At 43.0% G+C, this 120,261-nt stretch overlaps 3 protein-coding genes across 3 annotated transcripts; 2 read left to right on the top strand and 1 right to left on the bottom strand.

The window, feature by feature from the left end:
- Nucleotides 1-39,750: 39,750 nt before the first annotated feature.
- Nucleotides 39,751-92,759, top strand: srrm4 (serine/arginine repetitive matrix 4). The gene is made up of 13 exons (XM_034595365.1): nucleotides 39,751-40,845; nucleotides 75,747-75,881; nucleotides 82,105-82,188; nucleotides 82,337-82,417; nucleotides 82,505-82,531; nucleotides 82,673-82,723; nucleotides 83,551-83,634; nucleotides 84,277-84,421; nucleotides 87,575-87,897; nucleotides 88,138-88,344; nucleotides 88,729-88,818; nucleotides 88,913-89,068; nucleotides 89,801-92,759. Exons 1-13 carry the CDS (start codon nucleotides 40,643-40,645, stop codon nucleotides 90,075-90,077), a joined length of 1,863 nt encoding a protein of 620 aa, XP_034451256.1. The 5' UTR covers nucleotides 39,751-40,642; the 3' UTR covers nucleotides 90,078-92,759.
- A 520-nt stretch (nucleotides 92,760-93,279) lies between these two features.
- hspb8 (heat shock protein b8) lies at nucleotides 93,280-119,087 on the top strand. Its single transcript, XM_034595367.1, has 5 exons — nucleotides 93,280-94,085; nucleotides 97,888-97,951; nucleotides 101,942-102,760; nucleotides 111,412-111,416; nucleotides 119,072-119,087. The coding sequence occupies exons 1-3, from the start codon at nucleotides 93,635-93,637 to the stop codon at nucleotides 102,114-102,116; spliced, it is 690 nt and encodes a 229-aa protein (XP_034451258.1). The 5' UTR covers nucleotides 93,280-93,634; the 3' UTR covers nucleotides 102,117-102,760; nucleotides 111,412-111,416; nucleotides 119,072-119,087.
- On the bottom strand, nucleotides 104,781-107,869 carry si:dkey-1k23.3 (heat shock protein beta-1). Its single transcript, XM_034595366.1, has 4 exons — nucleotides 107,154-107,869; nucleotides 106,719-106,782; nucleotides 106,384-106,504; nucleotides 104,781-105,539 (listed from the first exon to the last, which is right to left on the bottom strand). The coding sequence occupies exons 1-4, from the start codon at nucleotides 107,494-107,496 to the stop codon at nucleotides 105,003-105,005; spliced, it is 1,065 nt and encodes a 354-aa protein (XP_034451257.1). The 5' UTR covers nucleotides 107,497-107,869; the 3' UTR covers nucleotides 104,781-105,002.
- Nucleotides 119,088-120,261: the final 1,174 nt, after the last annotated feature.

Genomic DNA, 120,261 nt, shown 5'->3' with positions numbered 1-120,261 from the left:
ATAAACAACAAATTCATTAAAAACCCTAGCTCCACTGAGATTGACCATCTCGTCGATAGCTCTGTAAGGTCATTACGATTAACATTAGACTCAATAGCGCCTCTAAAAAAGAAACATATAAAACATAGTAAATTAGCTCCGTGGTATAATTCCAAGACACATGAGTTAAAACAAGTATCAAGAAAACTAGAAAGGAAGTGGCGCTCCAGCAACCGTGTTGAAAATCTCCTAGACTGGAAGAATAGTGTTAAAGCATATAAGAAGGCCCTCCACAAAGCAAGAGCTGCCTACTATTCAAAACTAATAGAAGAGAATAAAAACAACCCCAGGTTTCTCTTCAGCACTGTAGCCAGGCTGACTGAGAGTCACACCTCCACCGAACCCAGTATTCCTCGATCCCTAAATAGCAATATCTTTATGAATTTCTTTAATGATAAAATTCTAACCATTAGAAATCAAATCAACCATCTCCTGCCCTCAATTGGCACTAATACCCCATCAAGAATAGAAAACTCAGAAACGGCCAAGAATCTTACCAATTATTTAGACAGCTTCTCTCTGATCAGCCTCGATCAGCTGACCAAAATAATCTCATCTTCTAAACCAACAACTTGTATCTCAGACCCCATTCCTACAAAATTACTTAAAGAAATTCTGCCCCTAATTGACAGTTCATTACTGAACACAATACATCTGTCATTATCATCAGGATATGTACCACAGTCTTTTAAAATAGCTGTAATCAAACCCCTCCTCAAAAAACCCACCTTAGACCCAGAGGTTTTAGCCAATTATCGTCCGATATCTAATCTCCCCTTCCTGTCTAAAATCCTAGAAAAAGTTGTAGCCAATCAGCTGTGTGAGTTTCTCCAGGAAAATAATATATATGAAGACTTTCAGTCAGGGTTTAGAGCCAATCACAGCACAGAGACAGCCTTGGCAAAAGTCACTAATGATCTTCTAATAGCTTCAGATCAGGGGTTTGTGTCTGTCCTCGTTCTGTTAGATCTTAGTGCAGCATTTGACACAATTGACCATAATATTTTATTACAGAGACTAGAACAGTTAATTAGCATTAAAGGAACCGCCCTAAAATGGTTTAAATCCTATTTTTCAGACCGCTCCCAATTCGTGCAAGTTAATGATGAGTCATCTGTGCGCACCAAAGTTAACCATGGTGTTCCACAAGGCTCTGTGCTCGGCCCAATTTTATTCTCATTATATATGCTTCCACTTGGAAACATTATCAGGACACACTCGGTAAATTTCCACTGCTATGCGGATGACACCCAGTTATACTTGTCAATAAAACCTGAACAAAGTAATCAAATAACTAAACTCCAAGCATGTCTCAAGGACATAAAAACCTGGATGACCCGCAATTTTCTCTTATTAAACTCAGATAAAACAGAGGTTCTAATACTTGGCCCTAAACACCTTAGAGATACATTATCTAACGATATAGCTGCGCTAGACGACATTGCCCTTGCTTCCAATGAAACAGTCAGGAACTTGGGAGTGATCTTCGATCCTGATTTATCCTTTAATTCTCACTTAAAACAAATTTCTAGGACAGCCTTTTTTCACTTGCGTAATATCTCCAAAATCAGACATGTCCTTTCTCAAAAGGATGCAGAAAAACTAATCCACGCCTTTGTTACATCCAGACTGGATTATTGTAATTCCTTATTATCAGGCTCCAGCAGTAAGTCGTTAAAGACTCTGCAGCTTGTCCAAAATGCCGCAGCACGTGTCCTGACAAGAACCAAGAAAAGAGAGCACATTTCTCCAGTATTAGCTTCGCTACACTGGCTTCCGGTTAAATCTAGAATAGAATTTAAAATTCTCCTCCTCACCTTCAAGGCCCTTAACAATATGGCACCATTATATCTTAAAGAGCTGTTAGTACCTTATCAACCCACTAGAGCACTGCGCTCCCAGAATTCAGGCTTACTTGTCGTCCCTAAAGTCTCTAAAAGTAGAGTAGGAGCCAGAGCTTTCAGCTATCAAGCTCCTCTCCTGTGGAATCATCTCCCGCTTTCAGTTCGGGAGGCAGACACCATCTGTACGTTTAAGAGTAGGCTTAAAACCTTCCTTTTTGATAAAGCTTATAGTTAGAGCTGGTCCAGGCTTGTCCTAGACCTGCTCTTAGTTAGGCTGCTATAGGTTTAGAAGGTCGGGGGACACATGACACACGGAGCTTCTCTTTCCAGCTTCTCCTTCCTCTTCTCAATCTTTATCACATCAAAGTAATTCATATCCCATCAATACATGTTACTGACTTGACTTCTTCCCCGGAGTCCCTTTGCCTTATCGTCCGCAGATCCAGGGCCGCGGCTGTGGCCACATCATGGATTAGGATCTGGGGATCACGTATCAGAGATCGTAATGGTGGATCCAGTATGGCGGATTCTGCATCGTGCTGGCTGATCGTGATAACAAAGGCAGATCCTTTATCGTGTTGGCATCAGATACTGGTAGTGGACCACGACCGAGGTGGCAGCTGATGATGGATCCTAATGGCGGCAGTGGACAATAACTGTGGACTATAGTGGCATCCGATCTTGATGGTGGATCATGATCTTGCTGGCTGCTGACCATGGACTATGATTGCAGCAGGACTGCTCGATACATAGTATTTCTCCTCAGACACTTGACCATTAATGACATTAATCCACCAATTCACTGACCTTCAGTTATACTTCAAAATGTTTACCCTAATCAATGCTGCTAAAACCTTTATCTTGTTGATGTTCTACTTTACACTTGACATCTATTGCACTTCTGTCCGTCCTGGGAGAGGGATCCCTCACATGTGGCTCTCTCTGAGGTTTCTACGTTCTTTTTTTTCCCTGTTAAAAGGGTTTTTAAGTAGTTTTTCCTTACTCTTGTTGAGGGTTAAGGGCAGAGGATGTCACACCATGTTAAAGCCCTATGAGACAAATTGTGATTTGTGAATATGGGCTATACAAATAAAATTTGATTGATTGATTGATTGAAACTGATCACTTAATTCTTTAATTCCTAATCATTTAATCATTATACAAGCGGATTTCTTTCTCTAATTTATTGCTTTCTGGATACATTGACGGTCGCTGATTTGTATAAATCTTTCTTTCTTTCTTTCTTTCTTTCTTTCTTTCTTTCTTTCTTTCTTTCTTTCTTGTTTTTGGGAAGTTGACCACATGTCCTCACATAACATCAAGAAAAGAAATGTCGAGATTCTCTGTACTGAATACAAACATATACTTTCTGATATATCGGCTACATCCATGCAGCTACTGCTGTGTTTATGCCTGGTGTCCACACTCCTTCCAAAGTTTTCAAGTACCAAACTGAGAACTTGGAAACGCTACAGTTTGAAAAGTCTGCGGTTGAGTTTGAGTCTGGTAGAGACTGAGACATTCAACGCAGTCACGCACATTCACTTCCTGATTTGATTCTTATCATTTACAACTCAACCATCAGCCGTGAAGGTCAAAGCCTTGCTAACACTGACTGTCAGATAAACTGTGATACGTGTTGTGTCTGTGTGAGTACGGACGCAGATTACTAAACAAACTGAAGTCAACTTTCACACCTACATTCTCTGGTTGGGACCTTCAGACTTTGCAGTTTGGACTGAACTAGGATATCAGGTGTGAAACGGACCAACATTTAACCCAACCAAAAGAAGGGTTCTCGGTCCGGATCAAACTGAAACATGGTTTGGTTCGTTTGCAGGAGGTTAAAAACGCCATTAAACAGGAGGAAGTTAATTTGTCTAATTCAAACTAGTGTCAAGCACAGCATCTGTAGCTGCTCATGCTGGTAGTAAACCCACCGTGATATTACAGTGGCAACAAAACAAAGTGAACTGACAACACGCACTCACCATAAAAACAAAAAAACAATGTAATAGAGACATGAAGCTTGGTTGTTTTAAAATCTAAAACTATTAGCGTGGATGTAGCCTCAGGTTTAGACAGAGCAGATGAACATTAGCCTCCACACAGTGTTAGATGAGTAAACAGGGAGCCGGTAAGAGTTTCCTGCACAATGTGTGATACGGCAGCTTAAACAACACTTAAACCTGTTTTCAGCAGCATCTCAGCAGAGTGATTCACCTTCAACTTCAAACTTTAACTAAGTGAGTAAGCGGGTGAATGCACAATTCTACCGACGTGTGCATCGCCGCAAATTGCCAGGTGAAGTGAAACAGGAGTGAGTGTTTGCTGGAGGCCGAGCTCCTCTGCTTTCTTCATATTCATTCCAAACACCACTACCAACTAATGCAACGTAATAATAATGCAGCGTCTCCCTTGACGACTCAAACTGTGAAGTATATGAGCTATTTACCATGATGAGATGTCTGAGAGCCTCGGAGGCAGTTCACCGAGTTAGCAGCTGATGCTTTCCACCGTCGCCATCAGCCACTCCCGACCAGCGCTGAAGATAAATCAGCTTCAGTTTCTCATCGCTGTAAAGTTATGAGCTTTATTAAAGTGTTTCTTCCTAAGCAGTGCGGTTTGTGAGTTTTGCTTTAAGCTCCGCGCGCCGACACACCGGAGTTAAAATGAAACAATAACTACAGGTTAAAGTGCTGACTCGCAGCTTTTACGATAAGTGTGTGTGAGGGTACACATCTGTATTAGAGGGAGCAAAGAGCAGGACTCGTAAGACTTTAATATCGTCGCACCGTTTCAGCACAATGCAGCAGGACAATGGTGATAAACCATCAGACACAGGAATCAAAGGGTTTAATGGTTATGACATCTCTCTGTTTACATTTTCTCTACACGGCAGCTATAGTTAAAGTTTGCTGAAAACTAGTTTAGGAACATTTCAGTTATCATTAGTCAACTAAAACCTCTGAGTTAAACCTAAAGACAGATTGTGGATAGGGTGCATTCACCGTGACTTTACCAACCTCAAAATATACTTGTTAAAATCGTATGATACACAAACTAATATGATGCACAAACTTTGTTATCCCCCCCCACACTCTGCAGCAGAGGTTCACTTTACAATGACTGTGATGCTGCTGCTTGTCCGGGGCTCAAGTCTGTGAGTGAGTGGAGGGTGAAGTCCGGAAAAAGATTCTCGTCATTTATTTGTCATTTGATTGTTTGTTGTCGATCTTTACACGAGTTGTTCGTCACCTGTTGGTTGTATCGTTAAGATGAGATGATGTGTATAACTATCCAGAAATTAGGCTAAAATATCCTTGATGCCAACGCTGCCATCTTGCGCGTTTTAGCAGTAACGACCAGCGTGCTCGACCAATCGCAAGTCAGTCTCAGCTGTCCATCATGAAGTATGTAAAACCAAACTTTCTGGAATATTGAGCACTTGAACATGAACTTGAACAACTAAGTTAAATGACAGAAGACATCTTTGAGAAAACTCTATTTGACATGTTGTTTGGTCCACCTCCCATTTGCTAACATGGAGGAGGTGGGTTTATGACCTAATCTGCAGTTTGGTTTCACGTGTGGGGCGTAGTCATGTCGTCTGTGGCTGAAGGGTCTTTGATCCTCTGACGTTACATTTACTCAATTAACGAAACTAATTGTGTAAACCTGAAAACCTTAAACACAGCAGAAGACACTGGTCTGTCTATAGATATATAAAATTCCAACCTTACAGTTTAAAGAGATGATATCTCCATCGTCCTTCCTTCTAATGCAAACACTTTATTGTGTTTCCACAGCAGAAGGATGGTTTTAACTAACGCGCAGCATCCAATATCCTGAACTCTGGAAATATTGACTGTTGTGTGGGGAACAGTTTGGATGCGATGACAAATGCGACACGTCAAAATGCACGGGGAGCGGCTGCATCGTGCCTCGGCCGACTCAGTCTGGCGATATTAAATCTGTCAGGCGTAATTGGTTTCCTACCAGATTAAAACATAAAACTGCAGGGAAGACACTGTTCCCAGCTCACCACCATCTGTGCTCTGCGATGGATGTGACGCTGCAGCACGGCTTAATGAATTATTAGCTCATTAAACTCGACGCTTTTTACAGTGGAAGCTCAGAAAACCCAACTCTTGGTGGCGTTTGGTTTCTTCTCCACTTTCGCCCTCCTCTTCTGAATTTAGCTGTTGTTCGTGCTGGCTCCCCCCCCCCCGCCTGCAGCTAGCTCCCCCTGCAGATTACAGAGATGAACGATCATCCGGTGGCTGCTGTTTTCATCTGGAGCTACAGGACAGTCGTGTTTCCCAGTTACAGACGTCGCCCCGGAGCACGCTTCAGACGCTGGTCGCTTGTAGAGACACAGCTCCCCATGCAGCCTGCACTCGCTCTCCTGATCCGAGCTTCAAGCCGGGTTTCACCTCTGCTGGTGACATTGGATGGAGCTGCTTGTTTTTCACTCATATTCGCAGCACTTTTAAAAGTTTTGTGTTTGTGTGTTTGTGTGTTTGTGTTTTTGTCGGGAAAGTCGAACAAACGATGTTGAAGACATGAAGTTTGAAGCTTTACAGTTTGGAGAAATACATTTTTTTTTGCTGCTGGTTTGTGGCAGGATTGTTTTGCTGACTGTAACTTTCAGTCACATGGTCTGTTGTGCATGACATGAGGTATTGTCTTGAAATTTACAGGAGAGGCTGTATGTGAGAACACAAATGTGCCCCGGAACTCTTCCTGCGAGGCCCCCCCTCGCAGGAAGAGTTGAGCAGAAACTTCACAGCGAGCAAGTGGCTGCGTTGATAACATTTCTAACCTGGGAAAACAAAAACAATACACATTTTTATACATCTTCTCCATACAAGGTGATTGAAAGTTGGGTATAATTGTCTTCAGATGTAATTCTCATGTATGTTGACATCTAACTTGAAACGTGCAGTTCATCCCCATGAACAAACCAGTGGGTTAGTTCCTCCTGCAGAATTTACTGAGGAGCCCTCACCAAATCTACATTTAAACATTTGCATCAAATCACCAATTACTTGACTCAAAGCGTCTGTGACTAAACTACCTTCAAAAAATATCTGAGACTCTTTAAAAAGGATTCGTCTCACTTGTCTTTATTCACCTCAGGGAGGAAAGACATCAGCAAAGAACCACATGACCTCCGCAGCACAATTAAATGTTACATCCTCCCTCTGCTGCTGCACCTCCGCTCACCTGAACTACCCAGAAATGTTCTGTGTTGTTGTGAACACACATCTCCTGCTGCGTGGTTCAAGTGTGAAAAGTCAAACTCAGCAGAAAGTCCTGACCCTCTTCATTCCTCCCTCACTTCTCATTTCCACTTGATCGCAGGCAGCCTGTTGTTCTGCGGTGGCAGAGGTGTGACTCACAAACAGCTCGGTGACAACAGCATTCTCCAAACACAAGTCCCCAGTAAGTGGACACGTGTTTTCAGTGTCACGGAGAGAAATAACATCCTGCCTGAGGCTCCTTGTTTTGTTTTTCAGAATTGATGGTTGGCACAAGAGAAGCAACGCCAGCGAGGGAAAAGCCAGAAATGACCATGTGCTGGTTCCATTTTCTGGAGCCCTGTCTGGTGGAGTCTTTATTTGTTTTTCGGCTCGTCCACCAGTTTGGCTCGTGTTGTGTTGCGATGCTGTTGGCGCCGCGAAGGAGCAGATGCCTCTGATTAGCTGCCATTACTCCTGTGTGGCGTCACACAGACATATTCCTGCTTCCTCCCATGGGCGATCGCAGGGCCAACGCCATCTTCTGCCAGCGGTGTGTGTGTGTGTGTGTGTGTGTGTGTGTGTATGTGTGTGTGTGTGTGTGTGTCAGCGAGTGATAAACAGGGAGATTAAAGACAAAATGGGACAATGAGATTGAGGATGCATGACAGAGAAAGAGAGAAAGGAGTGTGTGAGTGAGGAGAGAGCGGCGAGGAGAGGCGTCCAACCACAAATCTTACACTTCCTCTCCCTCCCTCCTTCCCTCCCCCCCGAGACAACAAATCCAGGCTGGATGACAGCGTCAGGCCGCTCGCTCAGACAGGAGCCTCTTCCAGGAGATTAAAGCCGGACATCTGGCTGTGATGCTGCCTCTGCTCTGTGGCGACCGGGGGTGGAGCGGGGACGGAGAGCTGGATTGTTGTTCTGCCCAGTACTCGAGCTCCTCTCCCCCCCCCGGCTGCAGCAGCTCTTTCATGGTTTGGACCCGGAACCACTCGCGCTCCTCGTAAGAGAGTCTGGTCGCAGAGATTAGGCCAAACAAAGCCAACTGTCAGACGAAGCCCTCTCCGGATAGAAACACCTCGCTGAGACTGGGCTATTTGAAAATATCTTTTCTACTGCTCATCCTGAATTGATGCTCATGTGATGACACTTGGGGGGAAATGCTTCAATCTACTGAAATAACAGTTAAAAAATGGTATCAAGGAAAATAAAATTGATAAGAGTAGATTAAACTTAATTAAACGCCTGTAGCTCGGGTTGGAGAGCAATGTTTATCAATTTATACACGAAGGAGTAAAATATTTTTGTATGTTCAGCTGCCAACGAGGTTATGTTCTCACCCCCATTTGTTTGTCTGTTCGTAAGCACGATTTTTCTTTAAAACAACAAATCTGATTTCCACGAAACTTGGTGGAAGGAGACGCACTCCTCCCCCTCAGCTGAGCTGTGAAATGCTCCTCTCTCCCCTTGTTTACTATTTGTTAAATGCGTAATGAGCTTGTCACGATGACTGAATGCTTCACGTGTCGTCTAAAATATCAGTCCTTGATAAATGTGTCTCTGCTGAAGTGCGAGTCACCTCCAGTTATCTGCGTTAGTGTCATTAATGAACGATGCTTTGAGGAGAAAATCACACTGAGACGTGTCGTGATCTCATCATGCCTGAATGACTTAAACACGTATCTTTTACCTCTTTCACATCAAAATTACCTGGTATACGCACGTTTTTTAAAAGCAGGTAAACCCACAAACATAAAAGTGTTTGATTCCTTTTTTCCGTCGCCAGTAGAGAAGTTTGAGTCACTTTCGATATCATAAATGTCCTGGAAACCGAGAATCTTTCGCACCAATGTCCACGAGTTCAATGCTAAAATAAAAATGAAGAAGAATGTTTCCATCATTGGAGCAGGAGCCGATTTAAAAACCTGTTTCTACTGAGAGTCGCTTGAACCAGGAGTGAATGTCGATTATATCCAGTTCAGACAAAACCCTGATGAAAGTGAGTGTTAGTGAGTTTTGGTCTTTTCGTAAAATCTACAAACTCAGCCGAGTGGAAACCGAGAAGACGCACAGCGAAGGTCATGAACTGGATCTCATGGCATCAGACTGATTCATCAGGACATTAACAAACAGAATTAATCACTCGCTCTTTGTTCGCAGGGTTTATTTGTGCGGCTCCGTCTCCACACTGCTGATGATCTTGCGGGGCATTCGAGTCTGAGAAAATTAAGGCCATCAGCGCATGTGTCACGTCGAGAGGCTGATTGCAGAGTTCCCACATCGGGGAGCAGTGTCCATCATCGTTAGTTTTTCACAGATACGTGCCGCTGAAAGGTGGAGGATGACGGAGCGAGGGGACGGCGAGGAGGAAGGAGACGGAGGAAAGTCAGGGGCGAGGGGACAGTTGGTGTGGGGGTGGGGGGGGGGGCAAGTGAGAACAAGAGAGGGCTATTGATTTTCGCCTCTGCACCTGCCACGGTGAAAGAAAAAGTGCCAGACGAAATCAAATGTCATTATTTGGGAGGAGACTGCCGGGTTCCCTGACTCATCTCGCCGAAGGGGACACTCGGGCTGTCGGCCGCCATCCCCCCCGACATCCATCAGCATCCAGCGCCGCTGCCCAGAGTGAGATTCATCTGGAGCGAACGTATGCAAAAGAGATGACGGTGGCCTGGGATGTGCGGGAATCAATCACTTGTGCACGGAGAGGAAGGAGGAACAATGGCTTCTCGTATAGAAACAAAGACGCTGACGGAGGCTACACTCGTGTTCTTGTTCATTTACGTCTGGTATCCGGAGTATTCTGGAGTTTTCAAGCACCTTGAACAGGGACGTTTGAAAATGATAAAGATAGATGATAGATATTAGTCCCTCTACAAATGTTTGCTTTTGTTCGTCAAGATCCAGGAATTATTCCCTGCGGTTAGCAAGAACAGCTAGAAGGTTCTGGGTTCGAATCCCGGGTTTGTTCGGGTCTTCTTCCTTCGGGTTTTCTCCAGGTACTTTAACTTCCTCTCACAGTCTGAAAACATGCAGATTGGGTTTAGGTTAATTGGAGATATTCTAAATTAATCCATGATGATCAATGATGGATGGATCAGTATAATATTTCTGAAATGGGACCTGAGGACACCGACATATATTTAATATCTGTGAACATAAATCAGACTTTCACTGAAAACGTTGCTTATTCTGCCCTTTGAGTCCAGAAAAGCAATAATTAATCTCAGTTGAGTCTTTGATTTTTAGTTCATTAAGACTTAGAAAACAAAACATTAAAAGCTTTAATCAGATTCAGTGAATTTAAACGGGCTTGATTGGCAAGATTATAGCAGAATTCAATACTGGACTCAGATGAGATAAAATTCAATTGAACACCAACACCGGAGGCCATGATATAAATATATAATACATATGTATGAAGTCATCTCTTTGCAGTTTATACATAATGGACTATTCATCATTTCTGTGCTCCTGATATTCTCTGCTCTCCAAATGAAAAGGCTCTTTGGTTGGATCGCAAATTTTTCCACCAATACTTTCAAGGACCTCTCGTCAGTGATGCTGAAAAGGAAACTACGACTCTTCTTTGTCGGAACCGATGCAAACGTTTCCTTTAAATCTCAGTTTCATCTCAGATTCTCGATCCCTTAGACGTCGCTCGGCCCAGCCCGACGTTCAGCAGTGGGAAGGTTGAGGATGTGTAAGACAAATCAAACATCGCTTCAATTTGGAATCCTTTGGAAACGCTGATAATGGCGTGTGCTCTGCGCTGATATCTTTAACAAGAGGAAGGTGCTGCGCTCTTCGTCAGCTCTGACTCACCCTCAGCTGCAAAGACCATGGGATCTTTTATTAACGGGAGAAAGGAGTAATTCAAGTCTTTTATCAACACGAATAATGAATAAAACATCTTTAAACTGGATCTGCTCTGTTTTTTAAAGTGTAGGCAAACACTCCCTCAATGACCCGACCGCTGTGCTGCTGCAGCGGCGCTACAGGCCGCGGCTCGCCGGCTAATTAAGCTAATGTTGGTAACATGAGCTGGAAGATGCTTTTCCCCCTGCAGACTTTTTTCCTGAAGTTTCCAGCCGACTCGTTTTGAATTGAGAGCTTTTAAAAAGGGGTCGCAAAGTGAAACCTTTGAGGGCTACGTGCAGGACTGAGGCTAAAGCTGCACGTCCCACACAGAAAGTCCCCATCTCCAGTTAATGGGTAGAAAATCCTGCACGTTTAATCAATGTGTGAAGCTGATAGGGTGAACGGTTCTGGATATACATTCCACAGACAGACTGACAGACAGAGATTTCTGGAATTAGTAGATAGACACTGGACATGAGCCTTGAAATTGAAATTTGAGTCAAACCTTACTCCTGAATGCTGTTCTCTCCTTTTGCTTTTGTATAGAGCTAATCAGATTTGTGTAGTTTTACTGTAGATACTATGGTTGCATGTCTTTTTGCAGTCCGCATATAGTACAGTGCATTAGTGTGTATCTGACAGATGTGAGCTGTCAGTCAGAGAACCGGGGGGGGGGGGGGGGGGGGGGGACGAGGGATCAAGAGGTCTGAGCCAGAGGTGACGGACGAGGCTGACACATGTCGTTTTTCCATGCTGAAATACAAATAGACATGTCCACACTGCTGCACGCTCCCTGAACTCTAATGCAGCTGTACATCTTCATGTGCATACACACACAATGACCTACACACACACACACACACACACACACACACACACACACATACACACACACACACACACACACACACACTCACACAGGGTTCTGCTGCTGCTTCTCATTTCCTTCCTTTGCTCTTACTCTCAAGCCTTCTGCCTGATTATACGGTTACGTGCTTCAAACCTTGCTCTTTTCTTTGCCACACCGAGCGATGAATGGTTCCACATAACATCTTATGAGCAGGTTTCAAAGGAAATGTGCAGTAGAACATTAATCTTGATGCCATCGGTGCATTCGCTTCATAAAATGTATATTTTGTTTCCCCTCAGTGTCACGTATAAGTCAAACTAGACGGCACAGACCTTAAACATATTCTGCTACTTTCCTGCCACAGAAACTTCTCCAGTGTCGACTGATTAGTGTCGAATACATTTTAGACTTTTTCCTCTGGTGCTAGCAGCTAATGCAGCACGGTGCAGGTTGGCAAAAAAACCCAAATTGAGGCAAAAAAATGGGGCACACTTTACTGGAATATCACTCTGTAGAGCCGAGTCCCCTTAGGAAACCACATTTAAATTCACTAAAACCAAATTTCTAAACTTCCACCAAATTTCACTCACTTTCTTTCATCAAGAGCCATGAATGATTTGGATCTGCACCAAAATCTAACAGGTTCTTCCCTGAAGCAAAAACACATCCTTCCTCCAAGTGTCATCGTGATCCGTCCGGGTGTTTTGTGTAATTTGCCAAGAAACTAACACCGATGAAAACATCACCCCCATGGCAGAGGTAAGTATTATTAAGTAATATAGATATCATTATACAGATTATAGGGTTGAGCAGAGAACTGTGACGAAAAACATTACACCACGAGATCCTCCCAGAACCTAATTTCAACCCTGAGCCGCTCGGAAGAATAAAAACATGGACGTCGACTGCGTTCTTGTGTGAATCCTGTACGAGGGCTGTGCAAATGTGTAAATCATCCACTGCACTTGCTCCCGGGGCCATGGGGGGGTTGGGGGGTGTAGGGGAGGGGGGGTTAGTGCTCTGGACAGCCATTGATAAGAAAACGCAGCGACGAGAACCGTTTGCCACTTGTAGATAACATTTTTAAAAGAGAGAGGGGGAATAAAGAGAGAGCTAAAAAAAGAACAGGGATTTTTGTAACCGGGCCGACGACTGCGTCTGAGCGGAATCAAGGTTACAGTGTGCGAGCGCAGACACGTTTCCAGACACTGTAACAGGATTAGTTTCACCAAAGAGTTTAATGCAGCTTTGTGTGTGTGTTGCAGTGTGTGTGTGTGTGTGTGTGTGTGTGTGTGTGACTGTTTGTTACTCAGGACACAACCACCCCCATCAGCCCAAACACATTGTTACACAATCTCACACACTTGGTGCGAAGGCAGGCAGCTTTATTCCCCCCCCGCTTCACAAAGGATTTTATTCTGCTATTCCTGTCTTCTTTTTTTTTTTTTTGGACTCTAAAGTGTTGTTTTTACAAATTAAATTTAAAAAAGTGTTGTTTTTTTAATATAAAAACACCAAATGTATGAAAGTCACATCTTCTTCCACGAGTCGTCTGTTCCTCCTCTGGCTCTGCTGAACAATCCTGACCAGTGGCAAAGAGCTAAATGTGTCAGTGTCGCCGCAGATTAGAGCATTTTCACAATTTATCATAAAATACCCAGAAGAAGACTAAACTCAAAAAGCAATTTTGTGTTTTTTAAGAAAGTCAACAGTTTCACACGGACACTGCTTTATCATTTCATACAGAGAATAGTTTAGCAGAAAACACAGTTTTACACGCTCTGGGTTAAAAGCTTACGTGAATATTATTTATGGAGCTTTATTAAACCAGGTGAATCCAGTTGAAATTACAAGATGCATTTTTCACGGAGCCCTGGCCAAGAAGCAGCAATACAGCGATCAAAGCAACCTACTCATGTTTAATATTCAAAAATACATCAAATAAAACTATGTAAAATAAAACATACAATAACGAAAATGATCGGTCTGGATCAAACAGAAACATGCTTCATTACCTGAATTGATATTTTGGACTTTCAGGCCATTGGCAGGAAGTTGAAACGGCATCAAACAGTAGGAGAAGAAAACGAAGAGGAGGCAGCTGCAGTCTTCACCTCCGCAGATAAACTGTTTGTACGACGAGGACGTTAACTAGTGATGAGTATTATGGTAGTAAAACCATAATGATATTACTGTGGCAACGAAATTAGCTGCTTTTGTTCCTATGCACTTTATTCCAAAAAGTAAGGAAATACATGTACGTTGCATGTCGATTATTTCAGATGTTTGTTGAACAAGATCGACACAATCTTCACACCCAAGTTCACAGCTTCTCAAAATAAAAGCTCTGTTATTCAGCTCCATATAAAGCATTGCTGCAACAAAACGAACACTCTGCTTTTAATTTGAAAACAAATTGCTTATAAGCTGATAATATGGTTCTGGATATACATTCCACTGACAGACAGACAGACAGAGATTTCTGTAATAAGAAGATAGACACTGGACATGAGCCTTGAAATTCAAATTTGAGTCAAACCTTACTCCTGAATGCTGTTCTCTCCTTTTGCTTTTGTATAGAGCTAATCAGGTTTGTGTAGTTTTACTGTAGATACTATGGTTGCATGTCTTTTTGCAGTCTGCATATAGTACAGTGCATTAGTGTGTATCTGACAGATGTGAGCTGTCAGTCAGAGAACCGGGGGGGGGAACGAGGGATCAAGAGGTCTGAGCCAGAGGTGACGGACGAGGCTGACACATGTCGTTTTTCCATGCTGAAATACAAATAGACATGTCCACACTGCTGCACGCTCCCTGAACTCTGATGCAGCTGTACATCTCCATGTGCATACACACACAATGACCTACACACACACACACACACACACACACACACACACACACACACACACACACACACACACACACACACACACACAATGACCTACACACACACAAGTACAAGAGCCGAATTCACAGCAAACACACACATCATCTTATTTACCTCAATTCTTTTGTCAAGGTCATTCAAATGTTCATGTCACACCTGGATGGTGTTTTGTAACATCTGTGTTCTCGTTCAGCAGCATCACTTCTTTCTCACAGAGGAAATCTCCCCCACTTCTGCAGCTCTGGTGCTTGTGAAACAAACCTGACTGACGGAGATGTGACGCTCAACTTTTGAGGTCATTGATCAATATTTATGTCCGTTTAAAGACCACGAAACACAGCGGAGACAAACGTTGCAACATTGAGGAAACTTTCTTTGTGTTTCAGCATAAATCCAAGCGACAACACCAGAGGGCGGCTCCCTCGCCACGTTAAGACTCTGAAACATATTTTGAAGTTAATGAGAAGTGATAGAGATCAAATGAGAAACCTTGAAGGTGCACAGGGACCGGGGCCAGGTAATTATTTTTCTTTCTCTTCCCCGGTTTTTCCAGTCAGCCGGCTGCTCCGATTGAGATTTGACTCCAGCGATAGGGACGTCCTCTAGGAGACGATGCGGTGGGACGTCTTATCTCCTCCCGATGAACTCCCGCCGAAGATGCGACTAACTCCAGAGTCCACTTCAAGAATAATCTCTGGCTTATTCCGCTCCCAGGGTGCTTCTTGTGCTAGGAAATAAATATCAGTGGCATTTGTGATGTTTGCAGTATCTTTTTAGGAGCCGCAGACATCACACAGCCCTGTCGAGCTCACAGCGGTCGGGGGAAGAACACGGAGAAACTAATCTGTGTCTGGGGGTAGAAACTGGAGTAAATCATTAGAAGCAGTGGGAACAGACACTCACATGTCAGTTAGTTCTCTGCAGTGTCCCCGAATCTAAGCTTGAGTTTTATTTCATGTGCAGTTTGGATATTGACTGTGGCAGCTGGTGTTCTGTGTGCAAATCAAATTAATTAGACAAGCTGAGGACAAACACCTCTGATAAACAGGAAGTGACGCAGGCACCCACCTCCCGCTTTGGAAGAAGTGGACTGAACACAATCAGAAGTCAGTTAACTGTTTTATTGTCAGTTAAAGGCCATAAAAACATAATAAATACAAAAGACAAATTTGACCTTAAAATTGCTTGTTTTTGGCAAATCAACATCGGTAAACCTAAAAATATAAATTAAAGAAGACTAAGTAAACAAATGTAGCGTATATACTGTCCTTATGTTATAATACATGTGTTAAATAATAGAATATCTAATCAAAACACTTTTATTTATTATGTCAGCTCTACTGTATTCTCTTTTATTCATGACTTTAATTTCCCCTGAATGTTGATTCTGTCATTTTTGTATCTAAACCTCAGCGAAGCTTAATCCCACGAGAAGCAGAAGCAGAGACTCCGAAACAAATCTCCACTCACGTCTTCATACTGTTAAATGAAGTCAGTCAAGTCGATACACTTTTAAATGAATGTAGATATATACTGTGATGTATATCTTTTGTTTACATCCACACTGTGCATGTGTGTTTATATCACTTCATGAGCTTCATCAGTGAAACTGCAAAACAGGAAAAATGAGCAGAGGAGCGGAATCAAGTCGATACTTATTAGGGTGGAAATGGAAGAAAGCCGGTCGCCATCTGGCTGCGCTCGTGACTCTGTCCTCGTGCTTTCACTGATTACAGTGGGTAAGGAAGACAGAAAGAGGAGACCACAAATCCCACTGACGACAGCTGATCCATACTCCTGTATGAGTTAGTGTGTCTGTGGAGGAGGGAGGGGCCCGGGATCGATCAGCCGCTGTCCAGTGATTGATCTTGATGTTGACCCCGCCTCGTCAACTTTGCCCTTCGCTTGAGCAAAGTGAGTGTGAAGGAAGCCGGCTCTTGTTTGCTGCTGGTGATCCGGCCGAGTGATTCATTATCAGAATGTGTGTGTGTGTGTCGTCTGAGTCTGAAACTCACCAGCACCCTGACACCGTCCAGTGGAGCTGCAGCAATACAAGAAAACCTACAGGTCTGGAAATCTTTAATGTACGAGACGTCCCTGAACTACACATGCTACATATATCGTTGATTGTTTCACAACAGTGTAGTTTAGTAAGTTAAGTTTATTAAGTACAACACCTTTCGCAGAACAAAGTCACAAACTGTTCACAAAAGGACACTAAAAATGTAACAATAAAAGAATCCGACAATAACACGTGAAAACATTTTGAAAACCATTTGAAGGCCAGTTTAAATAAATTAGTTTTTAGCTGCTTATTAAAGGCATCTACCAACAGAGACCCTTTGTCCATTCCCAAATAAAAAACATGTTTTGGCCCAGATTTGGCCAATATCCCACATGGACTGATGGAACTTTGCTCCTGTTTGCCAGATCTGCGCCACAGGTAAGCCATAGCAATGCCACATGTCAACCAAAGGTGACCCGAGTTTGTTTTGTGCTATTTGGGCCATAGTCAGCATTTACCACATGGGCCCCTTTAGGTTCACATCCAGATGACATCCAGCACAGAGCAGTGAGTGTTTGAAGTGTGTTCCATTGAGCTGGAGCCAGAACTTCAAATGCAACATCCTCTTTCATTATTAATGGAGTGCGAGGGGACGACCAGTTGTCCCTCAGACAAACTTCTACAAGCTAGAAGCAGGTCAGAGATGCAGTCAATGCTCCGTATGTTAGAATCAGAATATAAAGCATTGTCAGTCAATGCTCTTCAGTTGTTACTCGTCACGAAGCTTTTCAACTTGAGCCCCATGGTTTTTACAGCATAGCTGCTTCCAGACATGCGCTGAACTCTGGATAATCTCCTGAAATCATCCAGTGAGGTGAGACCACACACGTCTGGCCTTTCACACACACAGAGACATATAGAGACAAACAACTATTCACACTCACACATATGGACAATTTGGTTTCCAATTAACTAAACCTGCACATCCCCAACAGTGTAGTAACAACAACAGGATTCAAGAAAACAACAAATCATTTTATCCTTGAGTAAAAACATTGCTGCAAAATGAAATGTACAGTCCACCTACGCATATAGAGAACATTTTGTATTCTCTGCAGGTTCTCATCATCACCGCTGCTCAGTATAATTAAGACTCAATAATAATGACTGATACCTCAACAATGATTTCCTCCTCAGTGACAATCACATGACCTTTCAGGGAGGAAGATGAATCTTCCCCCACTGATTGCAGCAGGAATGTCTCCCTCCTCCTCTTCCCACAGATGCAAGCAGTAAATACTGCACCTAATATACACAGGATATCGTACGGCCCCTCGTATCAGCCCATCTTCTAATTTTCGGAGGAATACTTCACGATTGCCAAGAAATAATAGGGCTGGCCCCTGTGTTAATTGCATTTCTAGACTCAGAATTATACACCGGTTGGAGTCCATATTGAGTTATTTCCAAGCAGCAACTGTGAGGATTCCTTGTGAATATTAAAAGGTAGGATTGTATAATGTGGGACACAAATGTGATGCATACCGCTGGCGAAGGTAGCAGTGGGGGAGGTGGATTGTGGGTATTGTGGATGCAAGTATTTGCCTAATCTGTGTCTGACTTTTAAAAAGTGGATGTTTTTTCTGTTGTAATTCCAGCTCAGAGTCACTGAAATGCTTCAGGGTTTAGGGTTAGCCGCCTGAACGTGCTCACACGTCATCGGCTTCTCACTGAATAAAGCTGTGGAGGATTCTTTTACCTGCGTGGGGACTAAAAATGGCCAATTCTAACTTTCTATTCTACCAAAAAACCAAGATATTTGTTTATGTGAAAATGTAAGAAAAGAATTAAGGAAACTAAATATAGACAAAGATGAGTGAATTGTTGAATTAAAAACAGTTTACAATGACAGGTCACCAGGATTATGAACTACAAAGCCTTTGGTGCTGGTCAGTGTGCAGGATTTTAAATTAAAGTCGAAACCAGCATCAACATAGTTCATAAACTGTTGTCAGGCTCCAGAGTCTCTTTCCACCTGCTGCCGCTGCTTCGTCAGACACGTGAGCGAGCGGGAGAATCTCTAAGCAAACTAGAGACAAACTAATACATGTTTATTTTCCATTATCTGGGATTTAGAGTGGAACAACAATGAACTGCCAATTCAACAGGCTCCAAGCCAAGGAAGCATCTCTGTGGTAGTTCAAGGGACAAATAAACAAGAGGATTCCCAAACATAAAAAACCCTCAGAGGGGCTGAGATGAACAGGAGAGGTTTGGCAGGAATTAAATACACTAAACTCTGTCTATCTATCTATCTATCTATCTATCTATCTATCTATCTATCTATCTATCTATAAGCAAACAACAGATGAAGTTTGTTTAAAGCTGAAGTTTGAGTGTTGGGGTAAAACACGATTTTCATTTAAGTTAAATTAAACTGGCATTGACATTCACAAGTTGTAATTTACCTGTTGTTAGTTGGAACCCGTATTGCATTGTTTTTGCTTCGTATGAAATGTAAAATAAATCATATAATAATGGAAAGATACAAAAATATAAATGTCCTTTCTAGCATAAACAACATTAACAGGCGACAGACTGCACCTGCCCACACAGTCTGCTGGAGGACGTCTAATTAAGAAAATAAAACCCCAGTGTGGGTGGACGGTACAATTTTTGTTGATAATTTGTGTGTATTTGCCTTATTTGTAAACAGTGGATTCCTGATCCAACAATGAATACATCATAAACTTTGTCTTAGTCAAGCTGAAGTTTGTTAAAGGGGACATAGCATGCCCATTTTACCACAAGTTGATATGGTTCCTTGGGGTCTTAATGAAATGTCTGTAACATACTTTGGTCAAAATACCACAAGGATCATTTAAAACAGCTCCTTTTTACCCTGTATAAAACAGCCCTCCACAGAGTGACCTGTTTTGAGTGCCTGTTCCTTTAAATGCTAATGAGCCAGCTCCCCCCTCCCCCCTCTCCCCCCATGATTTTAAACGATATAAATTACATATTTTATATGATATAAATTATCAAATATGCATCCCATACTTTGTATTCCCCTTCTGTTGTCCTGGAGTTTTAATTTTCCCAATCACATAATGAAATGTCCCCCTCTGCCCATCCACTACAAGCACACAAGCAGACAGACAGAGAGAGAGGGGTGGGGTGGGGGGGTGGGAGGGGGGGGGGGGGCTATGAAGACCATCATTTACCCCCGAACCCCGACATTCAACGGGTACAACAACAAGCGGAGAAAGCAGAATCGCGGGCTGACCTTATATATATACAGTCTATGGGGCTGACCAGCGGAGAAATGCACGTCCCGTGTGAACAGCCAGGCGGCTGCGCGCTTGAGAACGGCGCTGCGCTGCCTCGCAGCGGCGCTTCCGCGTCCGGTGTTAACCCGGCGTAACGAGTGGGGGGGCTCGGTGTATTGTCGCCGGTGTTACAGTAGCGCTGAACACTGCGGAAGTCTTCCACACTGCTGTGCGCTGTGTGGCGTTGACACAAATTCCAGCTCACGCACGGGAGAGCGAGCGGTCGCTCCCGAGCAGCTGCTGCAGCCTCCCGGTCCCAACGATCCAGACAAATGCCACATGTGAGTGAATCGCGGGCTGACCAGCGGAGAAATGCTCGTCCCGTGTGAACAGCCCGGCTGCGTGCTTGGGAACGGCGCTGTGCTGCCTCGCAGCCTCGCTGCCTCCGGTGTAAACCCGGCGTAACGAGTGTGGGGGGACGGGGGGGGGGCCAAGACCATGTAGGGAGACTTCCAGTTCCTTGTTACGACACAAAACCCAGGAAGCTCAATCGAGTCACTCAAGCATGACGTTTCTGACTTAGAGGAACCATAACAAAACGCGCAAGTGTTTTTTCCCCAGAGTTTTTGGGTTGGTAGACATGCCAGATACCCACATTAACCTGTAGAAGCACTAACAAAGTGGAATTTGCATGCTATGTCCCCTTTAAAACAGGATTAATTTACATGTTGGGTTGATGGAGTGAATCATTTTTGCTTCAAAATGAAAACACGCACCAATTAAGCTCAGTGGGCGCAATGTAAAAAGACTGACTAGACGTTTTCTATCTGCGTATAATTCAAACTCTCGCATAAATATTGATACTCAAAATTTGAAACTCTCTCCTCTGTTGAAACAGCGCCTCCCCTGAATTCTAACGTTTTTTACGGTGCAACTTTGTGTGGTCAAAGATGGTACTGCACTCTCATGTACGTCGTTACGTCCATTAGAGTCAATGGTGACGTCAAACGGTGAACAGTGAGCCCCGGGTCTGACTGACAGGTGAGAACATCATGGAGTCAATGAAGGAGTTAATGAAGGAGTCAATGAAGCTAGCTGCTCTAATGGCGTCGCAACCAACAGAATGTGATGCTAGCAGGTTAGCATCGTCATCAAACAACATGGGGGGGGGGGGGGGGGGGGGGCTGGACGTTAACAAGACGTTACAGACGACATGGAGCATTTCAAACAAGGTGAGTTAATTAACCTTTATCTGTCTTTGTGTGTTCATCTCTCTGTGATGCTGTTAGTTAGTTAGTTAGTTAGTTAGTTCTAGTTTCCTTGACTCTGATATTTAAAACTGCGTGAATTTAGTTTAAATTTAACGTTAAGCTGCTTTCCGGATAATCTCCTGACATTCTGCGGAAAGTTGCGGACGTCCTCCGGAGTTTCTCCTGCCAGCTCCCTATATAAAAACTCTGTAGAATGTATGAGTAACTGCATGTGAGAAAACAGCAGGAGATTAACCTGGGGGACCATTAATAAATCCCCCCCTCGAATCAGAGATATTGTTTTTAATAGCTTTAATGTCATGTGACCATCTGACTCCAAATCATATTACATAATATCGTTACCCTGGACAAAGAAGACACACCCTATTTATTGGTTATTTAGTGTGTCCTCTATTTCATATGCATTTTAATATTATGATTATTTTTTTTTTTCAATAGCTTCAAAGTAATGTGGCCAACTGACTCTCAACAAATGCCGAATTGCTACCTTGACAAACAGGACACATCTTTTTTTTTACAAAATGTTAGTGCTTCTTATAATTTATTTGAATGTTAATTTTACAAAATACATTTACAACAACTTTCGTGTCATGTGACCCAGTGATTACAAACCAATGCTAAGTTGTATTATTTCCGTAAAGTAGAAGAAATATTGCTTGTTTAAGAAAGAAACAACTCATTATGCAAAATCAATTTAATGTCATAAAGGTTGGGTACTTTAGTCAATAATAATAATACGTAATCATTTGTATTGATAACATAAATCTACAAAGCTGTCGAATAAACAAGAAGGTGTAAAAAGTTTATTTTAGTTAGTTGCCTCTGCATGAATTAAAAAGGATAGAGGAGTAAAGCTGCACTTAACCACAGGGCTTGAGCAAATGTACTTAGTTCCACCAGTGTTGTCTGTGCAGAAGATCTGCTAATTGCTTGTTGTTTTTATCCGTCTGTTTTTTAAGCTGCTGTAATGAGCCCTAATAACTTGTTTTTTATCTGCCAAGGAGAGACGGGTGCAGTTGATTTATGAACTGATGCAGTTTGATGTAAAGCTCAGTCTGAGACAGTTTCTTTATATTTTCAAAGATACAGTGTTTAAGTCATGTATTTATAATTAGGAGCGTTTCAAAGGTTCCCTGCATCGAAGCGAACCTATATATAAAACGTGTGTATGAAGTTTGAGCTCGTACCTTAACAGAGGACGACACTTAAGGTCCAAATGGATCCCAGTGCTGAAGTAGGTTCATAGCAAACATCAAAACCCCCCCATGACCCACACCAGCAACATAATTATCCTCCTCTCTGAACCGGGCGCTATTATTATTTCATGAAACACAGAATACAAAAGGTTCAGATGTTGCAGACAGAGATGTAAGGCATGCATTGAATGATAATGATGATGGTGCAACCTCCAGAGTAAAGTCTGACGAGGAACCGGCTGGTTTGACTCTTTCACCTCATCCACGCTGCCAGTTCACATTCTCCGACACGTCAAAGACACAACGGCCACATTTGTATTCGCGTCCTGGAGGGAGAGTTTGATCTTGGCAGGGTTGGGAGAGATATTGTTTGACTGAGATTTCGGGTGATTTGCATTGTGTTGCTTTTGTAAAAGTGCTGAAGTTGTTTGACGACTCTTGAACTTGCTGGGCCTGGTTCTGGCAATTCAATCTGCGACCGTCAGTCAAGTGCACTTGTCAATAAAGTTACACGGAGCAGGAACGAGTGGGAATGAAAGTGGTTCCGTTCTCTCTTTTCCAAGTCAGTGAACCGACAAACGATTTTAATGAAGCTGCTATTTTAAGGTGAAAAAGTTGCTTTGGATTCCAGAGAGATTCTTTTATTTCTTATTTTACACACGCAAGGTTTTGATTTGACGATGGTTGTTGTGTGTTATAGTGTTTGTGTTATGAGTCTTAAATGAAATGAACTTTTGTCTAAAATCTTGTGAAATGCAGAAAGAGCTGTTTCTCTAACAATCTAATTCAAATAAACCCAAACTGTATAAACCTGTGGGAAAAGTTATAGAGAATAGTTCCATTTGATTTCAGTTGAATTTGTTCGGTGCAGAGATAAACCCGACTGGAGTATTGACTAAAAGCAGTGATAGAATTTAAATGATGAAAAAGAAAAATGAAAATAGGAAAAACACCCAAGAAAATTTATGTATAAAAGTGAAATCCCAAAAGGAACAACAAATAAATCAGGATGATTTAGTGGATAGATATCGATTAGATTTGTCCTAAGATAAATTATGCTACTGGTGTAGTTTGGGGTAGAGAATTCTTCTATGTGAACAGAAAGTAAAAAAAAGTGAAATTCAAAAGTTTACACACACCACAACTGAATGTTGTTGTACTGGTTGAAAATGAAATGAAAAATCGTCATGAATCTGTTACCACTGTTAAGATTAATAGACCATTTCTTTCTCAGGAACAACTCGTTGTGCACAAAATACTTTGGAATTATGTTTTTCATACATTAAACGGCAAATATCATCTCAATAGTTTATTTCAGTTAAAAAACAAACATCTTGTTAGTTGGTGGTTTTTGTAAATTTCATGCGAGCTCAGTAATATTCCTGCGGAGTTGTCTTTTTAATGCGGCACGTCTCTGGGACGATAAGGGCCCAGAAAGTAAAAAGGACTGACTCATTAATTTCTGCCTCGCTGTGTGAGGACAAACGGGGCCAGAATATCTTGTCATAAACAAGTCGTTTGATGAATCGTAGATTATCCGGCAGGAGCTCCGGTGCGTCTGCACACTTTTCCGGGGGTTGATTCATGTGCGGCTGGCATCAACCTCAAGGCCACGCGATCCAGGATCATTCCTATATTTTCCGGATCTTAAGAAACACGGGATGTGAAGAGACGACAGCCCGGAGACACCTTCCCGGGGGGACAAATCTTTTGTCTTACAAATGTTTGCTTTGCTTCTCAGTGTGAAGCGGGAACAATTACTCCAGACACTTCAAAGCCATTTTGTTCACCACAGTTGGGGGCTCGCTTCAGGGAGCCACTATACAGCTCTACCTGTACTACATATAACACAGAGACCATTAAGGCTTCCGATAAAGACGCTACGCAGTCTCTCACATCACTGGGTCTGTGGCCAAATTGAAGAAGGGTGGAATGGGTGGGGGGGGGGGGGGGGGGGGGGGGACAGGAACAGCCAGCTGCTCTTGTAGCTGCAGTCAAATGTTTGCATTTGTTGGAAATCTGCAGCATCGTTATGTCTCCATACAGAAGATCTACTCTGATCTATTTCCAATATGAAATTATAGTCTGTTCATTAAATGTTGCAGTTGTAAGTACTGTAAACTCAACAACAAGGGCACCAGAGTATTTCAAATAGATACAAAGTATTTAAGATAAATATTGAAACGTTAAATGAATAACATGAACAGAATAGAAATTACATAGAGCAAACAGAAAAAGGAACAGACACATAGGAGATAAAGAAATCTGTCAAGTAATTAAATCTATGAACCTCACATCCATAAGCCACAGAGAAAAAGATTTTGATTGGAAGAAAATATTCTCTGTGAGAAAATAAACAATTCTCACTTGATTTATAATGATTTAAAATGACGTTCATTTAGTAAATTATGGTCCTAGAGTCCAATAGATGGATACCATGTGAGTGACAGCTAGTCCTGTCTGATGGCTGCAGCGTCCTCAAGCTCCCAGTTGGTCTCCAAGATGGTGTTGGTCTCTCAAGCCTTCACAAATCAGTAGGTGGCGTCTTGGTGGTTTGCCACTTGGCGGAGGAGCTACTGTTCTTACAGTTTCTCTCTGCTCTGTATTCCCATTTCATTATTTTTCTGTAACGATAACCTTAAAGTTGAATCGCACAGAAACACACCACTCTAATGGTTGTAACAATTATGCGTGATTATGTTAAGTCCAATTTAAATTATTTCTGCTGAATTTCTGAGAAATGTAATTGACATGGGTGATTGGTCTCAACACAACAGTTCACATGAGCAGCAGGCAGCGTTGCTATGGAGAAGAAATTCAAATTGAAACTGTAGAGAATTCAAACCACTTTGTTTGACACAGTTTTTTCATAGAACACGGCACCGAAGCTAATAAATGCTTTTCTCTGTCTGAAATGAAGTATTCGTCAGTTATGAAGTGTTTATTGGACACGACTTTGTGCTCCCTTATCTTCTGACGGGGACTTTTCTCCACATTCCATCGACCAAAGTATTGATTAAAAAACACGAGTGTCAGATTTATCGATATTAAAAGTAATTGGTGGTCACTGCAAACGAGGCTGAGCAGCAGAGGGGGGAGAAGTTTCCAGACGTGACGCCGCTGTTGGGAGTTTCAACAAGTTGCCGATAAATAGGTTAGGAGGTATAGATCACTTGATGCCTTAATGCATCCCAGAACAAATTACTCCATAGATTTTCTTTTCCTCGGTTGTGCACAGTCGTATCCAGCACAATTTACAACAACAAACATCATCTTTTGTTGTGTGTGTGTTTTTGCTCCCAGCCCCATTCTCTGTGAAATGTGATGAATGCCTGAAATAACAATATTTATATGCACACAGTTAACCACGAGAAGAATAGGCTCCCTGCTAGCCTTCATATCTGTATTTAGACGTCAAGTAGCGCAATTTTCCATGTAGATTAGAATAAACAGAGCAGGCAGGCGGGTTATCAGCATTTTTGTATAAAAAAGCTTCGAAGGCACCGGCGGTTCTTTCTGTGCATTAGAGTTATTTGATAGACGTTGCTGGTAGATAAATGGCTCTCCATGGTTTGCCAGTAATGACCAATCAATGCCATGTAGCCAGTGACAATAACTATCCCCTTTAAAACCTCAAGTGCCTGTTTACGTGGTGCTTTAGAAAATGTTGCTGTTTTTTCCTTCATGCTGCTATTTTACACTTTCCAGAATCTTTCATGCTCTTTAAAACTGAACCTAATGACGGTTGTATCAGTGGTTTTAGATAACAAGGGCGAGGGTTGGGAGAAGAGAGGCTTCCGTTAATAGACAAGCAATAACCTTAGCTGTGATATGTTTTTACAGCACTGCAGGTTCAGCGACTCTGACAGGGCAGCATATCACGTACCGTTGTCTTCGAGGAGCAGACTGCGTTTATTAATAATTTGTGTTATTACTTTGCTCGGAAGAAAGTGGCTTCTGTGTCATAATGAGTCACCGTCACAATATATTTGTGGTAATAAACGCACGGTTTATTGTGTGTTTCTTGTTGCGACTCTTTGCCATACGTTTTTTAAGAATCGCCGCTTTGACATCCACTGACATGAAAAGCCGTGAAGAACAAAGCTGTCCGTCAGTGAAGAAAAACTCAGAGGCAGCTCAGAAACACTCCAGCTCTTTTCTGCCCTCGGAGAATAAGGAGGCAATCTAAAGCTAATTATAATGAACAGCGTGCAACAATAGCATTAGAGGGTTTTTTTCCCCAAATTTTTTTCTCTTCCGAGCGACAGCGTATCATTAATCCCATGGCAACCGATGCAGTGTCAATGTGAGGCACAGCAGGGCCCCACTTGCGTCTTTCGAACCAATCACCGCAAACGTGAATCAATCCGCGGCACAACCAGCGAGTGAAGTTAAGTCTCTCGCCTTGATACAGTAGAGCACTTCCTGCATCTCTTCAAAAAGATTAAAACACTGGGCCTAATGGAATGTACGATGAACCTGTCACATTCACCAAATTCGTCTTAGTCGGGAAATTTAATTCACGAGTTGTTCATTTGTTCATTTCTGTCTTTGTTCGCTTGAGAAATATCTGTCGTAAGGATTAGTGGTTTGAAATAGAAATTGTTAAGTATTCTTAATAAAGTATTAAACAAAGCAAGGGCTCAGAAGTAAAAGGGCTTAAGTGACATTTCGCTAACTTTATAGAAGTTAGGAAAAAATTACCTTAATTTGACCTACCAACGCATACTTATATTGCAATCTTTAATAATAACATTCATACACTGATGGATGACATTTTACTTAATATTTAATCATTTATTTGAAATAAAAATGTTTTACTAAATGCTGATTAAGCCTATCAGTGCCAGGTAAATCACTTTGACGTTTCGTAGAGTACTTGAGTTTGAAATCTAATGTGTACGTCAAACATTCCTTCGCTGACAAACCAGTAGTGATGACTGGTTTGCAATCAGAGTTGGAGACGGACCAGGCTAAAGCAACTATAGGAGCAAGGCGGAAAAAGCCCATGAAGCACCCGAGAAAAGTTTCTGATACTCGAGATAAAATACGAAACTGGGCATTTAGAGGAAGGATTACAATCTAAAGAAATAGCAATAGACAGCAACGACAAACACAGATTTCTATCTTTCTTGCTAGAATGGTGATAAAAGGTCATCAATGATGTTTATGTATTTACTCTCTTTGCCAGAAGGGGGAGACAAAAGCCAAGATAGCAAGACAGAGACTTTCTTTGCAGAGGAAACTGATCTGTAAAGTGAAAGCGCTCGAACAGACCACTTATGTGTGTGTTTGTTGACCCGTTTATGTAAGAGGGTCGTTACGTAACTTGTAATCACCGAACTTAATATATGTTGTTTTAAAAAGAGACTTTTTGAAAAGAAAAGCAAAACTTTCATTCATCAGAGTCCAGGAACAGCAGCCAGTGATTCTGGAAGGACTCATAAATTACATAAACATTAAACCACGTTTCCGATGCCTCCACTCTTTCCTCCTTCGACTTTGCTTCACCGCTGCAACCTTTAATCTAACTTAACCTCAATGCTTCAAGTAGCAGTGAGGAGAAAAATATAAAAACTCCATCATGATTGAATGCGATTGTTTGTCTCTCCCAGTTGGCAAAGGCCTGGAGTGTGTGAGTGAGTCATAACACCAGAGAGCTGCTGATTCCACTAAACTATAATTTTTGAAGCCGCAGTTTGTGATGGTGTTTTGAATTCTATTATTGTGACATGTTTGCGAGACCAAAAAAAACAACAACAACCTCTCACACAAGATTACAGTGTTTCCGATGACAGGAGTCAAGCCTTCACTTTCCTGTATGTTGCTTTTCACAGCACATCTGAATGAGCTTCAGTGTAAAAGGCATTCGCTGTTTTGTGTTTCTCATATTACTAAATACTAATTTTTTTATTATACTAATCATATTTAATGCGTCTTGGAGAGGGTACTAATCAAAAAATGAAATTATAATTATATAGCGTGACAGTGTGAGTTACCATTAAAATAATGTGATGGAACAACAGGTACATGCAATTTCTAATAGTTTACGTGGAATAAAACTAACGCTATTGCCTTTTTTTTCTCCATATTCATTTTAGCAGCTGTGGTAATATATAAACATATTTGTGGAGGCTCTTTCAGCAACATGTACATGTTATATCGGTATATCATCGACATTATTTGTTTCCTGATTCAGTTTTTACTATAATTTGCCTTTTACGCTCAATATATATGTGTTTTTTCTGATGTAGCCTTCAATACTTTCATCCCTCTGTGTTGCTCTTGTTGTAAAGTAATGAAATCAAATACCATTATAAGCAGGGGACCAGTTTAACTCTGCTCGAGAACACCAGTGAGCTCCTAGATCCGATCTCTCTCCACACACTGCAGCAATAGACGTAAGGAACTCTCTGTCAAGCTGTCCATTAGTGATGTCTAGCGGCTAAAGGCCATCTGAGCAGAGAGGGAATACCTCATTGTCAGTGATGCATCTTGAGAAGAAACCACATATAAAAGCAATTTGCCTGTGAAATCATTTTTCTTACGGGGCCATCTTCTCCGAGTGTCCTCTCCCATTGAGTTCTCCTGGCGTAAGAGCTCCATTACAGTGATTTAGACTCCACAGAATGGGCACGCACTTGAATGAAAGCCCGAGCGCACACACACAGCAGCACACACAGTCTTGCCTCAGGCCAAGGGACCCATCAATTAGAGTGGATTCAGTCAAGTCATCATCGTCTTCCTCCTTTTCTCTTCTCCTCCCTCGGTGCAAAGAACTGGCACAATGGTCACTCGAGCCCTTTGAGCGATTCTAATGTGGAGCACTTGCATAAGAGTCCGTTTTTTTTAAGCAAAAATAAACCCCAGATTCCATCGGATGTATTGGGAGTGGATCTATGTCAGAGGGATATTTTGGGGATCACAGATTGGCAGAATGGAGCTGAGGCCATCAAAGTGTTTGTCTGCTGGTGTTTTTCCGTTTTGCTTCGTGCTGTATCTCTGCTGTTCACTGTCCTGGAGACGAAGGCTGTTGTGCTCGACTGCTCGTCGGGGGCCACGTTTACCTTGTGCTGTCAGATGTCATCTCAGGAAGGTGTTGGACATAACACACACAATCACACACACACACACAGACACACACACACACACACACACACACACACACACACACACACACACACACACACACACACACACACACACACACACACACTAACAGTACGGTTTGCACAGCTATCCCTATTAGGACTTTCCATTGACTTCCATTCAGTCTGGACACCTTATTCTTAACCTTAACCATGACCAATTCATGCCTAACACTTACCTTAACCTAAACACAATTCACATCTTATCTCTAACCTTAACCAGGACCTCAGTCAATAGGTTTTGCCTCATTAAGACCGGGATTCTGCCCCATGAGGTCTCGATATACCATCTTCTGCCTCTGTTGTATTTCTACAGCTGCTCTAATGCATCAGAGAAAACTGTTTATGTTTATTTACCTTCATGATACAGATGAGTGAGGTTGAACCAACCTGAGTGCAGCACTCTCAACAAGTTTCTTCGGATGCTTCTTCTTTAAGGTGGTTACATAGATCTGTCGTATAGTGACTATAAGTTTTGTCAAACTACTCCTACATGACTGCTGTCAACTCCTTTTTCAGCTCCTCAGCCTCCTTGATGCGAGCTTAAATTGGTCTTTGAATACATCACACGTGAATGTGACCCTATGATACAGACATGTGATATAATCTGACCAATCAGAAAAGCCATTAATAGCTACTCATTTTGAGTCTAAATCCAGATCAGACCGTTGAGGAGTGAGTTTCAGTTCTGTTTGCAGATTTCATGTTTACACTCCTGTGTATGGCTCAGTGTCTGTCTGCACAATCTAATGCAACTCACTCCAACAGTTAATCTATCCCATCTGAAAACTTTTTGTGTTGCTCCGCCGCTCGTGCCCTTCCTGAGCAACATGTTTTGTAAGTGAATCCACTGATGGGTTTCTCCCGCGCCAGGGTCAGGGCCATATTGATTTCGCCTTTTATAAAGACAGTGGCAAACAAAACAGAGTCTGAATGCCAACATGAATGAGTTGAAAAAGGTGTAGCCTGGAGGTATCTGTCCCACCCCCCCCCCCCCCCGTCCCCGTCTCTGTCTGCCGCTCTGTTTGCCCTGAATGCATCGCTCTGCCTCTGTTCTCACCATCACTGTCACCCCCGTCTCCGTCTTCATCTTCATCTTCATCCACACATTCTCCTCTGTGTGGATGGCAATTTTTAAATGAGATAAACAAAGAGACGTTATGAAACCGAGCTCCATAGAAGCTCGACGGTGTTTGTTGTGTGAAGTTCTTTGCTGTGCAGCTGTGGATTTCTCTGACAAGTTTAGGAGTAATGCACTTAAATGGGCTGCTTGCTGCAGAACAGGGATTATTTACCCGTGCCTAAAGCTCATTAAATTTGTTCTTTTTATGCAGAGGGTGTTTCATTTTATCTCGTTTATGTGAATCACTGGGGGTGATAGGCAGTGTATGAATTACTGCGTGTGTGTATGTTGGATGTGTCAGCCTGAGACGCTGGGTTAGCACAGATACGATGCTTAGTGGCACAAAACAATTGGGCGACTGTGTGTGTATCTCTGCCTGTCTGATGATTTGAGGCGGATCTTGATAAGCAGTCCATGAATAGATATAAAAACAAAATGGATACAAACGTTACACTGGGATATAAAGCTGGGTTTTCTTAAAAATAAACCAGTTATTTCCTCAAACATAATTAGAAAAAGTCAATTTTGAAATAGGGAACAAGAAACTCCCCGATCTCCAAAATTAATACAGTCAGGTCATGTGTTGAATAACTTCTCATTCAATCCCTGAGAATTTAAATTTTGCTGCAGACCAGGTTTTGCTGACATTAGATAATGGGTCAGTGTTGTCCCTGTTGATGGGCTCATGCAGCCACAACAATCTGTCAATTAATTTGTTATTCACCAACTGTTAGTTGACCTGTGATCGGTTGACTGAACCCATGTTGTTCAGTCAATTAACCAAAGCTGCAAGAATGAACATAATAATTTAAAAACCTTGTTAAAGCTTAAAAATAATGAATAAAATAACTTTTATATTCAAAGCCTTTCCTCTTTCCCCACAGTAAACAGGATAATTAGTGACACAGAGTCTCGGCCTGTGTCACAGCACAAAGTCTCTCTCTGCATCAACAGCAGACATGTGGCATCACCTACCACCTCGTCTTAATTACCAACTGTATTTATAGATAACGCAGTTAGCCTTGAGGGGCTGGAAGGCAGCGCCGCAGGTCGGGCCGAGCAACAAACACATCGACCGCATCTCCGCCGTCTGTCAAACAGGCTACTTCTTTAACCATGCTAATGAGCTTGTTGGGTGTGTAGAGGTACAGAAACCATTAACATGTTATCCAGTCATATCTAAATCACTTGGATGTTACAGATTCTCATACAGATGCTCTGTAATAAAGTATAAACACATTAATAACAAGAGAAAAAATGCAGCAGTTTTGCGTCGTTAAACATTTTATCCAAACACTGAATATTATATGTACAACAACATAAAGACAGAAGCGATCTCCTCTCTTTGTCCCTGAAGTCCGTTAATTCTTCGTGAGCCTCACAACATGACCCCTGTCCTGTCAGATGGCGGCTCAGGAGCCGACCGTCAGCTTGTCTTTGGGGGCTCGGCGTAGCGTTGTGTAGCTCAGCATGACAATCATCATGGATGAGCGTTATCCTGTGTCCTCGGGACCCAGGGAAGGAAAGTCTGATACACACAGTCGTCCCTCGTACCCTGTGGTTTACTTTCCCTGATGTGGACTTGTGATTTAATGTTGAAAGACGGGAGTGTCCTCGTCCCCTTGCCTCGTTCAGCTGATCTCTCCTTCACGCGGTCCTCCCTCTCGTCTTCACCTACCTGGGTTTCTATCACTGTGCCAAGGCACAAATTAAAATATTTTAGTTATGGCTGCTTTGGTCTAAAGTTGTAAATTGAGCTGCGCTGTTGCACAAGTTCATCATGATTGTGGTGCCTCTGTGCACAATTACTTGGTATAAAATTGTTTTTTACTCAAACCTCTAAGCCACTATAACAGTTTTGTTTAATACATGTAAATCAGAATTTTTTTTTTTATCTGCCACAATAAACAAAACAATGTTCAGCTTGCAGCTCAGCAGGCGGGCGGAGCTGAGTGTTGTTTTGGCCCGATCTGTGTGTGAGTGAGAAAAATCACACAACACATTGATGGATTTTCATCAAATTTGGAGGGAATATTACATTAAAGGTTATCTGGTAATCGTCTGATCGATATATTGAGTTATAATGATCAGAAAAATAATTCCCAATCATATGAAGAAGTCGGAAAATAATGTCATGCATAGTTTAACAATGCATTTTTCTAGGTATTTGAAAATAGACATGGGCCAGAGCTTATGTATATGAAAAAGCAAAAGGTATTAACTGAATTAACCGACATGAGCAAGATTAAGTCGGTTAGAGGTTATAAAGCTTTACCTTTATATAGTGTAGTAATATAACTTTTGCCACTAATACGAGTAGAGACATGATTCTACAGCTTGTGTAGATTAAACAGTAGTTTGTCATTAAGTCATGTTACGATAATGTCATCATGAAATATTAAGGTAGACAAAGAAGAAAGTTAGCATTGCCTGATTGTGTGTATAAAGTGCATCCGGGATATTTATCACCACTCCGAGGCTTTGACCTTGTTCTTTGGTTAACAAACAGATTAAACTGAGCAACTTTCATATTTCTATTCACCTGAACATGCATTAAGCTACACATTTCTATGACAACCCCCCCCTGCACATTAGATTCAGGCTGGTTGTGAGGAATCATCTGTATTGTACCTCTGCAACTCGATGGAGGAAGAGGAGTTATGAGCTGCAGGATGATGGGTAATTACACAGAGAGACTGACTGCGGAGACACTTTTCTACACGAGTCCAGCCCTCTCTCTGTGACAGCGCTGATAGGGAGATGGGAATCCATTTATACCCTGAATGATATGCTAATAGAAATATTCAGTAAAGCAACATCTCACTACATCTCGAATCAATCTGCTCTGCTTCTCCATGAAGACAAATCCATCATTGTGATAGCGGCGCTGTTGTTTGTGCGTGTCTGGATGATGCAGGGTTCAGTTTAACAAACACACCGGCATTACCCCCCCCCCCCCCCCCCGTATTCATGGTGCAGAGGTTGGTTTGAAACACTCTCCTGTTTGTTCAGACTTTTATCAAACAGTTTAACCGCGTGTATTTACTTTCAGTTGCTACAGAGGATGATCAAAATGCTGTTTGACCTGAAGTCAATCTGAGACTGTAATAGTCTGAAAATCAAGACGTAAAAAGCTGACAGGACATGACAGCTCCCCAAAAAGTGAAACCAAATAATCTAGATCACCCCCTGGTGGCTGGCTTCGGTATAGATCATAGAACCTGCCTCCACCATGTTATCGGATGGGACATGAACCAAACTTAAGTCAAAATACATACAATAAATATATTTAGTCATGATTGACAGGTGAAATAAGGTCCTGTCAATAATCACGCTCGATGAATCATTATTCAGTCTCAGCTGTCAATCAAGTAACTAATTGAAACTACGCTTACTTGAAGATGAGCACTGGAAAAAAACATCAGTGTGATTAGAACTACCTAAAATGACCACCAGGGGCAATCATGATGTTTTTCGGCTTCATTTTTGGAAGGTCAAAAATGTTGTTCAAGGTCGTTCATGTCGTATATGACGTGTACTTTTTATATATATTTCTAGTTTGGTCAATGCCCCATCTGCAAACATGGAGCTGAAGTATATGTTTACAGCCTGTACTACTACCAGCCACCAGGGGGCGATCCAGATGTTTTGGTAGCTGCCCATCTTTATATACAGTCTATGTTGTTGACACTGAAACATCTCTGAGAGATTTTCAAATTAAATGCGTATTAGTTTCTCTTCAATTCTCTTTTCTTTTTGCGATAAACCTGCATCATTTCAACCTAATTCTTCTTTCTCCCACTTATCACCTCTGACATTTAGTCAGTAAACATCTGCTGTTGGATATTGATCCTCACAAAAATGAATACTTTTCAAAACAGTCTGCAAACACCAATTCAATGTCCCCCTTCTTTCACATTTCTACATCTCATAAATCCCTCTCTTGCTCTCCTCCTGATCTGGAGGCTGTAATTGTTGCAGCATGTGAACGGACGATTGAGTCTTATCTGATATTATCCCTCCAGGCACGATCTATTCTGAGGAAGCAAGCACTGCAGCTTGTGACAAACGTTGACGACCTGTTACCTTTTCACGATGCATGATGAGGCAAAAAATAATGTGGGTGCAGCTTAAGCGGAGAAGTGTTTGTGTTCGACTTCCTGTGAGGAAACATCGGCTCAGACGGATGCACCTATAGGATCAAACCAGAGAGAATATATGTAAAACATTTGACTGATCATCCTCTGACAACAAGATGAATCACAAATGTTCAGGAACCAGAAGTTGTTCACTGACCATTTCTCCAAGTTGCACATTTGTTTGTGTTTTCAGGTTCTAATTAACGGAACTCTAAAGTTCACAACTGCTCCCTGAGATCGTGACTAAACACACATTATTTCTATTATGAAAACTTTTTTTAAAAGAAAGCTTGGCTGCTCTGAACGCTGCGGTGACAGCTCATCCCCAGATAATACCAGTGGTTGACTTCTATTGAAGTTATGTGGAGGTGTGCGTGCTGAAAGTGAAAATGAAAAGGAAATGAACAATGCGATGAAAAGAAAATACTTCTCTGTTTTTCTCTCTTTCTGAAATAAAGGATGACGTATAACTTCATCCTTTCAGTCAGTTCACCAGAGAGCAAGACTAACTTTTATTATGCACCAGTGTGCAGAAGCAGCACAAAAAGAAACTTATCGACTTTAACTCTCATTGGTAAAAAAAATAAAGGAAAATTACATTTCTGAACAATTTGCCTTTTTCCCTTTCTTGTTGTATAGATTGCGAGATTGTGACTTAAAAAAAAAATCCATAAAGATGAATCCAGCTCGTCTAACAAATGCAATTACTGTCAGGTGGAGATCTGACGCTGCAAAGCCATCAAGCCTCGCCAATAACTTTTCATATATTCCCCCTGCTGATTAAAAAATCCACTCATTTGTGATTTAGTTTGAAAGGATGCACTTCACGCTCATTATCAGCTCCGAGGAGGTTTTGTTTTCATTGCTCTTTGTCGGTTTGTTTATTTTACGCAATAATTACTCAACCGCTTTTATTGAAACTTATTTGAAGGTAGGGATATATATAAATATATAGATAGATAGATAGGTCTGTAACTATTTGCCTGAAATGTGAACATTCATTCAGACGTTGGAAAGAAGGTTCATATTTGAACTGCAATGACTAATTCAAATCTTTCAACCTAGAAGCCCATCAGAGCGTCTGAAGTAGTTTTCTTCATCATCAGTAGAGTAACTTGGTAATGTTTTGTTGTTTTGCTGAGAAAACGGAGGACGCTACCGTGTGTGGGATCATTTGTTCAAACTTCTTTGAGAACTCGAGTTGGTTACAGGCCAAACAGGAAACTGTTCACTCCTGGAGTGATTTCAATCAAGGGGGCGGATCCAGGACTTTCTTTAACGATGGATGATACGGTCTGTTCGACATTTTTTTAATCTTGAGGAATAATATCAGGCATATTAAGGGGACTTATGTTTATGAGTGTGTCACATTAGGTGCAGCTTGATTGAATTTAAGGGGACTGTTGGGCCTTGGAGCTCTACCGAGTCTGAGCCATTCTAGTCTGCAGCTAAAATGTATCAGCTAACCCAGATGATAGTTTAGATAGTGACGCTGTGTTTCAACCTGTGTTATGAATTTAAAAGTGGAATTCTTTACTTGCAGTTACACCCCGTGTCAGTAGGGGGTGCTGCAGCCCCCTCAGAACCTCTTCTTCCAGCTTTCTTCAGAAGTCAGTTCATTTACTTTTTGAACGAGTTGTTCATTTGTTGTGGAGCGAGATGCAAAGCAGCTCAATCAGAGATCATGTTATGTTTTGATGTCGTATTGATGTGTTGTCTTTACCATGAGCGCATAAATGTCAATTATGGACCAATTATGATGAACAGCGTTAAGTCTCCTATACTACATGTAGCTGTGTGTCACTTCAAAACTAATTGCTGTCCCTAAGTGCAATTCTCTCCATGAAAATACCAAGGCCAAAACATGAATTGGTTGTCACTCCGCAGTTTAATTACTTTTTCCATGCCAGCGTTGTGTCCTTCAGCTCAACTTTCCATATAAAACCACTGCTGGCAAAGGCACTTCATAAAACCACTCAGCGGGAGGAAGTCCACCCCGTCGCCCCCGGCGCAGCCCTCCAATATAACCTCGACTTTGTCTCACAGCAGAAGCGTCTGTTTGACATTCACAACCATAAACGAAACATATTCCGTGTTTTGCCGGGGCTGCGTCGTCTCTGCCCCGTGGTTTGATTCGAGAGCGCCTCCGCTACATCTTTATGCAAAGCACACTGATGAAGCAGCCACTTATCATTAAGTGGCTGGCATTGTCATACATCAAGGTTTCGTGTTATCAGCTAATATATGCATTATCAATCCAGACGAGGTACCGCGCTAGGTCTCCATGCATATCTATTAGCAGGCAGAGATATTAATTCCCACCCATGCCTACAACTCCTCATCAGGGGGAAAAGAGAGAAGTTCACATTACAGTGTTGTCAGTACAGTGTGTGAAAACTTTTGTTTACCGCACCTTGTTTACACTCACAGCGAGGGAATATCGTGTGATTCACCAGGTTCATCCTGGATGCAAATAGAATCCCGCACAGATCTCATTTATAGAAATATCTCCCGTTAATGTGACCCGAGGAGAATTTATTTATAATCTGCATGAAGGATGTCACAATGCCAGATCGTTTGAGCACCAATACCTGTGAAATTCCACGAACATGGTGGCAATAGTATAGGGGGAAAATTGGAAATGTGAATGTTATATTTCTATTCCACGAGTTGTTGTGTACTGTGTTGGTCTTTCTTATTCTTCTTCATGTCAGGCTGGTGTTATCATGCGGCCCCATCAGAAGAATCACATCTCCAGTACACAAAACAGCCCCAGTTTTCTCCAGTGCCTACAAAACTAAAAACAAATGTCACATTTTGCCATCGATTTTGTAACAATGTAACATTTCCCGTAACTATTCACACAGGTTATACAAGTGTAATTGTGTGAAAACTTACAGATCAAAATAGTTAAGTAAGTAATAAAAGATCTAATAATAGCTATAAATTAGTAAAATGCGGTAAGGTTGGTAACTTGTGTGTCTCTGTGTGTGTGTGTGTGTGTGTGTTGTTTATGTATATGTTTGATTATACAAGTTGTTTATTTACACTCGGTTGATAACACTATTTATCCAAGAGTCTTATGACCTGCGGGGGTGTGAGTCAGGGGCGTCCTCTGAACAGGCTGCTGTGGGGACGTATTGTGTCCTTTAGAAAGCGCACCGCTGGGTGGAGAGCCCCTGCAGGCCGGGCAGGTGCAGTTGCTGTAGCAGGTGTTGAAGGAGCCTGTGAGAGGCGTTGAACACATAACATATACTTATAAAAACAAGTTTCAAAGCAACAAGGAAAAGAACTGCTGCTAAAATTGCCATAATCTTGAAGCAGCAAATGTGTGCAAAGTGAAAATGTACAACCCTTTGTTGAAGTCAGTCATAAAGAGCCAAAAACATATGAAAATAACACAGATTAGTGTTTTGCAAAGCATGAATGAATTCATAAAGTCCTTGAAATTATTTTAGCAGCACTCCTCTGCCTCTGCAGAAAAGATGCCAGTGTCACAAAAGTGATCTTGTTCTACACGGTGTCTTTCTAATATCCAGTATCTGAGTCAGCTGCTTCACGTGACAGCTTAGAAGCAACGCCAGGAGTCTATATATAGCATTTTATTCTTTAAAGTATCACACAGACTTTTTCTGATGTAGCCTAAACAGTCTAGTAGCTTTACCCACATCAATAATCCCTCACGAGGTTTCTAAGCGCGGTCCCACACGTTAGAGCAGCGGATGATACGGAGCATTAGAGACGGCGAGAAGAAGAGCAGAGAGAAAGAGGAGGTAGTGCTGGGGGGGGGGGGACCGTCGAGATGTTGCTCTGTGTTACGTGGAGTGTAGAAGCAGAGTAAGAAAAGTATCTGAAGACAGGAGAAAAACTGAAAACCCCCGGGGGAGGGTTGTGTCAGCCGCATGCTCCGGTAGGTCCTTACAGAGCCGGGCCTTTTGTTATGCTGATTTACTCAGCCTTTTGTCCAGCACACTGATGGAGTGCGTGTGTGTGTGTGTGAGTGTGTGTGTGTGTGTGTGTGTGTGTGTGTGTGTGTGTGTGTGTGTGTGAGTGTGTGTGTGTGAGTGCGAAGGGAGAGGACAAGAGTGCAAGAAAGACTTTACAACATCCTGCAGGCTACATGTCAATGAGACATATCAGTGTATTCAGGGGATAGAAAAAGCAAAAGAATAGCATCACTAAACAAAGATCTTAATTTCCTGTGCCGCTACAGGTGTAAAGAGATGTGATGTCATCATGCACAGTAATAGTGACATCACGTTTATGGTTCCTAACAGAAAATCTGATTGGTTCACCATCAACAATAGTGATGTGGTCGTGAAAGAAGGTTGAGTATAACAGACAGAAAAAGGGCAATATGTGACAAAGATGTTATAAAAAGCCACATTATATATTACAGGGAGTTATAGAACTTTTTCAAAACCATCATCCAACCATCTGGATCTAAAGATGTTCAGTTTAAAATGATGTAAAACAGAGAAAAGCAGCAAATGGAAGAAAGAGAAGCTAAGGCAGAAATAAGGGGGGGGGGGAGAAGGAGGGAAAAAAGGAAAGAAAGCAAGCAAGAAAGAAAGATTTAAAAATGAAAGAAACAGGAAGAACGAGAAGAGAATGAATATTATTTTAATAAAAATGAAGAAATAGAAAAAAACCTAAAGAGGAAGAAAGAAACAGATGGATGGACGAAAGAAAAAGTAAGATAGAAAGACGGAAGCATAAAAAGAAAGAAAATGTAAGGGGGGGAGGGAGAGAGAAAGAAGAAAGACAAAAGAAAGATTGAAAACTAAAAAATCATGAAAGAAAGAAACATGGATGGATGAAAGAAAAGAGAATAAAAGAGAAAGAAAGAGAAACTAATGCTGCCACAGGAGGAGAAGTGAACCTTGAGTCAACAGTCGAGTGAGACAAGTGCAACAGAGAGACACGAAGAGAGAGAGCGAGCGAGGATGACAGGAGGTGTCCCTCTCCCCTGCGTCCAGCCCCCAACTTTGACGTCAGAGGCTCAGAGACACAAAACAAGCTGCTCTCAGCTGAGCTCCTCACTCGATTCCCGTCCTCACACACTCACACACCCTCCGACGCACGTTCCTCCTCAGGACACACGCCGACATACGTTCCTCAGCACCTGCTTGGTGCTCGGCCGCCGCTCGTGGACGTGCAATCATCTCCACACACACACAACACTGCACTCCGACCACCAGGACACCACTTGGTCTCCCACTGTCCGGGACTGAAACATGCTTCGTCTCCCCCCGAGTGATGCCTGATTCTGTGTGAAGCTGCCGACGGAGAGTGCACAGGCTGGGGGGGGGAGGAGGAGGAAGAGGAGGAGGAGGAGGAGGAGGAGAAGGAGCGCTCAGACCCCCGGCACCCCCAACCCAGACCCCATCCCAAAGAGCAGCAGATGTGAAAGAAGAGGAGAGGCGGAGAGAGAGAGAGAGGAACACAATCTCCCCTTACCCCTCCTTCCCCCTCATCTGTGAGAACAATACCCAGCCTCCAGTGGCAGAGGGTCAGCTTTTGTCCCTCGCCCCACGCTCCCGCTCCAGAGTGAAGAGCAGACAGACGCGCTGACACATTGACCCGCCGCTGCGATCAGAACGCAGCGCACAAAGAGACGCTGCTCGCCACACGGCTTCATTCAGTACTTGGACAGCTCCTGTGCAACAACCACTGGGACTGTGTGCTGGGGTTTTTTCTTTTTTTTGTCCAGTAGAGTAGAGACTCTATTTGAAGCCGGTTTGGTTTGGAGAAATTACAAATGCAGCCCCCGTGTTCGCTGCCGCTGGGCCCCTGTGGCCCCGCGCCGTCCCTGGGATCGCAGGGCAGCACGGACGGCCTCCACCAGCTGGAGGAGAAGCAGCTCTTTGAGAAGTTTTGGAGGGGCACTTTCAAGGCGGTGGCCACCCCGAGACCGGAGAGCGTCATCGTGGCCAGCATCACCGCACGGACCAGGGTGGCCAAGTGAGTTCTCTAGCTTCTAACTACGATCACATCTCGTGTTTTCACCTGACTTGAATATCCAGCTGTGTTGTCGAGGGGTTGACAAGCTTTTGTTTTTGAGCTTGAAACTCAACCCTCAACATGAGGTTGTGGAGGGACAGATGATGATGAGGCTGTTTTTATAGAATCAGTGATAACTTAGTGATAACATTTTACTTCATGGGGGGAGCTAAACCAAAATGTGCATATGCAAAAAAATCTAGAAAAAGAGTATTAAGATATTACAACAGTGACGTCAATGAAAGAAAAATGATTTGTTTGCTGAGCTGAATGAACATTTGTGTTTGTTATAAGTCTTTAAAGTGTAACAGTTAAAATCGGGATCAAAATCTTTGACTCTGACCGTCTCTTGCCATGTTCTTCTCGAACATCAGATTTTTATTCCTGCGTTTTTTGGCAATTACACTCTCGCCACCTCCGGTCTCCATCTTCGATCAAGTTCAGGAACTCATTCTGAAGCCATTTACTCAGAATACATCTCTAAATGTATTGTGACCTTTCTGCTGCGTACGTCTCAATTCGTGGGACGAGTCCCCTTTACTGCCACCTGTTGGGTGGTAGTATTCAATGCTGTTGGGGCGCAGGAAAAATGCTCTCAGGCGGGAAATGGACAACCTTCCAGTAACTTTAGACAAGGTAGAACATTTGTACCTGCATTTTTATTGTAGATTATAAACTGGACTATATATTTAAAATGAATATATACTGTACTGTATATCCTTTTAAGGCTTATTCAGTGAAGATTGACGTAGAGGGTGGTGGGGCGGCACCCGAGTGCCCTCTATTGTCCAACTGTGATTGGCCAGAACCTACAAAGCTTCCTTTTGCATCATGTAAATTGTCGTATCTGCTTCAACATTGTTGTCACTGCCCAAAGGTTCTTGAATTCAACATTAATCATTCTTTGAGATCTGGTCTTTAATAAGAGCCAGTTGATGATATTTACTAAAAGGTCAGTCTAGCAAGTCAAAGGACATTTACTTCTCTTGTAATGTTTCTACATGTAGGAAATCATTGTTTCTACAGCACTCCAGTGTCTGTTTTTCATATCTACAATGAATTGTTCGTTTCCAGCTTTAGTCCAGGTTTGGCCCAGATGCATGAACGTTTGTACACATTCACATGTTCCCTCTACGTTTGTGTGTGCGGCCGGACACGTGACATCCAGCCAGCGTGAGGAGCGGGATGCTCAGTTAATTGTCCCCTTTAAAGGTCACGTGGCAGCGTCTTCATGCCTCTAATGTCAGACTTGTTCCCTCTTCTCCCCGCGACATGGCTTTGTGCTGCTGTCCGTGATGAAGGAGCAACGCATCACGTGTTTGTGCCTCTCACCTTCACCTGCCCCGTCCAAAGGTTAGCTATAGCAGGCCCCGAACGGGAGGACGGGGACGGATGAACATTTGTTGCCCTTTCCACTCTTCATCCCTCTTCCCTTCCACTTTGCTCCCGTCCAAATGATCAACCATCATTTGCTGCCTTTGACAACTTGATCTGTTTTGGGATCACGCCCCGGCTCTGTTTGTCTTCACATCACCATCAGTGACACCGCTTCTTATTTGAGTAAATCTTTCAGTAATTGATGTTCAGACTGGTGGAAGATTTACTTGACCACACTCGCAGACACGCACATTTGTACTCTGCATACTTACATATCGAATGCCGTAGCTTGCTTGGGTGACCTTTGAATGGTTTTGACACCCACTATCAACTTTCTCTCATGTGAAATTAGCTATGTTAATGAGGATTAGAATGGTCCATTTCATCCGACATCAGCACAGGCAGCAGAAAGACACGCTGAAGCAGATAATGTGTCTGTAATGGCTTCGGTTACAGCTGGGCCGTAATGCTGCAAATGGCCTGGTTGTAATGGTTTTTATTAGCTGGTGGGATGTGATGAAAAACACTTTTTGTTTCAGGAATATGAAGCAATGTGTCTTTATTTCATCTAACCCAGTAACTACAGCCCCAATTTTCCTGTCAGCCAACCATTCAAATCAGTTTGGGGAAAAGCGGCTAAAAATTGAAAAACACAGCAAATTAACCTATAAAAAAAAATTAAATAAAATGTAATGTGGCCAGCTGCCATGAACTGAGCAGCCTTTTTTTTTTAAATAACTGGATACTCTGGAGCGGGGCCCAGCTGTCTCTTCAGCTTTAGCTTCTGTGAGAAGGAAGCTATCCTCAAGTGGCTCGGCCCGTCCACGGGGGACTGTCCGGGTGACAGTGACGGCGATGATGGCGCCGTGGCAGAAGCTGGCAAGAGCGAACGTCCCCAGAGAGCAGACATAATGTTGCTAATTCGCCCGGGTCCATTTGTGAAAGACAACGGCAGCTCCCCCCCCCCCCCCCCCCCGTCATCCACTATTATTCTCCTCTCGCTCTGCCTCTGTGTGTATTTACGGGAGGGAGAGAGACGCACCGGGACTTTTGGGTGATACAGATTGTAAATAATGAGTAAAACACAACAAACAAACACAACACCCAGAGAATACGGATGCAGGAGAAGGCTCAGCCATTCCTCCCTCCCTCCCCCCCTCCCTCCCATCGCTCCTCGCTGCGCTGTTGATTCTGCCGGAGCAGAAAGTGACTGGGGAATGCTTAGACCATCAGAATGCATGGCCTTAGGCTCGGTCCTGTGCTTCTCTCTCTCACTCTCTCTCTGCAAGAGGAAACATTATTATTATTCACTGTGGATAACTGAGGGGTGATGAACAATTGCAGTGAAAGCGAGGAGGGGGGGGGGCATTATGTCCAACGAGCAGAGAGGCAGAGAAGAGAGGAGACAGACGGAGAGCCACAGGGAGATGTTTCATGTTCAATCAGCACAAGTCTTTTTTCCATTTGTACCGGCGTCGCCTCTCCTTTCCGCTCTCCTCCTTCTCCTTCTCCCTCACTCCTGCTCCTGAATTGAAAGTGCTGGAGGGGCTCGTGAGCCACAGAGGAGTAATTAGAGTTTGTTGTTCTCCCTCTGTCCTCCCTGTCTCCTCCTCTTCAGGCCAGTCACTCAGAGGAGGGGAGGAGTTCACTGGCTCGGTGCAGCGGGGTGGGGCCTCGCTTGAAGCCATTATAACCCTGCAAGCTGTTTTGTTCATGGGGGGGCTCCTCATTAAATATGCAGCAGCGTGTGTAGAGTTGTGTGTGTGTGTGTGTGTGTGTGTGTGTGTGTGTGTGTGTGTGTGTGTGTGTGTGTGTGTGTGTGTGTGTGTGTGTGTGTGTGTGTGTGTGTTTTGCTGCCATGTTAGTGCGGTCTTGTCCAACTCTGTGGCAGATGGCAGGCTGCAGAAAGTGCACTGCAAGGGAGGAGGCAAAGTGTGTGTGTGTGTGTGTGTGTGTGTGTGTGTGTGTGTGTGTGTGTGTGTGTGTGTGTGTGTGTGTGTGTGTTAGTGTGTGAGGAGGCAGATGCAGTTCTGTGGATGAAGTTTGGAGGCTTGCACACTGACATCACTAGTGGGAATATACAAGCTTCAGTGTGCATTAAAACAGAAAGTGTTGAGTATGTTATGGATCTGAAACGTCCAGTCACAAAACTTGACTGACTTTGAGCTGCACAAATGGTGGATGAAAGAGAACGGAAACGTAAAAGGAACGTACAACAACAAAGATTGTGACAGTGGAGGAGGTTGTGATAATGTCGCTCTTAAGAAAGAGGCAAAAGCGTCTGTTTGTCCCTGTTTCCGGGCAAAGTAGCTTCATCTACTTGTCTTTTGGTTTCTTACCAATTTGCAAAGTCTGTGTACATATCTAATATTTAATATGAATTAATCTTTAGAGTAACTGTCATTTCAATGTGTGATTGTTGGATGTATTCCCCAACTTCGATACCGTATTAGTGTACAAATGCAACAAACCTTTTAAACCTGCTGCTGCTTTGATTTGTGCATTTCCTTGGCTTCCTCTCCACAGTCATGGTGGCCCAGGCTCACATGTATTTCCTATAAAACCTTTCATATCCTCATCCTTTAGGAAGATGGTTTTGTTTTCCTGTCAACATTCTGTCTTGGGTTTAACTTTCTGTTGTGGTCACCTTGGCCTGTGACGCACGATAGCACACATCAGTTCCTCACATACACATGAGCGATCACACACAGGAGAGTGAGGGGAATGAATGAATGGAGGATATATACTCTCGTCTCAAAGACATCATGGAGTCGCAGTCTCCCACTGGGACAATGCATCTCCCTCTCCTCCCTCCTCCTCCTCCGAACGAATGACAAACATCATTTAGTGATGGACGAGGGGTTTGTCAGCTGTTATACATCTCTCTGTCTGCACGTCCGCTCTGTTCATCGCTGAGTTATCTGTACCCAACTTCTCTCCCTCTCCTTACATCAGTATCTCTCTCTCCGTCCTCGGTATCTTTTCAGTGTGCGTTGAATCGACACTCGCCGTGTCTGTGCCGTATTACTGCGTGCTGAGGCGTGCTGACAGGAGAGTACGGAGACGATGGGGACTCTCCGTGCAGGAATCGGACTTATCACCCAAACAGATTCACATTTGATATCGATTCCCACACTTGCCGGTCCGTTTGAATCCAACTAGTGACTGTGGCTAAACACCTACAGGGCTTATAGCAGGATGCGGGGTTTGCATGACACAAGAGTTGAAGCCGAAGCATAGATGTTAATTAGTGGACTGGATTTATATTTGATATGGATTTCTGCACGGCAAATCCATCGTGTCGAACCAGATTAAAACCTGCAACTGATACACTGTGGAAGATTTAAGTCCTGGTCGATGGGACGACATTTGTAGCTACTGGTGGTAACATGTGGTTTAGTACTTCAACCCCATGGCATCCACATTGTCATCAATCAAATGGTCAAGGCCACGTACTGCATGGGCATAGTCACCTGCTTAAGGACACGCCCAACGACACCTGTGGCCCTAACCCATTGGACAGTATTGCTGTCAATCACACGACATCCATGGCCCAATGCATTCCGTCCTTTATCGTCCATTTGACTCTGAATAATAATAAGAATTGTATTATTCGAAAGGTTTTCAACGAGTTATTCGATAACATTGTTAGAACTTGGTTTTCTGGAAAAGGTGACATTCCTTTAACATCAATCACAGGTGTCCAAATGTGAAAATTATACGATGATAATTGTATTCAAAAGCCTTTGTATTATATGTTAACATTAACCAATAACCAATAACCATACCAGGCTACGTGAGGCTGAAGCAGTGTTTCAAATTGAGCTGTGGATTGTTTTGATGAATAATTTGTCAGAGGAAAATGTGTTATTCCAAAAATTGACTGTAGTCTAGCTGTGCTGCATTGTGTTAGTGGAAATGAAGCTGTCACGTCGTCACCATGATGGCAACCTGCAGTGTCTGCTTTCACTGTGCCAGTGAGCAACACTGAAGGTTCGTATTACTTTCTACCTGCAAGATCCTAGAGAACCAACTTTAATTAGTTTTTTCCTTCCGCTCTTTGTATTGGTCACTCGTAATGGGTCGTGATCATTTCTATCTTTTTGCTGTGTAACGTGAACAAAACTAGATTTTCATCTCCCATGATCCCACGCTGCTTCCCCACGTCATCAAACCAGGTCTTTTGTTATTGCTTTGATTGAGAGACCCCCTAGATGCAGAAGTTGCATAATGTACTTTTTAAAATGCAATTTTTTAATAATAATAAAAAGACATTAACTGGACTATAGCACAAAGTAGAATATATATAATATAACAGACAGGGGTGAGGTTTAAAGTGTTACTGATTAATTCCAACCACTCAACAATCAAATGGTGATATCTCCTGCTTTTGAAGCTTTGACTTTTCCAAATGTCAGTCTCACAAGCTGAGGCATTAGTTCAGCTGTAATGACACATCCATAGATCTCTGGGAGACATGATGCTGCACTTGATTGTTAACTTGTGATAAATTCCTAATGTAGCCTGAGCACGATGGGAAACAGTGACTGTGCCTGAAAGCAGCAAGTCCCAGTGGGAGCTCAAAAGACTCTTTGATATTTGAATCCAAACCAATCTCTCTTCATACACATAAAAAGATGTGAGGTTTGTTTGTGGTTATGAATCAGACGATGGAACCGCTCTGGATCCTGTTTACACCCACGTATACATACACACATACTCTGTATTGTTACGGGATTCTGTGGTTCCATGCATCAAAACCCCTCAAGGCGTCGAATTCCAGCCACATAGAGAAACATGCCTAAATAGAATCAACTTACACAAATCTGTGTGCAGTTTCATGCCGTTCATCGTTCATCATGCCAGGCAGCATGAACGATAATACGAGGCTGCAGCCGAGAAAAAACATAAATAGAAAATAAATGAGATAAACTCAGAAGAACACAAAACAGACTGTGGCGACAGAGTGATAAAGATAGCTCTGGTACATGTGGCAGATTAAAAGCAGTTGGACAGCAAGACATTCTGAAGAGTTGATTATGAGCTGTCGGCACAGAAACAAGTAAAACGTTTAAAGGAGAAACTGGAGCACAAAGAAGGACGTTTCATGTTTATGCTGTCAAGTCTTTAGAGACACTTGTAAAGACACTTTTTGTCCCCACCAAACTTGTTCTATATAAACCGGCCAATATTAATATATCTTACTTATAATAACCATAATGATAACTAAAACGGGGACTCAGTAGAGCGCTGCCTCCGCCAAGGCCCAATAGTTCCCTTAAATTCAATCAAGCTGCACCAAATTGCACCAACTCATAGATATCAGTCCCCTATAGATATGTTTTAATATTAATAACCGGGTTGCATTATTTATTCCCTCGGAAAGTGGTGACAATTTCAAAATGTGCGTATATTGCTGGCATGTGGAGGTGTCCACCTATACTCGTGTAAGTGCAAACACGTGGACATACTGTATATGGGAATGCACATACAGTACATATGGAGACGGACACACATAAAGCCATATGGGGGGTGGGGGGGGGTTTCAACATGATAAGTCCTCCAGAGCCGAACAGCAGCAGCAGCATTTTCGAGGATGAGAGCGAGGAGCTGAGCGTTAACCCTTTCCATCAAAGCTGCTGTGAAATCTCCCCTCAGGGATCAGAGTCTCCAGCCTGTGGTCGTCCACCTCCGGGAGGAAACTACCACACACTGCCTTCCTCCTGCAGCCGCCGGCCTCTCTCCTGCCCGGAGTATCGCACATTTTCCATGTGGAGCATTTCATGCAGGCTAGAAATTGTAGTTTCTGGCTAAAAAACTCGATAAGGGGAACCTGAAGGTCGAGTGTGATGACAGTCAGAGGAGCAGACCCATTTCTGGCTACGTTGCAGCCCTAGGATTGACGTGAACTGCTGCTCTAGTTATGTTCTTATGGATTCATTTCTGCATTTTTATTCAAATAGATCTTCATTTCAGTCTTTCATCTTCTAACTCAGATATTGCACTTCATTTTTAATCCTACATTATTCACCTGTATATACAGAGTCTTGAAGTGCACACTTATTTAATGTTTGCCACTACAAAGCTCTGCAATAAGTAATAAAACGTAAAATAGACAATAAAAAAAACAACCTCCTGCATTACAGCCTCCTTTTATGTTCCTAACGATTAATGTCTCCATCTATTAAATAGAAATGTAAATTTAGAAAGCGAGACGGAGGCTCGGAGGGTGAGCAAGGCAACAGTGGGAAAATTCTACATCTGAGATTTTTTGTTTATTCCCGAAAAATATTTCCAGTCCCTTGTGTGGCGAGACCATCACCATTACTGTTTTGATACCATCCTCTTTCATGCTCATTCAAAGTCTGTCTGCACCTGCTGTCGGGGAACTCATCTGTGTGCTGTTGTAAAAAAGTACAATGCAATTGGTTTGTTTCCTGGTTTCGAGGGGCGGGACATTGTTATATAACTGCTGTTTGTGGAATTATGGACAATTATTCTCCTCTGGATTCTGTGGATTGTTTTCTTCCCGTTTCTGAACCGACATTGTACGTTAATGAAATATGAATGAATAGCATAAACAACTAATATCTCTGATGCCTGGTGAATGAAGCAGGATTTTATTCATCATATATATTTTATTTAATATAGGTACTTTATATAATATCTAGCACTAATCTTTAGTCCTTCATTCAGACAGTAAAAAGCTCAGTGAAGAACTAAATGTACTAATTTATTCAGTGTAAAGAGCACTTCTCCACAGTGTCATGTTGAACTTAAGTATTTCAAAGCATAAAAATGAAGTCATTAAAACAAGCATTCCAGTTCACACACAAAAAATACTTTGATTTACTGTATAAGTCATTGCTTTGGTAAATGTTATTCTGATTTGTACTAACGACTAAATATTCAGATCATATGGCTCAGGACTAAATTGAAAAAAGAATCCCAAACATTACCGTCACTAAAACATTTAATTATGCATCGTGTTTTATAAGCTTTTTAATGCATTTTGCACAAGACATGACACTGGATGTAAATCTAAAGTGTTACTGCAGTGAAATCCAAAGGGAGATCATTCTGCAGAACACACTTAGTATCAAAGAATCCCTGCGTCTCAGTTATTCTGAAGTAGATCGACTTTCCAACGCTGAACATTGACATTGACACCAAGACAACAGGGAAAAAACATTTTTATTAAAGCCGTGTTCAACGCAAACATGTTTTACTTCTGCTGATTGAACATTTACATGAGGGGAAGAATGTAATCCGTCATACTAGAAGATACATGTTGTGAGAAGAGGGAAATTACTTTGTCTGAGCCGGAGTTTTTACGCCTGAATCAACTTAATTCCAATGTCACAACAGAAAAATTGCTCTATTTGAAAGTTACCGTCTTATTCATTCGAATCTGTTGTTTTCTTCTTGTTCACAGTATTTGTCCGTTTTGCACCCGGTTGCACTTACTTTTATGTAAAATTCGAGCGCACTGACATTTAAAAAGACTCGTGGCATTTAAGTCCATTAACATAGTAAATTGTGTTATTTGTTCACGCAGGGTGTGTGTGTGTGTGTGTGTGTGTGCGTGTGCTTGTCATTCTGCCAAATTCACACTCTGCGAGAACAAATATAACAGATGGAAACACAAAGGGCGTGAATCATTATCAGTGCTTAAAAACCATCTCTGAAATGGAAAGACTTATATTTGTTTCCAGTGCTTCGGTTGATGCCGACTTTTTTTCTTTACAGAAACTGCCAAAGCCCCACGAGCTGTAATCTTTCATACACCATTAGGGGTTTCTTATCTTTATGAGCTCTGGCCCTATCATGCTCTGGCCCTTAGACTTTATTTGGGTTTGTGAGTAACACATACAGACAGATGTTGCCTCAAATACTTCAGTGAGATGTTCTTTCTCTCGGCTGCTGCATAGTTTAACCTTGTTCAAAGACTGAAGAAGAAGAAGAAGAAGATATCGGCTACTTTTTTTTTTTTCCCACACTGAAGAGACCAGCGCACACAACAAGGTTAAAGCTGACGCGACTGAGTGTATCCAGCAAACAGCTCTATATAATTGGCTTCTGTATTTCGGGGAAACAAGAACGAGGGAAAGAGAGAGATGATAAAGAAAAGGAGAAATTGTTATTATTTTCTATAAGAAGGCAGGAAGGAAATCAATACAAGAGCAGTGCAGCATGACTGTTACTGCATATCTGTCTGTGAGAGAGGAGGGAAAGAGTGAACGACCACAGGAAAGAGGGAAGGAAATAAAGAATTAAGAGTTGCGTTTTCAGACTGTACATTTCAGGACGCTGGAGCAGCCGAGGTTATTACATTTTACTGAATATCATATTCCAGCCCGTGAATAGAAATCCTTTACCAAAGGGAATTGAATTACATGTAGACCCATAATGTACAGCTTTGAATAAACTCATAAAAGATGACGAGAGAGAAGGTGAGAGTCCTTTGTCCTCTGCCGACTCTACATGAAATTGACGGTGGTAAATCTTTCAGGCAGGAAGAGATGACCTATTCAATTCATTACCAGTGAGTGGTGGCCGCGAATGGGACGGCTCGCTCATTACGACCTATTAGATCTCCACAAACCAGGGGATGTCCCCGGACATGGAAAAGATACGAGCCGAATCTCAAGTTCAACAGCTCGAAGGGCCGAACTGAAGGAAAAGCAAAATCAGATGTGACTTGTAAGCAAGTCAGAGGAGAGTCTTTGTTTTTGCAATTTAATATATAATAATGATAAGTGGTTGTTATTGTTCCTTGAAGCCTATTTGGTTTGTCTTTTCACATAAACGCTAAAATTTAAGAGTTTGACTTTAACAGGCTTATTCTCTTTGCAATAATTACATGCTCAAAGAAAAACACCTTTTAGATTTGAAAATAAATCAAAATCTTTTCAGTGCTAAATGTGGCTTGAGGAGCTTGGTGACTACAAACTATTGTTGCTCTCTGGCTAACTGCTAACACGCTGAGCAGCTCTCCAAGCTAGCTGGCTTACTAACTTTTTATAAGTTAACTAGCTCCGGAAGCGTACGAATTTTGTACCAGTACATGGTTCTTCGGTTCAGCAGTTAATACTTTAGCAGAAGGGGAATTATATTACCAAATATGGTCAAACACAACTAGTCATCTATGATGGTTACTGTTGTTTTGGATTTTAGTCGACCATCTTCAGGCTCTCGCAGTTGAAGCCTAGTTTTCAGATAGTTGTGCCTGCGAGAAACGTTTCCTTCTCCTCCAATCATGACATATACCAAAGAAAATGTTTTTTATGTTGTGTTTGGGGAACACAGACGGACACAGCTGGACGGTGCAGTGCGTTTCTCTCTTGTTACCATTGTGAAAGGAAATAAACTTGGACTTCTTCTTCTTTGACAACAGCCAGACAGGTCCAGAGGGGCTGTCGGGTACGTACAGTACAATGTGAGCAGTCAGGTTGTACCTTGACAATCGAACACTGTACGGTGTGAGCAGACATTTGCATCTACTGTCACGTTGGAGAGTTGGAATTTTAAAAACAACATTTCTAAAATCACACTGTAAGCCCAGCTTTACTGTTTATTTATAATGCCCTACATACTTGTGCACTTCTTGTTCTGACTAGCAGCTATCCCAAAAATTATTTGCTTTCCCCTCCTGAGTCAGTAGGGTTATTCTGCTATTAACTGAATCGGACATACGACACAAAATATCCATATACTCTTGTGACAACTCCCAGCTGTGTAACCACCTCAGCATACATAGTATAATGCGATGGGTTCTGAATATGTATTGGCTTGAAAAGTCATAATCATAACAAGATCAGCGGTGCTTTGGGGGGGGATAGACAGATAGTTATTGCCAAATCCAACTAGAAAGCGCCACGAGGTAGTACAATCACTCATAATGACAGTAGGCTGAGAGCCCTCTCGGTCTCAAATCGCAAAGGCCTCATTAAATATGCATACATACCCTAGAGTTGGCATATTGGAAAATCAGAAAAGTCCAACGTAATAGGCTGAAGTCTTCCCCCCCCCCTGGCAGCTGAATTAACTCTGCAGTCAGAGAAACCTCCCAGGAGCATCTTATTTACTGTAGGTCCACATAAACACACACCAGCACACATTTAGACAATAAGCTTCAGCCTCGGTTTTGCCTTTCAGTGACTGACTGTCAGCCTTGTTGGTATATTGGCGTTCTTCCCACCCCCCACCCCCCCCTTTTCTGCCAAGAATGCTACTTATTCGTAACTGGACCCCTGAAGCGGTCTTAGTTTTCATTATTAAAATGCAAACATATCAAAGTCAACTCCTCATCACTCAAATTAATTCATTTCAAGGTTGACTGGCTCCTGCGTTGCAGCCTCTGCCCTCCATTTTTCATTTTCGCTTCTTGCCCATCCTCATTTCAGGAAAGACGATCTGCCATTCATGCGAAATTGCCTCCATTTGCATAACTGATGCGGAGTTAAGGGCCCAAACTGCGGCGATGTTGATGTCACAAATGCGATGGGAGACGGGAGCTGAGGAATTAATTGGCTCGCGGCATCGCTCCCTCTCCTCTGCTTTGCTCTCACCTCTGCTGCAGCTTCTTGACACGAAATGTCACACGATGACGAGCGATTCCAGAACTATGACACCTTTAAGGTTCACTCCGGGGGGGGGCAGGTTTACTTTGTGTTTCTCTCTTACAAAGGTTTGTGGGGATGTTGCGTCAGAGAACAATGTCACCATCGAACAGCTTTTCAATCAATCAGTGGAAACATTTCAAGCATTCGCAAAATGTCTACATTTACAATTCATACCACTAAACCTCTTATGATTCCAGTTAAGTAATCCTCACATTTAGCTTTATTGTGTTATTATTCCTATTTTCAATATTCACTTATAAATCGTGAATCAGATTTGTTGCTTTGCGCTTTACTGTTCTGATCTGATTTTACTGTTCGTAAAAATGGACCCACGGGTTTGAGAGGTCATTTCCTATGCATGCTCTTTTTAAAGCAATAATATAATTTAACTGCCTTTCAGCAGTAAAACGACTCTATTATATTGAAGGGGGTTGCCGGGGTTGTTTGTTCAATACTAGTGTCTCCCAGTTTAGGACACTCCCAGCGTATCACAGCCATTCATTAGTGTAGTTATTGCCGCTCAAGGGAAGATTTTAATGCAACAAGGACACAGTGTCATGGAGAGTGGAGCACCCTTCACAGTTTAACACGATCACAGAGGGAAGGTATGTCCATTACCCCCGGTTCGGTCTGTTTTCTGTCACTTCAGTTAATCCGTCACAGTAAATAGCTCCTGTTTGACCACATTAGTTCAGTTTCATGTGAAAAGCCTCCTGTTGTTCTCAGGTTTGCGGAGCAGAATCAATAAATACATGAACATTTTGAGTTTTAGTTGCAGCCACACGTTTAAAAACTGAAATCCGTCTATTTTAAAAGCACTTGTGAGATTGTCCACAAATAAATCTGCACAAAAAACTTAAGCGCGGATGTTTCCACTTTGGTAGAACTTCACCACTGCCCCATGTCTTTGTGCAGTTAGTCATTAGCGAGCGGTCCTGACAGCGCCGGCCGCGAGTGCTGCAGAAATCTGACCCTGGAGAAAGCTATCGGAGCTTATTAGCCGTGTTAGGCCATGTGTCAATATAGCATTTTTCTGGCAGGGGGGCTAAGCACTTCACCAAAAAAAAAAGCTCTGTGCAACTTTTATTCCCACAACAACAAAACAGAAGCACAACCCTCGCCAGCAACATGCCGGGTCGGACAGATCTGCATCCACCAATGAGCTCTTTTGTGTTTTGCTGCAATAGTTTGTCTGAACACATTATAAAAACGTTCTTGTCCTTTATGTCTACGTGATAATGTTGGGTTGTGATGAATCAAACTGATCCAGGGTGCCTAAACAAAATTGTGGTTTTGCGTGTGCAGAATTTCAGGGATTAATTTCTTAGATGTTGTAGCTTTCACAATGAGCTGGTGTCTCCGATGTCGCCTTCGGAGCTAAGATGTCGAGCTTTAAGTCAAATTTCCGAGGCAACAACACTGCAGAGCCACGTCGGACAAACCTCGATCAGGTATGCCAAGAAACAAGCTGATCCTGGGGGGGGGGGGAGATGCTGCCAAGTGAAGGGTAACATCAAGGTCGAAGAGAGACAGTGCAGCCGGGCAGAGAGCCGTGCAGAGGCCACGGACTCATTGTTCAAAGACTCATCTTCCCACTGTGCCACTTCCCAGCGTGAGTGTTATTCCCAGTGACATTCCGGTGGTCCGACGCATCCCACTGAGAGCTGATTATGACAAATGGAGCTGACAGGTTTGTCGTTGTTCCCAGAGTGAGAAGGAAGTAGAGTACAAATCTCCTGTTCTGTCAGGCCGAATCACACGGAGCGGAGGAAGGAGTTATGATCCTTTTAGCAAACTTGGAGCTCTTCTACTGAGGTGGTTTGATAACATGTCACAATCTTGTAAAAAAGCCCCAACAACAAACCTCTCTGTCTTTCATGAGTGGATGATCTCAGAAACTATAAGGACTCCAGTAACGTATGGCTCGTCCATGCAGTTTTTATATTTGCAGACTACAGAAAAATCATTAAAGAAACTCATCGTTTTCACATTACATCAGCAAACCGGCAGGACCGGTTCTGTTGCTCCGGCTTCTGGAAATGGCTCATTTCTTTCCTTAATTAAGTTTGGGAAGCAGCCGTGTGAGCTGCTCAGTCATTAGACATATGTTGAACGTGGTCACTGTAATCAGTTCGGTTGCTATGGTTGCTGAGTGTGGAAATGACTTTGCTGATGCAGTTGAACGCCGGCATTCGTGATCCATTCTCCGGGGAGTAGATAAAGAGTTTGATGATGAACTAGTCAGGCGGGAGGGATAATGAGCGGAAGGTTATATGAATTATTTAGTTTTCCATTTAATTCATGGTGTTATTGTTTTCACTGTTGTAGTGAGTACTTGTTAGTTAAAGTTAGTTAGTAGTATGTTAAGTTGAGGCTGTTTTTATTTGATTTACTCGTGATGCTATGGACAGCAATGCCAAATGTTGGTTGGTTCATTGCTTTTGTCCGACTATGGAGAGAATTGCAATGAGGTACAAATATTTGCAAAAACAATGACATTTCTTATCATATTATCTGTGATCAGCATATGTTAGGAAGTTAACATGCTGATTAAGCATTTAAATTAAAATGGTAGCATTAAAAAAGGCTTTTTCTTACGTAATCGAGACCTTGTTTGTGAAGTGCCCTCAATTTATCGTGCACATATTGTCATGTTTGTCTTGTTAATCCATAAATAATCAATGAATCAGTTACGTTTAGTGTCATTAGCGATGGCAAGTCCTCCAAAGTCCAATTTTAATTAACTTTCCAGCCCTCAAAGTCGGTCCTATTCGTCATCCCGGAGAGGTAATCTGTCATATAGTCAGTGCCAGTAATTCATTAGCTATAGGCAGGGTTCAAGAAGTGAATCACAAGCCCGTTCACTCGGTGACAGATTTGCTCCGACAACCCACAGTTCATGTAGAAGTCACCGGGCGTGTTGGAGTGCTCGGAATATTTAGGAATGAAAACATTCTGAGAGTTTGTTAGTGATTGATAATCACAACAGAATAATTCATGAGTTTGAAAGAGTCGTTGAGAACAAATGAATCATTGCAACTGTAATACTGTAATACTAAAATAATAATCATGCAATACAATACAGCTTTCCTGTGTTGTGTGGTGGAAATCTGTCTTTGACCGCGACTTGTCATCAAAACATTAAAACTAAGACGTCTTCCAGCCGCAGAAGGATCCCGTTACAAAGATGTGGAAGCTGCACATGTTGTCCACTAATTAAATTTATCTGTCAGGGATCGGGGTGATCTGGGGATATTCCACCTAGTTATAAGAAATGTAATTAATGTCTCTGGAATATGAGCTAATTTTAGTGGCTTCCTATCTTTTTTTTTCTTCTTCTTCCATTTAGCATCGATGAAAGAATTGGTTATCACACTCGGCGTGATTGCTTTGGAAAACATGAAAGCGTCTCTGATAGCCACGTAATTAAACAGTTATTTTGGGGCATTCAATTTAAACTTGTGCTCAGCAGTGTCCTTGTAGGAGAAATGGAACTGCTTTGTCTCAGCACTCCCTTTCACTCCGAAGACAGTTTAAGGAAATCCCGTGGCAATAAAACACCAGATCTGACGACAACGTGAGGCTCGAAATTAGCGATTTGCCTTTGATCCGACCGGGGCGATGCACCACTTCCCTTTTGTCCCCGTCTAAACGAGTGCCTGCTCCTGTGGAAGACGGATAAATCATTGAGGCCGTGCTAGAAGTTTGACTTTTTTTGGTTCTTCCCTCTCCTGCACCGCACCGAGAGCAAAAGGATTCATAGGTTTAAAATAGAAAAATAACCATATTTGTAGAAATCACGGTGTCTGATACACTGAGCAGCTGCCTAATCTAATCAACTTCCACATTAACCCACATTGTTTATATCTGGGTATGATTTCAGAACTTACTGCAGTGGAGTGGAGCTCAGTGCATTATATCATGTGATGGGTATTGAGCTGCCAGCTACAGTTTGATGACAGGACGCCCTTATTCCGTTTGATACACTCAGCCAAGGTAGTGGTGGTGGGGGGTGGGGGGGGGGGGGTTGGCATATCAAGGGATGATTTGCGTAAACAAATACAGTCTGACTGGTGGCATAATCCTTGTCATAATGGCCGAAGGGCAAACTCAACGCACTGAGACATTGTCAAAATCAAAGTCAGAGAGTTGGTCTGTGTATTTATGATCCATTTGAATTTCTGAACATTTGCCTCATTATTCAACCTGATGAAGAATTTCTTTGAAATATAGATAACGCACATAACTACTGCATGTGTGTGTGTTTACTTGTTTATGCTATTGAAACCATCGTTATAAGGATATGTTTGAGTTGTGAAAGTTAGTTTTAGGTCAGGGCAGTTGGTTGTGACGTCTCAGTGAAGAGGGGCAGTCGGCTTATTGACCGTCCTCTCCTCTCGGTGATTGGAGTGACTGATATATTTACTTCTTCTCCTCCTCCTCCGCCATCCCTCTCTCCACCTGACATGGAGAATGGGCTGCGAGAGGCGGGAGATTAGCCGCTAATATGGTATTGGAAAGGACGAATAATCTCTCCGACAGCCCATCTATATTCTCATAAACTCCGAGGCGACAGGACGCTCTTCCAAGCCTGGCTGCCAGACCGGCGCGGTGATTGACAGCCGCCAAGGTTGAGTATGTCAGATTGGAAGGAGTCAAATTTAAAAGCCAGTTTGCAACGGACCGTCTTAACCTTCAGGTCATCGTGGTGGATGACCGCCTGTGCTATCAGCGCTAATCCCAGCCCAAAGCCCCCTTCCCCCATTCCCACAGGATCGATAGCGCTCGGGGACGTGAGATGCTTTCGCATTAATTTCAAAGATTTTTGGTGATTACAATTTTGTGCGAATCTGCCAAGGTTCCTGAATTTTATTCTGCCTGTGTTTAGATAAGTGATAGGTGATATAGTACAATGTAAATAGAACTGTAAATGCAGTGTTTAAACAGAAAATACACAACTGGAGACACACGAAGCAACACATCTATTTTGATAAACATAATGAGGAACAGTTTTAAATGAATGTGAATGTGCCGTGTCGCAGTGTTAATTCTCCTGACTTTGGTGTTAAGCACGATACAAGGTGCCGCTGAGAAATGGAGGCAGGCGTGTGCGTGTCAGGATTCAGTTGCTCTTTCTCAACGTGTGTACACGTAACCAGATTTCTTCTAACAAGAGCAGGTGTGCACGACAAAGGCTTCAAGCAGGGAGAGCATCAAAGTGGCAGGAGGAAACGTTGTTAGTCGCGGTGCACGCTGCGATCCAAAGTCTTGTTAAAGCTGAAAGGGGCACAAAAATCAAAAAATCCCATCTTCTAAGAGGGTGAATGAATCAATGTCCACGTCTAAATGGTTAAATACTGACACAATTTGCGTGAACTTTAAACTCTGACCTTCTATGACCCGTCCTGTCACCGTGCCGTCATCTGAAAGCTTTATCTTTATCATTAATACTGTACATTTAAATATAATAGTAATAAAGTCAACGCTGTGTAGGAACTCGTTCTCTAAGTAAGATTATAACTTAAGGTGTTTACTTGTGTATATGAAAACATAGTTACAAGTTATTTTAAGTTGTTACCGTAAATATAGATGGACGAACTGACAGCTCCCCAAAAACAAAGACAAGACATCTCGAGCGCCCCCTGGTGGCTGGCTACCTTCTTCTAAAATCTCCTTAAATCTTTGATTGGTCATTTTAAGCTTATCTGGGATGTTTGTTCAAGTATTTCAAGTTTCTGATTTTACGCGGCGTGATCCAGATACTGCGACTCGCCATCATGATCGCTCCTGTGCAGACTCTGATGACGAAACAGCAAGATGGTGGCACCGGGGGTATTTTGGCTTCAGTTTTGTACAGTGGGAGGAAGTGCAGACCCGTCATCCATCTTTATATGCAGTCTATAGTAAAAACCTACGGATTGAAATGTTTAAAGTCAGAGATACAGAGGTTAACATTTAACTTCATCTTAATTCACTTTTCACGAGGCCTCTTTTGTTCGTCATTATCTGCTTCTGCTCAAAGACACTGTGGGATCAGACTCACCTTCCTTTAATCTTGGACTCCACCATCGTTTCCCCCTGAGAACACAGAGTGGACTCCTTCCTCCTGAGTCACTTTCAAGGCGTCCTTCCCCTCGCTGTTATTCCTCCTCTGGAAAATGTGCTTATAGGATTTCTGTGATAAAGGAGAGAGAGATTCAAGTTCACATCTACAGACACTTCTGAGGCGTCGCTGCTCTTCACTTCACTCAGGGAATGAAAGCGTTTGCCAGCAAGGTGACAAAGAAACACGCTGTCGAGGCATTTGACGACGTTTGAAGCAGCTGACAGGCTTTGCGCCAGATGTCTCACGCGCGCCTTAAGGGATTATTTTTGAATATATCTTATTTCCCAATATGTCCTGCACATTTGAAAACGATATGAAGTGCAAAAATGTATAATATTACGCCTGTTTACCTATGTTATGAAGACGTGATGCTTTCAGGGAGCTCTCAAAATAGATCAGGATTCAATATGCTCGGTGCGTCTGCACATTCTATGTCCTGTTGCGTTTTCACCTTGAGACTTACTGCATTAGAAATATTGTATCTCAGCTGGCAAGACTTTTTATTATCTGGTCATAATAAAAGAAAAGAAAAAAAGACTTTATATTTTTATTCGCTTTATAGACTGTAGAAGATTCTTACATTTGTGACAAAGACATTCACCAACCCAAAGAGACCAAGGGCGAGCGTACTGCTGCGTAACCAGAGCTAACTATTTAATTAAATGGAACAGAACTGCCCTTAGAAACAGCTAAACTTGTTGTTTTTTAAACTTTTACCTTTGTCGTGTATAGTCTGAACTTGGCTTTAGCTGTATCCACCTATTTCCTGTTTTTATGCGAAGTCAATCTTCTACTGGCAGTTGCTTTATATATTACAGAAAAACACGAGAGCGGTACCGAACCCCTCATCTGCTTCTAACTTCCTGCAAGAAAACAAACAAGTGCATTAATCAAAATGTCAAGCTGCTCTTTTAAAGCTCCTGCATGCAGAGGCCACATCCTCTGAGGTGTCGGACTCTTTGACCCCTTAACATTTAACTTTGCATCCAGACTCGGTCAGTTGTGTAAAATGTGGGTGTCTCACATCGTTTAATGGCAGAGGTGAGCGACCTCACCTACAACAAAGCAAAAACCTAATTTTAAACAGTGAATATGGGTCTTGTGAAATAAAGCAGAAAGAACAGAGGCAGAATTTCACGATGCAAATGCCTTCTTTCAAACGATTGTGGCTGTCACACTTGTGAAACATTGGAAATAAGAACCATCAATGGATTATGTTAAGAAACTGTTTTAATACGAGCTTTTCAGTGTTCAAGGATGTTTCACTTGTGGAAAAGCAGCCAGACAGCTGTGAACACTTCAGTTCTAAACAAACTTCAGTTAATAAGCTACTATACAAGACCACGTGTGCACGTCCCCTTTAAAGTTCATGTCGCTCATTATATCCACATTAATACAGTACAACACACACGGCCTGACTGTGCTGCCTGGTGAATGCTTTAAATGCCACCTTTGACTTTGAGGAGGATTATCCTTTAATAAGGTTTAAGCCAAATATAAGACGACTCTTTAATTAAGCTAATTATTTTAAGCCATGTGGCTGCGATCGCTTAAAATGTCATTTACAGTTTCCTGTTCGTCCCCAACGTGCAATTAAAGGGATGTCAGGACAGATCAGCTGGTTTAAAGTGGTTCATTCTTTACAATGGAACAAAGTAGCATCAATAATAGATATTTTAAATAGTCGTGTGAATTTGGCAGCGTGTAAAATGAATTAAATATCAAAAATGACCTAATCCAGAGAAGATAAAATATGTAAGACATTAAGTTCATAAAAAAACTACACCTGGACATATTTACAGAGGAATATGACAATGAAATCAATTAAAACACCTATGAATAAGCATGAAAGAGCCTTTTGTCACCTCATATTTACTCTCGTTGTTTCCTCCCGGGGAACAGAGGTTATGTCTTCAAGACCTCAACGACTTTTTCCTTCCCCTGCATTAAGGCTAATGGAATAATTCACTTGCCCTTGAGCCCCGTCGTCGTACATCCTTACCGAACTTCTTATTGGGTCACCAGCAAATTGAATGAACCTCCTCTCCATAAAAAAAGGTAATGGACTCCCCCGGATAGCCCTGTAAATAACACGGACGGGAGTGGAGGTGGGATGAACCAATTTATTATCCGACTTTGACGAAGGTGTGCGCGGGGGGGGAAGGTCACCCTCTCATTGATCACCACTTCCCCCTATAGGGAAATGATAATGATGTGTACCAACATGGGCCGAGGTCACCTCCAGCGCCCACGAGCAGGTTAGAAACCCTCCGAGGAGCCAGTGCAGTATGTGGAGCTGCGGTGAGGATCATTGTTCATTTAAGATACATTAAAACCCTTGTTTGTCTCTGTACTTGTTTGGTTTCATGGTGACAGGGAGATCTTAAAATATATATATATATATATATATATTCTATTAATGTTCAATTTGCTGTTATTGTGCCCTCTTGTGACGCACTGACGATCTGTCCTCCTTCCTCCTGCCATCATTGTTACAAGTTTGAAAACACGTTGGTGCTCCCTCCATTGTTGTTTGTCACCTTCGCTCTCCACAATGTTTATTACCTCCGCCAAAGAGTTTTCATCGTCTGTTTGGTTTTACGCTAGATCTACTGAATCGATTTCCCTTGACCTTTAATGGACGCGTAGAACCCTTTGAATTTTGGAGCATAACTGACGGATCCAGTAATTTCCTTTACTTTCTTTAACATTAATAATTAAATGAAATCAACCTGTTTGATCTCAGAACCAATCTTAAGGCCCAGGTACAGGTTTATGTCTTAGCACTGACAAACGGAAACAGAGGGAAGAGGTTGAAGTTCAGAGATAGTGCAAACTTTCTTGTTCTTGACCTTTGCGATGACCAAAAACTTGCATTAAAAATGTAGACGCCCTCAAATCACAGAGCCACGATGCCTCTGATTGTAATTCACCGTACGAGCAGTTCTGCTTATCTCCCTCTCTGATTAGCATCGAGCGGAGAGGTGGATGGAGGACGGGGGAGTCAGCGGGGGTCTGCATGCCTCCCTGTAGTCATCACATTCTGAATGCCCTGCTCCGTATCTAAGAGGATTATTTTCCTATGTGAAAAGTCAGGTTTTCAAAGCTAATACAAGCATCCTGAACAGCCAGCATTGACATGTTACAGACGCCTGCACACACTCCTACATGCGTCTATATACACATGCACAGTCATGTCGAGTGGGTGGCATGGTCGTTCCGCAAATCTGTGTCAGCGGTGAGAGTGAGGATCATTCCCTGTGTGTGAGGAGTGGACATTGTGGGGTGTCAGACAAGTGGAGGAGATGATGCAAAGAGCCCTGTGAGATTTCTGCTGCAGACATCGTCGACAATTGCCTCTCTAAGGACACTGGAGGGAGATGTACTGCAGGGACAATGCGAGGGACAAAGAATATAACCCAGAAGGAAAGCAGAGAGAGAAATGGAAGAGATTACACCGAGGATATGACACCCGAGGCCCGTGAAGCAGCCTACAGGTTGTGGCAGCGTTCCTTAATTTGAAACACCGCAAAAAAAACGACACTCATCTTCTTGGACGAGACTCAAATAGACTGAGACAGAAGGTGAAAGCAGCACATAAACAAAGAGGAACAAGCCCAGAGATCTGACACGAGCGTATTGAAAAAGGTGGGACGTTAGTTAGTTAGTGAGACGGCAGGAGACTGCACTCTGTGCCCTCCTGGTACATTTATAGATTCCAAAATGGTAGCGGTGGATCTGCTGGATATGTTTGACGCTGCGCCTCCATCTGCCCGGCACGCCACACCTGGTAGGTGGCAGCGAGACGGAGCGGCGATGGGAACAGAAGGGAGGATCATGGGTTTGAGTTTACCTGCTCCTGTCTTCACGCCAAAAAGCAATATGCAAAGAGAGAGCGCACAGTGTGAAAACTTTAATGAGGTGAGCGGGGAAAGAGACAGATGTCCGTTAATTTAAGGTTCAGAACTTGATTCGTGTCTTATACTGCGCAGCTTTAGTGTTCATCTCGTAAAGGGTGCTGTGTGTATAACTTTAGTTTTTTTGGTGCATTTCTACTTTTTTAAAAGCAAATCTTGTTTCCTGGCTTTGAAAAGTTTTCTCAGCATTTTCTCAATCGCAGGCAAGCAGCTCATTTTTAGAGATATAATTTAGAATAAATTAAATTAGGTGAATCCAGTCCTCAAACTAGCTTTCAGATATTTTCTGTCTGAGAGGTAATTTATGAAACACATGCCTGATTGAAATGATATTACTGTGCACTGTGGAAAACGGACACGAGAGAGAAGATGCAGAAAATGAAAGCAAAACATTATCAGGGAATCCAGATGTTGTTTGATATCTTTTATGAAACTTGCCCCCACCTTATTGCTGCCTCCACACCATGACACCTCCACAGGACGGAAAATATTGGTCCAATTTCTATTCTCCTGACAGAGGGAACAATCTGGTCATAGTCAGAGCTTGTTGAATAATTCACGGGGCTATTTTACATTTGAAGCGGGCGTCACTGCAGACGATTTGCAGAAAAAGAGAAGGGAAGCCGAGCGTAATTGAACGCGTAGGCCCTTTCCGAACCCGTTCTCTAATTACCAGCGAATCTAGATCTTGTCGGAGTTGCCTCGCGCTCTCTCTCCCGCACAAAAAGTGTCGATGGGTCCATTGAGTTTCATTCTGCCTGTCATGGCCGGCTGCAAACCTGATATGTTTACTGACACAAATTAGTGTGGCGCTGCAGCAGCTCATTAAGACGGAGCAGCAGGATTGAAATGGCAAAATGCAGGGTCCCAGTCTGCCCATCGAGGGGTGTGCGTCCAGACAGGTGTGTGGAGAAACCCTTCAGTTAATGCTGGGAATTATTCCCACGGAGCGACTACAAGGAAACGTGACGGCGGATAATTAGAGGCAGAAGTGGGGAGAGGCAGCTCGGGAGGTTCCTTAATGCACAGAGCTGCGGCGGCTGGTCTGTCAAAGCAGATTTTAAATTAGCTTCAGTGTCATGGAAAACAAGTTGTTTACGGTTTTCTTTGCGGTCCCTGGTAAATATTACTTCTTTAATTGGCTGATTAAGTTTCCGCCAGATGGCAGTTTTATTTCCTGTCTGTTCTCGCTAGTAATTGGGAGAGGTGTGCAGCGAGAGGTGATGGGTAATATTTGTTTAAGAAATAAAGTTCACGCGGGCCAAAATTTCACAATTTAAAATGGAGCAAGTGGAATTTTTCCAATCTGGAACCCATCTGTCAGCTGCCTGTTTGAGTGAGCAAATTAGACTTCGCCGGGGAAAACGAATCCCCACTCAGAGCGCAGACTTTTCCCATGATCCAACTCTTTTTCTGAAAAGTTCCAAGAAGCCCTTTGTCTCCTTTGGTCAAAACTCTGCTCGAACACCTTCTGCCAGCCAACCAGAGGCTCTGCTCCTGGCACGCTGCTCATCTCTGGTGTCATGGTCGTGCTAATTAAACACAGGGTGCACAATGATTACCGCTCCCCTGCACTCCACATGCATTAGCATCTGCAGAAGGCTCTTCAGTAATCTCCTTCACACAGGAAGAAGTGCAGTGAGGAAGTGTGCCTCACAAGCTGCTAATTAAACCCAACTATGCCCGCTTCCCTCCCTCCTGGCCTCGCACAAAAAAACCCTCTAATCACTCCTAACTCCATTTCAGAGGCGAGTAATTGATGCACACGTAAGATTCATGATGCGTGAAAGAGAAAAATACTCCCAGTTTAGATGTTAACAGTCTGGTGTAAGAGGATCACGTGACGCCGGAGCTATTCTTCTAAATGCCTCTGGAAGAGCGTCGTTGGGTTTGACCACAAAGGGCATAACGGTGATGATGATGATGATGATGATGATGATGATGATGATGATGATGATGATGGCAGCAGCTCCTCACTGTTGGCATTCAGATGCAGTTTTGGGCTAATTAAGAATCAGGCGTGCTTCGTCGTGCATACAGCTGTTTGCTGGGGTGCAGGCGTTTATGTGTGTGTAAAAAAAAAAATCCCTTTGTTCGCTCATTGGAACTTAACTGCTGCTCCACTCGGAAATAAACTTTGCCGAACATTCAGCTTCTCCGGTCGAAAGCAGCTTGTACCAACAGTGAAATGTAAAGCAGCGGCTATTGGGAACGGTGCCATGGTTTCTCCGAGCTTCAGCCTCCATTTCACAGGAAAGTGCTGCAGCCTGAACTCTGTCGTGAACTCACTCCAGGAGAATATTACCATCCACAAGGCAATGACACACATGTGGCCACGTTTCACATGTCACCCATCGAATAAGACATTTTCTAAGACGTTATTCAATTGTTACCACTCCTCATGGTTCCCTCTTCCTCCCCTCAGCCTGTAGTGGATCCCTAAATGAACCATAACGCTATCAGTCCTCGTGTATCTCAGCACTATAGCGCCGTGATTTGATAGTTCTACTCTCCAGAGAGAGACGGCGAATGGAAAAGAGCTGCCAGGCGAAAAAATCCAGCAGGTTTACCCGAGTCCAATGAAACCTTTTTTAGGCTGTGATTCACTGGCTAAAGAAAAATTCATTTATTTTCCAAAAGGGTTCATCCTGCAGTTGACATTACAGCTCTCATTTCCATAACTCTGGAGAGGAGCATCTAATTTTAATGAGATGTTCTGACTTCAGGAGAACCAGCGGATTTTTTTTTCTGCTAATGTTTATTTTTTGTTATGTGTTTTAAAAGAATTTCTTAATTTTTTTTTTAAGTCTAACCCAAAAGAGTGGATTATAACTTTGCAGCAATGTAAGAATTTAAAAATGTGACCACAGGCTTTGTATTTCCATCGAGCTGCAGTAGAGAGAAATATCTATTTATGAATGTTTTCTTTTCTCCTGTTTTCTCTATATCTGGGGCCTATGTATATATTTTATACATGAACTCACACTAGCAAAACTTTACCAGGCAGACAGTTATATTCCTGTAGCTGATAGTTTGACGGTTGTGTAATATGTGCATCAATCCCTTATATATAAACTTTATTTTAAATAACTATACGATTCGAGATACTTTATTAATCCGTCGAGGGGGAAACTGAACGTCACCTCACACATTGCAGAGACAGCAGGCAGGAGGAAATCATACATGACCTGAGGCGGCACAAGATAAATAGAAAGCACTGCAGCAAAGAACCCATCAATGTGACATCAACATATTCATAAACATAACCACAATCCTCAGTACGACCGTCTTCCAACATCAACAACAACAAACGCACAAATACAACCGAATATATAGAACTTGAAATAAGAGAATAAACATCTTTTCTGCGTTGTTTTATTCTGTGATATATAAGTAACAGGCTCATATCCACTGATTTAACTGGTTCGGGCTCTTCTAGATATTTATAAAGTAATAACTCTCTAATTGTAATGTTCACATTCTGTTGCTAACGTCTGTCAGTGTTGCTAAGGCTGTGACACTGTCACTGTAAGGCACTATACAGTAAACTCACTCACCCTGTGTGTGTGTGTGCGTGTGTGCGTGTGTGCGTGTGTGCGTGTGTGTGTGTGTGTGTGTGTGTGTGTGTGTGTGTGTGTGTGTGTGTGTGTGTGTGTGTGTGTGTGTGTAGTTTGGTCAGATTTGTGACTAGTGATTAATATTAACTTTGTGACTTACAATATTTAAAGAGTCGCACCTCACATGTAGTTTTATAATATAGATTTTAGATTTTAGATTCTTCTTGGGCTCAGAATCCTTTGTCCCTGATCTTGTTGGTGAAGTCTCTGTGAACCGGTTCGGCCTCGTTTCCTCCAGCTGCCATAAAGCGACTCATTACAGAGGTGAAATATTGCCCTCATGTAACTACACCATTAATTCAGTGTCGTGTATTAGCTGCTCTCAGGAAGTCGACCTTGTGAACGTGTCTTTGTGTGCAAAGTGGTCGTGGATGTGATTTGGAGGTCACGGAGTTCCTCTTGTGTTATTATGCATTGATATTTGAAGGCAGCTTCATATTCACACAGTTTCCTTGCTGGTTTGAAGTAGCCAGTCGCGAGCGTCAGTCGAGGCTTTAGGCTAAAACATTTACCTCGGTCCGGCTCAGGCTTACTCACAGTGACGCTGTAATTGTTCCTACAGAATTTCTATTAATATTTCCGACGTGTTCGGAGCTTTCTAATCACCCTGGTAACCTTTGCCTGGCGTTAACAGTTGGTAAGGCGACACTTCCCTGGCCGGAGGCGCAGCTCTGAGCCAATCGACTCGTTTGTTCTGTTTGAAAGTGATTTCTGCCGAGTGGAGACTGCTTTAATTTGATTGATGTGTCGTTCACCTAGCGATGGATTTCGTTGTAATTACTCTTTGTGCTCACCGTGATAAGGAAATTAATCAAGCCATTATGTTTTTGTTTTTTCCCCCCCTCCTCCCATTTTATCATCAGGGCACAATAATTGAATAAACCAACCTCCCTGGTCTTCAAAGTCACTCTGGCATCGCAGCGCACTCAGCCGCTGGAAGGGCAAAGGGCTTGCCATTGCTGATTAGTTGATAGTGAGGTGAGGACGTTCAGGTTATTTCATATTCAAAGATGATGTAGTCGGTCTGATTGGAATAATCAGGGCCAGTTGTTCTGCCGATGGGCCACATTATTAACTCTGCATAGGGAGTACAACACATGCACTTTGCATTTATTGACAATGTAGGAAGAAGTATGCAAAGATAAAATGTTCAATTTAAAATCCAGCTTAAAGCATCACCTGCAAATTAAGCCAAAGGTTTCAAAATAAAACTACGCTTGACTGAGGCATTGATACGATATAGGCTGTCATTTTTTTTCACGAAACCTTAGAATTGAACCAGCCATTCAATTTATTCATTTGAATAAAAGTTGACAACCCTAATAAAAGATATTTACTAAACTATTAGTACTGATACTGGTCGAACTAGCTAGTTGCTAGTTGATAGCTACTTAATATTCAAGATTGTTTAGTGGCTGGTTCCCAAAATCTGTATTGGGTTTTCTATTCTCATTGTTTTCTTATGTGAAATAATGTCACCTCAGTTTGTCTCCAACTATTTTATGGAGAAAAAACCATGTGAGAAGTTTAAATTGGAAACAACTCGGCGGTTATCAAGTAATTGTAAGAACATTACCTCAAAGATATACTTTGGTATATTTACTCCCAGTAATTGCTTCCCACCGCTCTTTGTTGATACAATTCATCCAGCTCTGTCGAGAGTTGCTATCGAACTCATCACAGATAAATCACGAACCTTGATAATAACACAGAAAAGTTCCATCGGCTGAAGGTGGATGGAACTTTTGAAGCAAACTTGCAAAGATGGAAAATAGCCCGAAGCCCCTGATACATCCTAACTGGGCCGGAGCAGCCATTAAATCTTTCATGTTCACTTCTATCATTCTGCCTTCCCATCATACATTGTAAGGAAGGAGGAGGCGGCCAATTTGGGTCTGATCTCCGCCGCCCAAAAGGATTTGCATTCATCCTCACAATTTATTCTGGCTGCAGAGAATGTTACCGAAAAAAATCTATTACCCATCTGTGCACGTTTTATCCGTAAGAAGAGAAACGCAGCCCCGTTCCCGGGGACATGTTAAATCCTCAGATCACATGCACCGCGAGCAGAGACGCAAACTGGATTTGTTTCATTGTGACAGCGTGTTCCGGACTTTAATACCATAATAATAAAAAAAAACCAGCTCATTAAGAACCTCAACCAGTACTTCCTCAATTTCCAAATGTCATTTCATGTTTCTGAATCTTTTTAGCAGCGAATGATATTTAACTTGAGTTGTAAAGGCAGCTTCGGTGATCAAGTGCTTGGATCTTTGGCTCATTTGCCTAATTGACTGGAACTACTTGATTGCGAGCCCGTGTTTGTGCGGGGTCTGAATGATTGCCGCACAATCTCTTCACATTTAATCAATAACACTTCACCTAAACAAATCCACTTTGCATTGAAAAGTTTGAACAGGTTTTGAGCTCCTCAAGGGGTCGGCCTCGTGAGGGATGTGTTGGATTCGCTTCGTGTGGGTTTAATTGCTCGCTCGCGTCCTTTGGGAGGTGATAAAGTTGTTCTTGACTCGGGTCTGAAACTTGAATAAACAACCTCGGTGTAGATTAAAGCAGTGGCGCCTTGGGACCACCTTGTTTGGGTTTTAATTGTGGTAGTAGATCATCTCTTTTCTCGGTAATTATCTCAACTATCATCACTCCTATAATAACGACAATCAATTGTTCCTGGTCACTGTGACAGGGATAATGAAAAGTTTATTAGCCTCCCTGAACCTCACGAGTGGCTGGGGAACTCTTAAATCATCTGCAGAAAATGGGAAGAAAAAGAAATGATAAAAAAGCCTCCCTGCTCTGCACACTTTACTGTCACTTACACAAATTCCCCCTGATTCCTGAGAGGATGAATGTCACGCAAGTCCTTCCCCGCTCTTCATTATCTGCCTGGATATTCTTGACATGTTTACCAGCTTGTATCTGAGAACAGAGCCCCTTAAGTGCTAATTTGGACAATTTGGCAACCGTCCACTTTGAATAACCAAGATGTTTGGATTGTTATAGTGAGGACCGTCGTAACAAGTAATGACACTCGGAGGAAATCTTTTTTTCCAATTTATGTTTAAAGTAAACTTTCCTTTAAGAGCTCTACACTTATTGTCAACCATTATTAAATTAATACTTGAATGAAAGTGGTCAAACTTTGATCTGAATTTTAAACACGCCTATACTTTTAAATGTGCTTAATAAAATCAGGGGGAAAATATATTGAACAGTAAATTGTCTTTGCTGTTAAATCTTTAACTCTTTAAATCTTGCATTCTCTTGTTAGAACGTAGCATCCATCAATCCCCTGGTGTTGTTTTCCTGTTGTTGCTGTAGGGTTAGCGATATTGATCCTTCTACGAATGTCCTCTAGCTCACTTTCCACTGGTTGTTATTCACCTGCTCTATTAGGCCTGAGTCTCCTCGTGCTGCCCTCAGCAGGAAGTGGCAGGTGAAGATTACACGGCAACAGAAAGGGATGAACGGGTCGACCAATGATGGTGTTTTGAGGCTGGAACCCTTAAATGTATTTTTAAAGTGAAAATGAAATTCTTTTGTATTATTTAGTTATTTAGTTATTTGTTATTTATCAGCTTTCCACTGAAACCGAGAATTAATGACAGTTCCTGGGGGTTAAACCAGATAAACCAGACATGATCACGACTGAACCTCTGATATATATGTTGTTGACTTGTGTACTTACATTATACAAAACGTTTTCACCAATGGTCAATCCCAGATCCCAGATGTTTGAAACTGTGACGGAACAACCAGCATCATCTCATACCAGTGTAGTATAATCAATTTCAAGCATTTTAACGTATTTAATTAAATAATCATAGTGCACAAAAAAAAGCTAAATTAAATGAAGTAAACTGAATGGACCCGAGAAGCAAAGGTTGCGCTGTGAGAGTAAAACGCAGCTGTGTGTGGGAGGAGGGGGGGGGGGGCATTGGTCTGTTAGTGCCTCCAGGAGGAGAAGAGATCACAGACCAGGAAATGCACAAATGCCCCTGGAGCGCCTCTTAACTCTCTCTGGTACGATCTCATTCTGTCACAGCGGGGTATCTGTGGACACTAAGGGGTTGGAAGGAAAAGGTTGCGTTGGACTTCCTGTGTGTGTGTGTGTTTGGCCTCGTCCCCACAGATCCTGCACACACTCCCACCGCCTCAGAGCGCCTGCTGAAACAAAGCGTGGAGCAGTTCCCCCTCACACGCGTTCAGCAAAAACACTTGATTTCAAACAGCAGATGAAAACATTTCTAGCAAGTTTGTAACTGAGGCGGCTCCGGATGCAATTTGCGTTAATCGCTGATTTGATTTCGTCACGTTTTTTAATGCAAACACCGCCGCACTGTTCCGCTGCTCGGTTTCACGGCTGCCTGCTTCCTGCACACCTGTACAGTGTCAGCTGATGCTGTGACTCATGAGCTGTCTCCCACAGCGAGCCGGTGTTCGGTACGGCAGCTGGCAGGTTACTGAGCGGCTCCTGGCAGACACTGTCGCAGTTTATCTCAATCTTACATCGTAAATGGGGTGTGGACAATGAAACTGTACACAAACTATGATGATCCTCCCGTGGCTCAGACTGGGAATGATGTTTTATGGATATCGCAGCACAGAGCTGGAGGTTCAGCAGACGAGCAGCTGGTTCGTTAAAAAAAAAATAAAAAATCTGCTTTTCATTTCTCTTTTAACTGATTTTTTTGGGGGATTAAATCAACCTGTTAAATAACGTGACACAAATGCAGTCCTGCACACATGTATAAATCAAACCCGCCCCCTAAACATTCTGTTGTTGTGCAGCTAATTTATGGCTGTGAATAACAATTATTGTTCCTTTTTTGATTGATCTGGCAATTAGTTTTCATTTTCATCCATTAATCGTGTTTGTCAACAAACAGAAAATGTCTGAAAAACAGTCATCAAAGTTCGAGGTTTTGTTTTTTTAATAGCTTGTTTTGTCCAAATAGAAGAATAGGATCAGAATCATCACAAGGAGAAGCTTGAATGAATGTTTGTCATTTTTACTTTATTAATTATCCAACTGATTGTGGATTAATTTTCCTTCATTTCATCTCTAAAGTAGTTTTCAATGACATACAGTTTTTTTTTTACAGTGGCCTTCTCCACAGGAATAAACAAATGTGGTGTCCATGGCAACGTTGTGCCTCATTGTTGTGTTTTTAATAGTTGACGGACAACAAGGGAGGTCTATACCAGAGGAATAAGCACATCACTTGTTGTTGTTAATAGGATCACTTCATTGTTGGTGTGTAAAGATGGCCGACATGCCTCCTACTGTACAAAACATGAAGCCAAAATATTTCACGTGCTGCCATCTTGTGCCGGTGACATCATTTGGAGCCAGGGTCTGGACACTATAGTGACCGTGACGTGTTTCACCTTGTTTTTATAGGATAATAAAAAAATAAACCATTTTGAAAAATGTGGCCCTATGTCCCATCTGCTAACAAGGAGGTGGGAACATGTGCTGCATCCAGCCACCGGGAGGCGATCAAGATGTTTTTTACTTTTATTTGTAGGAGCTGTCAATGTCGTCCATCTTCATTTACAGTCTATGGTTTGATTCCTTCCCAAGTGTTTGAGTCAGTCTTGTGTAAGAGAATCAAATTGCATCACAATCACATTGTTAGTGCAACAATACGATTTGCTCCAAAATGTATTTGGCAAAGAAATGTACACACACACACCATTTTTTTTTGTGCCGCAAATGTAACCCGTCCACCAGACGATGAACGGTAGCGGTGCATGACAGAGCAGAGGAGCCCGGCGTCGAGAGGAGTGAGACGCTCCGTGACAAAGACAGAAACCAGAGCTTGTCACGGTCACTTCTCTCAGCCTCCAGTGACAGGATTACTCATCACAGAGGGAGCTGTGTTAAGTCATACATGTTCATGCTCTTATGATGAGAGCGAGAGGTGAAGAGGTCGAGAGGGAGGACTCCTGTATCGGCAAGTGCACAGACGATGGAGTCACTCAGTGGCTGCTGCCATCGTGTCATGTTTCAGGAGGAAATGGAGGATATCCTAGTTTATGATTTCACTTTAACTTGTTTTATTGTACACAAACCAGGCAGGTAGTAGTTTCCATGTTATTCTTCGACATCGGTTGCTCTCACTTAAAGGTCTAGTGTGTAAGATTAAGGTGAAATTGGCGGAAAATTGAATATAGAATAATCTATTTTGTGATGTTTTCACTTGTTGTTTTCTTTACCCTAGAATGGAGCCTTTATATTTAAATACTTAATCTTTACATCAGGAGCGGGTCCTCTGTACGGAGGCCGCCATGTTATTTACAGTAGCCCAAACTGGACAAACTAAACACCTTTTGAGTTTTTATGACAACTTAAGCTACCACAGGTTCACTTTTGTGTTTTAAAGGGGAGGGGGAGGTGAGGGGTGTTCAGCTGCAACATGCTACTTCACCACTAGATGTCACTGAATTCTACATGCTGAAACCTTTAACCTTTTTGCCAGTTTGGGTCTTTGTCTCTTTAAATCCTCACAGCCGCTGCCTGGTTATGAATTATCACGACTCCAAAAGGACAAACCTGAGAGTGGGAGCATATATATGCATGTGAGAGAGAGAGAGGAGTTCTATCTGACAGATACAAACAGCCCTCCCTAAATCCAGGTGCTATTAGCATGGAAAGTTTTCAGCCCAGAAATTGCAGGGGACAGATGGAGGGAATGTGCATCCGTGATAACGAAATCGATTTCATTTAGAACTCATCAGCCTCTAGAGTGACAGCAAATAACAAAGAAGCGGCGAGCTTGCCGGTAAAAGGAGCCGGGCGCCACTTTCCTCTGCTCGTTTCTTTTCAGGGACACAGAGTGGACCGTCCTCCACTGCAAATGTTTCATCCTTTTGTTCTCCTGAGCCGAGTAAATTGTGTATATTGTTCAGATCCACGCAGGAAGAAGGGCACTTGTGTTACCACTGGCTGGAATATCAATATCTTCTTTCTCTCTTAACCTGCCGTACACCACATGTATAATTAAGGTTAGATAAATTACCATCAGAGCAGCGAGGGTCAATAGCAAACTGGAAAAAGGTTTTACTGTTGCAGTAAACGCCAACTGGGCCGGCAGCTAATGGTTATTTTAATATTTCAAAGAATCTTCTATCTATATGTTTAATGGTTTCATATTTTTAGCTTATTGTTTAGTATTAACAAAATATAAACAACATGTAAAATGTCCAAACAACAAAGGTTGTCTCCATTTCATCCCTATGTACAAAATGAAGCCCTGAAACACGATTTACCTCATTTGGAGTCAGAGAATAAAAATATATAATTTTTTTATTTGGTCCATTTCCCATCTGAAGCCAACCACCAGGGGGCAATCCAGATGATTTGTCTTGTCGTCCATCTTTAGTCTATTGTACAACTCAGAGGTAAATGTCTTACACATTTTGTTTGGGAGCAGTTATATGATATAATCTTCATCAGAACATGACGTTTGCTCAGTGGCTGTGGAATTATAGATGTAAGTCTAAAGCTGAAGTTTAAAATGTCTCTTTTGATATTGAAAACAGGACAATAGACAATCATTTCATCACAAGGTCCATCACGTTGCTTTTCTGCAGTTTTTTTCAATCAAATCAATTAATTAACTTCAAACTAATTCAATCACAATGACTGGGAAAAACAATACAGACGATAAAGCAAAGAGAAAAAGGACTGAAACAATTATCATTAATCACAATTTCTTTTTATTAAATTTCCCTTGATTGTCTAATTGTTGAATTGGATAATTGTTTTTTGGCTCTAAAACAAACAGTCTTGACATAAGACGAGGTCAGAAATTTAAACACATGTTCTCTCAGTGTCAGAATTAAGTTTTAATGATCCAGTTCAGTGTGATGAGAAAATCGAATGTCTTAGTTTGTCATCTCGAAAAACACGGGGCGAACGTTAGACAAGTCATCAGGTTACTCAGAGGTTTCTCTCCCATCATCCTCCCTGATCAGACTAATTATCCTTCTGGAGGCTGTCTTTATCTCCCCTGTCACCTTTCAGACACTCAGTCATGTTGGAGTGCCCGGTCTGCCGTTTTAAATTATTAGTTCCCTGCCAGGGGCGCTCGCTCTTCTGCAGAGAAGCAGAGGATAACGAAGGTGAGAAAGATGGAAAGGGACGGCTCCTGCCTGCCCCTCGCTGGGGGAGGAGGAGGAGGAGGAGGAGGAGGAGGAGGAGGAGGAGGTATAGTCGGCGGCGGCGTCGGCGGCGGTGGCGTTGACGGCCTAATGTCTGGCTCTGATTATCTTCTCATTACAATCAGACAGGAGCCACTCCAAGAAGACGAGAAGCTGTAATTATGCTCAAATCTCCCATGACTAAAACAGAGGATAATAAGCAGGGAAGCGTTCTGTCTGTTTAGTCGTCTGCTCTGTTCATTCCACTGTGATGGAGATTTTTTTTCGGCAGGTTCAAGTGGAAGCGGTGGAATAAGTAAACACCAGACTTTTATTAGCTTTATTTTGAAACCAGACGTAGTTCGCCTCAGTTTAAATATCAAATATCTAAAATATCTCTAAAATATCAAACATCATTTACATTTTTCTGTCACAAGGGGTTGATGACAATATCTTAGGAATCATTGCTAAAACAAATGTATATATATATATATATATATCTATATTAGCCGATATATCAGCATTTACATTTTTTTACTTCCTAATTTCGGTATTGGCCCCCAAATATTATTTTACTGTTTACTATTGGGGCACGACCCGATCTCTCCTCCTTGTTGATTTAGCTTTTATACGTCAGTATATATGTTGTCTAAACTAAAGATATATACATTCTGGTTTATGGAACTTTTCTTCTGAACGTGCGTCTCCTTCGGCTGCATCTGCCTGACACCAGACAGAAAACACCACTTTCCAAAATGTCAGGGTAACTGAAGCATGTAAATAACAACATTTCAATTGACACCTTGATTTGAATGGTAAATGGCTGACCTGCAATTTTCCCTGGAGAATGGCTGGCAGGGGGAAATGGAGGGGAATGAAACACACACCCAGTCGACCAGAGGGAATACGGCTAACCTAGCATGTTAAACCCCCCCCCACCCCCGCCTTCGACCGTCTAACTATTATATGATGGAAGCGATAACTGCGTGGAAAAAGTTGCCACGAAGACTCGAACACAAAAACTAAATCAGTTTCTTCTGTTTTTCTTTCCTCACAGCTTCCAAACAACACTCTGCCAGCCACTTAAGGCTGATGAGAGGAAAGCAGCCGACACCAGGGTGGAGGCGGCCGCCAGAAATGGCTGCATCAAGGGAAAAGCACGCAAACACCACAGCCATCGCAGGGCCAGGAGGTGAGCCGGTCTTTACGCTGTCACAAACGCTGAGCAGCGACACTCCAAATCCATCAACACGTTTTTTTTCAGAACTCAAAGAAACAAAGGTTTACAAGGGAACGTCAAGAAATCAATACGCTCTAAAGTTGCAGCGCTGTAGATCAGAGCGGAACCTTCCTGATGAAGAATTTGTTGAAGTTTTTGTTTGTTTTTGAAGGTGTTTTTTGTAGATTACAGCGCTGACGATAAAGTCTCGTCACAGTTCACCTGAAGACTCCTCCGGGGGCTCCGCTCTCTGGGAGAAACGGAGCTAATCTCTATATTCTGGCGTGGCGAATGTAAACAGTCTTATCAGGCCCGAGCCCGGTGGAGAAGCACAAAGATGTTGTGAGGAATTCTACACCCGTGTCGTTTCGGATCCTCTCTTTCACCAACACCTCGAACCTGAAGTCTCTTTCACACACCGAGAATAGTTTCCAGTCGTTTTATTCCGAGGTGGGAGATGGAGTCTTTAAAAAAACTTCTTAATTAATCTGACACCTTCAAAGCCGTTTGCAGTAACACATCCGAGGAGCAGCCAGCGATATGTAAAACACGACTGAAGCCGCATTTGAAGTGTTAGAGAGGATCGTAAAGTTGAATCGCTTCCGTCAGGATGAGCTTTACTCGGCAGGCGGCTTCTCTTTGTTTTTTTGAAGTTAACAGCGAGCAGTGAGAACGCCCCGGCTTCTGATTATCACTTTTCATAATGATGTTTCTGGATCTTTTATTATTTCTGGATTTTGCTCCATGCAAGAAAAGACATCAGACGAAAGAAAAAAAAAGAAAAGCATGGTGAAAAAGATTTATAGTGTTTGTTTGCTTTTGAAACTGAGCGTTTTCTGTGAGCTGAAGAGGATTTGTGTGTTCAGCTTCTCCAAATGGCAGCGAGGTACACAAGGTCTTAATGAAACGGAGGAACTGAGGATTCAGAAGCGTCAGTAAAGTAAACACAGCACGCTCATGTTTTCCAGCTTTGATCCCAAAGGAAGGAAGCGGACGATGTGACTGTGACGCAGTTCCGATGCTGGACACTATTCAACCCTGTCGGAAAAAACGCCCTTTCTTGCAAAATTAAAATCCTTTGTCCAGTTCTTTATTGGCTCATGTCCCAAGACAAGTTTCGAGGGAATCTGTCCAGTAGTTTTTGTTCAGTCCCGCTGACGAACAAACAAATCAATGGGAACAGAAGCAGAAGCTCCTCGGGTGGAGGTGAACAGCAACAAAAGAAGAGATGCACGACAACACAATGTGTTTCTATGTATTTGTTTCCATTCAGTGAAAGCGGCGAAGGAGAAAGATTCGTTTTTTCAAATCAAAATCTTTGTCTCAATTACAAAACACTGCAAGTCGCTGCCGGAGAGAAATCTTGTGTTTAGAAAAGAGGTTTGTTCTGTGGATTGTTATCTTGCTAATTGGCCGGCAGCAGCAACCGATGTTAATTATAACATGAAGCCACACGGCGCTGACACCGGCTTGCCTCAAGAAAAAGTACGTTAGCTGCAGCAAGCGACTTTTGGGGAAGTACGTGTTACATATTTAATTACAAGAGAACCCCGCCTGCACCCGACAAGAGACATCGAAAATCCATCTGATCACGAGCGCACGAAACACAACAACAGCGACAACAAACAGGAACCAGAGTCCGACACCGAGCAAGAGAGAGGTTGTTTTTTTATATGCCGACATATTCATGATGTAGTTACACGGATTCATTTACGGTATTCATGCATGATTGCGCCAAAAAAAAGGAGAAAAAGCCGACGTGCTCTTGAGGAAAAACAGGCTGCGTTCAGCATCAAGCATATTCTCATCAGATGTCCCCAAATCCTTTTTTTCCATACGCCATTGTTCCGCACAATCACCGTTCCCAGTGTTGCCGGCAATTGACTGCTCCCTCATTCTCCCTTTCATTCTCTCCACCTCATCAAAAGAAACAGTTTCTGCTGGCAAGAAAAAAAAGGAAAAAATGCAAATGTCGGGGCCTCGCGCTCGTTTTTTCCCTACAAGGCCAGAATGGTGGAGGTGTTAATGAGTGACAAAGCATTCTCATTACCAGGAGAGGGTACTCGGGCTCGGTCTGTCTAATCAGCTCTAATGCATTCCAGCTCCTAATGCTCCCAAACTGCCGACTGCGCCGAGCGGGGCCATTCATTACCACGAGACAGTCCTTCTGCATCCAGAGAAACGGGCTCGCGGTCTCCGGAGCTCTGTGGTCGCATTTGTCAGGGAGTGCAGTTTGTCACTGTCTGGATCGGTTGTGATCACACTCACCAGTGCACATGACCCGCTGCTGGTGTTAGGTGGAGGAGCGTTTCCTACAGATTGACGGAAAAAAAACTCCCCCAGTGAGCGTGAAGGTGCTGAAGAAAGGTGTCGTAGCTCTGCTGTTGGGAGGGAATTTGATGTTTCCAGCCCCAGAGCTCAGCTAAGACTCATGTTCTGAAAACTAGTTCATCTTAAATGTCAATTTCTGTTCTCGCTTTTAATAAATTTTAGTTTTACACGAGACGACCATAGGACACGGGAAGACATTTCAACTTTGCGAGTTGAGAGACCTCCTCCTTGGAACTATGTGGGCAGTAATGGTCACATCTTTTGAAATGGACGTATCACTTTTCGTACTTAAAGGCAGCATCAATTAGTGTTAACGAGGCTGCTGATATCCTCCTGTATTGATGAGTATTAAACCTCTTTATCTCATATTCTGTGGATTAATCCCACGTCTGTTATTTCCATCAGCTCCGTTTGTTCATTCAGTGTCAGCAGCTTATATACTTCTCTGTCTGTATGTGAGTACATGAGCTTGTCAGTGTAATAACTCAGTGTCTAATGTCTCCACGCCTCCGCCTTATTAACTACCCCGCCGTTAATGATGTGCGCACTCCGTCACTCCCACATAATATTCACTTCAATTCCGGTTTAACCTACACAGCCTTTCAAGTTGTCCCATTATTAAAGCCAAGGTGAGGCTGCTCAAGTGAATTACAATCAAAGGCATCTTCTCTCCGTCTCCTCTTCTCTCTGTGTCGCTCGACGCGCTCTCTTGCTTCCTGCCTTTTCTCCTGATGAATTTCCGTCGCTCCGTACTTGAAAGGTCCGTTCATCGGGCCTGTGGCCTGTGGCGCCTCAAAGGCCTTTCTTCTCCTTTTCCCTGCATAAGTTATTTTCAAAGAGCAAATGAAGTGGACCTCTGGACGGCAATCAAGCTGTCAACAGGCTGACAACTTCCTTTTCTCCGTAATGATGAGTTCACGCTGTCAAGAGGGGGAATGGGTGGAAGGCAGGAATATCTCAGTGCAGTGTTCTTTGAGTGTCACCATGTTCAGTTTGAAATAAAGTCATGGAGGCTTGTGGGTCTGTGCGTTTGTACAGTTTCCTCCCTGTCTGTCATCCACATCTTCTCCCTATCTGCCCCTGTTGTTTCCATTGGTTCACCCCCACCTCTGCTACCACCTCTGTTTCCTCTTTATTTCTTTATTATTAAAAAAAATCCTGAAAATCGGATCTTGACATTTTCCTTAGTTTCTCTTTAACATATAAAGAACGCAGCAATTTGTTGTATTTCCAATTTGTTGTCTTTGCTGGTGTCGACATGAGTGGATCATCTTTTTCATCCTGACACATTTGTATTATCCCATTTTGGCGTCCGTCACATGTTCGTAACGTCATCAACATGCCCACTCGCTCATTGTACATTTTTCGAACCTACATACAACAAATTTTCAATGTTGTGTGTCTGTGAAATACGAAGGCATTTCAATGTCCCATCTACTAACATGCAGGAGGCTGGGTTCATGACCTATACTGCAGCCAGCCTCCAGGGGACGATCAAGATAATTTGTTACGAGTTGTCACGTCGTCCATTTATGTATACAGTCTGTGTTAGCTTGAGCAAGGTGTACCTAATAAACCGGCTACAGGGGTATATTGCCAAAAGCATCCTCCATCAGTCTATTAAGCATTCATGAAGAGAACTACTGATTCTACAAAGTCAGCTGTGTAACGTCCTCTTTGGCTCAGGAGGAGCTTTGTCAAGTCCAATAAAACTCCTGAAGTGACATTACTTGATTAATCTTGGCCTGATCTTGTAGATGCCAGTTTTTTTTGTTTTTTTTAACACAGCTCCTGCGTCAGAAAGGCTGAAGCTTGAATGACGCAGGTGTTTCCCAGGGTCAGCAGGGTCTGAGAAAAGATGCTCGTTGGTGAATTTCATCATCATCATCATCAGTGATTGAGTTTATTTGCATAATAAATAGTCTACAGGGACGTTGTGGTTCATTCACAAACATTTAAAAAAAAAGTGTGGTAAGCTCCCTGATGAATTAAAGTGCTGGAGTGTTTGTTTAAGATTAAAAACTCCCGCCCTCAGCACTTTCCTTAACAAAATATAAGCTACATCCTTACTTCATCATTTTCAAACTACTACGATCTCTTTCCACAGGAGGGCTTTGGCTCCGTATCGGTTTTAATCACGTTTTCAAATGAACATGTAGAAGTATGATGAACATGTAGAAGTATGATGAACATGTAGAAGTATGATGAACATGTAGAAGTATGGACGTAGCCCTGGTGCTCACAGACACCGCTGCAGTGAAGTTAGCTCCACCCGGCTGTGGATGCGATGTAACACACCCCTCCCGCCCCGGAGGAAATCCACTTTGACTTCAGCGCAGCTCCCTGGCATGCGATCTGCTCTGTGTGCTTTGTACCAGTCTGGATGGGATTTCTATCATTCTGCTGTGAGGGGATCATCTCATGTGGGACGTTCGGGCTCGCAGATAATCTCCCTTGCGATTGTTGTTGTGAGAGGGAATCAGGAGGCATTTGTGTGCCGTCGTGCAAAAGCCCCCGGTGAGTCATGTGGATTATTTTACTCCACCCATTCTGTTGGGGTTTGTTTGTGAAGAATTTAGGAGGAAATATACGTGAGGAAAACTCCACCAGACGAGGCTGTGTGGAGTTTTATAGAGTGAGTGTCATACTTGGCATGAAATGCACGAAGCAACAGGTTTTTTTAATGAATAAGTAAACGCAGGTGAAGAAAGTGATGCTGTGTCTGTTCTCACTCTGCAGGGTCATGAGTTACTGCAGCTGTTAATGGAACCTGTGGGTGTTTTCATTCAGTCTTTACTGTTAACATGAGTATTTTATTAGTCTTCTGTTCAATCTTCTCATTTGAATGGGTTGTGCTCACAGCGCAAATTGACAAAAGTTCACAGCTGGTTTCACTGGGACTTTTCAGAAGATAGTAGTTCAGGCTTTTTCTCAGTTGTACTTTTTTCTAATACTTTCAGCTCCTTCGTGGAAACTCATACTTTCGCCTGACGAGCACAGAAAAAAGGGGATTGATTTTTAAAAGCCACAGTTCGATTTCGTGTTCGGTGACATTTCGTTTTTTTATTGTTTAGGTTTTGTTAATGTTTATTTCTTGTTATCTCACATCTGTGCATGACACCCAGGCCAGAGAAAGAGTTTATGATTAAGTTTAGGTTTATTTGGCTGTAAAATAGAGCCTAACTGATTTTGGATTTTTGGGGCAGATATAAATATAATGGAGTGAAAAATGTCTTACACCAAGATATATATCGTCCGATAAATATACTTTTGGCAATGATTTCTAGGATGTTATAAAACCCTTTTGACAAAGAAATGTAACTGAGGGTTAATATTTTACTGTTTAACCATAAACTTCATGAGAAAAACACAAATATAACCAAATATATAGAACTTAAATGAAGAAAATAAACATATTGTTGTTATTTAAAATGTAAAATTATATAAAAATGTTATCATTGTTGTAAAATTAACTAATAACAGTAATAATGACAAACTACAATTTGTTGTGGACAAACTTGAATTATTTATTACATGAAATAAAAGTTTTAATAACAGCAAACGTAAAAGTTGACACCAGTTAGTCTGTGAATGTCTCACATCGGCCGATTTAAATCCAATAAATCGGCCGGGCGCTGGCTCTCATCAATATTTATGTAACAAAGATTCAGTTCATTCTGTTCATTGCTTCGCCGTCTCGACAAAGGTTTTTCTGATGAACTGTTTATAAATCAAATTCCAAAACTCCATATAGTCGAACTCACTCACTCAGCCGAATCCTTTCAGCTGAGGTTTCACATCATCTCATGTCCCGTCACTTGAATTAATCCAGAAGTGTCCCGTGTGCTCTGCCCCCCGCTCGCAGCCCCTCCTTCGACGAGGAGCTCTCCCCTCGGCCCAAGGCCAAGAAGAAGAAAAGAAAGTCCGAGCGCAAGAGGAAGAGGAAAAGGTCAGTGCCCAAAATAAGACGACTCTGCAGCGAGGTGCATTGTTGGATGTCTTTTGTTATGCGTCCTGACATAAATAAACTGAGAGGTGTGGAGGAGGAACTCTCGGTGCTCTCTAGAGTTCATCTTTTATTCCATCCCCCGCTCCAGGTCTCCTTCTTACAGCCTGTCGCCGCTGAGGAAGAAGAAAAAGAAGAAGAAGAAGAGCTCCAAGAAAAGCAAGCGGCACAGGTACCTCTTGCTCACTGTGACAAATTTCACAAAAATGGCAAAACATTTATATTTAGGTGACCCAAATCATGTTCTTTCACTTTTCAGATACACCTCCAAGAAATCCAAACACAGGTACGTGTCATTATTGGAAGATTTTGTGCACATATTGTTGCCGCGGCTCCTTCAGCTTCTCCTTCCAGCAAGATATCTGTTTCAGGCTTCGTCGGTTTTAATGCTCCTCGCTCACGACTGTGTTCTCTTTCATCTCACCAGCTCTTCGAGTTTAAAACATAAGAGGAGGGATAAACGCAAGCACAAGAAAAGGTCAGTGTGTGGCTGCTGATTCCCCCCCGATCGTCACGTCTCCAAAACCTACACAACTTCCACTTCCTCCCCCCCGTGATCAGAACACCCCTTTCTGAGGAGGCTCCTCCGACTCTGTTGTTGTTGTTGTTGTTGTTGTTGGGCGCATTCAGAAACATGCAGCTTTTATTTATGTGCTTTTTTGAGCTAAGTGTGAAAAAAACCCTGGCACAGAGCAAAACAGATTGAAAACTTTAAGCCACAAAAATAGGGAGAAAAGGGGGTGAGAGGGTAAAAGAATCCAATTTCCTGCTGTGGTCTTGCAGCATTTTTATAATTCGACTTTGGATGAGCCGCTGCTGCAATTTCAACGTTCTCCTCTTTCTTCTTTGGTTCCCTCGGCTGCTTCTTTTTCTTTCTTCCGCTCCTCAACATCTCTGACGAGCTTTCCTGTTCTTTTTAGACCTTTACTCCATATTTCAGGACCTCGTCACGTAAGAAGCTGATTGAGAAAATACAGTTTCAGGGCATGGAAAAATAAGATGTAACACACTTTCTAAAATGATCAGATTATTTCACCTTGAATGAGTTTGAAAGATTGAAGGTTTGAACAAACCGGAGCTATTTTTTGTTTGTGTTTCCATTAGTTCCAAATTAAATCGATTTACAACTAATCGAAGCAGCTAGTTCTCATATTTAAGAAGCTTTTTCTGCTAAATACCAGGATTGATTAACCGATTATAACAATTATTGACGTATATTTTCTGTCAGTCGACTCCTCTCAGTCCTCGTAGCTCTTTAATCCACTTGTGCCTTTCCCCCTCTGCTCTCCTCATCACCTCCCTCAGCTCCCGGACTCACTCGCGGCGGAGTCGACGTTATCGGAGGTCAGAGTCGTACAGTTCTTCCTGCCACTCATCCGCAGAGTACAGGTAAGAGACCCCCCCGTCCCTCCCCCTCCTCATGCCACGACTGCCTGGGTTTATCTTATCAGTCCTGCCGAGGCGTCTGCGGTGTTCCTGGTCACGCCACAGCGATGACTGATAAGGCAGAGGTGACTTCCTGATCTCAGGCACGACCAGCGCTTATCAGCGCTTCACAGGAAATGGCCCCAAAATCCCTCTCCAGATTGATGCACTCAATTATACAGATATAGTGAGAAAAATTTGAGACGTGTGATAATGTGAAAGACGTTTTTCTATTATACTGAACCGGGTGAAGATCTCCAGCATTTAGCAGAATAGGCAGAGATGCTTCCAGTTCACTCAGGAGAGCACAGACTCAGTTCTTGAACTTTGACACATGAGAGCAGATGGAATTTACTTCAGTGATAATCTGTAAATAACCATTTTAAAATCTGCCTGGAGTTTTCTATTCATCAGAGGAAATCACAATTAAAATCAATAAATTGTGAGTTAGCGACAACAGCACTTATGGAGGTTGTTAGCAGGATGTCAAAACACGTCCATAGAAGAAAATAGTGTCGATGTAGATCCAGATGCTTCCTTGACATTCAATTTGAGTTGAAGTGCTACAACTCGGCATGAAAACCTAAATGCAGCGTTTTCCCACAGACACCATCTGCAGAAGTCTGTGGTGCATCAGGCTTTAGGAGACCTGGCAGCTGTCAGACAGGACACGGACACGAAGTGGAGACCAGCAACCAAATCAGTGTGTAAAATGGCTCCAAACTATCGCTCCATCCTCTCAACCAGCACAGTAAGTAACTTTCAGGACTCTGACGATGCCGCTGTTTGATTTCTGTCACGGGCCAAGTCAAATAACTTGGGTGTCGGTCACAAATAAAAATCCCCACAGAGACGTAGTCGGGTCTGGAAAGTCGATCTTTAAAAAAAAGTGAAATCTTGCCTTAAATATTAACGTTCGATGTGTGAAAAAAAATCCTCTAAGAGACGATTATATGCAAAATTAAAGACACAGCACATGTCCCGACTCTGACCTCCTTTAATGAATTCTTTATTTTGTTGTAATTCTAAAACTAACAGTATCCAGTGCTTTGCATAGTGATAACGACACCGTGGAGAAATGACACGTTCTCTCAACCACAGCAAAGTGAACTTTACCTCACCTCCGGAAAATAAAGCGTCAAATCCAAATGGAATTTAACAGCAACACTGATTATTTTAGCTTCAAGATCTGCTTCTCCCTCCACGTGCTTTTTCCTTTTTAAATTATTCCTGCGAAGTTATTGATATTCTGTTAAGTGCCAGTGTTTTGGTCAGTGTTTCAAAGGAAACCGGATGTGTTTGATTCCTACAGGATGTAACGTTGGATATTACACTGGTGATGAACTGTCCTGCTGCACAGGAAGTGATGTTTTTTGATTTTAATTAAGACAAATGCACTTTTTTGTCAGCAGATAACAAAAATTAGTTTGTTGTTAGACATGTAAAGTTCGTCAGAGGGCTAATGTGTCGTTAATGTTAACAGTTAGGGACAGTTACAGGTTGATTAGTTTCAATAACAACAATATTCCCTTTCAATTATGTTTTATTTTCCCCTTTGGACAAATACAACTTTAAAACCCTTTAATATTTCTCACATGTTTGGTTATTTTTATTTATTTTACTGGCCTCATTTATAATTTGGTCTGATATGAGACTTTCACAGACATAAAAGTATCACTGTTCATGTTTGCAGGTATAAAAACCTTTATTTTACATAATAAACAATGCAGAAAAGATGCACATTTATGTTTACATCTCCTAATGCAAGTTCTTTTTATTGTGATCTACATCTTTTCATTTTATTCATAGTGATTTGTAACAGAATTTATGGTTAAAATCATTTAATTACATTTCTTTGTCTCATGGGCTTGATAACAACACTTTGTGCTCAAGCTCTCAGTTTAAAGAGGTAAATAAAACTCCTGCTGTGCACAAGGATCATAATTTTATCTTATTCTGTTTTATGACGTCTAAATACTCACATATTGATATTTTCTCCAGGAACCTATTTTGACATCAGGCAAAGAAATAAATCTATATATTTCCTTTTCAATTTGGCTGCTCTCCGTCCCCTCAGGTCACTGCATCTGTTGATTGTTGTGTTTCCAGCCGACAGAGACAAAGAACATCTTAAAGTGTGATTGGCAGCGTCCAGACGACAGACTGTGAATTTTTAACATTGTGCCGTTTATTGCAAGTTGATTTTAGTTTTATTTCTGAAGCGATGTTCTCCCAAAGAGCCTCGTAAACACGGCTACGGCCTTAAACTCAGTGTCTCAAGCCTATTGGAGCATAAAAAGTATTTAATTTCTCTCCAGCAATCATTAAATTATGCTAATTGCACAGACAGATGTTTTTAATTACACACCACAGGGTTTTAATTGAAATTCAATAAATTAATCCATATTTTGAATCACGCTTGGCATTCAACACCCCAAAGACTTTCAGGAGGACTAAACAGTCGCGTAGTGGAGGGTCAGCTTTTACTGTATCGTTCGCTGGTGTGAATATGCATTTATTTAAAGCACGTAATTACAAAGAGTAATGCAGGATGAACTTTTTCCTGTGATCCTAACATTTCTCCCCCCCCCCCCAACAAAAAGCAAACCATAAAGGGACAGGTAGGTATGACGGAACAGAAAGAACCTACAAAACATGATTTTTAATTATCTGAACTTTTCTGTTAATGTACGTGGTGAATTTATTTTGTGGTTTCGACAAAAGGGAAAGAAAGCACAAAGAATCGTTTTAAGGTGACATTGAAGAATTGTCTGTGTTTATAATATATATCTTTTCCGTGAGTGAAATCTTTTAACTCCCGAGCACAAACAGCCTGTGGGTAGAAGCGACTGCTAAAAGACGACGGCAGCAGCACAAAGATTTGTTTAATTTCCCTCAGGGTGTCTCTGTTGTGTCGACTGAAGTCCAGATAACGGGAAGTCTCGGAGAGGACGGACATGGATTAACCTCCGAATGTCTCGTAATCAACTTAGTAAAGAGAGATCATAATTCTGTAAGATCTGTCGGATATGATCCTCTTGAGGTTTTAGCGCCACCTGTGGACGTTTGCGGTACAAAAAGAAAAAAACTGTCTCCCTCCCCAAATAACAATGCACCTTTTTAAGGAAAGAAAAAGGAACATGCCGATAAGCGTCTGGGTTTGAAGAGAGGGTTATTGTCTTTTTCTTGCAATTTACAACTCTAACGATGCACTTATGTTGCCCGCTCTTCCCTTTTTCTTACACCTTACCTACTTAAGGAGGAAATCTTGATTGGTAAGTGGATGCTATCCGCAGATTCAGGGATTTACTTGTAGGTCGGTGCAGGCTAATTATTAACTTTTCACAGGAGAAAGATCACCTGTCCTGTTCTGAGGGCTTTCTTAGTTAGACTGATGGGATCTCTCTTTGTCTACAAATCCTTTTTCATTTCTACATAAAAAAAACATTTTTGTGATGTTTGTTCGATGTTCTTTAAAATGAGGCTTTTCAACGGGGCTATTGTTTACTTTCCTTCTTACTTTTCCTCTTCACTCGACTTAGAGCCGATCAGTAGATTTACCCACACATAGTTTTTTTCTTTCTTCTCTGATCTTTCTGTTGTTCCTTTTCGTATAATTATTTTTAGTGTAGATTTAACTTTTTCCTGGATTTGTTTCTTGTTGAGCTTTTCTCTGACTTTAGCTGAGCTTCCTTTTGAGGTTAATCGCATGCTTCAAATTTGCATGATGTCTTTATCTTTCAAAGTTTTCTGTCCAGCGAGATTAAAACGAAAGAAATCTCTGTGTTTTCCAGGGAATATGTGCCTTTGTACTAGAGTATTCACAGTGCATCAAAACAGGTAGCAGGTTGCTGTTGTCACCGCGCGCTCAGTTTTAAGCTGCAGCCTCTTTGTCTGTTTGCAGATTTTGTCGTCAAAACCTGGAAGCGAGCTCTTACAGGGAAAAGGGTCTCGGCAAATATCGAGCCAGGTGGACGCTCCGCACGATTACGACTCTGGGAATGACACGTCCTCGCCGCCGTCGAGCAAAACCGACGTCTCGCGGTCGAGCGTCACCGACAACAAGAGGAGCCACTGTCGGCGTCTGACCTCCCCGGAGAAGCTGAGGTTCACAGACAGAGACAATGCCTCCGATTCAGGAAACTCTGTGACCAGCTACACGTCGCTATGCAAACCTTACAGGGAGGACAGCTTGTCCGCAACCGTTTTCAGTGGAAACGGCAAGAGGTAATGTTCTGTTCACAATAAATAATCCATGTGAATGCACGCTTCCGAGGAAAATTGCAGGTTGTTTATCTTGTGTTTCCACGCTCCGGTTCCTCTTTTGAAATGTTCATCCTGTGAACGAGAAAATAAAGGAGAGCGTTTCTTAAAACCAACCCAAGATTGGGTCGGGGGCCATTATCACTCGAGGCAGTGAGGCGTCTTAATGTGTTGTTCTGTTTTGTTGGGGTTCTGTTTGTGTAGGGAGCAGATAACCTTGGGGTGTCAGGTGGAGGTTGCGACACCTCAGAAGACGTCCAGCTGTTCGCGGAAGATGAGCCTGTCATCTCGAAAGCGGCGGAAAACTCGCACGTCCAGCAGCAGGAGCAGGAGCAGGAGCAGGAGCAGGTCGTCGGGGAGTTCCAGATACTCCGGACGCTACTCGCGAAGTCCGTCACTTTCATCTTGCAGGTGGGTTAACTACTTCCTGTAGGTTGAGCATAACAACTCAAAACCTCTGGGTTGTGCAGAATGGAACGTGGACATCTTGTGCTGGAGACTAAGATTTTAATTTACAGAAACCATCTTTTAGTTTGGTCCATGTCCACTAACATGGAGGAGGTGGGGTTAATGACTTATACTGCATCCATCCACCAGGGGGCGATTGAGACACATTTGGCTTCACTTTCATGTCCTCCATCTTTATTTTTAGTTTAAGATCTGCCCATCCTCTATTGCATCTCCAGCCTCGTCTGTAGTCGACGTGGGAATGTGCATCGATTTGTGGAATCAAACCTGCTGCCGCTGCCTTGCTCATTTCCATGCAGATAATTGTCACGTGTGTCTTGTTTCCAGCTCGTACTCGCGGTCTCCAAGTTACTCAGCTGACCTGAGGCGACGAGGCAGTGTGGCCAGCCTGAGCTCCAGAGGAAGCTACTCCAGAAGGTGAACTCCACCTCACGACCCAGCCGCTTACAGAAGAACACATATATTCGTCCTCCGGTGATTAACTTCTCACACCGTGTTGTCTGATTCCCAGACTGCGAGACAGAAAGAGAGCGCCTAGCCACAGAGCGACAGATGTGAAGACAGCACGTAAGGTGAGTGGGAAGAGACGAAGACGCAAATCCTACTCTCCTATGAAGAAAAGACGGAGAGACTCGCCAAGCCATCTGGAAGCACGTCGAATCACAAGGTACAGCTTTCCCAGCCCCGTTATTTATAGCTACAATATATATTTTAATGCCTAAAGGCAGAAAAGATGCATCGCTGGTCGCACCCACCACCCCCACATTTGGACAGGTCCCCAGCCAGAAATCTCTCCCTCCTATTCACGAGTGGTGTGTTGTGAAACGGCATTTAGCCCGAGGATGAGATAACCATCAGCTTTAGAGCTGGAGAAAAAACACAGGGAATCTGAAATGGTAAAAAAAAATGACAAGAACAAATGAATTCTTCTGCACGGTTTCATACGGGAAAGATTACAACAGATTTCATGTGGATATTTAGGGAATATTGGACTTGAACTCACCAGGTGTCCACGACGTTAATGCTCATGTTTCTCTGCTGGAGGTGTAAACAGACACTTGTGTTTTTTTTAACTGTTGTTACGTTTTGTGAGCGAATGACCTTGAAAATCTTTTTGCTTTTTAAACCTTCGTGTCGGGGGAATTTGTTGAAGATTGTTTTTGTTCACTAGCAACAAGCTGTAAACAGGTTTATTTTTAGAAAGGTCCGGCAGGGCACGGCAGCAAATTACACAAACTCATAGATGTATAGATTTTCATGAAGAATTATTCCCTGAGAAAACGGTGAATTTAGCGTTAACACAAGTTGATGGATGCCTCTTTAGGATCTTTAATTCTGTGACACTGCAGTCGGTCAGTTTCACAGCACCTACTTACTCCTCCTGGCCTTTTCTCCGCAGTGCCAGGAAACGACCCATCCCGTACTTCCGACCCAGTCCCTCCTCCAGCAGCCGCTCCACCAGCGTGTCGTCCTGGAGCAGCCTCTTCACCCGCAGCCGCAGCCGCAGCCCGATCCACAGCGTCAGCCGGAGCAGGAGCCGGAGCCGCAGTCGGAGCTGGAGCTACTCCTCCTACAGGAGCTACAGTCGCAGTTCCTCCTTTAACTCGATCTTCGGGACCCGCAGTCGCAGCCGGAGTTGCGGTTCGTTGAAAAAGCGCCACAGGACCAGGCGTTAGGGAATCCCAGAGAACGCGAAGGCACTGAAGCGCTCGTCGGGGGTTTTCCACTTGAGGGCGAGGACAGCGGATGTTGGAGCGATCAGCTGTGTGCCTCTCCGTGCTCTGCCCTGATGCTCGAGTGGAAGTGTCCCAGCAGGTGTCCGACCACAGCGATCACGGAGGAAGTCCTGCTCACGCTGCCCACAGAGGCCGCTGGAGAGTGAATGTGTTCTCGTTTGTTTTGTTCTCGTACTGCGTCGCCTCACATTAGCACAACGGCCTGCGACTGTTCATCTCTTACATATTTACCTGTAGAATCTGCACATAAACCAACTCCATGTTCTCCTTTTAATGTCTGTGCACGTCCCGTTAAATTATTCTTTTAAATGAATACTTTATATTTATTTTTAAATGGCACATAAATGGCCCTGAATTCCATAAATACTGAACAAATGAGACTTTTGACAGGACGGGAGACTTTTACTGTCCCAGATTTTACACCACGAAGTGTTGAGGGAACATTTGAGCCGTTTGATTCAAACTGGTGACAAACGGCTTCAGAGGAATCGTTATCAGGAATAAGGAAAAAGGTGTATTGCTCTGATGTCTGCACACGGTGGAGAACAGACGAGTTTCCTCTGAAAGATGAAACGCGAGGTGGCCTGGCGGCGAGCGCGATGCCCGTCAGCTCACATGTGAAATGAATTTATCCTCCGATCAAATTTGAAGAGTCAGAAATAAAACAGGTAGCGATTAAAACGTTGTGCAGACGAGGAGGGAGGCTTTTTATGTGGTGAATTTATTTTTGGGGAAAAACATCAAAACCTTGGAATTTTGTGTATTTGCAGCAACAACGTGTTGAAAATGAGCCTGAACTTTTGAAATATTGAGCCTCGATTTACTTGAATAATTTTCTTTAGGCTACGACGCTGGAAACAAACACACATAAACCGTGTTTTTGAGTTATATCACAAATGAAAAGTCAAGTTTAATATTTCAATATTTATTACTTATTTATTATTTATTGGTTTGTTGTCTCTCTCAGTAGTTGTCAATCTTTCTATGCAACACTGGCAGTTTATAGTTTTTATGACACTGCTGTAATTTATTTTTTGGGGGTTCGTTTGTAAATCATTCTCTTCGGCACCGAGCGTGCACGTAAAACTTCCCAGTGAGCAGATGTTCCAATGAAATAAAGTTTGACATTTTCGGAAATATTTTTATCTGCTTTCTTGCCGAGATTCAGACGAGAAGATTAAAACCGTACCCGTTAGCTTAGCTTAGCATTTAGTTTGGAAACGGCGAGCTCAGTAACAGAATTTGTCAGCTGTGGGATAAACCTGTAAAACCACAATTTGATGTTTCATCAGTTTTTGGTGTTGATGAAGCTCATGAGATGTCAGGGGATTTATTTTAATGATCACATAACACATGATCAAAAGTGAAAATCCCATTCAGGGCGTCTCCAAATCCACTTTTTGCTAATGGCCAAAAGTTTGGTCATTGTGTCACACGCGTGGTTCAAAAGGGTTGTTCTTAATTAATCCTTCTATCCTTCCATCTTTTTAATTAATCCGTCGGTGTGTCTTGGGCGTTAAACATGCAACCAACCAATCAATCTTCCTTCTCTCTTTAAGATTTGGCAAGTAGCAAAGAGAGAAAGCTTCTCTGCAGAGGAAACCAGGACAGGTCTGAAACTATCAAAGACACTTTGGTGCAAAGGGCACCAGCTTTGATCGGCTGCTCGGTGGATTTGTTGCCTTCGTATTTATCCCAATCTCCTCATCTGATTCTCCACGAAAGCAAATAAACTAGAATATTTCCCCTAAATGTCAAACTTGTTCTTTAAAGTTAATTTTCGGGGGGCTGCTTTGACTCCAGGGTTTGTATCTGCAAAAAGTTAGAAAACTGCCTTCTTGTATAATAAAGAGAGTTAATATTTCTCAATCGTTTCAAATCCATCATCACGGCCGTGCGTGCGTTGTGCTCCAGGCCCGACTGACTGCTCTCTATGCACTTCAATCCTCTCGGCTTATTTCCCTGAATGTCAACTAAATTGGATGAATGAGGGAGACTCGACGCTGGAAGAGGAACTCGGCACAAAGGTTCTCCACAGACTCTGAACTCCTGACGACTCGTGTCATGACGACGAGGAGCCGGCGGATGATTTGTCGTGTTCATAACTCTCCCACCTCACAATGTAAAGTTTACATCACCTGTTGTGCATAATGATTTTTGAATATTACCATGATGTAAATATGCATCTGCACTGTAAAAATTATACAAAAAGCTGTGATGATTTGATTTTGCAGAATGTGATTCAGGGCGTCGTTGGCTGTTTAAGTGTTTGACGCGTTGACCGGCGGAGTTGGGCATCGATCAGCGGACTGTAGATGTGTTGGTGTATAAGATCCCTCTGATCACGTCGTCTGTTGTTTTAAAAACGTACAATAACAGCAGTCATACAGCAATAGTGATCCAGTGTTTCAGTGTTAAATGATGCCTCCTCTCCCCCTTATTTCCCTGCGAGGAAAAGCAGAAAGCAAATGTTTTTCATGCTGTCACATGTTTCCTGGTGTCAGTGTGAACTTCACGTCGTAACAATGTGTCGCCCGGAAATTGAATTGTCCCCCATGATGCTCCTCCACGTGCGTGTTCAGAATAAGATCAATAAACTCATGTTCTGGATAAAATGAAAAACCTCCTTCTTGTGTTATGGAAAACCAGGGGAGGATCAAGGGGTGGACCCAGGGGGGGGTACTAGCCCCATGCAGCTGAAATCTGATTGGCTCCTGAAATGCCCACGTCCAGTCAGTGGTCTTCTTTTTATAAACAGTCTATGGTGCAGAGAAAAGACAATTCTGTGTTTACTTGTTTACCTCAGCAAACAGAGGCCACACCCACAAACCTGACTTGTTGGCTGTTTAGTTTTATGACATCAGCGTTTGACACGAAGCTCTGACACGTTATTTTCTATTAGAGACAAAGTGAGTCACTGAGTTCCAACTGTGCGCGAGGGTCATGTGCACGGTGACTTTATTTGGTCTGAGGGAGGCTGGTCTTTTGCTTCTACACCGCAAAACTGAAATCCACAAGTCCTTTCATCCTAATTCAACTCTTTTTATTCATGTTTTTATGAAAATAAACACATAAAAAATTGTTATTAAATGGAATAACTGGATGTTTTATCCTGTTTTTGATTCTGTAAAGGTTTTAAAAAGTTTATTTTGACTTTGAGGTGGAGGGTTTTTGCGGTGCGAGCTCCAGACCCTCCCAGCTCTTTCCCCACACTGCACCGACTCACCCTGTGGGAAACTGGGCCCAGTATAAAACCTTCCGCCAGGAGAAAATAGAACCAGTTCACATGAGAGTCTGAGAAACGTCGTGTCCACTGTGGAGTGTGTTGTTGGATCAGCAGGAGACTGGTGCGTAATGGTGATGCGCCTCATCCAAAAGAGATAAACAAGGCGCAGGGAGTTTGTGATACCACAGAAAAAGGGAACAGTTTTAGTTGAAGGTTTGTTTTGTTAAAATAAAGAAAGAGAAGAACTTTTCTTCCTCCTGGTGTTGAACTCATGGCAGAGGGAGACTTCTACACGATGGGAAGCCGACAGAGGTTTCCCCGGGATCCGTTTGGAGAGTCCCCGTTCCGGGAGCAGTCTCCGTTCCGGGAGCAGCTCGCCTCCCGGTTCATGGAGGATGACTTCGGGATCCCTCCGTTCCCCGAGGACCTGGCGATGGACTGGCCGGGCTGGGCTCGACCGGGCCGGCTCAGCACCCGCCTGGGCTCGTCGCCCTTCAGCTCCACGTTACGCTCCGGTTTCCCCGTGCGTCATTCCAGCGGAGGCCCCGCGCTCTACACGAGCCGGTACGGAGAGGCCTCCCCGCGGAGCTCCCCCACCGGCACGGCCGCAGCGGGAGCCGGCAGCCCCGGGGGGGAGCCGTGGAAAGTGTGCGTGAACGTGCACAGCTTCAAACCAGAGGAATTAAACGTGAAAACGCGGGATGGGTTCGTAGAAGTGTCAGGTGAGTTCATCTCGTGACTTTGTTCTTCAGGAAGCGTCGGTGATTAAAGTCTGGAGCTCGGAGTCAAACTGAGAAATACTTTATTTATAGAACTGTGTGAAAAACACCTGCTGCTCAAAGTCCCTTTAAAACTGTTGTTACACTGAAACTCTGAGGTCACAGCCTCAGACTGGAGTGTTTACATTATATATTAAGTTTGTAGAAAGAAAGTCTATAAGTAAATGCACATGGTTTGTTTTTATTAGATATTCTTCTTTTAGGCTCAATATCTTTAACCATGACCTTCTAGGCCTGGATGGATGGAACCGTATCAGTATCATTGTTTATGATATGAAAACTTTTATTCAACATTATAAACGATGCAGAAAAGATTAGCATTTATTTTTTATTTATATTCTACGTCCAACACAAATGTTTATTTTCTTAATTTCAGTTCTCAAAGTAAATTTAAACTATAAGACGCTGAGGTCAAAGTCAAGGTTTATATTATATCATTTGTCTTCATAGAAAATAGAGATGGTTTGTTTGTTTAATGTTCTGCTATAGTTCTTTAGACTCCGTATCTTTAATCTAGATAGATATAGATAGATAGCCTATGTTGTTTTCTCTATATATAAATAGGCCTCTTTTTATTTATAGCTATTTATTATAAAGTTTATGGTTAAACTGTTAAATATCAACCCTCAATTACATTTCATTGTCATAAGATTTAAACAGCGACATCTTAGGAATCACTGCCAGTTTTTTACAACATATATTTATATCTGTTGATTAATTACAATCAGAAATGTTTCACTAAAACTCTTCACTAACTTCCACCTATCCCTTCAGTACCTTCTGTATTTTTATGTAATGTTTAATCAAATAGTCTCATTAGGAGTTAATGTCTTAAACTGGTAAGATAAAGCATCATGTCAGACAAAAGAACTTCATTAATCCAAGTACACAAGTAAAAATACTTTTAAAATCACAATAGATATTAAAACAGTCCTAAGAAAGTCGCCTCTCTTTCACTTTGCCCGCCGACGTGAATCTGTACGATGAAACTCTCTGTGGTGTCACGTGGTCTCGGTCCTAACGCGTCTCGATGTGGACGAGCTGGACAGATTTCGGGGACCGCGGCCGGTTGGCAGGCAGATCCTCAAGCTTAGACACCTGTTTCAAATTCCGGGAGAATCATTCCCTCAGACGTCCATGGGCTCGATTTAGATTTAAGGCCAGGCCCGTGACAACAGGCTCTGTTTACAATAAGAGGAGTCGCCCGCCGGTCATTAAACACCGAGCAGAATGTTCTGGAAATAGGACGCGACCCGGCGACCCGAAGTGCAGCGAGCACCCTTCGTTGCCGGTGTCACATCCGAACTCGGCCTCTTATCCTGGGAGTAGGTTGTAGAAACTGCCTCCTCACAGCTCCACATTCCTCAGTGCTCTGAAAGCTGAGGCGCAGGGATCCCCGGGGCTGTGGAGGGCACAGAGGACGCAGGGTTTTTTATAAACACATTGTTGGTATGCCAGTTGTGTGGTTCAGTCAGCGCCATGTTGAGCCGGCCGGCCGCGGCGACTCGACCCTTGTTTCTAAAAGTGTGACAGGGAGCGTGATACCAGCTCGATGGAGCCGTGCAGCACACGAACCCACAGAGAAACATTCAGCCGTGTTGTTGACCACTTACTGGGAGATGGTTCAATCTACTGTGACCATCGCTGTGTGACTGGATCAACCCTGACAATAACAACTAGTGAAACACAACAACAACACTTTGAGTTTTAAACATCTGAAGACGACCTGATCGAGCTGAAGCTGTTGTTTCTCTTTTTAAGGCCCGAATCATTTCAGATGACGCTCAGCTTTAGTCGTGCATCAACAAGCACATTCTCGCGCCTTTTCTACTGCGGATGTTTTTTTTAACGTAAATGTTCCCCTACGTTTTTAAAATAAATCTGTTTACGCAGCTTTCGATTTACAAAACATCTCCGTCCAGACGAGAACACAAAAACTCCTGCAAATACTCAAACAAGCATCGCGGGCCAATACTAGCGTTGGGTATCGTTTGAGTTTTTTTGCTCGAACATTTGCTGCACGTCCCGGTGTCGCAATCCTTTCAACCGTGCAGCTTTAGACGTTGTGTTGTTGCGTTGACTCGAGCTTCAGGTAGCTACTAGCTAACTGCAGGGTGGTGTTACGTGCTGCCAGAGCCATGTGGAGAGTGTGTTGCCACCAGAGTTCACCGTAATGTTAGCTAGGCTCGTGTGTTGACGTTAATGTTGCCTGGGTCAGGGTCATCAACGTGAGGTTTCTTTCCTCTGACAGTTGAAGCTGTGACTCTCAGTCAGTTCTTCTCACAGGAGATCGAGCCCACTCAGCAAAGTTACACAGAGACAGAATGAGTTTATTTCTATTTCTGAAACAAACAAATCCGTTTTCTATTTTTATATTTGACAGGAAACATTCTCCATACTCAGTCACTGAAACCTCAAACTCACTTTAATCAAGCTGCTGTTTAAAGGTGATAAAGCTTCATATCGTTGCTTTAACTGAACCAAATGTTTTTGAATCAGATAAGTAACGACCGCTGTTAAAAGGTTGACTCTGATTGGAGGAAGCGGAGGACACGCCTCTCCCCTCGTCACGGTAACAAATACCAGAGAAGCTTCACGAGCCGTCTGCTCATCTGAAAACTTCAGGTCCGTCCTTGATACTTGAACGGACAGAACAGCTCATCCATCACGATGAGGCCCCGTCTGCCCCCCCCGCTCCTTCCAGAACACACAGTATTACACAGAGCATCTGGAATTTGGCGTCTGTGTCGTAAGAGATCTGAAAAGAAGGAGCGGCCTCGTCCTCCTGATCTCTAACCGAACCTCCGTTATTCACCAAACATCCGAGGGAGCAGATCGTGATCAGGTTTTCATTTTGATCTCATGAGTTCACCGGTGGTCTTAGCTCTGTTCTCCCTGGAGCTCTGGTGGAGTCCAGCACTGTCCGGCAGGCAGAGACGTCACTGGGGGGGGGGGGGGGGGGGGGTGTATAAGGTAGCGCATAGTCGAACACAGGGTCTGAGGGGTGGGGCAGGCCACGCTGCCGGCAGTGGCGTTGACATTTAGCAGCACCGGAGCAGCTGCGAGCGAGTCCGAGAGATGGAACGACCATAAACAGAGACGGGGGGAGGCAGGGGAGGGGAGGGTGTTTCCAGGGAGAACTGCCTCGGATCAGATTGTTCCTGCAGGAGAAACACTGACGGGAATAAAGTTTAATCATTTCAACGTGTTGATGGCAACACACACCCTTCAAGGCTCGATGCAAAAACACTGCTGTGGTTGAGCAACAGGGACGAGTTTGTTTTTCATCTCAGTTACATCTTTCTTCATTGTCGTCATTAATAGATTCAACGTAGACGATCAACTCAGTCGATATCAATAATAGTCACAGATTTTTGCTCCTGAGTGAAGGTTTCGGTTTTAAACTCTTCTTCATGAGCAGAGACAAACAGTAAATAAACAGATTTTATAAACTTCAGCTCAATGAATGATGTGTTATTCCTCCTTTCTAATAATGCATGAGCTCTAACATAGTATATTAACAGTTTCTTAACTTTAACTGTGTTTCACCCATTGAAGTAAATTTTAAAGTTGGTAAACATTGTTTTTTCCTGGTGTATTTTATTACTCAGCCCTAATTCGAGGAGTCACAGTTGTAGATATACAGTAAATCATCAATATTTATATATGATTAATGTATTTGTACAATGTTGAACGTAAAGTTCCTCCCTCACTTCTTAACTGTGTGGTTTTTATTTCCAAACAGGGAAACATGAAGAGAAGCAGGAAGAAGGAGGAATAGTGACAAAGAATTTCACAAAGAAGATACAGTGAGTATCCTCTGAAGTTGTCTGAGTTATCATCTGTATACGACCACATTCCAGATCTAATAATAAGGGTTATAAATAAAACTTAAAGTTAAAGGAGACATTTGATGGTTTTTCAGTGTTTTTCTCCTCCAGTGTGTTCGGGCTTTAGAACTTTGCAGAAGTTTTACAGCCTCAAAAAACCTTTATAACACACCAGAGGAAAGAGACTGAAAAACCACCATATGTCTCCTTGAAAATTTGAAATTAACTTAAATTGAAAGAGAAACATTTGACTTCACTTGGTTCAAAACAAAGACCAGAATCAAATGAACTCACTTAACAGAACTAATTGTATTTCTTAAGAATGTTGAAGTCAATAGTGCGTCTACATCTCTCACTTTAAAGAGATTTGATCAGCAGCTTCAGACTCGTCGCACTCGTCCAATCAAAACCTGTCGGCTACAAACCGTAACCACTGGAGGAACTTTCACTTTCTAACACCAGAATCCTGGAGGAGATGAGTTCAGTTCTCGTCTCGTTAAGTCACCCGAGCCCCACGGGCCACAGAAGTTTCCACAGCCTTCCCCGACTCTCCCTCCGCCTCCGCCCGCTCTAATTGGGCAGTGGGAGGACTTCAAACAGCCGCTTAATCGCTGGTGTGAATCGCCGTCTCGCTGGTGCGTCACTCATTTCCTATTGGCTAATTAGTCAGCACTGCGCTGGTCATATCACAATCCTTTTAATTGGGAAGGCTCCGGATGAGGCCGGTGCTCCTGAGCAAAGCAAAACCTAAAACCACAGACGGAGTAAAGAGGAAGGGGTGGTGGTGGTGGAGGGAGGGGTCATGTATAAATAACTGCCCTCAATACACAAATCCACCGACTATGAGCGAGAGAGATAAAGAGTGTAGGAACAGGCTTTGTTTTCCACGGGTGATGTGGCCGAGCTTTGCTTTTCTGTTCTGTTTTTGCAGATATCAGCAATAAACTTTCTCTGTTTGTCACTTTATAAAGAATCATCAGCAACAAAGGCAGAAAAATGTAAAAACAACTTATAGATTTATTAGGTTTAGTTTTTCCATTGATAATAATCTCAATAATGCATAACGCAGCCACACATGTTTAATTCTAAGGTATACATATATAAAACACAAATACCTTGAGTACATTATGAATAAATGTTCCCACCACAGCAACAACAGGTTCAACAGCAGCAGAGGATTCAGGGTAAAGTTTGAAATATGTCATTTATTAACCAAATATGTTGTTGATAAATCAGTTTTGGGGTCAAAGTGTAAGTTCACTGACCCAAGGTCACGTCGCTCGTCTGCAGATCTGTGGTTTGTGGTGTCATGTGTGACGGGAGCAGAAACAGACACTGGACAGACTTGGTGGACACACACACACACACACACACACACACACACACACACACACACACACACACACACACACACACACACACACACACACCCTGTCCGGCCCCACTGTCCTGTCTGTCTGAGCCTCACCGTCTCTGCAGGGAAAAGCATATTGCACAGTGTTTTGGCCGCCGTGCAAAATCGATGTCTGAGATAAAATGTGCGCTGGCGAGAGGTAAATAAACTCCCCGAGCCGAACAGATAAGGTTTCTGCTGGAGTCCCAGGTAATGGGGCGGCTGAGGGATTTGACTTTGTCACAAGGAGCAACTTTGCTTCGCAGCAATTGGCTCCTTGAAGGAAGGTGGAGGGGGAGGGGGGGGGGGGTGTTTGTTAAAAACATTCTAGATGAATACTGACTTACACTAACTTCCAATAATAGCTCAAGATTTATTCTAGATTGAAGAGTGCATTATTATTAGCTGTACTAGCTCATGGCACATAGACTGTAAATAAAGATGACGACATGACAGCTCCCAAAAGTTAAAGCAAGTCATCGTCATCGCCCCCTGGTGGCTGGCTGGAGTTTAGGTCAAAAACCCCACCTCCTCCATGTTAGCAGAGGGGACATCTACTGACCCTACCTCACCCTGTGGCTTCGAAATGACAATATCTAAATTGCATTCACTATAATCCTACAGTTGTATTTCTATTATTGCCACAGCTTTTATTTTTGTAATAGTCCCCCCCCCCCCCCAAAAAAAAAAAAATATGCCAACTACAGCATATCTAGCTATTTTAGGATTGGGGGGGGATCACTGTTTGATTTTTCTGTCCCAAGTCATTCCTCAGTTTTCCCCTGTCTTCTGTTTGACCTTGGGTCTGAAGGTCGTTGTTTACGGGGACATTTAAAACTCACTGAGACGCTGTACGTGATATCTGACCACTCACACGAGGACCTGACCTCCCTGTGGGTGTCCTGGTGAGGATTTCAGTCTGTCCCATTTGATTTGTGCTTCTCAGTGGAGTGGGAAACCAGTGGAGAGTCGGCTCTAATTAAATGTGGGGTAGACCCACAGTCTCCTGCTCTGAGCAGCCTGGTGTTTATATTAACTCCCAAAGACACTTGGCTGCTCACACAGAGAACCCACTATACCATATTTGGTCACGTTGTCTGACAAGGAACTGTGTGTGTGTGTGTGTGTGTGTGTGTGTGTGTGTGTGTGTGTGTGTGTGTGTGTGTGTGTGTGTGTGTGTGTGTGTGTGTGTGTGTGTGTGTGTGTGTGTGTGTGTGTGTGTGTGTGTGTGTGTGTGTGTGTGTGTGTGTGTGTGTGTGTGTGTGTGTGTGTGTGTGGACTCTCATTGCAATTTTTCATGTGTATTATATTTTAAAAACAAGCTTGATATGAACTTGGAAATAAAAATAACAATCTCAAATTTTAGGTCATAGAATATCCTGGGTTCCTACATGTATATTTTTCATAGACTGTAAATAAAGATGGACGACACATTCTGCCACTAAAATATCCCATATATGAACGCCGCCATCTTGGGTATTTTGAGCCAGAGTCTGCACAGTAGAGATCGGGGGGGGGGGATCACCCATTACATGATGCACTGAGATTGACATTTCAGAAGTCAGAGTTTTTAATGCTTCAAATAACTAATTAAAACCAAACTTACCAGACAATTTAACACTTGAACAAACATCAGTGTCATAAGAACTACCTAAAATGACATTTCTTTTAGTTTGGTTCATATCTCATCCACTAACATGGATGAGGCCGGGTTCATGACCAATATTGCAGCCAGCCATTGGATTTGCCTTCACTCTCCGGGAGCTGTCATGTCGTCCATCTTTCCTTCTCGTCTCTGATACAGTTAAATGAAATTAAATCCTCACAAACTGTATTTTCCTGCAGGTTTCAGGAGACAATTATCTCACTGGAAAAAACATTTCCAGCAGGAGAAATGTCAAAAAGTTTAAAGTTTCCCTGACACCAAATGAGGTGTTGCCTCTGTGACAGATGAGAGCAGCAGATTAGGTTCATACCAAGTTTTCAAAGTTCTGCAGACAGACACTCGCATTAATTGGAATCTTCATTTTTTTTTGTGAACCTCACACCTCCATCGATGTGTGTTTTTCTTTCCCTCGTCTTTGTCGCAGAGCTGCAGGATTTTTAATGAAAACTCCTGATGGCTTCAGCTCAGTCCTGCGCGTGTGAGATGTTTTATTTATTTTTTTGTGAGTTAAGAACGAGCGCTCGGCGAGAGGGACAGGGTGAACGGTTTTAATAACAAGTCTAAATCCCGAGCCAAGTCATTTCTTTTCTGTCTTGCAGACGTACAGCGCAGGAATAATCCGGCTGGAGGCTGTTTATGGCTATTGACAAAGTGTCAATAAAGACAAATCCCAGCATTTAACAGTGTTTGCACTGCAGCTCTTATAGAGAAATATCACACAGGCTTTTTTCATGACCTCCAAGGAGGAATTTAACTGTTTCCTCGAGGCTGTTTCCTTCTCATCAATGCTCTTATCTGGTTCCTCCCACATTCTGAATACACACAGCAGATTAAAGTCGTTCCACCATGAAAACTTCTGGCGTCTCTTAACTCATAAACTCCTCATCTCCCTCCTCCTCTGTTTGACCAGGATCCCGATAGACGTGGACCCTGTGGCGGTCTTCGCCTCTCTGTCCCCCGAGGGCGTCCTCATCATCGAAGCCCGACAGACGCCGCCGTATCACCTCTTCTGTGGCGAGGGCCCCCAGGGCGGCGAAACGCCGGAGGAGGAGGTTCCCCAGCCCCAAGAGGCCACCGTGGTCTGAGCCCCAACGTTTTGACTGAGACGACAGATCAACCTGCACAATCGGTTTCAAGTTTGATATGAAATTTGTGGCCTTCAGCTTCATGTTGTTACAAACCTGGATGTAAAATGTGCAAAATGTACTTTACGTGGATAAAGTAAAGTCCGATTGTTCGTGTTAAAGCTGCAAGAGTTCAATGTAGAAAACATTTTATCAAAGAAGAGCCTCATCTTCTAGCTAATGGAGATGCATCAGACTTTTTTTCCCCAAGTGAAACTTTAGAGCTGCAGCTAAAACAATTATTTTCATTGTTGATTAATCTGCTGATTGTTTTCTCAGTTAATAGTTTTGTGCCTAAAATCAAAATAGAAAAGTATCTTAAAGGTTCAAACCTTTTAATTCCTTTGGACAAGCAGATTAAAACCCAAAGACATTTATTTTACTTTGATACACAATAAAAACAAAGATTCATCAGATAGAAATTCATGACATTTCTTTTAATCTGCTTAAAGCAGCACTATGCAACTTTTTCCACCTGAATACGGCAGCTTCAGAATTAGTTTAATTGTTCATTGACTTCCTCGTTCTGTCTCTGTGTAACTCTGGTGAGTGGGTTCGATCTCCTGTGAGAAGAAGAACTGACAGAGTCACAGCTTCAACTGTCAGTCGAGCAAGTTGGAGAGTGAAGCTGAACTATTAAAAACCAGAGTTTATCTCCAATAATCAGCAGGAAACTTTTTAAAATATGAAGAATTCTAAATAGAGTTTGATGAATTTATTACAGCCGCACCAGGAAGCAGAGGATCATGGGTAATATCCATCGTTCAGTTAAGTGGGACGAAACAGTCAACACATTGATAGACTCAGTGTTTTCTCTACATGAAAACCACTTAATTGATCGGACACGGAGCCCAACAGAGTTAATCCCCATGTGTGGCTGTAGAGGGCGCTGCTGCTCAGTAAAAGATACATAGTGTTGCTTTAAGTTTGAAACTCTTAGTGGACGATCGATGCTTCATTCACGTCCGAACCTTCTTGCTGGAAGGTTTCCGCCATTCGTCACGAAACGATGACGAACGACAGAATGTGTTTGTTTTAGGTTTTAGAACAAATGTCCAAAGTTGTAATTTTTTCTTATGAGAGCAGTCTCTTTTCCAAAGAATCTGTCTCGGGGGCAAGAAAAGCCTCCACATTCATTGTACGTCAACTGGTTTGTGATCATCTGAGCCAATGAAAATTTACTTACACGGAGTCCAGCAGGATTTAACCACGTGTGCCTGCAGGGGGCGCTGTTGCTCAGTAAACGTTACACTGTGTTGCTTTAAAACAGCTGCCAATTGATTTTCTGATTAATTTAAATTCTGTTTCCCTAAACAGGACTCGATTACTTTAGCTCCTTTTTTGTTCTGTTTTATTCCAACGACTTCCTTTTTCTCACGACACGATCACAGACCAGCTGGGTTGGTGAACATGATTCTCAGCATTTACGTCACGTTTCATGTTTTTTCTGGAGACTGAAGATCCAAATATCAAATGTGCCTTTTTATTTACTCAGATCACGGTTTGACCCTTTAGTCACTTCCACTGATGAGGAGTTCTGTGGCTTGAGTCGAGGGTGAATTGTGTGCATTAATACTGTATTCTACCAAAGTGTATTGTAAATATACTTTAACATGTACCGATTCATTATAGATATTAAACAACTGTGGCAGGTTTTTTTGCAATATGTTTGGATTTTTCCTTTTTTCTTTTTTTATGTGAGAATTCAGAAAGATGGTTGCATGGTTGTTGGAGCGGACATGTTTTGCCAAAGAGACGTTTTATTCTTCCTGCCTTCTTTTATCTGTTGATGTCTTTGTATTGGCTGATGCAATAAAAATGACCAGCCAGCGTCTCCATGTGTCTCAACATCTGTTTGGTTTTGTCTTTTTTTTCAAATTGAGAACCGTTGCCACTCGCAGGCCCGGTTCCAGGGATCCGGGGCGGCTGCGCTCGTATTGTTGGATAACAGAAGGATTTGAGCGGTGGATTAGCGGCGGGTTTGATGCTGTGTTCTGCAGAATGGGCTGAAACAAAATTGGGGCAGTTCCATTTTGTGTGTGTGTGTGTGTGTGTGTGTGTGTGTGTGTGTGTGTGTGTGTGTGTGTGTGTGTGTGTGTGTGTGTGTGTGTGTGTGTGTGTGTGTGTGTGTGTGTGTGTGTGTGTGTGTGTGTGTGTGTGTGTGTGTGTGTGTGTGTGTGTGTGTGAGAGATGCAAAATAATGTAATCTCTCTGTGTTGGAATCAGAAGGGATGATCACTTTGAATTTTTTTTTTAAGTTTCCAAACTTTCTGTTGTGGCGTCGACAAAAGGCCTCGGCAGCGTTGGCCGTGCGAAGGCGCTGCTTTGTGTTGTCGTGCCAGCAGCTCGCACAAACTGTATTTATTGGTATTAGAACATACGTGTGTGGACTGTGTTGCCGTGGCAACAGCATAATTGGAACGGTGCCAGCGTCTCCTCTGGCATGTTGCTCATGCAGAAGTGACTAACGCACAAAAACAGCTGTGCAAACGTATAGCGGCTGATGGATGTCAGAAGCTCTCAGCTGAAACAACGTGATAATTCATCTGTTTAAACTCAGGTAATTGTGAACACGATGCTCCGTCGTACAGTCGCTCTCCTGCAGGTCAGGTGGGAATTCAGAGGATGCAGATGTGAATGCATGAGGACAGAATGACACAAACACATTTTAACATGCTGTTGCTTTATTGGGGCTCCAAAGATGGCAGTTATCTGGCTGTTGTGAATAAAAAAGCGTCCTCAGACCTGATGCTACAGGCGAGCTGTGCAGGCTGTGCAGGCTGTGCAGGCTGTGTCAGTGTTGTGTCAGTGTTGTGCAGCATTTGAGCGAGGCTGTGTTGTGTGAGTCTACTCGGTGTGCTCTGGTTTTGTGTCGGGAGCCTCCGGATCCTGGCTCGGGACCTCGCTCAGTGGACTTTTGCCCAGCTCCGGCTCCTCGGGCTGGGTGATCTCCTCTGCTGAGCCCGGCATTACCTGGATCTCTCCACCCACGGCTGGTTCTTTGTGTTCCGGCTGTGTGGACGCGTCTGTGTCGGGGCTTTCTTGGCTTCCCAGGGCTTCATCCTGCTTAGAGGAATCTTGAAGACTCTCTGTGCCGTTGCCATCTGCAGACGCTGAAGGGTGGGACTCTCCAGCTGGCTTTTCATGGGTCTCCTCCTCCTGTTCCCTCCTCTCGTCGTGCTGCTGAGGTCCAGCTGTGGCACTGCCAGGTTGGGCCTGGTCCCCACCGACCTCTGCTGGAGAATCCTCCTCCTCCGCAGGATCCTGTGCAGCCAGGAGCTCTGGGGCCTCTGGTTCTCTGCTGCTGTCTGCCTCTGTTTCAGGGGTTTCTTCCTCCTCGTGTTTTTCCTTCTCCTCTTCAGTAGTCGCCACCTCCACCTCCACCTGCATTTATTCATACGGAGAAAATGTCAGCAGTGAAATGAGTGGTTATGATTAAAGGTGAGATTGCTCAGCTTTCATGCTCCACCGCAACACTGAGTGTGAATGTCAGCTCTGCTCATAAGTGGAGCCTGGAGGAGAGTGGACCTGGCTGCAATCAGGGGTTTTTGTTCAGAGCTTGTTATTAAAAATCTCCTGTATAAAGAATCGTCTTGACATTTCTACAAAATGCAGCATTTAGCTGGTTTTGCAGTAGAGGCAGGAAGAAATAAAAGGCCTGGCTTTGAAAACACATCAAATCTGATATAATTCATTTAAAAGACCATAAGTTGTAGGTTTAGTTGCAAAAATATTTTTTAAGAAATTGATAATGAGTGAGCTGAAAGACAGTTTGTTAGCATCAGAGGTTTCCCCAGTTTCCAGTCTTTATGCTATGCTAAGTTAAAGCCGTTTTTAAGACGTGACCTACTGAGGATGTCCGGAGAATTTGGTCCGAACTTCCTGTGGACGTTGTTTTTCACACATGAACAACGCAGCTCAGACGAGGATGTGACGAAGATCTCATGCTTTAAGCACATCGACGCCGGCATCTGCCTTTATCACGAGAAACTCTTTTGTCATCTTTGTCAGTGTCTTCTACGCTAATGGCTCTTTTCATTTTTGCGTCTTGTCGCTTGTTAGAAACGTCATCAACACGCCCACTGCTGCGGAGGTTCTCCTGCTGTGTTCACACATCCACAACTTCGGACATTCTGCAGACTTTCTGTCTTATGTCAGCAAGAAAGTAAATAAGCACATATTAAAATCTCAGTTTGTTAGTATTAATGTGAATAAAACTGCTTCTCACCTTTATGGGGATGATAATGGCGGCAGGAACCGCGGTCTCAGGGACCGGAGCCTCCACCGTCAGGATGCCATCAACAGAAAGTGTGGACGTGATTTTAGTTACATCAATTTCAGCCGGGAGCCTGAAAGTGACAGGGTCATGTTAACAAATCCACCGCAGACCCTGCGCCGGTGCTGCGAATAGTGAAACTGATGTATGTAATATGTCATTTCTCAGCTCAGTGAGCAGCCAGAGATGAGATACTGCTGGAAACAGGCGCTCGCTGCCGCATTCTCGGCTGCAGACGTGTTTAAAATAGCTTCAAGTATGCAGGTTAATATCGGTGTTTACTTTACCTGTATTTCCGTGTAAAACATCTGGCAATAAATCCATGCTCGTCTTGCCGCTCCTCGTGTCTCCCTGGGGATGGATTACCGTTTATGGGGAGGAATGTGAGGACACAGAGGAATCAAGCCACACGGAGAAAACCACTCAACACACAAATTAATTTCTGCCACAGAGCTGTGATTTTAATTTCCCCGAGCACATTATTTAAGCAGCTCTCTAATTTTCTTACATTCAGCTTCCTCCCCGTCAGTTTTGAGGGGGTTTATTCTGTGAACTGTGAGAGAACTCCATCTCGATAACTCTGTTTCTCTTTGGGATAATAATGTTAGATAAGGCTATTTAATATTTATCCAACAGTAGAAACTCTCCTCTGTGTAAAAAATAATTAGCAATGTTAATAAAGTGAACTTTAATTAACAGAGCGGCGAGCCAACGTTCTGTACCTCCAACCTCCAGGAATCCATCTTTGACGCTGAGAGAAAGCTCGGCGGGGGAGAAGTGAGCCACGTCCAGGTTCACCCTCCACGTGCACTGCTCCTGGCTAATCTTCTGGCCGGGATGAGGCATCGACCCAGAGATGTAAGGCACAAACAGTGGAGCGGCTGCCAAGCTCCTCTGGAGCCAGTCCACATTCGTCCACCACGGGTCCCCCGGCTCCAGGAAAGGCGGCAGGCCAACGTCCTGATTGAAAGGCCGGCTGGACCGCCACCATTTTCTCAGGGGGTACCCGGGGCCACCGCTGCCATGCGCCCCACATGACGGCTCTGTTTTGGCCTGTTCACTCATGTTTACAGGAAAAAAGACAAATTGGGAGAGGAGGAAAAATGGCTGCACTATTGTGGCGCCTTAGCCAGTGAGGGAATGCTAAAGGAAGTGCGGTGAGGGGCTTTATATAACGCTCCTGTCTGTTGGCACGTATTAAACGGCGACCCCGTGAGAAGGGTGTGTGGACGTGAGGTGATGGAGGGAGGGTCGGCCTGCAGACGCCTGCAGACTAATTAGTTGTATTTATAACTTTTGAGGCCGCGATGGGAAATAGCGAGCAGTTGGTTGCAGCTCGTGTTTGAACTGTTGCATCTGCTGCCTGAAGGCTTCTCACATCCCAGTGAACTCTATTCTGTCAGCGGTGACCGGGCTCCTCCGTCCTGTCATGAGCTGGTGATCCTGCCTCCCCCCCCCACCCCCACGCCCCATGTCTCACCCCTCACAGGACACAGCAGTTTGTCTGGAGCATGAAAACCCTCGGCCTGGGAGAGAGGGAACACTCCTCTTTCTGGTGTTATCGCAGACATTTCAGTGGCACGTGTGCACAAAGCCCCCCCGCCACTCCATTTGCTCTTTCGCTCGGGCAGGATTTTATTGTCGTTCCCTCTTTTATCAAGTGTGACAGACTTGTCAGTGTTGTATTTTTAGAGCGCTGTGCCCTGAGATCTTGGCGTACCGTCCACTGGAGCACAAAACAACAGATTGAACAGATGTTTCCGACACTGTGTCAGGCCTCAGCCACAGATTCTGTCTGGAGGAAACGCTGCGAGAGGTTAAACTGGAAAAACTGTTTTCTCTGTTTCAACCATCATTGGATATCCCCCCCCCTGCTCACGTTAGAGGCTCATATGCCCACCGAGCAACGAGGCTTCATGCTGTGGATGGTGGAGAATGTTCTACAACTCAATCGGGAGGAAACTGAAGTCCTGGTCACTGGTGCCGACACTCAAAGTGAAACTATAAACACTGTTTTGTGCGACACACTAGAAAACAGAGGGCAGCCGTGGCTCGGGAGGTAGAGAGGGTCGTCCACTAAACAGAAGGTCGGTCGTTTGATCCCCAGAACCTCCACTCAGGGTATTGAAGCGTGAATGGGTAAAAGTATATTATATATTAAAGAAATATATTAATAATTTGATTCCTGAGATGTCATTATCACCCTTGTGACAAAGAAATGTAAACAAGGCCTGAAATTTTACAGTTTGATCATAAATTTAATTATAAAGAACAATAAAACGAAGGGAAACACAAATACAGGCAAATAAATCAAAGTAAGATCATAGAAATATATTGATATATTGGTTTGTCTCTGTGTTTCATGTTTTCACTTCCTGTTTCATTTAGTAAATGAAGAATATATCCAAGCTGTGCAGACTGGGACCAGACAGAAGAACGTCCCAGCAGGTCGGTGTTCTCTCTACTCGTCTGCTTCACCATTGATTTTAAGCTCCTCTCATTGGTTTATGAAGCTCTTAATGGTTTTGGTCATCGCCTGTTTATGAGACAGGCTTTTATCCCGTGAACCCTCAGGTCCTCTGATCGAGGCCTTTTCATTAAACCACAGAACAAACACCATCGCTGAGGTAACTTCTTATTGCTGTGGTCGACGTCTGTGGAGAAACATCCCTGAAGACCGGAGGGCTGCAGAGAATATTGATATTTTTAAAAGCAAACTCAAGACATAACTTTCCAGTCTGGCTTTTAATTGAATTTATTTGATATTCATTTATACAATTTGCTCTGTTTTACGACTTGTTTTATCTGTTTTAATCTCTTTTTATTTTCTGGATTGTTTTACTTTTCATTTCCTTTTTATTTTTGGTTTTACTCTTTTCAGTTCATGCTATTTTTCAGAACTTTAGATTTGAATACCTCTGTTCCTCTGTAGTATTATGAGATTTAACGATGGTGTCAGGGCTTCGGTTCCTGGTTTTATTGAGTCTAACAATTGTTAATTGATGTGTGCACGGATGAAGGACGAAGTGTTTTTATGAAGAATGCTCTGCAGATTAAGTCTTAATGATCGATTGACTTTCCAGAAATAGAAAGTGAAGAGAAATGGTGAGAAAAGCTGCTGATGATCTTGTAGAATAGAAATCATCACATTAAATGGTTAAACCAGTGAGTTGTCTGGTTTTCTGATCAGATTTTTTACTTACATTTTCCTTAATCTCATCTTTCCTTTCCAGGTTTCCAGTCAAACACCAGTTCCTCTCGTCGCCTGGTTGATTAAGGTCAGAGGTCGGAGTCCAACCAGCTCAGCTCAGTTTTAACTCTGGTGTCTCTGTTTCCTGATATTTACATAGTTTACTTTTCTTTGCCTGCCTCATAAAACAGATCATATAAATGTGATAACAGTGTAATTTTATTCACTTAGTGGCTTGAGAGCTTTTGATATATAATCTGTGGCTGAGAGCTTTTCAGCTGCTGAAGAGACGGAGCACGGAAAGTTAGATTAATGGACCGAGAGAAGATTGTTATTGATTCTGCAACATTATCTTAATCTACGAGTTTGGATTGAGAGCACGCGGCGATTCTGATAAAACCAAATATCACAGACTGAAGCTCTGGATTGAATCGGTGGCTGGTGTCACCATGATTTGACTGTTGGTTTGTTACAATCCCAAAGAGCGAGTGACGATAATCCTCCTGGAAAGATAATAATAATAATGAATAATCTCTGATTAAGACAAGTTCGACCTCGTCCACACTAATGTTGATATTTTACAAAACTAACTTTTTCCTCTGTGTTTGTGTTCCTGTTTTATTTAGTTTTTCACTCTCTCTCTCTCTCTTCACTTCCTCCCACTGCTGCACCTTCTTCTGGTTTTTGAAAAAGTATATTTCTGATATTTTTATTAAACCCCTTGAATTAAAGCTCAAAGTTTACACTTGGATCACATCTTGATTGCTTCATTTCAAATCCACTGCGGTGATGTTCAGAGGCAGAATTACAGAGGTAGAGGAAGTCTGAGGCAGGAGCAGGTTCTGCAGAGTCACGAAGCCAGAAGCTGAACTTTTATCTGGCAGAGCGGCCGAGAGGCTCCCTGCAGATCCAGTGAAGCATCAGGCAAACCCTTCACATCTGGAAACCAGTGAACATGAGACAACATGTGGGACAGGTATTCCACACCGTGTGTATAAAGGGAATACGAAACTTAAGAACATTACTTTAGATGATTTTCCACAGCCCCTGAAAACACATCATCGGAATCATTTTGATGTCTTGCATCAGGATTCACTTCAAAGATCGCCCACTATTTATTTTCTTACCCGAAATATAAAACGCCTCATCTGAAGGAAATCTGGCAGCTGCTAAAGATCAGAAAGTCTCCGTGGTCCCTGGTGTGTCTCCTCCCTGCTTAAGCTCTTCTCAAGTGGTTTTATTTTCATGTCTGTGCGTGTGAATCCTTTAATTTCACTGCAGGGTTTTTATCTTTCATTCATCACTCCCCCCCACCCCCACCCCCCCTCCTGGGCCGGACTGGTCCCTTCCCAGACCACTCACTTCATCTACTTTTAATGGACGCTGATCCTCCTTCACTCTCAAGCACGTCGCAAAGAAAAGTTTCTCGCCCCGATGAAAACACATATTTCAGACTCGTAACACAACCGTGACCCAGTTTAATTTAATACTTTTACTAATCTGTAACGTGTTATGTCCGACCCCCCATCCTCCAATGCCGTTTGTAACATGATCAAGTCACCTGTGCTCGGGGGAGGGCTCTGCAACAGCCAATCACAAGGCTTCAAGCAGCCCGCCATGGATCCACGGGATAACAGCAATGCATCAAGGGGGATGAAGTGTCAAACGGCTGGTTTGGTCCTGTGGACACTGTATTCATCATAGTTATTGTGAGGCGGGCCAGCTGGCCGGCGAATAGGGACGTGGCTCGTATCGAGACCGACGCCTCAGAACGTTCGGGCCGATCTTAGGAAACGTGTTTCCTAAGATTTAACACAAAACGATGCTATTGCTTGAAGAATTGGTTTGAATTGGTTTGGCCCGAGCCCGTTGCCAACCCATTGTCTCTATGACGACGGTGAACGAGGACGGCCCGGAATGTGCCGTAAATCACCAAGGAGGGAAAACGAGGCAATCTCATCTTCCGCGGTTTCCTGTGCGATGTTATTACATTTACGATGGTTTTGATTCAGCTCTCTCTGGGGCTGTTAAGACAAATGCAATACTAACAACATCGGTGTTGGTGTGTGGCTCCCCGGCGCTGCAGGAAATACAGACGCTAAGAGGCCATTTCTGAAATAACCATTTTCCATTACATGTGTGAACGGAGCGTGTATTTTTTTCCGCGTACAGTGATTCACACAGCGAGGTCTCTATTCCCTCTGTCTACTGACGGAGCAGAGGGGCAACACCAGTGTCCCAGTTTGACTTGAAAGAGATTTGCAGCAAATGAGCTCATCCATCAACACAAGCGTGTCGAGACAAGGGAATGACGAGGAGGAGGAGGAGGAGGAGGGTGAGGAGGAGGAGGGACGGTGGGGCGGAGCAGAGGCAGGGCTCGCTCAGCGAAGCCTCACGGTGAAATATGACGGCCGTGGCGTTTCCACCATCTTCGACATCCGTCTCTTATCCTTTTTTATCCTGAAGACTGGAGCTCGGCCGGGTCCTCGTCCAGTTCAGTGTAGCTTTGCCATTTATCTAAAAAGCTATAATAACCTGAAGGGGAGTAGCACTTTTAATTATATTAACCATCAATACCCTGGATCTTAATATAAAACCACTTAACGTACAGTTTTCCCCTTCGAGCTTTGTCACTTTGTTCCATCTGCAATACACGTATATCATGTTTATACTGATTAAAACATTAAAACCCAATACACCACGTTTTACGACTGAACCCCTCCATTGAATTCAGCCTAATATATTTGGTACTTTTACTCTCCATTAGAATTAGAAGCAGATTTAAGTTCCGCAGCACATCGGTGATCGACCACAGGGTCAGTGCAGTTTAAAGGATTCATTTAAAATGACCACAAAGGGATTCGAACTGGAAATGTTATAAGATTCAGTCTCTGGAGCTTAAAGTTGTTCTGAGGGTTTGAAACAATAAAATAATCAGATTTTGCCAGACGCTACTTTCATGAATAAAACTGTGAGAATCCCACATAAATTGATTGTTCTGCTAAAAGATGAGTGAGACGAATTCGCATTAACAGAAATTAAAATGAAGAATTGGTCCTTGTGTTGTTCTTGTGTTGCACGTCAGAGTCTTATTTTGACAAATGTGGGAAGAAAACAAATTCATCATGATTCAGCCTTGTTTGTATTTTCAAACCACGAGCTTTTATTTTGTAGAAAAAATTGTCACAGTATGAAAGGTACCACACTATGAAAGGTTTCAGGACTTTGAATGGACGAGGAAATGTTTCCTAGTGGTGTGTGTGTGTGTGTGTGTGTGTGTGTGTGTGTGTGTGTGTGTGTGTGTGTGTGTGTGTGTGTGTGTGTGTGTGTGTGTGTGTGTGTGTGTGTGTGTGTGTGTGTGTGTGTGTGTGTGTGTGTGTGTGTGTGTGTGAGAGAGAGAGATCCAGAGGGAGTGAGGGCATGCTCTCTTTTCTGCTTATTTCCCAAAAATATATATATTGGTCTCGTTCAATTCTGAGTTTATTCTGATAATATTTCAGCTTTATTCTCATTGTCTCAGTTTTCTTCTTCACTTAGTAAGGCCCCTGAACTCCGTAGATTGTAGATACATAAATAGATCAAATCATCTTAAAATAAAAGATCCTGTAGAGCTTCCCCCTCGTGCCTCTTGCCCGTCTGCTCTATTCATAGGTGACCACAGTCGACCCAGCAGAGATTGTCCGTTCACAGCGATCTTCCAGATTCCACAGCAGGAAGTCAGGTGTGACCCACATTTATCCCCCCCCCCCCCCCCTCACACCCTGTTCTCTCATTTACACTGAACAAAACATCAGTTTGTCTTGCTTAAGGAGGGTTTTTTAACTCGTTGCAGTTAATTTACGTGCAGATTAATTGCCTGATTATCTGTCATTTCCATAATGTCACATTAGAGACTCTTCCTGCTATTGGCCTGCTGCCCAGCTTCCTCTGCAGAGGTCACATGGGGATTGAGTCTTTTCCACGGGTGGTGGAGGTGCTGTGAGCTACTCAGACGACACAAGGACAAGGCCATTTTTTTCATATCTTTGTTTCCATACACTTTCTTTTCAGAGTTTGCCAATTTGTCAAACGCAGGCAGGAGAAAAAAAAACGACGATATCATTTCCTCGAGGAAGCATCGCCGAGCAAGAGTCACATCTGTGGGTGTTTATCAAATATGAAAAACTGACTAATCCTGCACGGAGCTGTGTTGATGTATAAATATGTGGTGTCGAGCGACTGTTTCCCCCCCGAAACAGACGAGCACTGCTATGGAGGCTATTTATGGAAAAACACGGCGACAGTTTGCTCACTGCAGGTAGATGCTCGGCTTTCAGAGGGTTTGACTCCTGCAGGCAGCGGAGACCTGGCACCGAGGAAGCTGTGGCATTTGGTCGAGTGTGTGTGTGTGTGTGTCTGTGTGTGTGTGCAACCCCCTAACCCCACTACAGGGTGTAGAGACAACTTCCTCTGGGGGCAGCCAAGGGTACTTCGCAGCAGCTGACATTTCTGACAGCCTCTGATAGAGCCCAGAGTGCTGCATTATTCATACAGGTGTTATGGGGAAAGGTTGCCATTTTCACAGGAGAGACTCATACCCCCCCCCCCCCGGATGAATCCAGGCTGTTTATCCCTGCTGGTGAATACAGGAGTTATGATTTGATGGCTCTGGGGCCAAACGGGCAGCTCATTCTCTGTGGGTTCACGTGTCGAGAGCTCGCACGTCTCTCAGCCTCTCGTTCAGCCGGGGTTTTGTTTTTCCTGCTCGGACGGTCAAGTGGAAATATATTTGACGTGTTTTTCAGCGACATCAAATTTCATAAATGGGGGAATAGGAACCACTTGATTATTAGATATTCAGCAGCAGGAGTCACTTCACCCAAATCGCTAAATACATTTTATCTGGTGCGCTCGCCCCAGTCTGAGGTTGTTGGTTTTATACAAACACGCTTTACTTACATTTCACTGAGAAGATATCTGCAGGGTACATTTCTGCTTCACCTCAGTTCATTGGGAATAAATGGAAATTCATCTTTCATAATTTTTTTTTTTATCCTGAGACTATGTCTGTGTTACTGTGGATAATCAGACCACTTTCATAAAAGGAAAATATTAAAATACTAGAACCAGGAGCAGTGGTGGATCCAGGATCTTTTTCTAAATCTGGGGTCATAAAGGGGCCACAAGCTGCACAGGGGGGGGGGGGCAATTATATATCCACAGTGAGTACTTCAGTTAAGCTTAGAAAATAAAAATACTTTTCATATTTATTGTTAGTATTCTTGAGGAGCAGTAGCGAGCAGCAGGAAAACTGTATTTATCAAAATGCATAATTAATTTCCATTTATTATTATTAGGTATGGAAATGGCCCTGACAGCAATGTCTGTGAATTATTACGTGAAATATTATTATAACTATCAATAATAAAGCCATTTTGATTATTGCTGTTATTGTTATATTATTATATTATGTTGTTAACTTGTGTACTTACATTATCCAAAATGTTTCCAACAAAGTCTAAAACCAGCAATCCCCAAATAACTTTTTGTCTCATTTTAATTTGAATCATATTCATTTTCCCTGACTTCTTGGGAAAAAGGAGAAACACAAAGTTTGTCAGTTAACTTTGTGTTTCCTTCCACTGTTTGAGTCGGTCCCTTGAAATGAATCTCGCTCATTCGTTACCTTCTGCTGCGTAATGTGAATAAAACTCCCTGGAACCGGATCTGTGTTCCCATGATCCTTCACTTCTTCACCACATCATCAAACTGGGTCTCATGTTATTGTTTTTGATTTGAGAGTAAGAATCACACATTAGTTCCTGCACCAGCATCATGATTTCATTTCCATCACGTGTAGCTTCTCCGTGCTGATTCTATGAACCATGTGTTTACTTGGTCGTGGCAAACAAATGCTGAGTGAACCAATCTGGCGTATTTATCTACCGTGAGAGTTCCGCCTGGTTTCCTGTTTCCTTCTGTTTCTGTCCCGGTTGACGCCGCGGAGCCTAATGAGAGAGTTTTGGCTCTTTCCCGTCGCCTGTGGTACTTTGTCATTTACGACTGCACCAGCTTGTGTCGTCGCACTCGTCGCCATTTGTCTCCGGCGATGTTGACACGAAGCATCCCACGCCGCCTTGTCAACGCCACGGCGAGTCCTGTTCCTCGTCACACTGCAGCTGACGGATATAAATACATAAAACTTACATCCTTGTAATTTGGATTTGGTTGTGACATGTTGAGAATCACACCCTGAAAGAAAATCACTCTCTGCCTTTTATGAACATGCGTCTGATCACATGAGAGAAGACGTGATGAGGAGATTCTCCCACCGTTTCTTAATTGGTCTAATCGCCGTAAAGATCCCTCACCTACCATGAACCCTGTCTCGTTTGTTGCCTGGCAACAAGCTGCCACCCCGAGGGCTCCCATGATCTGGTCTGTTAAAAAATGTCCCCCCCCCCCCACCCCTGTGCAGAAACCTCTACATTTTTTACATTACAAATCCTCCCTCCAAGCATTGTCATCTTTAATGAGCTTTTCAAGCCAGCCTCTAATTTGTGGTCATGATTCACTCGCACAAAGATGAATAATTTGTTATTGACTGGGAGGATAGACGGCGGTGATGAGAAAAGGCACAATGGGCTTTCAACCCCGAGCTTCTTGGCTGCCGAGCACAAAGCTTTTCATTGTGCCTTTTTACGTATTGATGATGCATTTTCTTCGTCTCAATTACCTTTTCTCTTCCCCTCGTCACGCCGAACGCCGCCGCTGCGTCTGACTCGACAACTTTCTGCTGCCGTGCTGCAAACATTTGTTGCGAGTGGCTTCGTCGAACAGACGCAGAACAACATGCACTTGGCTGCCGGTTCGACGGTGCTAACCACGGAGGGGGAAAAAACATTCGCTGAACAAGAGTGAAAGAGGCAGTTTAACACAAAGAGTTGACGAAATTAGTCACGTCTGAGACGAGGTCACTGAGCCACCTCCCACACTCTTGGCAGCTACTGCAACCGGGGGGGGGGGGGGGGGGGGGGGGCAGTATTTAGCACATTTGAAGCTACGAGTCATTTAGAGGCGCCGATAGAAACACAGTCAAATTAAGACTGAAGCATTTTGGACTTCGATGTCACATCTGAAGATTACTAGGTAATAGTGGCTGTGTGGTGGTTTGCAAATAGAACAGACGTGTCTCCGATTCCAGATTAACATGCTGCAACAGTGGAGTGCTCGGTGCCCCCCCCCCCCCCCTCCTAGGCTGAAGTGCTTGGCTCCACTTGTGGACAAAATATTAGCAGCCAGCTGTTCGCTAGATAACAAATAGGAAGTGGAGCAGCAGAGGGTCGGAGCATATGCAGGCGTTTGTGCCACCGCTTGTCTGGTCCCCCCCCCCCCCCTCCTCCGAGCAGAAAGTTTGGAAAAGGAGAAGGTGGAGAGGAGATTTGTAAAGTCACAGCGGCTCTGACCTTCACGCCACTTGTTGGATAAACAGGAAGTCAAAGCTCCTGTTTATGTCTAATTAACGTGATGAATGCATTTCCTAAAACGTGATGAATTTGCAAAGCATAAGTCACGATCTTATGAAGTAAAGTGTCTCGAGTTCCAAGTTTATTATTCATTCCAAAGTTTCTCAGTGAGTTCAACTCGTGCGTCTGGAACCAACATGCATGTGGACTGGTTTAGTTTTCTTGTGAGGTCACTGCCAGCTGGTGCAACCAATGTTGACATAGCACATAATGAGTATAACTGTGTGTCCCTCGCTTGTGTGTGTTAAGTGTTTGCCACTTTATATATTACAGAGCACGTAAACCCAGGACACTGCCACACACTGGTGATTGGTGGGATAGCACTGAATTTGCTGGCATCACTTGCTTGGAATATAAACTGACTGAAATTGGTGTATTTATATAATCTGTTGCAATCCAGTACAACAGCCGAGTCACATCCTAGAACTTTATGCAAGTTTTTAATGGCCAGTTTCTTTTCTAAAACTTTCTTCCGTGTTAATCTAACACGTTTTATTCCTGAGGTTAAAGATGGTGTTTGTACTGGACTGTGTTGTGTTGAAATGTGCTTCAAATATATTAAATAAATGTGATGGAAAAACAAACAATTCAACAGCACTGTAAACTACAAATATAAGAATATTTATACACAGTTTTTCTTTAGTCCAACAGTAGCTGTTACAGTATTATGAACCCTGACTCCTGAGTCCAGTATCAGGCTCTTTGACCTGCTTCTCTTTCTGCCTCCTCCAGTCACCAGAAGAAAAGAAGCCGTTCTCTTATAAAACGATTAAGAAGCTCGGAGGTGTGTCGGCCGCTCTCTTGGCAAAGTCACCTCAACAGTCGCGTCTCTTAATTTTCCCAGTGCAGCGTTAATGCAAAGGTAATTGCACGTTGACTGTGAGAAAAACAAACGAGCAGTGTTGGGGGGAAAAGGTTCCGGTTGGAAGGTAAATTGCAGTAATGAAGTCGTAAATAGGAGCAGACGCGACACGTTTCTCCCATGATGCTCTAGTTGGGTGTCACCGTGTCTTCCTGCTGCGTCTGAGCTCTGATTTAGACGTGTGCTGTTTGTTGTGTTTGTGTCGCGGTGACGGATTATTCTAATGACGTGTGACTACTTTTAACAATAACTCATCAGCTTTGATGCTGTTTTTTTATGTCCCCGACAAAGACGGGAGATTAATGTTGAGGCTCGTCCGTTATGGTTTATGTGCAAATTATTTATTTATTTTCCTTTCATTTGTCATTTCGGTTGTTGGAAAGTGAACATGCATCATTATTAAAAGCGCTCGGGTGACACCCTGTATTTATGACTTTCACTCGTGTGTTGATGCTTTGCAGTCATTTGGCATGAGGAGGAGGAGGAGGAGGAGGAGGAAGAGGAGGAGGAGGAGGAGGAGGAGGAGGGGGAGGAGGAGGAGGAGGAGGAGATCCACCACCTCTCCTCAGCCATTCAGGACAGTGAGGCTAGAATCACATATCTATTGCAATCCAGTACAACAGCTGGAGCCACATGCTGTAACTTTATGTTTGGTGTTTATTGACCATTTTTCTCTAAAACTATCTAATTATAGTTCAGATTTAATCACGCTTCGCTGATGTTCCCATCGTGCCTGTAAATCACTGCTAATTCAAACTAATCAAGCTAATTCAGGCGTCCTCTGCAGGAACCAGCCGATCAGGTGAAGCACGACCTCTGACCTCTGACCTCTGACCCCTGACCATCACTCTGACCTCCCAGCTGCTGAGTGAAGCACCGAGGTGAGGCGACAATAAAACGTCTTTATAAGCAGAATCACAGTTCACTCTATCGTACAGACCCTGGAGGCTGAGCTCGCTCTTCATCGCTGCACGTTCACATACCACAACACATCTCTGGGAGTTTTCTTGGTATGTCAGTGCATTTATAATTTTTCTTTAGCATCAAAAAGATGGAGAAAAACCTTCGTCCAAGCCGCCACAGAGCTCCAGCATGTTTGTTAGTCTCTGCTTTGTCCTTCGGTCGGTCACGTTCAGTGAAGAACCTTCAAACATGCAGTCGTCCTGAATCTCACCATTGTGCAGTTTGTACAGTTGTTGTTGTGCACATGCCTGTAGAAAGCTCCATGCAGGAAGGTCTCAAAAGAAGCCAGACGGGGAAATATCAAGACGTTTGACCTTCGAAATAAATTGTTTGTGGATTTAGAGTCGGATTTAAACATCAGAGCTGATATTTCTTTTACCTCTCGCTTCGAGCATTCATCTTAGTTTGGTGTAACGTCGCCGTATTTTCTCTTATTTTCACGATCAAACTCTTCACTCCTTGTTTAAATGAGGGCACAGGTTTGTTCGTGTACTTTTCAGAAGAATCTCCGAACCCTGTGTGACACAGAAGAGAAATAACAGATGAAGCATCTGAGGGTCCGAGTGTTCCCACCTTCTCTGTCAGTCAGCGCTCATCTGCCGGATCCATGTCAAACAGATGTGTTACTACACCTCAGCAGACTTCAAACACAGAAGAAACAAAACAGGCAGATCGCTGAATATTTAATACCAAACATCTGACAATGACACATCCCCCCCCCCCGACGCTTTGTGTTTCCTTCATACATCATCCTCCGTTTGATGCCGCGTGAACCGGAGCTCACCTTTCTGGAGAAAAGAAACAGAATAAAGTTTTTCTCCGACAAATCGGCCTCGTTAGACGCTCGGGGGTGTTTGGCTGACGATAAACTGAGGTGCACAGAAGCAACACTTTACCTGCTCGGTGTGATGCAATGTTTGGTTGTTGTGCAGAGGAACTGACGGAAACGCTGCCTGATCCACGAGGACTGGCTTTGGAGCAAAGGTGCACATCACAGATTATGTTGTGACAGGTGTGATGTAGTAGAACTGAGAACTTAGAACATCTAAAGCTGCTTTCAGACAATGCACGGAACTCTGGATAGTGTCAGGAGACGCTCCAGGTGATTCTCCCGCCAGCGCCACTCCGGATAATGTCCGATTGAGCCCACGAGAGAAAACATATCCTCATTGATTTACTGCGAGCGAGTGGACGCATTGAAAAAAACCAAGAATACAGAAATCTCAGGTTGAAAAACTGGTGCCAAGACACCGAAGATGTCAGGAGAGCTTTCGGTGATGAGGGCCGACAATCCCTCTGCCTGCTGTGCC

This window comes from Hippoglossus hippoglossus, chromosome 9 (assembly GCF_009819705.1).
Source record: "Hippoglossus hippoglossus isolate fHipHip1 chromosome 9, fHipHip1.pri, whole genome shotgun sequence".
NCBI lineage: Eukaryota > Metazoa > Chordata > Actinopteri > Pleuronectiformes > Pleuronectidae > Hippoglossus > Hippoglossus hippoglossus.
Note: the sequence above shows the minus strand (reverse complement) of the source record. Positions and strands in the feature narration are given on the sequence as shown.

Excerpts from the sequence above, each read along its gene's own strand:
- srrm4 (XM_034595365.1), top strand. The coding sequence starts at position 40,643 with ATGCAGCCCCCGTGTTCGCTGCCGCTGGGCCCCTGTGGCCCCGCGCCG. Across the intron at positions 84,422-87,574 it reads CCATCCTCTCAACCAGCACA|ATTTTGTCGTCAAAACCTGG; the intron begins GTAAGTAACTTT and ends GTCTGTTTGCAG. Across the intron at positions 87,898-88,137 it reads TTCAGTGGAAACGGCAAGAG|GGAGCAGATAACCTTGGGGT; the intron begins GTAATGTTCTGT and ends CTGTTTGTGTAG.
- si:dkey-1k23.3 (XM_034595366.1), bottom strand. The coding sequence starts at position 107,496 with ATGAGTGAACAGGCCAAAACAGAGCCGTCATGTGGGGCGCATGGCAGC. Across the intron at positions 106,505-106,718 it reads TGTTTTACACGGAAATACAG|GCTCCCGGCTGAAATTGATG; the intron begins GTAAAGTAAACA and ends TGTCACTTTCAG. Across the intron at positions 105,540-106,383 it reads CCATTATCATCCCCATAAAG|GTGGAGGTGGAGGTGGCGAC; the intron begins GTGAGAAGCAGT and ends GAATAAATGCAG.
- hspb8 (XM_034595367.1), top strand. The coding sequence starts at position 93,635 with ATGGCAGAGGGAGACTTCTACACGATGGGAAGCCGACAGAGGTTTCCC. Across the intron at positions 94,086-97,887 it reads TGGGTTCGTAGAAGTGTCAG|GGAAACATGAAGAGAAGCAG; the intron begins GTGAGTTCATCT and ends ATTTCCAAACAG. Across the intron at positions 97,952-101,941 it reads AATTTCACAAAGAAGATACA|GATCCCGATAGACGTGGACC; the intron begins GTGAGTATCCTC and ends CTGTTTGACCAG.